At 42.1% G+C, this 144179-nt stretch overlaps 1 protein-coding gene across 1 annotated transcript; it reads left to right on the top strand.

Annotated features, from left to right (window-relative positions):
- The first annotated feature begins 45329 nt into the window (after positions 1-45329).
- On the top strand, positions 45330-143878 carry LOC116939154 (transmembrane protein 132C-like). The gene is made up of 9 exons (XM_032947215.2): positions 45330-46602; positions 59411-60284; positions 89487-89633; positions 99026-99224; positions 123881-124024; positions 130157-130362; positions 135650-135890; positions 137571-137762; positions 139043-143878. Exons 1-9 carry the CDS (start codon positions 46509-46511, stop codon positions 140096-140098), a joined length of 3153 nt encoding a protein of 1050 aa, XP_032803106.1. The 5' UTR covers positions 45330-46508; the 3' UTR covers positions 140099-143878.
- The last annotated feature ends 301 nt before the right edge of the window (positions 143879-144179 follow it).

Genomic DNA, 144179 nt, shown 5'->3' with positions numbered 1-144179 from the left:
TGAAATGAATAACCTCTTCAGAAATAATGAGTGATTGCTCGGACTTTGAACCCCAGAATGAGTATGCAATAAAATAAAACAAATCTATTCAGTAATAGTCTAGACACATATCACCAAAATGGATATTCATGGAGCTTCCAATAAACGTAAGTAAATTGTGTTCCTATCATGCTTATTCAAATTTCAAATCTATGCCTTGCTTGCTTTCTGAATTTTAACTTTACACCAAATTTACGGGTTGTGTTTTTCGTTACTTTCAAATAAAAACAATATACTTAATTTTAACCATTCAACAACATTACCCATAGAGTACATAGAAAATAGAGACAAGATATAGATACATTACTCTCATCTGTGATGAAGAAATGGCACCACAAATTAATGATAAGCAGAATGTTTCATGTGATTATGCACAATAATCAGATAATTATTTTCCGTGTTGTCTATAGGTATCATCATCATATTCCACCAAGTTGAAGCGGTAGATAAAACCACAACCATATACTGCAATAACGAATTCATATTACCTGCTAGAAAGCCATTTTCATTTTTTTTGTTTTAAAATAATATTGAGACGTGAAATGTGTATAAAAAAATATGGTAGTTTAATAATTTTGTGAGCACCTAACTACAGGTGAAAAATTCACCCGGTTTGATTTTTTTTAAACGTGTCCATGTTTTTTAGCATTTTTTTGTCTAGACACATTTCGTCAGCTTCATAACACAGAAGTGCGTTGCACCACGAATTTGTGGTTTGCCAGATGCATTGCCAAGCCAATGGTGTGTTAACTTATCCCACTTTAGTATTTTATACCGAAGGAATAAAAAATAAAATATTGAAAAGCAACCCAAGTGGCAACAAATTCTGGTCATAAAACACGGTTTTGCAGGAAAGCATAAACACAAACCTCACTATTTTTCTAGATAGTATAACTTTATCCTGTAATGCTGGTTCCTTGTAAAAGCCTTGATATTCTAAAAGGTGGAGCCTTTCAATTGCTTGCGCACACCACTGTTGGGCAGACGGGCCTCTACTACAGGAACCACTCTCAAGGGCATTTTGGCCGACTTTTTCATTGCGACCAGACATCTTGGGAAAGGTGAGAGTAGTCATAATGTACCCCACCGCACGCGATTCTGCCGCTCGACTAATTGCGGTGTCTCCACGTGTCACCGCTGAGTTGACAGAGACGAGGAGATTTAAGAAACTTTGCACCATTGTTTTATCTGCATCGCCAGGAGACACGAATCGAACCGGCAACCATCTGGATTGTAAGTCCGGTGTGCTAACCATTACACCACGGCAGCATTCCCCAAGGATCAGGAGATATATACGTATATATATACTGTATGATCCCCAACCGATATTACAAGTACTGTATCACCTTCCGGGAGAACGTAAAAAGCAACAGAAATGGTATTTTTTTCTTCAGGTTATGGATATTTGAACTTCATGTCTCATATTGTAAATAACATAGCATGTATATATTCTGTTTAGAAATATGTTTGTTTGGAATTATTTGCATTGTTTTACTTACAACGTACACCAATTAAAATCGCAGTCTAGTAGTGATCAAAAATAGCTCGTGACATACCGGATGAAAGTTTAGTAAACCATCCATAAAACATTGCAGGCGTTATATTTTTGTATATTTGCACGATCGCAGAAACAGCCTTTGAAACAAAATGTCAAATATGAATTCCCCATTGTGGAATACCTCAGCCAGTGCATTTCAGCCTGAGATCAACCCAAAGGCAATGGAATTTTGAATAATTTATTGTTACAGTGTGACATATAACTAGAGGTTAATGTAGTTGAATCCTCAGAATAAATAAAAAGCAATTCACTAACTTTTCCTCGTGGTTTAGAGGTCCTTACAATTTTTGTTTGGCATGTTATTATTATCCCTAAAAATTCTCAACCAAACAAAAATGAACCGACCCTAACTGAGAATAGCTAGGGGTTGAAGCAGAGTGCAAAATCAAGTATATTTCCTATTGGTTAAACTGAATTTTATGATATGGTGTATGTCATGTGTCGCAATTATAATTTATTCAGTTCCACTTGCAAAGATATTAATTATTCATTTTAATGCATAATCTACATATGAATACTCTATGAATGGATATTTCATTGGAGATGTGAATGTTTTTTTGTTTGTTATTTAAACACAAAGCAAATACAACTACAGTGTTTGAACAATGCCCTTGCATTTCAAAAACAAAACATTGAAACCCTTCTCCTGCTGCCTCCATCCAATATCGCTTTGTATCCTCCACAACAGTACTTGATGGATGACTAGGAATATCTAAAATCCATTGTTATACGTGTTTTTGTGTCCATGGACATGTCAGTATATATATAGCATTGTCCAATTGGAGAAAACATACTGGGAAAAAAACACAATTTTCAAAGGCCATAAAACCCATGGATATCTCTGCATATGCCATAAAATTCAAAATCCTAAAAGATCATGAACATGCCAGAAGCATTTGTTACAGACCAACATGGGCCCAGAAAGAACGCATGCCGATTTACGTTAGCAGCATGTACGAAGTGTGCCCTGTTACGAGAGCAGATTGCGATACGCATGGTATTCTGTGACTGCACTGCCAGGTAAAGGTGCAGCCCTGCAAGAGGGTATTTTGGCTGACCCCCTCCGTGCTGGCCACAAATCTCGGAAGAGGTGGGAGTATCGATAATGTACCCCACAACAAACTACCCGATAATGTACCCCACCACAAACTACCTGCTGATCGACTAGCTGTGGCCGTACCATTTACAGCATACTGCTGTGCGGACAGAAAACAGAAGGATTTAGGGAACTTGCACCAATGTTACAACTGGGGCGCCGGAGATCAAATTGAACCAGCGACCTCTAGACTGCAATTCCACTGTACTGGCCATCACACGATGGAAACATGTCCATACAACAAATAAGCCAAAAACAAAAACAACCCCCATCATATTGTCCCATGAACTGTGCGAATAGCACTCCATTCTTCATAACTTGCCACAACACACCTTTCCGAGTTTACCAATGTACATAAATTCAAGTACAAACTATTTAATAATTGAAGACAACAAAATATAACCAAGGCCCAACAGTCACCACTACATTTTTTGGGGGGATTCTGGGGTGTCATCTGATCTTCGTGAATATTTGTTGATATAACAACCAATGGCCTTCTCGTGATCGTGGCCTTCTGGCTGCCAGCTGTTACAAATGTTCATGTTGCCTCGAACACAACTAAAACCATCACCTCGGTGGAATGGACATCGTTAATTCGAATAGAACAACCGACAATTACACAATACCTAATGGGTGCAAGTGACCCATTGGTTATAATTCGATGCACTGTGAACCCAGCGACCTGATTAAAATTCTGGGTCACAGCTGACAACAAGGTTGCTCCCGTCACCATCCCGGACTGATCAGTTTGATGAACTATGAAGCATGATTACCCATGACCAACAAGACATGGCATGGGGAGGGAAAGGGTTGGACATCATGATGATGATGATACTACATAATAATAAGCTATTTTATACTCTTTGGCTCTTTCGGTAAAGTCACGTAGATAGACGGACGCTTGTGTTGCGACCGAAACGTCGTGTGTTTTTTAAATTATTATTTTTTCTACCTACGTGACTTTACCGAAAGAACCAGAGAGTATGGATTCCTGCAATCACGTAAACAAGCATCATCATCATCCGCTGCTGGGTGACGGCCTCCGTCACGCCGTCTCACCATCCCTCACGGTCCTCCGCTACCGTCCATCTCACTTCTGCAAAGTGAACTCTGACCTCATTGATGCACGCACCTCCGCTGTTACTGTAGCAATCCTCTTGGATGCGTTCGCTCCCTTGGCTGCTATTCTATCACCAGTCTACATGTGTGTCTGTCTGTGTTGTTGTCGTGTCTGTGTTTGTCTTGGTGTGTGTCTCTCTCTACATGTGTGTCTGACTGTGTTGTTGTAGTGTCTGTGTTTGTCTTTGTGTGTGTCTCTCTCTACATGTGTGTCTGTCTGTGTTGTTGTCGTGTCTGTGTTTGTCTTGGTGTGTGTCTCTCTCTACATGTGTGTCTGACTGTGTTGTTGTAGTGTCTGTGTTTTATCTTGGTGTGTGTCTCGCTCGGTGTGTCTTTGTGTCTCTCTCTGCATGTGTGCCTGTCTGTGTTGTTGTCGTGTCTGTGTTTGTCTTGGTGTGTGTCTCGCTCGGTGTGTCTTTGTGTGTGTCTCTCTCTACATGTGTGTCTGACTGTGTTGTTGTAGTGTCTGTGTTTTATCTTGGTGTGTGTCTCGCTCGGTGTGTCTTTGTGTCTCTCTCTGCATGTGTGCCTGTCTATGTTGTTGTCGTGTCTGTGTTTGTCTTGGTGTGTGTCTCGCTCAGTGTGTCTTTGTGTCTCTCTCTCTCTGCATGTGTGCCTGTCTATGTTGTTTCCGTGTCTGTGTTTTATCATTCATTCTTACCTGATGATGGTTGCTTGTGTTGCAACCGAAACGTTATATTTTAGTATTTGACTTTACCAAAATAACGAAAGAGTAATCCCTGCGGTCACGAAAGCTTTAAATCTAGTTTTAACATATTTTGTTAGATTTTCTGCCAGTTGCCCATGTTTCTGATACATGGCATGGCTGACGATTGAAAAATCACTTCTTTCAGACACCTTGGTTCGCTTCGTTTCATGATCATGTTCGACTTTCCAAAAGGCATCACACCTAAAAATTCAATGAATCTAAAGCAATTGATTCTCACGCGTACGCAATTCGATGAAGGCATTGTGAATGTAAGAATTTCTTTTCATTCATCAATCTCAGCATTGCAGTCATCCGATGTGGTTTCGAGGTCGACCGCTATGTGTTGCTCCACGTGCTGAGAGCTTCTTCACAAATGGAACATTGAACTGAATAATCAGTTCCTTAAGAAGCGCCCAGCACGGGGAGAGACATGTCGAACAACGTCATGGACAAAGCACGGGTACAATAAAGAAACAATGGATCGGAGGGCTATACAGACCATTCAGAGCATTGTAATACCCATAGTGTGTACCCACACCATAGCCCATAGATACCATCGTACAATTGGGCTCCATTAACTAAAAGAGCCTTTTTACAGCTTCTTGACCATTTGCGATGTGAAGTCGCTAGTCAGGAAAACGACTTGGATTTATCTTCATTCAATGCGAGTGCAGCACTCTCTTTTCTCGGGTCTTATCCAAGAGGGCAAGATATATCAATGCATGGTGCATAAACAGCTATTGCATTGTGTGCTGTACGATCCTACTGTAATCAGAGCGATGATTCCTATGAAGAGTAAATTGTATATTTTTGTTACATTGTATAAGCTTAATAATTGATATTCATTGATTAGGGAATGGATCGTTCCACTGCTACACATCACTTGCACGCAATTCGTACCTAATTAATACATTTATATTCCACGTAATTTCAGATACAAAATAATGGACAAATCCGGCGCCCATATTCTTGCATTGCGCAGCATTTCACAATAAAAAAATAATGTTTTTTTTTTCTAGTAATCCAGCAGCATTTGGTTTCACACAGCTGACTGCTGATGAGACCCAGAAGGTCGAAAGTGGGCCAGAGTTGGCTGCTTAAGCAAGTAGTGCTTGATAATATTTGGTCTGGAAAGCCAATCGGCTGATGGATGGGGTTTTGGGACTGCCACCACCCCCACCAATCCCCCCCCCCCCCCCCCCGCAATTTGTCCCCTATTCCCGGCTCTGCTTTAACTCCCTTCTACCAATTCAGGTGCCGGCTTACTGATTATCCTGATATTCTTCATTGGCATGGTGGGGCGTGAATCGGCAACATTTATTTGCTCACATCAAGCTTCGAGAGTGAGCCACTGGAAGCTTTCAGCAAGTGATTATCATGATGATGATGTCGCTTAACCACACGCTAATATGCCCTGTTATGATTTACAAATCACCACCTTTGTAAAAAGGTTAACTCACGATTAGCCCATGATCTGGAATTTCGACCAAAAAATACGTTCTGTTATAACATGCTGTGATCTAAGAATCCTAATAATGTTCAAACTCAACTTTAAAAACTCAACGTGGGGACCATTACTCTTCTTTGTGAAGTTTGTTATTTTTTTCTGAATCGCTAAAGTTACCGTGATTCTCCATCTCTTCACTCTGTCTTCCCAGATCGGAATTAAACTCAACACATAATTGTGTTGTTATAATTGAAACAAAGTGGAATCAACAAGAACGCCACATAGTAGAGAAGTTTGGAAATATCCAAGAGGTCATGATCACTCATTTGTCTATCGCTAAATACATCGGATCTGTTTCAAGAGCAATGGCAAATTATTTCCTAATTATTCCCGAAGGATCTACGATTCTGTAACGTTTAATGAATTAAATATCACCTCGGTGAAATGTAGTGCCTCCCCAAATGTTTATTTGAGTCGGAAAACACTTTGCCTTAACTCGAAATGCACTTAAGAACGCCGAGCGTTTCTGTGAGATAATAAATGCCAAGATGAATACATTTACTCACTTTGAACAAAAATCCCCACAATGTTCCCGTGAGGGGCCTACAATCCCGCATGATGATGAAGATGCTGGCTGAATACACATATTAACACACTGGATTACACTTTTCATGCACTTTATTCTGGGAGGTGTAAATATAGCAATTTCCACAAAAAAGTTGGTATCTTGTAATACCCATAGGAAAACATGTTTAAATGATCATGAAGCAAGAGAATTGTGTTTTGCCACTCGCCAGTTTTACACACCTACAGAAAATTTCACACAAATGCTTGAACACCGTGGCATGTAATTCACACAAGCATATGCGTACGCATGAACTCTGTATACTAAATTATGTATTTTTGAACGGGATGATTTGCTGTAGAAAAATGACAAACAGTACTTTTTTTTCTTCAGTGGCTATTGTTCTTCATAAATTGTCAATTATAGTCATGGACTGTATTCAAAATAAAACATATATATACACACAAACTATGATTGTGTACAGCTCATTTGTATACCATGGCTCTAATTGTATAATCTGTCCGTGATTCAATCCAATACCTTCAATTAGATCATCGCCGAGGTCTCGCCGACACTCTTGTTTAACAGTATCTACTGTGGTTTTACACATTCTTTGCTGAAATTAAATTAGCGTTAGGTGATCCAATGTTTGCATTTCCAGTGTCTGAAAAAAAATGTGATGTTTTTGGAGAATAACATGTCAAAGTGATTTTACTGTACAAACGAGCCATGAGGCAGGGCTCATTACCTCGCCAACATAAATAAGAATTGCTTTGTTTCAACAGTGGCGATACAACTTGATTGCTCAACAAACCACTGTGGAGCATCGCTCTGCACACCTCCGTTTGTAGAGCAATGCTTAATTCTGGAAGTTTTACAGAGGTTTAAACATTGTTATTTTCTTCAACCATTCAGGGGCTCATCATACCCTAAATGTCACCTGGCTCCTTCTCACGGGTGGAGTAGAAACGAACCGAGGCCACCACAAACTGCATTAATGTTCGCCACTTTCATGACACATCCGTTTATTTATTATAAAGCGTTTTTATCATATTGCACCGAAATATAAGCAGCCTGATAACTACAATTATTTACTCACTCAAATTTGATATTTCTACTCTTAATCCCGACTTCGTAGGGATCTCTGAAACCTGGTCCTCCTGAAAAATCCCTGACCGAAGTTTCAATTGAAGAAATTAACATTTTCAGAACTGATAAGCGCACTTCATCAGAAAGTATCCTCATGCACACTAAATCTCACTATAACTGCTCACTTGCGAATATCTCATCCAAAGTAATTCGAATTCATGATAATTAATCAAGGTCCGGCTATTGTGAGAGTATTTACATCGAGCAGAATTGCTATGATGCTTCGAGGGTTGCCTCATAAGTAGTAGCAGGGACATTTATGATAAACAGAACATTCTTGGCACCGTTAACATGTACAAGCATTGCATACCTTTGAAATATATCATCTTTCAGCAAGCCATGGCTCTCACCCTCCCACATCGAACTCTAATTATGCTGCCCATCTATTTTACTTCAGAAAATTAAGAATTAGATTTAAAAAAATTCTGACAAAGCCTACGATACTGGATGACGTTGCTCCGATATTTTTTTTAAACAGATACCAATGCACGAACATCCCCAAAACATCATCCGTATCATTTGTCAATGTATTTCAATTCCATATCCGTTAACTAGAATGCACAACCGTTAATGCCGTCACATTTATCCCTCTATTTAAGACCGAAATAAGTTGATTTATCCGTAAATCTGGCTGTCACCTGATGATGCTCGTAATAACCGAATTGGCACGTTTTGTTTGCGTGACAAACCTTACGAATTGGCTGTGGCAGGTGGTGGCAGGGTTTAACGACACATATTTACGCGATCTAATATAAAAATCTCTGTTATTTCAGTTTCATTCATTCGGTATAACCCTGTGAGCCATGCGGCTCTTGACTCGGGTGCAACCGCAACAAAACAAAAACACGAACGAGAAAACATCTTAAAGTGACTACACGCTAACAGAAAAATCCTGGAAAAACCAGCAAAGTCTTCCAGAAAAAAACACCGTATTTCAACGGTGTGTGCAAAAATCCCAGTGGGGATGCAAGTCAAACAACAACAACCATAAGACAATGTAGATTAAAGTCATCAGGTTAACTTTGTACTACAACAAACAAACATGGCTAAACCAAAACGTTTTAAAAATCTCAAAAAATAAAGCTATGGATAATATTGGATAATATTGGTCACAAAAGCCTACGTTTTAAACTAGAATGCACATATTCTTTGTCTTTCGGTTTAAGAAAATAAAAATAACAAAAAACTACGACGTTTCGATCGCAACACAAGCAATCGTCATCAGGAAGAAAAAAGGAAGGGGAAAAGCTGATGAGAATGCACAGTTTTAGATGACACCTTGGAAATATGAACATCTGCTCAGCAGTCTTTACCTACGATTAGCACGGTTGGCTGCGTACAGTGCGAAATTAATTCAACGTGCACACTTACATTGCCTCTCCTAAGGCATTGGATACCAAACCAGATTACACAAATTCCAGCCCCAGTGAAAAGGCAACAGAATGTTTGTTTTGTTATTTAGACAGTAGACCCTGGGAAATCTTTACTCTTACTTGAATGAACTCAGCAAATATATGATGATGGAACGATTTTTTTTTTATATCCTAGGATCTTCCTTAGATGATGTACAACTAAATTACAAACATGAATTTACAACTATTAAAAAAAAAGACTTAATATCTTTGAAACAAACAAAACGTTTTATTTTTTACTGTTTTGAGCTCCAACTCAATCACAGCTCAGAGCCGTTGCAATTTGTCCAGAACCACTTTTTCTGCAGCACAACAATTGAAAACATTTCCTCATACAAGGGTCTTGTCATGTGGCTCGATTCTCATCTCAACTTCAAAACTCGTATCGATAATTGTGAATACAATGCGAAGTATGAAGATAGAATCTTTGTACGGAAGGAAAAATCTGTTTCTCATCTTCCACTCGGAAACATTTCGTAGCGGTCGCCCTCGACGCCTCTCCTGAAACCCCTTTGAATTTTCTAAATCTTATCTTTCATTCTGCCTTATGCTTTATCTTCACAAAATGAACTACTCCACTCATCACTGTGATCTTCACTTCAAGACCGATTGTCACCCACTTTCAACTCGGAGGAAGATCCATCGGGCAAAGTTTATCTTGAATGCATACACATATAATTCATTCCCGTCCATTTCCAAAATGTTTATTCAGGCCCCAAATCCTCCGAATCTTACACATACCACAGCAATGAAGTGCATTGCACCAAAGGAGAGAAAACAAGAACTCACACGGTTCTCACTTTTTCACTATTTATGTTCCAAACACCTGAAATTACACCATATAAATAATGCCCATGGTCAATCTCCTAGATCACAGCATTTCTTCTGGGATCAGGCTGCTTATATTTAGGTGCAATATGATACAATTCTTTATAATAAATAAACGGATTAGTGCCATGAAAATGGCGAACATTAATGCAGTTTGTGGTGGCCTCGGTTCGTTTCCAGCTCACAGAATCTACCCGAGCCAATTTGCGCTGCGGGAAATTTAACATTTAGCTTTGATTTACAATGGCTTTTCTGTTTGCAAATACCTTTTATTCCTTTTAACACGTAGGCTTTCGAGACCAATATCATCCATAAAAGGTTTTTTTGGGTTGTCGGGTAGTAGTTCGGGTTTAATGACACATTTATATTTACGCGATATAACTCAAAAATACCTTCATTATTGATCTATGATTCCTCATGTGATCCATTTTAGTTTTTTTCTTATTTTTGTGCTAATTTCTGTACTTCGTTTTTTGGTTTTGTCATATTTGGTGACCCAGGTTACTCTTGCAAAGGAGACTCATCCTGCTGTCTAGCATTCTCACCTGGTTAAAGTAAAACAATGCTCCCATTTACAGCTCTGAGCCAGTGTTGGAAAATTGACCTTCATTATTGGGTGGTGTGCGAGTCGTATCCACAGGACAACCACTATATTCTTAGTTCTTTCGGTAAAGTCACGTTGAAGGGAAACAACAAAATAATAAAATATATATAAAACAATAAAAATTCTCACGACGTTTCGACCATAGCACAAACCAACACACCTGAAGATGACCGTTTGTGTTATGGTCGAAACGTCGTGAGAATGTTTATTGTTTTATATATATTTTATTATTTTGCTGTTTCCCTTCAACGTGACTTTACCGAAAGAACTAAGAATATGAATTACTGCAGTCACGAAAGCTTTAAATCAGGACAACCACTGTTGACTATTTGAGTACTCCCGTCAATAACTTTTTTTTTCCTCCAAGCAGAAAATAACATGAGGGTAACTGTGTAAAAAAAATGCAGTGTATCACAACCACAGTCGCTTTAAGGGGGGGGGGAGAGGAAGAGATGACTGTGTTGTTTTAGAAAGGAGAATGAGATATGGGAGTGGTTGGAAATGGATGCAGTGGGGTGTGTACGTGGTTGGTTGGTGGCGTCTGAAGTCTGTGCTGCTTCGCGGCCAGCGACTGCGACGTGAGTCAGTAGCCCTCGAGTCTATCTGCAGTATTGTCATGCAGGCAGGAGAGAGAGGATCACAACTGGTTTTTAATACACAACCGATATAAATGCATTCAACGCTGTAGCTAAATGGGTTATGCACGAAATGATATCTAAGTGATGCACATTATTATTTTCCTTGGAGGGGGTTTGTCATTGTGGTTGCCTTGTAATTTGTTAGCCTCACTGAATCCCGCCATCTGGCCTTACCCTAAGACTCGGGGATGTCTCATTGCACACAAGAGTGGATGCATGTACCGAGCTCCACACGTTCATTCGTGCCAAATGTATCCCAAGTTGCACGGGTGCACGGTGAAACAAAACCATCTGTTACCAAAACAAGAGTTCCCGCCTGTGCACGTTCCCTGGCTTGGTTGGGAAGTTGAGATTGTGCTTTAGAATGTTTCTTTGTACGTGATAACTTTTTTTGGGGGCTGTTTGTGCTTTTCTGTTTCGGGGCCATTTCTCAATGTGTTTATTCGTCTTGATTTTAAGCTTTCGTGACTGCAGGAATCCATACTCTTTGGTTCTTTCGGTAAAGTCACGTGGTAGGTATAAAATAAAATACATCACGACGTTTCAGCAATTCTCCTGCTGTGTTTGTCTCACCTGATGACGGTCGCTTGTGTTGCGATCGAAACATCGTAATCTATTAATTTTCTACCCACGTGACTTTACCGAAAGAACCAAAGAGTTTGCTTATTCGTTTTTTTTTATTTTGCTCGGAAGGAGGGTTCTCATTTGCTTGGTAGTGGCTGTGAATGGGATTTGGTCCTCGTGGATAATTCATGTGCAGCATTAGCATGAATGACACTATATAAAATGAAAGTATTATTATTATTATTAAAGTATTATATTCGGAAAATGCCCGTATAATTATCACATCAATTATTATACATTAACACGTGAAATTAATTGAGTTCAAAAATGATATTCAAGATATGCTGAGACCTGTTTAATTATATATATGTACACGAGCTGTCATTAATACATTGGACTTATAATCCAGAGGTCACCAATTATATTCTATCTTATAGCATGGCAATTGTAACAATGGAGAAATGTTTCTCAAATGTCCCCCGCCTCTGACACAATTCGCACGGTTGGCTCCGTACGATGCGAAAGAAGTTGAACATACATGGATACGTACATGGATTGCAGTGTGGGCGTATGCACACCTCTTCCAAAAACGGATGGTCGACACGGACTAAGGTCTCGTTTGCCAAAAAAAGTTACTGAATCATGTTACCGCAATTTGAAGAGGCGATAGAAATCAAATTCTCGTTTTGTTAACAAATAACAAAAAAAATCTTACCATGAAATTGCACTCAGGCACGTGATTGAAATGGGCAGTCTCGCAAGCGGGCCTTGTCAGTGCGAGTTTGGCGCACCGAGAAAGAGCAACGATGCAACAAGACATTTTGCATTGAATTTGGTGAAATCATTCTGACGAAACTCTTCTCTCGTTGCAAAGGGCCGAAGACTACGCGATGCGTAAAACTAGAGGAAGAAAAAAAAACTCCCTGAAAGAAATTTGTATTGAAAGACACTTGAGACGTCAAATAAAATGTGATAAGTAGGCCACTGATATTAAGTTCAGCTCAAGATTATTTTGACTGCCCCAGCAACAGTATGTTGGTGCGACAATGCACTACTCTGCAGTGGAACCTACATTATAAACTCATAGTTGAACTCTTACGGAAGCAATCAATTAATTCCTTGAACCTTTTGAGCGGGCTTTATAATGTTGATCATGATCACTGTCACCCATGGTACGCCTGTCATGAAGGAGCACATTATTACCAAGTTTCTTGACAATAATTACATCTCTGGAGCTGTGCAGGTGTTGCCATGATACTGATATCAAAGTCTTGATCCTCCAAAAAAAACCGGTTTGTTCCATCATCAAACCAACCATTAAAATGTGCCACATCGAGTTTGTTGCATCAAACTTGTTTCTCTCTTTCCTGCCTGAGTAAATCCCGCACCTCCGATTAGCACAGTAGGCTATGTACGGTGTGAAAGAAGTTCAACAAACATGCGTACAGACAAATCACAAACGCTCCTGCTTAGGTTTCTGAGGTTGTGCCGTAGAGCTCTCTGGTGCATATTTGGGTTGTACAGCATGATGTTTCGCATGATGTCTGATGCATTGTTACATGTGCCGGGAGCTTCTTCAGTTCATTAAAAAGCCGTAGGAACCTCATATGTACCAACTACATTGTTTTGCCTTCTCTTCTAGTTTTGAGAGGTTTGTTATTCAAATACAGCGCTGTAAACTACGGAACTTAATTTGTCAAGCCAGTGTTACAGGGCCTAGGTGAAACATCTATTGTTTATCGTGTGGTGTGGACACACAAAATATTCTCACTGCCGTTTGTCAATCAACAGCTAGACGAGGACCTCCCCATCATTTTCAGTGAAGGATGCGGTCTAGGGTTGCCGCATTTTCCACAGACCAAAAAACCCAGACATATTTCTAAGTCCGCTCAGGGTCTATTAAAACTATGCAGTCTACTCTGCTAAAGTTTAACACAATACTGCCACCGAATTATAGTACAAATCAATTCCTGCAACATGAACAAAGATGCCAGGTCAAACCCATGAAGGTGGCACCCTTGATGTGGCTGGGAGCTGATTGATGCATTGCAAGACCACCTTATGCCTATTATAATCACCCAGGAATGTCTGTCCTCAACGCTCGTGACGTCACTCCACATCGACCAGCCCCCCTCATTAATATTCATGAGCAGCTGACGTCCTCCAAATGGACAACCCCCCCCGTAATTATTAACTACTATAATGAGCCAAGAATGTCTGTGTTGAACGCTCGTGACGTCACTCCACGTCGACCAGCCCCCCTCATTAATAATCATGAACAGGTTACGTCCTCCACATGGACCCCCCCCCCTCATTTATAATCATGAGCAGGTGACGTAACTCCACATCGAACAGCCCCCCTCATTAATAATCATGATAAGGTGACGTCCTCCAAATGGACAACCCCCCCCCCCCATTCATAATAATTAGCGGCTGACGTCACCCCACATGGGGGGGAGGGGCGAGGCGCCTCCTCCCCCCTCCTCGGCGTCAACTGAGAACCCTCACTACAAAGGCAGAACCCTCACGTCACGTGATCTCCGTAATGCTGTTGAGACATCAAAGTAAAAAGGACGTCATGATGAACAAGGGATTATAACCTTTAAATGAAATAGGTCTGTGTCACCGCGCCCTTACAAATTGCACACGAATTAATGCTTTGCGCTTGCAAGTTTCAGATTTACTACAATACACCCGTCCTTGGACGAGCAAAAGGCTAGTCTTGTTTAGATTTGTCTATAAGAGGTGACAGAATATTCGGGAGGTCTTCATCCAGCAGTAGATTAATCATTGCTAATGATAACGAGTAATACTCCTCCCGAGTAGAAGACATTTACAATTCATATAGACAAGTATATTAACAAACATGGCAAGTTCGAACACAAAATAAAATTGAGCTTTATCCACAAATTGCCTTTTTTTAAATCTAGATTGCAAGAAATGTTCTGAAAAAATATAAAGAGGACTTCACAAGATTGAAAATAGATGTCAGCGCTGTTTTTGTTGCACACATCATTTTGTAGTAAAGAAATAGAACGCATTAGCTTGCTTTCTCCCAACATAATGACAATCCAGAACATAAGAACCTACGTACAATGAAAATTGCATTTCAAATATAATATAATGTAGACAGAATACATGAGAGAAGAGCATCGTTTTTATAATATTAATTTCATCACGACAGTGCATGTGTTCTTTAAGCAACCGTAAACACGGCGTATGTTGAGAATACAGAGGGGAATTTTAATCAGCTGAAATGTAGGATCGTTACTCATCTTGCGTCCTTTAGACCGGCTCAGATTGTTGACAACCGTATGCGTGCAAAGGCCCGAGCGTGCGGCTAGCAACGGTTCTTATATCACCAGCGAGTGCAAAGGCTCTTCACAGATGACGCTGGAGCCCGATGACCGAGGCATCGTCCGCAACTTCAACCCTGCAGACGCGGTTCGTGTTCTGGGCCTGCTCAAGATAGCTCCAGATCTGCTGCTTCTTGCATCGGGCCTGGTAGGTGGGGGTAGTATTTTCTCGCAGATGTTCGTCATAGTTTTCAGCCAGAGGGTTCCAATCTGTTCAATGGCGGTATCCGAGGTCTTCTGCACAGCCTCGCCCGTCTACCATCCTGAGATTGAAAGGGTGGAGGAAAGGGACATTTCTCGAGATTACCGCTGCATTCAGCTGGAGTGCCGATGGCTCGATTATAATAATTAGTGCGGTGTCAGGTTCAGGACGACTTTGCTGCACGATCCTGCTAAGTTATTGGTGACGCACATGAGATCCGAGATGTATCTTTGCTCCCATCGGTAACTGTTGATGGAATTGGGTTGCTTTTGGTGGTGCACCGGACCAAGGAGTTTCCTGACTACCCAGGCTTCTGCCAGCTCAAGTCGCCGATGATCACTCCACGGCTCGTTTTCTTGAATCATTTATGGGGAGGTCAGTAAACGTGAAACTTTCCACCGATAGTTTACACAACGACGCGACTGTGAATTCACCCCAGTCGACTGACAGGAGCTCGACATTGATGTTGTTGTCGTCGTCGGTAAGTGACGTTGTGTTGATGATAGTGCCAGGCTTTGACAAATTATGGTGCTTCTATATTGTTCGTGAGCCTTCCAATTGCTCACTCCGTGTGTGGCCGGTTGCTGTCAGGTCCTCGATTTGTTTCTTGCAGGCATAGAACTTGACAGTCGAATTTAGTGCACAGGTCAGCAACCAGGCCTCGCTGTGTCTTTGAAAATTATTTTACATTCACCGACACGATTGTCCATGCCGGCCCTAGATGGCCCGTGCTTGTACGTTGAACTTCTTTCGCAGCGTACATAGCCAACTGTGCTAATTGGAGGTGTGGGGGAAGGACAAAAAACTAAACACAAAGAGCAGTCCTAATGAAATGAAATGTGTTTTCCAATCGATATATTATTATAAAATAATAAATAATTGTCTGTCACCTAAATTATAAGAGAGCCTTTCAGAAGGCTTGAATCTAAATGTTATCGAAAGTGGAACCCGCGCCCCCAGATGTAGGGGTAAAAAGTTCATCCAACAGGCTTCCAAAAATTGCCAACCCACCCCCCCCAAAACATTTTTTCACTCCCCTCCCCCCCAAATTTGTATTTATTTTGTAGGTATATATGCCTACACATCCTACATACAATAGTCAGCAGTATCTGCACACATTAGCGGGGGGGGGGGGGGGGTGAGGACATCAGTGGGGGCGACGGGCAAGGCACGAAGCCGACGAGAATAAAGCGGCCGTGGGCTGCCTAAATTCGATTGACTCCAGTGGCTTATTAATACCGCAGGGGCATTCGAGATGGCCGCGGAAGCGCATCTTTAAAGCGCGTAACGCGGAAACTGTCTTTGGCCCGATGGCTCGCCAGAAGTCGCTGCGAGAATGAGCGGAGTTCGCGTGATGGTTCATTCTCCTTCACGAGAAGAGGAAGGTGTTCATTTGTTGCAAGAACTTTGTGTGTGCAATGCGTTTGTGACACGGACGACTGTGACCAGGCATTGGTGGTAATTTCAGGAAGTTGGTGGTGGTCTTGGTATTAATGGCGTTTACAGGAATTGCATATGCTGAGCAATCTGTCAGGACCCCACAACGGGCACAGTTCCTCCATGGGTCCCAAGATCATTATTCTCAATACTGTATAAAACATTCAAGCTGTCAAGGGGGTAATGATATTCATTTCACTGCTGTTATCTTCATGACCCATACCAGATTTCCACCACTGTTCTCATTGTACAGTTAATGCAGAGTAAGGGAAAGGTGCCGTGTAAAATGGTGATATATACGAGAAGGTACAATAATGGAAAAAGTTTTGAACTGAATTATGGAAAACTCTTATTAGGAAGGAAATTAATCTCTACAAGCTCCCCGACAGTGCCCTGTGATTCCACGAATCGTCATAATTCACAGTTGCGTCTTCATTTTTTGTACGCATTATTTTAAAAAAATCTTATTTAGAACGCTTTTCAACTCAGGTCTAATGCTTTCTAGCTAAGGCTGAAAGGGTTAATACACAGTGTAACCCTTTTTCAGGCTGTCTGTCTGTGTAGAAGAAGATCCTGATGGACCCGAGTAAATGATCCACAATCTGGAAAATTTCACATAAAGTCGCATTGTTATGAGGGACTTAGCCGATAGAAAGCAGGCCAATCTTGATCAAATAGTTGGCCCAAAACTTGCTGATAAAAAACAAAACAGCGCGAAATAGATAAGCCCTTTTAGGCCAAGGCGATGACGTCACACTTTAAGGGTGCCCTTCGGGATGATGTCATTACGCTTGTGACATTAACGCACCAGGCATCACTTCATGTGCCATGTGACATCTTATTGTGTTTGCTTCAGAAGGTATCATCAGGCCACGATTATTCATTATTGGATGAAGGCCACCCCTTCAATCGCTGCTGACTCTCATCACATTGCTACAATGCACCAATCCCCTTATCACCTGAATTCGAGCTGATTTAATCGCTTTATCTCCACGATGGACATTTCTAGCTTGAGTTTTTCTTCCTTAAGCTGCCACTCCTTCATTAATCTCGCATATCAGGCAGTGTTCTGCCCAAGACTACTTTTCTTAATAGTCTATGTGATGTCAAGATGACTTTAAAATTAGATTCCCTTCTCATCCACGTACTTTTTCTGCCTCTCAGTGTAATTCCAAGCATTACATTCACCATACTACTTTGCACACTATTTGTCATAGCAAGTAGTGCACATGCATTAAAACATTCAAATACTTTTAAGGACTAAAGCATGTTAGAAAGCATCAAAGAATCCATGCATGGGCATTGTTGTTCTGCCTTGTTGTCATCTGATACTGCTTGCTGTCTTTCTCATATGTAATGTTTGTTCTGGTGCATTAGGTTAAATGAAACATCAGCATATTTACGTTTAATCTATATCCATTGTAAATAATCTATTCTTACACGCAGGACCCGATGCTCGATGCATAAGATTTAATTTTAATCTATGACTGTATCCATCATTGCATGCTTAAGCCTTCTGACACCGCGATAAGTATTTTCTTGTTATGTGCTTATCTGGAGTGATATTCAGTGAAAATCTTCATTACACAATAGTCAATTGTGGCTCATCATTATTAGAATTAGCAAACACATTTTCCTAAAGGTTCCGAGATTGAATCCGACGTATGGTGACTAATGATTACAATTTTGCTTCTCATGTAAATGCGAAAAATAACTGTTATCTGGGTACTTTGTACAGCCACAATCATGCCGCTTTCGAGTCAATTAACCTCAGGCAGATTTACAGAGCCATGACTGGTGCCGCATAAACAAATTATTTCGGTGGAAAGTGCGCCTTGTTCCCCCAATGAGGAATTTTGAAGCGGCATAAATAATTTCTGAGACAATGTGGCAAACAGCCTGGTACAACGGTGTGAAATCCCATCGGATGTTGAAATGAGTTAACACAATGCACAATCGCAGGCAACATATGATTTGCTGGGATAATAAGCCTAGCAGTAGGGTACGTCAGATTAGCTTAAACTGCCACAAGAACACCGTGCTACCATCTAGCATCTGAAAGGCATTACCCGAGTGTGCGAACATGTACACATATATTCACTTTGAGCAAAATTAGTGACTACAAGCGCACACTGTTCAACGTGACATTTTATATAAACTATTGCATTTATTTATTATTAATTATGTTGTACTGATGTCCTGAAATAGGAAAGTTACGTGTAATAATTCAGGGTGGAGTATAGTTTCAAATACATGCTCATTATAAAAACAATAAAAAAATAATTCCAGACACTCAGTCCACCAATAAAGACCTCTCCATGCCATGTCAGTATTGGGAGTGTGGCAGCCATGTCCAATCCCTGGATCCTACGGCCTTAATTAGACTTCAATCTATTAAACAATTTTTATTTTACCAGGCAATGCCCACTGAGCTATATAGCTCTCTTTCAGAAACGACCTGGCTGTCACAAATGATAGCTCAACGAGGTGGCTTATCACGTGGAAGTTTCTAGCAGCCAAATACTCTAAACGCACGTTGATTCGAAATGTGAAGGGAAAAACCGGAGGCCATGAAGAAAACGTCCACGCGACCACGGGAAGAGAGACATGCAAACTTCAAATATACATGTGTCAGGGTCTGGATAGAACCCACGACCTCCTGTATATCAGGTGAGGGAGTTAACATCTTGCCACCGCCATCTCCATACCGTGGCGCATGCTGGTGCGAATACTTTTAGGGGTGTTGGGGCCACTCCTGGACCTAGGGATGGCCAATCCAAGATTTTGTTTGTAGTCGAGTCAAAAGACGGTTTCTGATCGAGGAAATTATGGAATGTATTCTGATTTTGACTCGAAATATACACACATTTTTTTGTTGTTAGAATGTACTTTAGCTGCATGAATACAGCAATAACTATTCAGTAATGAAGTGATAAAACTATGTACAGAAACAGATTCAACATTAACCGAATGTCCTGAACATGTTATGGTGAATTAATGTTAGTCCAACACTTTAGGATGCCTACATATAAACATTGGAGAAAGGCAATAAAAAAGTATTAACATAACCAATAAATTATCACAATTCACACGAAAATAACCACTTTATTAAAAGCTAGCCAATGAATAAAGACAATCCACGCCTAAACATGTTTTTGCTTTCAAAGCTAAGCAATAAATAATCACCCACATAGCAACTATTTCTCCATCAGCTACACAGGAAGAGAGTCACGTCATCCTAATGACTGTTGATTCAATAAATTAGATTGTTTTTTTATTTGAAAAAAAAACAACAATTGTGGAATTTTTAATCCAACATTTGGAATCGATCGTGGGGTTGGATCGATTCCAGATGATCGTCCCAAAAATAGATTCAGGAATCGTTTTCACTGGGATCCATGATCCATCCCTACATTGCATTCCAAGTACTGCTTAGCTTCGGAGATCTGACAAGATTGGGCGCATACCGGGCAATTTGGTCATAAGCCGTACCGGAAAGTTATGGCGTTCAACACCACGTGTTGATGCATTGCATGTCAGAAAGAATCAGAATCAGAAAGGGTTTTATTCGCCATGTAAGTTCACACCGACACGGAATTTACTTTGGCAGGATGGTGCATACATTCAACATATAGGAATCTAAACTCTTAAATAAGTTTTAAACAAGTCTTACTATAATAAGGGTTAAAAGTCTAACACCAAGGGGCTGAAGTATATAAAATTAAATAAAATTAAATGTAATTATCTTCCAGCCCGACCCGGATTGTAGAAAATTGCAGTTGACATATTTTCCTTAAAAATAGCACATGATGGTGTTAAATAGTCAAATTGCCCATTTGTATTTGACATTTGTCGGTTCAATGTTTAATAATGAACATTTTAAATGCAGAGCAGTACATACAATTCGTGATGTGATCCCATTTGTGAAGGATGTGATCCCTGACATGCAATACCCCAGCGTCTACAAACTAAGCTGTGTCTGCGGCAGTAGTTACATTGGGGAAACTAAGCGACATGTCTCGGACCGTGTTCGTGAACATAAGGCAGATCTGAAACACGGTAGGACCAATACCTCGGCCGTGGCTGATCATTGTTTTAATGCAGTGGGCTCACACGAAATGTATTTCTCTCAGACGAAGGTACTTTGCAAGCCCACTGGCTATCAACAAATATTCGTTCATGAAGCCATCCATATATATAGACAGACACAATTTAAACTGAGAAGATGGACACAGACTGAGCAATCATTGGAAGGACGTTATCAACCAGTTTAAGTCATCATTGGCTATGATGTTCCCATCCTACCACCTTCCGATGTTAGTTGTTCTTGACGCCCATTTCAAACCTTGTGCTTTCAGTCACTTCGCGCAACGGCCCTTTGGTTGTGGCTCTACGATCTTCCATGCTAATCTCTCTTTAACATGCTGATCTCTCTTTAATGTTAATTTTCACCTGGCAGCCCTTTCTTTGGCCTTGGAAGCTAACCTCCCTTCTCCTGAATACGACCACTTGCGTTGTGATTGAAACGTAGTTTTCTGTTATTTTTGATTATTTTCTTTGAACCTATCTACGTGACGTTACCGAAAGACCCAAGAACATAATTATTGATACGTTCCATCGCGTTAAATTGCATGCATCGAATAACTTCACTTTTAAATTACAATGTTTAACCGACGCGTCACTCTCTACATTACTTGATCCGTGCCTTCTTTGTGCAACATGTCGTCAGCACATTCTGACAGTGCTTCACAAACCGCAAGGTTTTTTTGTTGTGCCTTCACAAACCGTGTTACATTCTGGAACACAGATGCTTGACGTCTACAGTACTCAATGAAATGCCTGCGATTCCTGAACAAGCTATAAGGTATTACAGTAAGTTAAACTCAGGAATTCCTCAACCCAACCCACAAAGCTCTATTGACTTCGGCATAATGAAGTGAAGCACCATTTCGGGTAGCGGACGTCTCAATGGAATAATTTTCCTAAACCTTTTCACAATATTCTCTTTGCAAAAAAAAACACACACACCCATATATTTCTCCACAATGGATAGTGCTTTTCTTGTCACTCCCCTGATCCATTCCTTTACAGGAGATCATGGGCCCTTATGCAAATACAATAGAAAATAGCTTACACTATTGAATAGTTAATAACTTGCACGCTAAGCAACATCATCCAAAGGCACTTTTCCCCAGAAACCGCTGCTGCAAAAAAACGCGGACATATATTGGCGGCTTAGAAGCCGGCCGGCTTATAATGACCCATCTCTTTGTGCAATGGACAGCACTGCAGAGAAAGCAGTTGACACCAATCCCACATGTTCAAAAGGGAATTTATTCTCTGGGGAATGTTGCCACACCATGTTCAGTTTGAAGGACTAAAGAAATGCCGAGGTGTGGATTGATAAAAGAACACAAAATCAAATAATGGCATTTTACAATGGATTACGTTTGCCTATTTGTATTGTGAGCGTTAAGACGTAAACACAGAACGCTTTCTTTGTGTACAAAGCCAGATTTTTATTGAGATCCTCTGCATGTTAACCATGTAAACAGACAAACAAAATTCGAATCTCAAAAGCGTGGAACGATGCCCGGATCAACCCGAGTTCCTCATGTATCACACTCACTGCGAGGTACATCTCTTGACATCAGCCAGTGTGTGCATCATTGGGTAACACGCAACAATAACGGCATCTCATGCTCAGGACTTTTTTGTGACAAACAGCCAAGTATTTCAGGATGTCAGGCACTATACCCGTCTTCCATGCAACATTGAAGAGGCGTGTTTTTTTACATTACACACCTACACTGTCCAGCACTTTCAACAACTTTGGGTGAATCTCGTCCACCCCAGCAGCTTTGCTGCTACGATGGTCCTTGACCGCCGCAGCGACTTCAGCAACCGTGATGGATCAGACCCCCCAGCTGTTTCCAGGGCTGCCTCCGGAGAGGAGGGCATGTACACGGGGTTGAGAAGCTCCTCAAATTGTTCCTTCCGTCTCTCGACCCTCTCCCTAGTTGAGGTCAATTTTACGCAATCCTTACTGAGAACAGCCTGGGCCACGTCCAGTCAAGCCCTACTAAGGCGTCAGATAATTTGCCAGAACATCTTTGAGGCTGCCTGGAAGTCTCTCTCCATGGCCTCTCCAAACTCCTCCCACGCCCTGGCTTTAACTTGAGTGACAGCTGCAGCTGCCGCCCTCTTGGCATGCCAGTACCTCTCAATCAAGACCTATTCCAAGCATAGCTCAGAAAGCCTCATTCAACTGAACAGCTTCCCTCACCAATGGTGTCCACCAGCCGGTCCTAGGGTTGCCGCCATGACAGGCACCAACTGCCTTCAGACCACAGATTTTCGCCGCTGCATCCACAATCGAGGTCCTGAACATTGACCACTCAGACTCAATGTCCACGACCCCCCCTGGAGTGCAGGATAAGTTTTCCCAGAGGTGGAAGTTTAAATCTTTCTGCACTGGGTCTTCCGCCAGATGTTCCCAGAAAACGCGCAATATTTGTTTGGGCCTTCTACGTCTATCTGGTCAGTGCGCCACGCATTGGATCCAACTTACCACCAGGTGGTGATCAGTTGACGGCTCTGTCCTTCTCTTCACCCAAGTATCCAGAACATACGGCCTTAGGTCCCATGATACAACTATAAAGTGAAAAATTTACCTTCGGTCCAAGGTGCTCTGGTACCAAGTAAACTTATGAGCATCTTTGTGATCGAACGTGGTGTTTGTTATTGGCATTCTGTGACTAGCGCAGAATTCCAATAACATCTCACCATTTGGGTTCAGATCAGGGGGGGCATTCCTCACAATCACGCCACTCCACGTATCCCCATCATTTTCCACGTGAGCAATGAAGTCACCCAGTAAGACTATGAAGTCGGTAGGTGGCACTCTGTTTAGCACTGCACCGACCGTCTCCAAGAAGGGCGAATACTCTGAACTGCTGTTTGGTGCATAAGCACAGACAACAGTCAGAGTTTTCCTTTCTGAGACCCGAAGTCTCATTAAGGCGACCCTCTCATCCACTGGGACAGTACCCAGCCAGGGGCTTGTGAGTATCCCCACACCCGCCTGGGGCCTCTCACCAGGGGTTAGTCTGGAATAGGAGAGAGACCGCCCCCAATCGAGAAGTTTGGTTCCAGTGGCAATGCTGTGTGTGTAGGTGAGACCGACGATATCTAGTCGGTGCCTTTCCACCTCCATCATCCCAATAGCTAGTGTCCATCGCCAAGGTCCAGTTCGTCTGAGACCATCCCTCTCCCTGTCGTACTGGCATCGCGCATCCGCCCCTCACCCTTCGTCCTGAATATGATGGGCCCACAGGACGGCACTGCATAGCCATTTTGGGCCTGGGCCCAACCGGGTTACTGGGGGGTCACCCGGCCACCAGGCGCTCGCCAGCGAACACCACCCCTGTGCCTAGCTCCAGGGGTGTGGCCCGGTATCCCTTGTCTTGGCGAGGTTCTCTGCTTTTGGTGTTTTGTAACTATTCTTGAGGGGCTTTATTTTGGACCGTTATTTGTCTGGAACCTTCCCCCAGACCTGTTTGCCAAGGGAGACCCTATCAGGAGTAAAAGACTCCAGGCGACATAGCTCTGAGGGACTTGGAACACACAAACCCCACCACCACGATAAGGTTACAATCTTTTGGTGGAAATGTATCGCAGACAAATACTTAATCAGAATCTTCATTTATCCTGGAGCAATCCAATGATATATTAATCTCCTTTTCACAGATGCTCAGCAATACTCCAAACATGTTTCTAAATGTGGAGTGAAAAACCGGAGATCCCAGAGAAGAATCCACGCGACCACAGGGAGAACATGCATACTCCAGATATAAAACAGCTGTCAGGGATGGGATCGAATCCTCGACCTCCTGCATACAAGGCAAGGGAGTTAACATCTCACCACCGCAGTGCTGTGCCTATTTTAATTATATGTTTCCCACCAATCTAAAAACACGCGTTAAATATTTTAACACTCTCCTGATACAGTTTGCCCAACATAACCAGTCTCATTTTATAATAATAGGGTTTTCCCCCTTTTTTCTGGCAACAAAACTGAAACCTTTTTTTTACAAGGATTCATGTCTGCATTAACCACAATACCTGCAGTCATCTGGCCTTTTGGCGTCATCTGGTCGAGCACCAATTGGGTCGAGGCTCAAAAGAAAGCCGTCCCTTGGTGTGGACCAATCAGTTTCAAGGACAATGCATATATTATTGTAGTATGTTTTTTGTTTGCATTTTGACTGCAGGTATTGTGGTTAATGCAGACATGAATCCTTGTAAAAAGGTTTCAGTTTTGTTGCCAGAAAAAAGGGGAAAAACCCTATTATTACATTTTGGTACTGGCAAAGGAGGTCTAATGATGTAGATAACCAGTCTCGTTCGCAAAGGACAAACCAATTGAGAAGAAAGTAAGAGGGTCCTTTAAATAAGGACATCTATAAATGGATCACACTCTATATACTGCCAAATATACAAATATACATGTACTGTAATTCAAACATGCTAGTGGGAAATATATTGTTCGCAAAATATAGGCCATAAACAAAATACAATTACAATAATGTCATTGTACAACATTGACCACTTTAAGCTAGAATATAATATTCATAAATAACTAAATTATTATGATTGTGTTCGATTTAATATTATAAAAGTGGAGGATTGTTTCAATTGATATTTACTTTGGAACGTGACCACATTATTCAAAATGTACACTTTGCATCAATGTGCGAAGCAAATGTAACATGGGTTGCTTGCACGTTGTATTTTAAATCATAGAAAATTTCATATTGAACAAACCACATGTTACGAATTAAGCGAACACCACAGAGCAAGTCACAATTTCCTGCAAGTAAATTGTGTATGTTGGGGTAACTTGACAGTGAGCCATGCTTTGGTATCTCCATACACCAGTATCGAGATGCCAAAGCAGCAAACTGTCAGCCTGTGTCAGTGATAACAAGACTAAACTTGTGGCTATGGTCTGTGGACTGCACATTTTAGATGGGTCGTATGGCTCATCACCTGCCATGTGACTGCACTAATATAATCATACTAGCAGGAAGTACCCGGCGTTGCCTGGGTCTTAAAAATATTTCAAAACTACTCTTAAAAATCTAACAGCAGTGCATACTGACTGTGGTGGTACCTGCTATGATTACAGCAGTGCATACTGTGGTGGTACCTACTTTCACTGCAGCAGTGCATACTGTGGTGGTACCTGCTATGATTACAGCAGTGCATACTGACTGTGGTGGTTTCTGTTATCACTACAGTAGTACATGCTGACTCTATAGCAGTATTTATCGACTCTATAGCACAAAGTACTCACCTTACAGAGTGGCGTGGTGAGGCCTAGTCCCGTGCAAAGCCTCCGGCCTCGCCTAGATTGTCCAGCCGGCCGAGGTGGCACCTTGGCAGGCTGGGGCTGGGCTGCTACCCCTGACCCCCCGCCCAGCCACGATCTCCCCGGCCGCTGTGCAGTAATATCTACGGCCTATAGTGGTAGCATCTAGTGACTGTATATAGTATTAACTGCACGCATCGAGGTGGGGGGGACATCACACAGTGAAGATTGAAGCACAGCATTTAGTGTATTTTTATAGCATTTTTAACGCGATAGAAAATGTCCCCATCACTCCCACCGAAGGCATGCGACTTGGCATGCCCCCCCCCCCCCACCAAAGGCACGTGAGTTGGTATGGTCGGGCACGAGTCATAAGTAAATAAATAGCTCAAAAATCGCACTAAATAGCTAATTAATTTAATTTAAAGTTGACGGATGTGAAAAAGGAATAGCGCTTGCTCACGGCGGGGCTTACGGCGTGGTACCTAGCTGGTTTTTTTTTTACCTAAACCTCACCGTTGGAGAGCCAAATCCTTCGCAAGCAGGCGAACACACACAAAGCCACACACAAACCCACAAACAGACAATTTTAGACTTGTATATATAGAAGACGAAGAAGATAGATATAGATAGATGTTTACAGTATCAGCTGCCAATTTTACTCTTCCCATAAAAATGGATCTGCATCTGCAATGCTATATTTACGACATATTTAAGCTGTATACGCCATTATTCCAACGTGTGAATCTGTATTTGTATCGCAAAAAAAAGTAACAATATTAGTGTAATCATAATGCAATTTATTTCCCCAAAGAAAAACTCACGAAGTTTTAAGACCTCCTTTTCCAGAGGTTTATTCATTGAGATGTTTGGTCATGGCCATTAATCAGCATTTGAAATTCAAGGGGAACCCAGAGTATCTGCAGAAAACCCACGCATCAAAGGGATAACAGGCAGAGCTCCTAGAATGACATCACATATTCTATGTTCATCATTTTGATAATTTTTCCTGATCTTCCCTCGCAACTAATGTTTTTGATATGATGCACTGTCATTTAAATAGGTCATTTTAAAAACGGACATACTCAAAATAATACTAACTGACGTAATTAATCATTTTGCGTACTACATTTTCCCTAGACATTACTACTTACATACAGCAGTGTGCGGTACCATGAAATCAGTAGAAATACTTTCAGCCCAGAGGACTCCCAGTATCCTATAGGGAAATCTGAACAGAATAGTATGATTAATGTGGTACATGTGTAAAATAAAATAAGCTTACTTATCTTTTTGAAATACAGTATATGTGTTCCAGAAAACCTAGATATACGACCTTCCAGCTTCCAGATTTAAGTAGTCGTAAAATTATAACTCTGTTTAGCACACAGGAGTTGACAAATGGCACAGGCATTTTTGTGAAACAGATGTTTTCTTCTTCCAACAATGGCAAAGATCAAACAACAATGTAAATTACTCTACTATCACTAAAAGCTGGAGATCAGTCACATCTGAATTTCCTGGCAGTTGAAAAATGAACGGAAAAAATTCACTGAATGTATTTTGCATAGTGAAATGTACATTCGTGTTGTTTCCAAAAAGGATATATATGTATTTTTTAGATTAACATTGGACATTTTGGACAACACCAAATTAACTTACATACACTCTATCAATTCGGATGGAGAATTCATGTTTCGTATAGTGCATTTAAACACGCATTGACTAATGTACGTGATAGTTTTAATTGTCTGACACTGAATCAAATGGCCATAAATTAGGTCGCAATTTTGTTTGCGCTATGCAGGTTAACATTAATTGCAGCCTTCTTTAACGTTTCACAAGACGAGCCTGGGAGTGTGCTTCTTGATGAGCACGTAGCAACAGCTACCCTCTGACGCCAATCAAAGGGGTTTCTTTTGGAAATCCCCCAAGCGAGTTCTTACGTTCTTAGCTGTCAAATTTCTCTCTTGCCAGGAGACCCCATGACCAACATCCCCTTGACCTCTTCCACCCACCAGGCATCATCCTTGAGGATATGATATACAAGAGCTATTTTAGGGCAATCATTGCTGGAGATTGTCACAGGCAATAGTTGCCGGCTTCACTGTCTAGAGTATTGGGGAAAAAATCCCGAGTTTTTCTAAATCTGGCAAAAAAAAATCTGACCGCTGCTCCTCCTCGTGGGAAACTGGGTTGGTAACGTTCAATCAGATCACAACCAGAGGTCACATGACTACCCAAGGTTTTGTGTATGCTCTATAGACCAATCATTGTTAATCGAAGGTAATTTTGAACAGACTTTCTTGGGATTTACTGGACAGAACTGTGTCGCTTCATGCCATTGCCATGCTGGTAATCGGAGACAATCGCCCTAGAATCGTCCATGTTCATCTAAGTAGGGGGGGGGGGCAAAAAAAAATAAAGTGTGTTTTGAAAGGTTCTCGTGTGATTTCTGTTGGACTCTATGCACCAAAGACTTCGACACGAGTCTTTCTGAGGGGAAAGGTGCAGTCCAGAAATGATGTCACGCTCATCTTATTTTATCTTAACGGAATTTATATTGCTCCTGAACTCAAGGCGCTCTGCAAAGAATTAACAATGGCACAATGGGTGTATGGATGAGGTGAATGAAATAGATGAGAGGAAGCAATGAGCAAATCCGTGATGCGTGAATTCGATGAAAACGAAATTGATGATGACGAATGGATTGAATTAATGGGGAATGAGTGGTGATAATAAAGAATATGAAGAGGGATCAGTAGCGGTGGTGATTGTGAGGGAGGAGATTATGGGGTTGTAGGTTGAGCTAGGGAACAGGTGAGTTCTGAGTGAGGAGCGTAAACTAGTGAGCGAAGGTGGCTGTTTAATAATGTGGAGGGGAAGTTTGTTCCAGTGAAGGGGAGAAAGAAGAGAACAAGGACGGAAGCGTGGATTGAGCACGAGGAGAAGGAGGAACAGAGAGAGAGAGACCACTGCAAGAGGCCAGGGTCTCCATAGACGAGAGAAAGGCTCTAAAAAGCCCCTCGGCTGATCCGTCGATACAACCGGCCAATCAACTAACCGGTTTTTTTATAGTCTGGATTCCAGAGCAGCATCCCCTTTAACGAGGACAACTTCTGTTCCTGTGTTGTATATTACTGGTGTTGTTATTACTACGCTTGCTTCGCCCACGCCGCAGAACAGGGAGAACATAACAGCCTCTGCACATTCGCACGAGTCGGGAATCGAATTCAGGGTCCTCTGGCTTGCGATGCGCAATTGTTACCACTACACACCACCCTGTCGCTCATAGGGGCTTTTCGTTTGCTCATGAGATTTTTGGGGTCCCGTTGTTGATGACTGGCTCTGGTCAAAGACTACTTGGGGAACAAGTAGACGAGGCTTGCTACCAGCACGGTACACGAGGAACAGCAAGTGCAGTTATTTTGTGAATGCGGCTCGATTCTCAAATGGTTAAGCCTGCCCACCAGGTTTTCGCCAGTGATGTCACACATACCAGCAACGTTTCCACTCTTTTAAGTCTCTTGCCACCAGCAGATTCCCCCCTCGATTGATAGTGGGGCATACGAAGTCTAGTAGGTCCACAGCCAGTGCCGAAGCATCACTGTCACCAACGGTGAATTGGAATGGTCAGATGTCCATGATTCATCAAGGAAATCGGCACACCTTGGGCAGACAATCAAAATGGGCTATATATACAGTGAGGGAAAAAAGTATTTGATCCCCTGCTGATTTTGTACGTTTGCCCACTGACAAAGAAATTATCAGTCTATAATTTTAATGGTAGGTTTATTTGAACAGTGAGAGACAGAATAACAACAACAAAAATCCAGAAAAACGCATGACAAAAATGTTATAAATTGATTTGCATTTTAATGAGGGAAATAAGTATTTGACCCCCTCTCAATCAATCTTTCTGGCTCCCAGGTGTCTTTTATACAGGTAATGAGCTGAGATTAGGAGCACACTCTTAAAGGGAGTGCTCCTAATCTCAGCTTGTTACCTGTATAAAAGACACCTGTCCACAGAAGAAATCAATCAATCAGATTCCAAACTCTCCACCATGGCCAAGACCAAAGAGCTCTCCAAGGATGTCAGGGACAAGATTGTAGACCTACACAAGGCTGGAATGGGCTACAAGACCATTGCAAAGCAGCTTGGTGAGAAGGTGACAATAGTTGGTGCTATTATTCGCAAATGGAAGAAACACAAAAGAACTGTCAATCTCCCTCGGCCTGGGGCTCCATGCAAGATCTCACCTCGTGGAGTTGCAATGATCATGAGAACGGTGAGGAATCAGCCCAGAACTACACGGGAGGATCTTGTCAATGATCTCAAGGCAGCTGGGACCATAGTCACCAAGAAAACAATTGGTAACACTACGCCGTGAAGGACTGAAATCCTGCAGCGCCCGCAAGGTCCCCCTGCTCAAGAAAGCACATATACATGCCCGTCTGAAGTTTGACAATGAACATCTGAATGATTGAGAGGACAACTGGGTGAAAGTGTTGTGGTCAGATGAGACCAAAATGGAGCTCTTTGGCATCAACTCAACTCGCCGTGTTTGGAGGAGGAGAAATGCTGCCTATGACCCCAAGAACACCATCCCCACCGTCAAACATGGAGGTGGAAACATTATTCTTTGGGGGTGTTTTCCTGCTAAGGGGACAGGACAACTTCACCGCATCAAAGGGACGATGGACGGGGCCATGTACCGTCAAATCTTGGGTGAGAACCTCCTTCCTTCAGCCAGGGCATTGAAAATGGGTCGTGGATGGGTATTCCAGTATGACAATGACCCAAAACACACGGCTAAGGCAACAAAGGAGTGGCTCAAGAAGAAGCACATTAAGGTCCTGGAGTGGCCTAGCCAGTCTCCAGACCTTAATCCCATAGAAAATCTGTGGAGGGAGCTGAAGGTTCGAGTTACCAAACGTCAGCCTCGAAACCGTAATGACTTGGAGAAGATCTGCAAAGAGGAGTGGGACAAAATCCCTCCTGAGATGTGTGCAAACCTCGTGGCCAACTACAAGAAACGTCTGACCTCTGTGATTGCCATCAAGGGTTTTGCCACCAAGTACTAAGTCATGTTTTGCAGAGGGGTCAAATACTTATTTCCCTCATTAAAATGCAAATCAATTTATAACATTTTTGTCATGCGTTTTTCTGGATTTTTTGTTCTTGTTATTCTGTCTCTCACTGTTCAAATAAACCTACCATTCAAATTATAGACTGATCATTTCTTTGTCAGTGGGAAAACGTACAAAATCAGCAGGGGATCAAATACTTTTTTCCCTCACTGTATATACACACATACGTGGACAATCACATTGGGTATCATCGTGTGCGATTCATGTGCCATTGTCGTTGGCTTAGCTAAGTAGGATGACAATATGAGATCGCTTCTTTCTCTCTCTCTTTCTCTGAGGTGCATCAGCTCGGAAGTGGTGTTATGAGAGAAGTGCTGGCTCCTGGTAACACCAGGCCTTACTCTACATTGCTGCACTTGAAAACCAAAAATTCTGAAAAGCACGTGTGGATATCAATCACATCCTTGTAGGCACTGCTTGGAAACCACAGTTTTCCAAATGGCCAAATTCTGACCTCCGACGTTAAGCGGTCCTTGCGGCAACCATGAAGATTCAGCTGCAGTCCAAAAATAGATTCCTTTCAGATTAACTCTTGATAGGCCCTAAAAGATGAAGGAGTCTCCAGTGAGTTTTGTGTTGCAGTATAAAATCCGTTTGAGGAGCGTTGTGCTTTGAGGGCTCCTAAAAATACGGAAGGTCTTTTGGTGAATCACTCTGGAAACAAAAGCCTTGTGTTTCCAGAGACATGCAGGAGATGAGTGAGAGGTGTCACACTGGTCGATTCTGGCTTGGGGTGGACTAGCAAGGATGAACTGTGTAAGCATCTGGAGCCACCAACCATCGTGCCTTTTGAAGAGAGACAAACAGCAAGCAAATTATGGGCCGAAATAATTGCCTCATGAGCGGAGTACATATCGAAACATTACGCTCTTTTAAAACATCTTCAATAGTGTGGGCTCACACTCGCCACTGGTGTTTCAGCATCCTTTTGCTGCGTTAGCGCAGCATGCCAAGCGACACATTGTTAAAATATATTGATCCCACGGTGTTATTCTTTTAGTGTCAATTTTCCCCGAGAGAATTTAGCAATTTAGCCATGATAGCGAATTAATCTGCAGATGATTTAACAGCTGAACACCAAGATAATGTGACTGATGAAATTCTTCAAAGTCTGACAGAGATATCATTTCTTCTCTAGCTCGAGACTTAGCCAACACCGTTTCAAGACTGAGGAGGTGTTTGTGTTCGATTCGCTTAAGCAACTCCATTTTAGCAATAAATCACTGTTTATGGAATGGAATTGGATGACCGCTGGACCAAAAAATAACCTGAAGGGATTTAGAAAACACTTGATCACTTTCAGCATTTGAACATTAATGAAGCATGGGGATGGGGGTGGGGGGCCGAGGTGGTGGGGGGCTTCCTTGAACAAATGGACATTGAGCAAAGTAATTAAATGGTGAATAACACTGCGTAAACAAACAAAAAAATTCGTTCATGTTCAGTAAGTGTCATTTTCCAATTGCTTATGCCTCAAAAGTACAGAAAATAGCTATTATTCCCCACAAACTTTGATTGTGTGACCAGGACAGTGATATTTTGAAATGTACCTGTTTTCAATGAGAAAACGTGGTGTGCATTTGTGGTCATTCCTTCACGTAAAGTCCTGGTCACAAAAGCAAAGTTTGTGGGTAATAATAGCACCATTTTCTGTACTTCTGAGGCATAAGCAATTTGAAAATACTACCCAGGAACAAAAATCGTGTTAGTGTAATAATAGCTCACATGCCGTTTGTCAACTCACTGCTGGATGCAGGCCTCCTGGCACTTGGACAATATTGGTGGGTTATTTCAATGCTAGTTTGTTTTTTTATAATGCTTGACCCTTACAACCAGTGGCAATGTTATAAAATGTAATGGCTGTCTGGAATCTCACCTATGTATCGTGTTAATTAAGACTTAATTGCAATTTCAATACCTCGATTAGTAACACAAATATATTTAAAGCATATGCTATGAGAGAACAGTTTCAGCTATTTCCATTAATCCACTCTTTAAAATGCATGATTGCAATGTTCAGATATATCAAATACTTACAGATACATAAATTCGTCGTCGATATTTTGCACTGAGTTTTTAGGGGTTTTTTTTCAGTTTCATTTAGTGTGGCATAGTGGCTCTTGTGCCTGCATTGCTTTGAACTCAGTGACCTGAGTTTGATTTTCTGGGAACAACCCTCATCCCACCCTGCTTCGCTAAACCTGCACTGACCAGCATGGTCATGTATCGTTAAAAAAACACCATGACAGAGACGGCTTTGAGAGGCATTCGTCTAGCAGTGGATTAGCACAGTGAGTCAGATTTTTTCAATGGTATGTCCTTGACACAGTGATGTCCCCCACTCGAACCCCCATCCATTGCGGATATGGGTGGTACTTAAGTGTGTCACTTACTGCTTTTCATCAACATTAAAAGTAAGCATCATTTAAATGTTTAACTATCACTTGGAACTCATTAATTCAAAATAATGTGCAAGATTCAAAATAAACTCAATGTGTCAGCTTTTGACCAGGCTGTTAAACACTTCATTAGCTTCCTGAGCTATTGGAAACAGCATCTGCATTCACTGTTGTGTCCTCAAATCTTGTAACTCAAATTTTACCCACTTTCCAAATGTGGTATCGACTGCAAACTTGGTATACTTATGCCATACTGATGACAATACCATATTCTATCATAAAAAAAAAAAATATTTTTCAACATTATTTTTTTTATGTTATGTTTCGGCTTCGGTCTCATTGTAAACGCTAAACTGACGTTGGCTGTAAATCACCACGGTCCCTTACGTTATGGCAAGCTTCGGGGCCACTTCCTGGAGTCGTGGACTTCTGCCATTACTAATAGGGTACATTTAATTAAAGCGTGTTTATAAAAAAACTTTTTTTACAAATATGACTTATTTAATTCTGGTTCAGGATTAGTATCAACAATTATTGACATCGTGGTGAATGTAGCGCCTCTAGCGGCTGTTGGGTTATGTGAGCCAATGTCAATGCACATAGATGAATATGGTATCCATTGTTACACCTCTACTATTTATAATGTGAATGATAAAACACATTCCTGCGGAGGGAGCTGGTAGGAACGTTGGGTTGCTCGGTCAATGGCCAGGGTCAACGGCGGCACCACCACGTGGTGTGTTCCGCACAATATGCCCGACTGTGAGGGCGGGCACAAGCCGGCGTGAGTAGGTTAAACGTTGAGTTTTATAAGGGCACCACGGGGTGACCAGCCCCTCCCCACCCAGCCCCACCCTCCCCACCCAGCCCCTCCCCACCCTCCCCACCCAGCCCCTCCCCACCCTTCCCACCCAGCCCCTCCCCACCCTCCCCACCCAGCCCCTCCCCACCCAGCCCCTCCCCACCCAGCCCCTCCCCACCCTCCCCACCCAGCCCCTCCCCACCCTCCCCTCTCCACCCGGCCCACCCCTCCCATTTTTGGATGCATGACAGACGGACGGACACAATAACCCCCTGTGGGCTGGTGTAACCAGGAGGTTCCTACCAGTATAATTTGCACGTTATAGTACTCATTATAGACAATTTATTTTGATATGCGAATCAATATAAACATTTCAATTGTCTTCTTAATAACGCTAAACGAGAAATGAATGCAATCATTCAATTGTTGTAATGAATATAATGAAGATATGGTAATGCTATATTACAGTTTGAAAAATATGCTTTCACGTTATCGGTGCATTCACACACTGTGATTTTGCGGTAACTGTCCGCAAATATGAAAATGAAGCCGATGTTGTAATGTTAGGGCACTGAAAATGTGGCCAGCTTGACCAAACCAATCGTTTCTGGTGGACTTAAAGAATGTGCATTAAGTAGCATGAGTTAGTGCAGGTCAACATAACTTCATGGGACCTCTGCGCGTTATCTCCACAGCAATTGTGCGCAATTAAAATATAACGGCAAAACTTTATTTTGCTTGCTCAGAATATTTACTTTCTGGAGTTAGACCATTTTGGATGTGGTGGTGGAGCCAATTGCAGTGATGTATTTACCTCCCGTATTACCAGGTTGAATACAAACCGAAGGAACACTTTCAGACACTGTGTCTGTATACTGTACTTGCACGCCAGCAATGCAGTACTAATGCAACGTAATTTTTGCCAGAGCTCTAATGGAAATTAATATTCATGTCACCTCATGGCCCTGAGCATGAAATTAAAAAGAAAAATACTTTGGTGTGAGGTTATCGCATCTAAATCATGATTAAGATATTTGAACACATCAATTGCCGGTACCTTTGTTATGATTAATCACCAATCATCTCCAATTCATATGCATATTATTCTATTCATCATTATGCATTGTTTTCTCAACTTAAGACAAATGAGAAGGTGTGCCCTTTGTAATTATATTACGGGTATGGAATGTCAAATAAAAGAGGTATGGGATATGAGATTCTTTCTTCTCAGAGCGAACGTATAATTTTATTAAGTGCTGTATCTGGCCAGGGCACAGATGGAAAGAAACGCATCTTTGATTATAAGTTAAACAGCGATTATCCCCAATACGTGTTAGAATACCAATCCTTACAAGATAAGCGAATGATTCTACACGTTCTAATGTAGTGGCCATTAATGGTTAATGCTTAATAATTGATGGTGAATGATGGTTCACAAGTAATTGTATTTTGTGCACATTATTCACTGTCTATTCCATAGCATGGGCATATTATTCTTGCATTACTATATTCAATTTGTGTCGTTCTCAGATGTTAATTTGCATATAAAAAATAGGTGTTTTAAATATAGAGATGACCAAATAGGCATACACATATATAGAAAGGACATCCAAATAAGTGTTTATTCAACATCATCAGCCACGATCTATCCATTGTTGGATTAAAAAAAAAATCCTTCCCAATTCAATATCAGTCTTGAGATCAAAGTGAAGTTGGGGTGTTCTTGGAAAAATGAACTTGAGATGAACGGCCAGATAATATAATGTGCCAAATAGAGAAAGTTTTCAATCGGTTAATATTATCTGCTGTGACACATACATCAGAAACGTGGTCAATGGCAAGACAAAATTAACAAACGTTGGAAAATGTGGGGAAACACGTGTGAAGAGATGCATGCTTGAAATTACACCGTGAAAGAGGAACACATGGATCAGAGAGCCAATGCAAGTTAGAGGCATTATATTGGCTGTTAATAAAAGTAAGTGGCTTTGTGCAGGACACATTGCTCGAAGGGATGATGGCCGGTGATACACTAACATGGATTCCATTGGATAATAAATAACTAATAGTTTATTGCTATATAAACACAAAAGCAGATGTATATTATTATATTATAGTGATTTCAATAATGTAAAACTAGGTGACATTTTCAGTTTGTATGTATCCAGCGCAACATAACTGTACACTCATTTATAATATGTACAAAAATACACGTATATCTTTACAGAATTGAATCTAACAATACCTTTGCTTGTCTTTTCCCAAAGGCCGTCTTTTCCCGAAGACAAGTTTTAGCTTATGATATTTCATTCCTGTGTACATTTTGGTGGTCAAGTTCAGGGAGCAGTGGCTTTAGATCAAGAGACAGATTATTTGCACTCCTTTCACTGGATGGGCCTGTGGCCTTGGGGTGTTCTGCATGGCAGATGAGTTTGTCATAAATTCCCACCTGGCCATTACACGTTAGTACAGGAAACATGCTGGCTCCTACAATCAAACATTCATGACATAGATATGCTACTATCATGCAACGAAACTCAACATTTTCGCGACCACAAAAGACACTTTTGATGTGTGTCAGTTGGAAATTATCTCGACTATATAAAATGTTAACTTATATACATTTCAATTCTAACCGCATAGTTATTTTTTGCGGTTGAGCTGCCACAGCTCTTTGATGTCTTTGCGGTTTGTACTGGGTGTTTTTTACCATGGTGTGCGAAGTTTCGTTCCACGTGCTGCAGTGGCGAGATGTTAACTACCTCGCCTGGTATGCAGGAGGTTCATGGGTTTCATCCTGACCCTTATACCTGTTGTATATCTGTAGTTTGCATGTTCTCCCGTGGTCGGGTGGATTTTTATCCGGGACCTCCAGTTCTTCCTTTCAGATTTAGAAACATGCATTTAGAATATTTGCTGCTATACATTTCCACGTGATAAGGCACTTATTTGAGCTATCATTTGTGACCAGGTTGCTTCTGAAAATAGCTATATATCTGAGTGGACATTATCTGGAGCTTCTTCGGGAACTGAATTTCAATTTTAATAATTTCAGTACAACCCCTCTAAAAAAACAATGGAGGGCAATCACAATTTCATATTGGATGTATATCGTGTCTAAACGCAACCATATATCGCAATAAATATGTTTTCGAATATAAACTATGAATATAAGTGGCTACATCTGTGTTACACAGTGTGCTGCTTATTCGATTAGGATAACTATCAGCGGGAAGTGGGAATGTGGAGACCGCAGAGGACTTTTTTTTATTTGGACCTTAAAGTCAAGAGACGTAAGGTCCATAAAAGATGGTGCTTATGGCATGATGTTTGTGTTAACAAGCGATTCAAAGCACTTGCCTTTAATAGAGCATCAGAAACAAACCATTTTGGCCTTTTTTATATATGTGTATGAAGTGGATGATCGGAAATTCACGCATATATAGGGTAAACAACTTGGACATTTGGAATCGAACATGGCCTGAAAGTATTTTACCCGAAACGTAATTAGAAAACGGAGGCTGCAATATTTGTGACATGTGCAAAAGGAAGCAGGGCAGGTTACTGGGACTAGGACATTTTTTTTTGTCATCGCACAGAGGTCAGTGACAAGGGAAAAGATCTCAAAACAAATGGTGTAAGGGCAAAACTTGGAGGTCAGGTGGTAAACTATGCAACAAAACCACATGATCTAGCAGCAGGAAATGGTGACAAGGTGTGGTGGCATCAATGTCAAAGACAGTAATGCCATCTTGACCTTGACATCATCCTAAGTCGTCATTAAAAATAGTGAACCGGTCTGAAAAGCAACATTTTTTTTTCTTTGAGCCCAGAAGTGAGCATCATGAAAAAAATAGGTGGCACATTTATGACTAATATATATGTTTTCCATATCAAAATGTCATCCGCTATCTGTTCCATTACACATCCGTATCACCCCACCCTTGCTTATATAATACTATACACCTATACAATGTAGGAGAAGAGAATACAGGTAGTGGGGAAATCCTTTTTTTTTAAATATACGAGCGTATTGCAAAGGCACACAGTACGTATCTGCTTCAGTATTGATTGTGAGCCTGTGTAATGAACTCGCATCCCAGAGTACTATCGAGCGGTCAGACACTGGCTGATGTGGCTGTCCGTGGTTCTGAAAATGATCCGTCTGTTTGCTTCTAGCTGGAAGCGAATTAGGAGAAAACAACATGCTTATTTTGCAAGGCTCAGCAAGCGTTTTACTAATCTCACATTACAAATTCAAATTGGGGCGTTGTGATAAATCAATGTATTATTAGGGTTTTTTTACGGTAAATACTTAACGATAATAGTGACATGGTCATGGTCGTCTATAGGTATGGATTCGCTTGAGGTATATCAGGGATAATCTGTGCATTTATAAATTGCTTGGTTTTAAAACAATCCGCAAATTATCATCCTGATGGTTTTACATGTCTTTTCATCACGTATATTGCATGTCTGTTTTACTCTCAGTTGCAGATTTAGATGAAGCTGATAATAGCTTGTCTAAGGCATGCGGTTAATAAGGTAACAAAAATCAATGCTTGGGGAAGGCAATAAAGGTAGCTGCGATGTTTTACATGGCAGACAACATAAAACAGTTATTATAAGCATGCAGCCTCGGTATTTACATTCACTGTAAAATAGCACGCCCATACAGTAGCTTTCAATTAAGTTTAAAAATTGCGAGACTGGCTATTAAGTGGAACATCACTCTAAATAATTGCATCTCTTAATTATGTTTCTAAACTGCGAAAGTTTTTTTTTGTGATATCGTACCTAAAATAGTGTTTCTGCAAATTACGTCTTTGTCAAGAATAATATTGCGTCCATGTGTTTCCATGAATTATTGGCAAGCGCACAACCGTGGATATCCTCCGTCATCTGCGACGCCTAATGTGGCTTCTGGCCAATTCGCGCATTCTGGCAGATCCTGCCGTTCTACAATTTCTCCACCGGCGGCTTCATATGAGCAGCACTTTTACAGATAAGAGGACAGAGGCGTGCGAGAGGCACCTCCGGGTTGTATCAACGCTGCAGCGAATGAAGCGGACAATGAAGCTCGCAATGCGTCATATTATGCACGATTATTTGCGAATGACAAAGCAGCTGCTGTTGATAATGGATGACGAAAAAGTAACGTTGCATTTCTAAGCGGAAAATATACATGTGTAACAGAACTCTGGTTCCACAAACACAAAATATGTGCAACGTGTGTTTATAACACATCAGTCTACAGGGTGTCTTGCTGTTCCCCCCAAAAAAATCATCAGTCGCTTAACTATGTTACACGCCATACAAAAAGTTGCAACAGAAGTCGAAATTACCAATCTCAGTCCTTAAGGTGTTTCAGCCTGATGTGTTTCAGCTGCATTCTGCGGCGCTAAGCAGCAATGCAGTTCCATCATCACGGGCCGTTTCTTTTGGAATCATACAGAATATCAATATAACTCCTATAATGGCTTTTGGTAGCCAATGACATTTGATCCCGCGTAAACAGCTCAGCCCCGGGTATAAGCTAGACACACTGTGCAAGGTCAACTCAACGAAACACTGTCGCCGACTTCGTCAGCGTGGTTGAGTGCTGTCATTACGTAATTGATGACGACGATGACGACGATCTGGAGCGGCACCTAGCGAAGTTTTGCGCCCGTTTCTCGTCGATGAGAAATGCGCTATAATGCATTCCTATTAACCCCGTGATAATTGTTGGTAATATTTGTTTGTATTCGTACCCGGAGGGTTTAGTGCGGAATCGTATTTCACGCTTTGTTTTATTCTGCGAATAAGCCACGCATTGTGAATAACTTGGTCACGAATACATATCAATTTCTACATTCAATTCAAAAGGTGTATGTCCATTAAATAAGCTGTTCGCGGTTAACGGAAAAAAAAAACCACGCGCACATTTAATGGTGTAAAATTTTAGGCTCTAAAGAAGCAAATTGTTCTTTGTCTTCTACGTAATGGTAAACTCGACTTTAAAACACTCACGTATGTCTATTGTGCATGCAATTCAACTACAGAAGGCTGGGTAAATATAGGGTCTTCTGACTCAAAGGGTGTGATTCACGCGTTAGCGGAGGGCCATTTAATCCCCGCAGATTACTCCGTCTTGTTGGAGCGAATGGAAAACCACACAGACAAGAGCGCTCTGAAATGTGTACAAAGCTCAACATACTCACACTTCTTTAACTAATTTTAGGATGTGATTCTATGAAGGTAATAATTAATGACGCAATATAGCAGTGACACTATCAGAGAGGAGAAAAAAATGCATTGCTTTACAGGCGGCAATGATGTGCTGGTGAGGGGTTAATAATATGAACGTCACAAATTATGATGTTCTTACGTTTAGTATATTCGTCCTATTCTAGGCCAAGACCAACTGGCAAGAACATTTAAGTTTAATGTGATCTAATACGCGCACACAAATGGAACTCCACACATTATATTGAAATGTCTGACGTTCATAAAATACACTTTCAAATTATTATACGCACACATGTATTATTAATTCTACACAATAATTGTTTCAGTAATTCTCGTGCGGAGAACATTACGCGCAATGCACAGTTTGCAATTTTGTCGCAAGCAAGTTTAACTTAGGAGTGCACTGGCCTGGGGCACATAATATTACATCTCGTGTTGTCCTATGCACAATATACGCAACCCGCATGCATATTTTTCAACTTCTTCACAGTGACTGTATTTGTTTAGTGCTGCTGATGCGTACTGGCTCTGATAGGCTGTGAGAAGCTCACGTCACTTTCCTTCAGATCTTTAAGCCCACTGAAGCATCACCTCTAAATGTACTTGTAATGTGTGCCCTGTCGGTCGTATCTTTTGTCTATATTCCGAGGAAGAAGTCGGCTCTCTTACTTAAAGAAATCGGTTACTATCAATCCTTTTTGCAAATGTTGCTGCCATTTAAGATGGCACCAAATTCATAATTTAACTGTAATATTGCCGCTTTATATAGCTTGTTTTTGGTTAATTGTTTTCAACATGTTTCTTTTAACAAATGCTGAGCCCAGCTTTATCCATTGTATTCTGCACCTATTCATAATTTCATCACTTCGTATCTCCACTGCTGGACGAGAGACTGCCATTCCTCGTCGTATGCGCAGATCCATCAATCCACCTAGCTCCTAACACACGAGCTGATCTCATTGCTGTTCGTTCTCCACTGTGGATATCTCCCCGGCACCGTTCCCTCCTTTGGCCTACCACTTCCTCATTAGCCTCAACCACCAGTCCATCATCTCCGTGTAATTATAAGCACGCATCCATCCATCCCTCCATTCTCTATGCACTTTTAAACTTTTGTTGAAACCTTTTTTTTTCGTTTTCAAACAATATCATAAGCTGGTAATATGCACTCATTACATGACGAGGTTGATCATTATTATTCTATTATTGGTTCTTTCGGTAAAGTCACGTAGAAGGGAAACAATAAAATAATAAAAATATGAAACAATCAAATTCTCACGACGTTTCGACTGCAACACACGCAATCATCATCAGGTGTGAAAACCACAGCAATATTTTTTTTATTTTCTTGCTGTGGTTTTCACACCTGATGATGATTGCTTGTGTTGCAGTCGAAACGTCGTGATTATTTGATTGTTTTATATTTTTATTATTTGATTGTTTCCCTTCTACGTGACTTTACCGAAAGAACCAAGAATATGAATGCCTGCAGTCACGAAAGCTTTAAATTATTATTATGTTTAGCTTTTCAAATACACTCCAACATGCTTCTTGTCCTTGAATTGCCATTTTGATTCCACGCCAGATTGTCTCGCTGTCTGAGGTATTCAGACTCTGATGGGGTCCCCCACCCCCCGGTTATGTTTCCCCCAACAGATATCTTAATTATTCTGGTAATCTACCCCGTTAACATTTGTGGTGCTCCATTAACATTCACAAAGACGTTTAACGTGGGAAACCAATGCGTTCCTATTTACCTTTTAAAAAAATTGAAACGTTCACCTCCAAGATGTACACAGTACCGGACAGGGAAACACCTGTTATCCATCATCCTTTTAATCATGATTACTTTAATCCGTGGAAGTCTGGGGAGCCACTATTCTTCCGCTTATCTGTGCAACCCCAAGGATTTGCAGATAAATTAGATGACAGATAATAAATACCGCTCTCCGCTCCTGTCTGCGATTGCAGATGCTGCGCGCAGCTATATATGTTTAAAAAATAAAGGGGGATCTATGCCGGCATTATGATGGCTCTTTTGCAAAGGAAACCTGTCATGTGATGATTGGTATATGAGCTCAAGATCCCCCGGGTCCTGTTAAACAAATACTTGCACTGAACTGGCATTCTACTGCATGACTTAAACTGTAGGACGATGTCGGTGAATTAAATTCCATTTTTCATCATGCCATTTGAATATTTTTCGCTTTTATATGGATTCAGTCGTGCTAGATCCACTCCAACTCGACTTAAAAGAAAAGCCCTCAGCTTTGTTTAGACGAGCCAGTGCATTAGTCCAACTCTGGGCGAATTTCAAAAAAATCAAATCTATTGACTTTCTGACATTTTTTGGCATCATGTTTTAAGATCCCTGTCAACACAATCAAATGTCCTCAAGGCATCAGATGCACTGCTTATGAGAGTGATCGATTCCGCAATACCTTGTCAAATCAAATGGGTCATCAACTTTGCAAGTCGCACCCAATAGCTACGTTAACTGCTGCAGTGCTTTATTGACCATTAGCGCAAGCTGGTGTTTTCAATTTTCACTCTCACTTCACGTGGCGATGAGTGTAATCAACATTTATTTTTTTCTCTCGCATTGTAAACCCTTCAACGTTTTCGCCAAGTTATGAGGGGCAACAAAAGTTTGTACACTTACGCATCGAGTAAAATGCGTGCATAAATTAAGTAGCCTAATACGGAAGCACCGGTCCGTTTTAATTTACTGCAGGCCATTACTGCATTATAGCCAAACGACTTTTGTTACGGGTGTTATTGAGCCATGAGGTACGGGATTTGTCATTGTAATGCGACAAAATGAAGGCTAAGGATTACCAGCTGTGCGCGGTGTTAATGTAGAAAATAACCCTTTTCAGATGTAATGTTGTACTTGAACAGGTGTCTCCAGCATGCTCGATTGCCCTGCACCTTGCAGCTGCCCGCGTTAGCGCGACAATTTTGCGGCACACTCAACGTGACATGCGCTTGCACGCTGATGAGGTATCATGATGAGTTAACATCATCGTTCTCAACTTCAGCCATGACATATCCACTGCTGGATGAATGTCCCCCCCCCCCAGTTGGTGCGGTCTTGGGACACGCCACGTAGCTCCTGCACGACAAAAGTTGCTTTCATCGCTCCGTCTCCGCGATCAACGCTCTCTCTCCGACACGTTCCCTTTTTTTTTTCTATGTCCTATACATTATATGATAACTCCTTATCTACAAAAAACAATCTATAGGGGCCTGAGGATCCGAGATTATTTCCATTATCTGTGTATACCCAAGGTGAAGCGGTAATTGCTCGCCCTCACTACAACATGAGGAAGAGCGATTTGCTGCAATCCTGTGTTATTCTTATCACAGACGACTCCTCCCATAGCCAGGGAAATGGTTTTGGGCACGAGAGGGCCCCCGTCGCCTTATTGATTTCACACGTGTCCACGAGAGTGGCGAGGTGAAATTAAAAATCTAAAATATCATTCAGCCGTGGCCGGGTGCGGGCAAATAGGAGTCCACGCTTTCCGGCCCCGTGATGCCACACCGCGCCTGATGAACCTTTTGGCTCGGATGGCAAAGTCAGATTGTCTCTTTTTAGCGTTGTCAACCCTCTGTTGTCTTAACAACACCCCCCCCCCCCCCCCACATTACTTGACCAGTGTGTTTCTATTTTAAGTGCAATGCTTTCAGAATACCATACAGCATTCGACTCCTTAAAGAAAGACGTATCTGGCAAAAGCCTTTTATTTACATTCCGATAAGGGGAGGGGGGGGGGGGTGACAGCCCATCAACCTTCTGTAGTAAATGAAATGTGCACAATAGGACATTGTGGGAAATGACGTCGTTCCCTACCATAGGAATATGGAATTGCCACAACTGGCTCAGCGCTAACACCGCCAACAGTCTTTATTCTTTGTCGTTTTACTGATTATTATTTATTGTGTCCGAAAAACACACAATAGTCGACATTCCTTTCAGCTGTTTGTCAAGCCAGTCACGGGGGTTGTTTGACCATACTTCACCATTCTGGTGAGTGAGGGTTTGTGAAGGGTGGGGGGGCGCTCCCAGGATTGGTTCAGATATCACTCCCCACTGATGTTAGCCGTGGCCAGTAATCATACTCATAGTCAATGAGTTGTTCATGCACAAAACCGCTCACGGACACCAACCACTGAAGATAAAAGAACAAAGATCCTCCGTATAGCCTTCACAGACTGTTGAGGCAAGTGCTGTTCGCGAGCACCTATTAAGGCCGGCACGGCACACGAGGGGGTTGGATGGCCAGCAACCACGACAGGGGCGATGTTGACACACCGCACCAGGTACTCATTTGAGGCCGAGTTGACCTAGGAGCTGGTGCTGGCCGTGAGCGGGGAATCGAACCCGGGGTTCACCGACCGCCGACGCATTCATCCTTGTAGCCAAGGCTGCCAATTAACGGCAGAGAAATAAATAGTTTTAATAAACATTCGCAACGGCTGGCCGCTTGGTTACTGTGGCTGGACATTGTGTGCGGGGCGGTGGTAGAATGCATGAGCCACAACAACCACCGCAGGGCAATGCTCGAGAAGAGAGGAGAGAAAAAAAAACATTCAAAAGGAGGGGGGTGAATTGGCGGTGGTTGGTGCTTGGTGGTGGTGGTGGCGGGGGTCGTGGAATGTGATGATTAAAATACGGAGGGAAAAAAAACCACGTGAAGCAGTGTCACAGGGATTGTAGCAGCCCCCTCTGCCGAAAGCTAATAACCAGACGAACTGCGCACTGAATACTGCGCGACGTGGCGTTATAAGCTGCGTGTACAAGTCGAATCCCTGGTATTTGAATGCAAGATACCTCCTCCTCCTGCTGCTGTTGCTGTTGCTCGCTCGTCCCCTACCCATCCCACTTGACTCCTCCTTTCCTCCCGTCAGCCTTCCCTCTCCGCTTTTCATTCCAACGCCACACTGCACCCCCATCATCCCCGCCACCACAACCACCCCGCACGCCCCAAGCCGCCGCCGCCGCCGCCACCGCTCCTCCATCCACACACCGAGCAAAACCCAACCTCGCCCCCACCTCCCCCCTACATCCCACCCACCCCACCACAGTCTTCTCTCGCGCTCCGAGGTCCCAAACCCGGCCAAGCCAAAGCAAGCCCTCGGCCACAACAGCGTCGCTGTAACAGAGGAAGATAAGGCTCTCTGCCGTTCACGAGATCGCTGCTGGGATCTCCGTCGAGGGGTCTCGGGGTTCGGGCGAGGGGGAGGAAGTGGATTTTAGCGAATTGAAAGTCCAGAAGCGCGAACGACGCAGCCGTCAGCCGCAACGACAGAAGGCGACGGCGAACAGCTCGGTGAGAAGAGAAGTGAATAAGATAAGTGCTGTTCAGATTAAATGTACTGTAATGACGGATCGAGGTCGCGCGCTCCTTAAATACCAATAACAATTGATGCAGCCCATGGCTCACACAGACTCGCAGGGGCGGGCTTTTACAATGGATAAAAAAGACGCAGAGAGATAGAGATACGGGGCGTCGGGTTCTTCGGCATTACAGCTCTTGACCACACTGATTTCTCATCGGCGTGCCACAACTCTGTCGCTACTGCGCGTGCGAGAAGAGCGCGCGTTTCCCAGTTTTTTTTTTCAAGTTCGAGCCGCTTCGGATGTACGCTGCGCGTGGACTCCAAGAAGCAGCGGCAAGGAGTGGTGGTGCTGGTGGTGCTGGTGGTTGGTGGTGGAGGCGAGGAGAGAGTCGAGGGCTGGTGGCGGTTGCTGGCGAGAAGAGATTTTCCTGCGGGCCACTTCTTCTTCGCCTGAGAGGCAGGCACACTTAGGAGCGCCGTGATGAGCGTTCCCGGAGTCGTTCCGGGCGCCGCGCAGTGTGGTGCCGCGTTGCTGCGAATCCATCTGCCCGTACTGCTGCTGCTGCTCTTAAACGGTAAGCATCGGTCCAGATTCACCTCGGACTCGCGGCTGGTGAGAGGAGTGGTGATGAGCCGGGGGCGGACAAGCGGTGGATGTCATGGTTGTATCGCACTGCGCTACGAACCCGGATTGACCCTAGCTCCAGGAGCCTCGCTCGCGGCTGTAACGTCAGCGACGTGATAGCTCTGAGCGAGACTCAGGGAATCGTGTCACCAGAGCATCCACTGCTACTTAGGTCGACTCGGCCTTAAACGAGTACCTGGGGCGCGGTGCGTAAAACCGGGGAGGCAAAAAAAGTGGCCGGACCTGGGTTCTGGTCACACCACCAAACCTCGCGTGCCACGCCGGCATTCATAGGTGCTCGCTAACAGCACTTGCCCCAACAGTCTGACAAGGCTACACGGGGGGGGGGGGGGGTATTTGTCATTGGATGCCAAACTTTCGACATTTGAACCGATATTGTTTTCGATAACATCACCTCCCCTCGCCGCGTTGCGCTGTTGTGCAGTTCGATGCTGCACCGCATTTGTCGCCTTTCGCTCCGCTGGAAATTTTTTTAAAAGAAAATTAAAATTTCACCAACGTCGATCCACTGCTGGATGAAGGCTTCACCACATTGTGTCTGTCGGTCGTGTTGATTATTTTACGACTTGCTATACTTTAGCCCGCTGATCAGTGGCCAGCGCAGGTTGATTTGGGGAGGGTGGTCCTACGAATCGAATTAAATACAACGTGGACGAACCCATTGTGTCACCACGGCACTCCAGTGAAATATAGCGACTATTTGTACGGCTTTTATATATTTACGTGGGCATTGTAATTCCGCAGTTACAAAGAGTAAATTCATGAAAGTATCTGAAACTGTTATCTCTTGGGGATGGGTGGGGAGATCAATCCCTTTCAGATATCACCACCCACTTCATATCATGCACGCCGTGGCCAAGAATCAAACTTTGATCACCGCTCCATAATCCCCACTGAAATAAAAGTATTTAAAAAAAAATCAACCGACGAACAATGAATCCGGGTTTTTTTTTATAAATCACGTGCAGCCGCCACTGCTGTGCTCGCAAGCCAGCATGATATGAATGCTCTGTAGATTTGTCAATTATACCGACGATGTAGCGGACTTGGCAAGTAAAATTAGATATGTTTACAGGGGACTTGTGTAGCAGTCGCATTACATAATCGTATTCATGGATGCTTATTTGAGTATCTTTTTTTTAATGAGTCTCCACATCCAGCGACGCACGAAAGTCACAATTTATGCGTTTATATTGACACCCGCAGAACGCAAACTGCGTTATCATGCAACGAATAAACAATTCATCCACTGAGCTGCGGGTGCCGGCACTGTATTCCATATGCATTTTTTAAATCAACGCTCAGCTGAGCAATCCACTCGAAACAAATCTTTAAATTGTGTGTTTTTTTTGCTTGAATACAACCCATAGAGGCTGTGCGACAGCGTGCCTAGGAGAACAATAATGATAATAGCTCCACGAAGAGGCGTGCGGTTAAACGGATAACAGGTCCTGTTCCCAGCGGTAACTGCAGGCAGGTTTTTTTTTTAGGATTTACATTGGGGCGTCAGCGATTGACGCTGGTGTTCTGCAACTATTGGTCGGGTTCTTTCACGCATTGGGACGCACGCGGTTGCGTTAGACTCCCTTATGCAAGATGATTTAATCTGGTTGCTCTCTCGCGCTCTCTCTCTCTCACCCCCCGCTTAGCTGTTATGTCGGGAGTCATTGCACACGTCCCGGCAATGGTCATCTCGGCAAGTGTGGTTGTATGCGTTGCTGGTGTCTCTTCGCAGAAAACCGTACACATGCAATGGCTATTTGTTCCCGTTGGTAGGGGTAATGCCGCATTTAATTTGTTTTAGCACAACAACAAAAATATAATCGTTTAGGTTTTCTAAATAATATATGAATAAATAGGTTACTGCCTGCAGCCGAAGCAGGACCCAAAAAAAAGAGTTATTACAAATGTTTTTTTACATGTTTCAGATTGTGTATATCTTCAATGGAAGCACACTATAATTGCGAACATAACACTGTCGTGTTTTAACATGTAGATTACAGTATCTTCTGTCCAACTTGATAAACATTAAATTTAGATTTAAAGCTTTCGTGACTGCAGGGATTCATATTCTTGGTTCTTTCGGTAAAGTCACTTAGAAGAGAAACAATAAAATAATAAAAAAATAAAACAATAAAATTATCACGACGTTTCGACTGCAACACAAGCAATCATCATCAGGTGTGGTTTTCATAGCTGAAGATGATTGCTTGTGTTGAAGTGGTTTTCACACCTGATGATGATTGCTTGTGTTGCAGTCGAAACGTCGTGAGAATGTTATTGTTTTATATTTTTATTATGTTATTGTTTCCCTTCTACGTGACTTTACCGAAATAACCAATAATTTGATAAACATTAGTTCTGGTTCATCCACCTTTTAAAATTACTGGTCAGCCACATCAAAGGTATTCCTTGTTTTATGTTTTAATAATTGCCTATCTGGATGCGTTTTAATACCGGCGATTATTTTGAATGCAGTCCACATTGCGGAGTGATATTGAGGACATATTTCATTAAAACTGGAAACAGAATAATTAACGAGAGCGTTCATTGTAATGCGTGCATCTTTGAAATAAAAACACGTTTATACCGAGTGAGCCACCACTGCTATTCACTGTCAGAATGTTTTCTCTAGATTAAAATTGTCTCTTAAGTCCAGGCAATACAATAACAAGTGAAAGACTAGCCATGGCCAATGCAGTATATTCCATTTTGTTATTTTAGTGTATGGTTAAAGTAAAATGAAACCCACAAAAAATACCGTAGATTTTATATTTTTGATAAAGGCAAATACTGTATAGGCAGAACTCTGCTTCTGCGCTGTCAACACATACACGTTTGTAGGCTATTAGCTTTTCAGTCCAATATTTGTGATCAATACACACCTACTACCTAGGTTTAGGTAGTTGGCCAACGACACGCGTTTCATTTATTTATTACATTTTTTTTTACTTTAAACTCACAGCCTCTGTCGCTAGCACACTCTAGTGACGCCACTGCTGCACTGACGCGTTAAACATGTGGGCGTGACGTCAGTGACATCCATAGAATGCCACTGACGGGAATTAACCATCACTTCAAAGTCTTTTATTTCCTGAATAACGAGGCTTCAAACACACATTTGCACAGACTACGTCATATACTGTTGCGCTCATGCCAAGTCCATGTATTCACATAGTATACGTCATTTCAGATTGCATGTTTTTTTGTGATGAATGCACAGCAACCCGGGTAGACGTGCTAACTTTGGGCCCAACGTTCCGTTGGCATGTGGCTGGAACCATGAGGCAAATGTTTGCCCAACGTTCCATTGTTTACCGAGTTATTGCCATGGCATTCACAGACAAAATAATGGGTTGAATGTTTAATGTGTTGCAACAATTGACGTAAATGCAGACATTTATTTTGGAGAGCAGTATTTAAACGCCCAGATACTGCATTTGAGATGTGTTTTTTTGTTGCAGTGAAATCCCTCGTTGTAGTTTAGAGGTAAATGATCTGGTAAAAGTGAAGACTAGTCCAGACGATTTTTCATCGTGCTGTGTTTGGTGTACGACATTGCACTTTGTATGTAAATGAGCACAAACTGCAATTGTAAAAATAGAGTACCATATTCGACAGCATTACTGTAATTATTTGCATCAGCCAACCTGCATTTTTCCCATTTCCTGTTTCATTTGATAATTTATTAAAAAAAAATACAGTACTCTCAACTGTGCAGTCATTCTCTGTGAATATGCCAGCTTCGGGAACTATCGGCCACACATTTATTCGCTTATTGAATGGCTCAATCAATTGGCCCGATGGTAGCGTTTATGTCAAGAAAGCACGGTGTAACAATGGCCCAACGTGACCTCTGGATTAAAGACCGATTGCGTGTTCTTAATACGAGGCGATCTGGCCATTGGATAGACATTGATTACACATTAGTAGTCTCAATGGAACTCTGATTATGTGTGAGGGATACAGTTCTTACCCTTGCCCGAATGAAGAATCCGATTTCTGACAGATTCGGCTCAGCGCATAGCTTTCATTTGCATTATTCGGAAGCATGTTTTTTTTCAATTGCAACAAATCGTACGTACTCGTAAACAATTTTGTATGCAACATTGCCCTCCAATGTTCTGCAATAAAACACAAAATAGATAGCAATAACAATTGAAAAAAAAATGCCCTTGCTCGTATGCCAGTGCTTCTCAATCGTCTTACCAATGCAGTGTTGTTAAGGTGTGTTTCACTTTGTGCATTCGTGTGTTACGTCGCTACAACGTGGTGCTTAACGTCCCCTATGCATTCAAGATGCTTTTTTTTCCTGCACGGTATCAATGCTGCCTGTGCCGTCACGGATTGAGACCGCTGCCTTTAACTGTTTTACTGCTACTGCTTTAATATAGAATGATCAATATCGCCGTTAACATGCTCACACATGCAACTGGCCAAAGAATCCAGAGTGTATGGACAAGTACTATATATAATGGGTATAGTCCGTCTACGGATATTACACTCATGGGAATTATACTACTATACAATACATTATAAAATACGAGTGGAATTAATTTGCATGCACTTCATGGGTTCCACATTACCCTTCCAGCTACTGGAGGTGCCATCATTCACTGCAATGTCAATAAAATACACGAGTTGGCCTGTGGCTTCATCTGCAGCACTAAAATAATGCTGCCTGCCACGCGTGTTTCACTCTACGCTTACTACCCGGATTTCAAACAGGGAGGTTCGCATGTTTCTAGGCCCCCTGCCCCTTCCTCTTAAGGCTGCACTCACACTGACTCCTTAGACCTTATTCCTTCTGGATTAGCACCCCGACGTCCTCCCCATTGTCTCTTTCCCCTTTTGGCTCCGCACCTTTCCTTTTTAGGCCCCGCCCCCTTCTTATATAGGCCCCGCCTCTATGTTTCGCCCCCCCCTCCCCCCACCTCACCCTTTCCACAGGACTTGTTTAGCTAGTGGCCGGGGGTTGCGGGAGAGGGTGAGGTGGGGGGCGGGGGTGGGAGTAGATGGGGGACAGTGGGGGGTAAGCGTGGGGGGCAGCTTCACGACATTATTTAAATACATCTCAGAGCAATGGAATCATAGATTCTTGAATCGAACTGTCGCCTCGGAATCACGACGATTCATCAACTCACCAGGGAGTGGGGGTGCATCGTTTCATCCCGAGTTGTAAAAAAAATTTTTTACTTCAATAATAAATATGGCTTATAATCATTCAAGACCAAAGTACTTTTCAAGTATAAATAGCCTCCGTTAACTATAAAAAAGAACTGCAATTATGCAGATCATGCAATATAATCCAGTGAACTGGGAGGTGGGGTTGGTAGATGATGCAAGCAGTGTCGCGTGAGTCGGAAAACCTTCCTGGCAGTCAGGACAGAGGAAAGTAGCCATTCATCGGCGGTGCACTAAGTGGGCAGGTGATGTTCTTCGTGCAGATATGTAATGTCGTATTTAGCCCCCCCCTCCACTCCTCAACAAATGCTCAATAAAGCCTCTCCTGAGTCTTCACATTCAGAGTCGTTTCCTGGGTAAGGGGCCCCTGTCACTGCATCGATTTCTGCCGATAATTTAAAAGAGGTACAGGTGCAACCCTGTAATGGATTTCTCACACGTCTGCTGGCGAACGGGCCTTTACTAGAGGAAGCTGTAGTCCAGAGGGGTGCTTTGGCCTACTCTCCCACGTCGAAGAGACATTCCTGGGAAGAGGTGGGAGTAGGCACGCTTTGTCTCACCGCGTATCGGCCGACTCCGGTGTGTGCATTCATGCTGCTGGGTGAGCAGCTGGCAGAGTTATGAAGAAATGTGCACCATCATTTCAACTTCCGCACCACAAGATCGAACCGGCGACCTCGGCGTGACGCCACGGCAGTAGCCCTGCCTGGGATCCAGTTGCTGACATCTCAAAGCGCAGTGTCCGAAAATTGATCGCGGCCAAATTTGTGAGACGCCGCCACATCGCTATGCCACAACTGACGGCTCCCCACCCCCCCCAGGTTCGGGAGATGTTTAAAAGTTGACGTCCACCCTCACGAGGGTTGCTCTCACAGTAACCCACCATCTGATTCCCGTCTCGCTAACCTAACCACTGTGTGCCAGACATTTGCCCTGACATCTCAATCTCCTCTCCCTGATTACATCTACAACACTTTCAACTTCATGTTTGAACTTCCAAGTAACTTGCCCCGTTCCTCCGTACATTTCCTTGACGCGCACCTGCATTTAAAGGCCAGAAGCTCTCTTGTGTCCCGTTCTTTTGTTCAAGTGCAGCTCTCCAACCCATACAGTAACACAGGCATTATTTCACATTTAACACCCGCCTTCTAACACTGCAGTTGAACTCTACTCCTCCGTCGTGGTTTATATAGTCCATCAAAAACTAACTGCAAAAATAATTATTCTGAGAACATTGTTTCACGCGAATACACAACATGTATATTATTCCCTGCAAATTGCACATCGCCCTTCTGACGCCTGTGTTAAATGTGCAAAATCCCAAATCGATTTTTGGACAGCTCATTTTTTAATGTACCAGCACCAGTGCCTAAAGACTGGCAATGGCCGCAATCCCCTAAGCCGACATCCAAACTGTCACGGCAGTGAAATCCAGTGCCATCCTCTGCCATAGCAAAGGGCCAATGGGGCTATCCCAAAGAGGCAATAACCATATGCAGGCTTCAAAGGAACATTGGCATTTACATGGATTTTGGTGGTTGTGTCACGGAAATAAAGAAAAAAAAAACATGATTTAAAGCTTTCGTGACTGCAGGGATTCATATTCTTGGTTCTTTCGTTAAAGTCACGTAGAAGGGAAACAATAAAATAATACAAATATAAAACAATAAAATTCTCACGACGTTTCGACTGAAACACAAGCAATCATCATCAGGTGTGAAAACCACAGCAAGGAAATTTGAAAGAAGTGGCGTTTTTTTATTGATTGTTCACGCTTACGGTGGCTTTCAGACCGCATCCATTATTTTCGTCTCCCTCCTCCTCTTTTCCGAACATAGATGGACTCGTCCAGCTGAATAACTGCCAAATCGCTCTCCGTGGTGCTAACGTTAAAAAAAAACTGCCACTTTTTTCAAAATTTCTTGCTGTGGTTTTCACACCTGATGATGATTGCTTGTGTTGCAGTCGAAACGTCGTGATAATTTTATTGTTTTATATTTTTATTATTTTATTGTTTCCCTTCTACGTGACTTTACCGAAAGCACCAATAATATAAAAGAAAAACATATTGATGTAAAAGATGCCTAACAATTCTTGCTTTAATTCTATGCATCCATTCCTAAACATTTGGTGGGACCTCCCTTCTTTTTTAACCAACATATGATTCACGGCCTTTGTGTTTACAGATGCCGAAGCAGATGTCTAATTATCATGAGAGTTTGGACAGGATTGAGCATCCAGCTGTTCGGGTGCTGTAACACCCTCTGCTTACCCTTAACCACTGTTTTTACTTTTTTCATACTTTACTGGGCCACCTCATTATCAGTTAGCATCTGAATACAAATGTATTAAAAAAACACATCAAAATCATCAGCTGCAGCCATGGTCAATCCACTGCTGGATGCAAACCTCCTCAAGGCTACTCCCCACCTCTCGTGAACCTGCAACGTTATGATCCATAAGCCGATTTCATCGCTCCATATACGTTGTGGACCTTGTCTCGGGCACGTTCCTTGCCTTGGCTGCCAACTTCACAATTATTTATTCCTGACCAGCGATCATCGTCTCTTCTAACCTTTATTTTCCCGCACGAGTCCTTTTACCTTTCCAAAACTGTTTTTTTTTCTCATTTATTTCATATCATACGTAGGATAAAATTGTAATATCCACAAATTTAGATACATTTCAAGGCAATAGAAAAGTGTTGTGTCTCCTGTTGGTTATTTACCAAATAATTCACTGCAATAGCCACAATATATTGTGGGAATTCTTTACGAATCGGCACAGCTCTGTATTTCAGCCCCATGCTTAGTGGTTTTTCATTCACTCTTGAGATACCACAGTAATAAAAGCCATGCAATGTTGCCTTGCTTAAGCAGTAATTTCTGAAAAATATTCATCTGGATGGCTTAGAGATGAACGCATTACATTTTCTTCCTTTTAGAAACATACGAACTGCAATACTGTACTGTATAGACAATCTCATTCTGGAAGTTAAGATTATATTTGCACATTTAAGCATAATGCACTTTTTGAATGTCAATGATTACCATGGCCTCACATAAACACATTTTAAAGATATGGCCGATTAATAATTATACCATACATTAGGCAACACTTCACATGTTTTGAATGGAAGCCATTACATTTACAAAGGTTAAATTGTTTTACACTATTGGAAAACTATATCTTTCTGCGTACACAAATATTTATTTTATGTAAGTAATGTCTAGAATGTATTGTAGAAATTAAAGCTGGGACCCAAAGATATTACCAAATAACATGGCATACGTGGAAAACTGCTGTGGTTTAGAATTATATCTTTGGATAAAATTCAGTTGCACGACTTCGTTTAAAATAACTCGGAAAACAAAGCGATTGAGGGGAGGATGAATGGCCTACATCCTCAGTGCAGGTTTTATGGTTTAACCGTTGCTTTAAACAAAAAAAATACATACTGTAAACTGAAACCATGCCGTGTTAAAGTAATTTCAAAATTGATATCGCTTATATCCGTCAATGAGACGAATTGATGCTTATCAATGCGAAATATTATTGATAAAAACATTAAAAATAGAGGTGTTTTGGATTAGATCGCGTAAATATATCAATGTTGTGCCGTTAAAACCCGCCACCACCCGACACAGCCAACTAGTAAGGGTTGTCACGTAAACAGAACGTGGCCAATTCGTCGGTGTGTTGGAGAGCCAAGCCACAACATTTCCAATCTGAGTACGACATTTCGCCAGTAATTACAACTAGCTTCATCAGACGACAGCCAGATTAGTGAGGAAGTCTTACCGTTTCGTTCCTTATATAGAGGCGTAGATGTGGTGGCCACGCTTCTGCGATCTTGAACAATGTGAGGGGGGGGGGGATTACTGAGGCAACGTACATTATGCATTATGCTAGCCTTTTGAATTTGTCCTTCCTGCCTATTGTGTGTATTAAAATAGCCCTACCAATGGTAATCCCTATTAAAGTACACTGCCCTTTGTAGGAATGCATTTAAATCATGTATTATTTGATTATTCGCTTCCACGCAGCACTAAGGCGGTAGCTATCTGAACGATTAAAGTGATTTTGATTTACTTCACTTTCAAAAGATTATCTAATTAGTCTTGGCCAGTAGTAGTTAGTTTTGTACAGAACTTCAACATTATCAACATCAATTGAGTGTCCTTGTTCACACGGGTGTTCTGCTACTGCTGACAGTTGTATTTGGGAGAATTTAATATTTCTCTGATGTTCTTTTAGTCTCGTGCTGATCATTCGTCCTGTTTGCCCAACATAACATTCACCACACGTGCGGTTAATCTTGTACACACCTTCTGTTGATAGCTTTAGTAATACATCTTTTGTACCCGATATTAATTTATGTATTTTATGTACCATGGCAAATCTGACTCGGATGTTTTGTTTTTCCAAACATCTGGCTATAAACTAGCCAGATGTTTGGAAAGGGCATGAGAGCTCACACTGGAGAAGCCTAATATACTGTGGTTATTAATATTCCATAAATGCTCGCATAATATATAAATAGGTTTTACTCTTTTAACTGGCAAAAAAACTGACACCTTTATTCAAGACATCATGTTTGCAATGACCACAACACAAGCAGTCAAAATGCAAACAAAAAAGACAACTCTGATAATAATATGCACTGTTCTTGAATTTGATTGGTCCACACCCGAGACGGCTTTTCTTAGAGCCTAGTCTCCATTGGTGTTGGACCAGAAGACGCCAAAAGGCGTACAACTCAAAAACAGCACACTATCAGAGTATTGAGGGCTCGGGGTGAGCATTTACACTATGGAGGTCTCATTAAGGAGGTCTCATAATGTAAATGCTCGCATAATGTATTAATGTTTTGGGATATTTTGGCAAACAATTCTCACTACAGTAATATAGCTATGATAACAATGTCATTTAATTTTCAAGTGAAGCCTGAACAAGTCTCAAAAGATACATAAAAAAGAAAATTCAGGAGGTTCCTGCATTGAGATATTTTAAGATTTCTTAATAAGGAGCATTCTCAAATGACAGAGACATCCATACTTTTGAAAAAAATATATATAATTGCAGTTGCTAATTTACAATTGACGATATAGGGAAACAAAATTCACGAATGTTAGATATCTGTCATGCTCGTATATTGCAAATTATAACCACATCGTGGTTGCTAATATGGTATGTTAAGACCATATTAGCAATAATCAGTGTGAAACAAATTGGCTTCGTTTGGCATATTAAGAGATGACAAGACTTGCATCTTGTATATCGAGTACTGTATTTGACCCTCTCTATTCAGCATTCCCCAACGCTTGTAAAATATTGACGATTGTCCAAGTGCAGTGAGAGATTTTAAAACAGCGCCTGCTATTAATAAGCGTGTGCATTTACAAAGAGGTTTGAATGAAATATTTCTCCTGACATATAGGATTTATTTATGATTGAAACACCTAGCGGTGGAGTGGTGGTGCGGTGTTATCCCACTACGCTTTGAATCCGATGACATGAGTTTGGTTCAAGGTAATAGCTAACGTCAGTGGTTTGTCACATATTGAGACTATATATATTCTTGGTTCTTTCGGTAAAGTCACGTCGAAGGGAAACAATAACATAATAAAAATATAAAACAATACAATTCTCACGACGTTCCGACTGCAACACAAGCAGTCATCATCAGGTGTGAAAACCAACGGCAAGAACATTTGAAAGAAGTGGCGGTCCGCAGTTTATTTATTTATTTACTTACTTTAAACGTTAGCACCACGGATAGCGATCTGACAGTTTGTTTAGATGGACGAGTCCATCTATGCTGTCTGAAAGCCACCGTAAGCGTGAACAATCAATTAAGACCCGAAATGGTTTATCAAATCCTTCCAATGATTGCTAAGCCAGAATCCATCTTCTCGGTTGAAATTGTCTCTGTGTTTGTATATGTGGATGGCCTCATGAACGAATCTCTCATGGTATCCAGATGGCTTGCAAAGAACCTCTGTCTTGGAGAAGTCAATGTTATGTGAGTCTACTGAATTATAACAGTGATCTGCCATGGCCGAGGTGTTGGTCCTACCATGTTTAAGGTCTGCTTTGTGTTCACAAATGCGGTCTGAGACATGTCGTTTGGTTTCTCCAATGTTTGGCTAAACCCCACCCTGACATGGCTAACGTCCGAAGTAAACATCAGCTCGTGCGGAAAACACACTTTCCACATGGTTTAAAAAAAATAGTTTCTAAACTTTTGAAGTGCTTCTGTGGCAGCTTCCTGTTGGTTTTACCCCCCCTCCCCCCCCATACAAGTGAGTGGGAAGTCTGGTGTCACCGACATGTAATTAAATCCCAAGCGCGTTTCATGTGCATCCATGCTGGCATCATTATCTATTGAACCACACATCTTAATCCCCACACAGCAGTGGCATCAAATATATATTCTCCCTCCAGGTCCAACAAGAAAGTGGTTACAGACCACCTTCACATTGCCAACAAACTGTACCATGCGGAAATATCGTAGTGGAAAGTAATAACATGTTTTTTTTTCAAAGAAAAAAATACGAAGCAAAAAACGTGACGTTTGCTTCATCATGAGCAAGCCTTACAGGCAAGATCGTCACTACACAAGCAGCCAATTTGACAGCACACGCCATTATTGATATGTGGATGAGGCCCTGCACACGGTCTCATCGAAAATGTTGTTGGAGGGTTCACAGAGAAAGATTTGGCGAGACCATTACCACTGCCCCAACCGGAAGGTCGACCATCTACGGCTGTATCATAATAAGTACGGCGATTGAATGCGACTTCAAATTCCAATGTCGTGATGCTCGCAAATGAGGCAGGTACGTGTGAATGGCATCAACATGTTTACTGGCTATTGCTTGGATGATTGCCTCGGGAGTATTTGTGGGGTTGGCGCAAAAATACACGCGCGCTTATTTTGTGCGGTTGGAAGCAGAAAACAGTTTTCTAAATAGACGCTTACTTCTTCAGAACTGTTATGAGATGTTAACTACCTCACTTGGTATGCAGGAGATTGTAGGTTTGATCCCGACCCTCGTGCCTGTATATTTGAAGTTTGCATGTTCTCTCCGTGGTCGCGTGGATTTTTCTCCGGGTCCTTCGGTTTTTCCCTCCACATTTAGAAACAATGTATATTTACAGTATTTGGGTGCTATAAATTTCCACGTGATAAGCCACTTCAATGAGCTATCATTTGTGACCAGGTCACTTCTGAAAAAGAGCTATATGGCTCATTGGGCCTTACCTGGTAATATAAAAAAATAAGTTAGTTTAGTACGAGTAAATGTTTTCTAATGGTGAGTTGCAGAGATAAGCCACTGATTTATATTTTTGAACAGCAGCAAAACTGATTTTACTTGGAATAGTAACAAATGTTATTAATTGATGTCTGTATATGTAAAACTGCACATGTGTACATATTAAATAATGATGATACGTGCTATGCATTGTTACACGTTACCTGAAAAAGTATTTCTATTTTTTTTACTGACATGCTTTTGTTCTTTGTGCACTTTTAATCTTATTCACAGGCTTATTAGAAGCTGCCAAAGTCTCTTCGGATTCCAGTCGAATGTCCACCAATTCCGTGTTTAACTATGAACTCTTAAATGCGGAGACCTCCTTCTTTCTTAAGCAAATGAACGAAGACATTGAGATCGACCCCACGACATTGCAAGTGCATGCCCAGCCCTTCTTTGTCTTCAGTACCAGCATGCAACCTATCTTCAACGTCACCTATGGACCTTTCTCTACGTGGAAGCCAGTACCTATGTCTATTCATGGACTCAGAAACCCATCACAGCAGCAGAGTTTATCTGATCTGAATACCAACTGGAAGCTCAAGTCCTTTCTTACGGAGAACATTATTTTCTCAAACAGGCCAATAATTCAGGTTTTATTTTGTCTTCTGGGGCGAGACTGGGATAAAAACAGCGCTTCTGAAAAAATGCCGTGTGTTGACCTGCACGTTTTCTTTGGAGCCCAGGAGCTGAGGACATCCTGCCAGTTGAAAGGAAAGTTGGGAATGTGTTTAGGAGAGATCAATTTACCATCCGGCTGGTTTTTGCCAGGTGATCTGACATCCAATGGAGATTCTCCCGAGTCGCTGCCAGTGGATTTGTACTACGCCCTGAGGAGCCCCGATGAGTCTGGAAATTGTGCACCCGCGGGTAGCCAAGGGCTCACATATGTCCACGTTCTCGGCAAGGAAGAAACCCGGACAGATCTACAATGGGTTGGAAGTGTACAGCTGCTGCAAACTCCAAAGTCACCACCTTGCCATGAGGTCAGGTTGGATGACAATGTGGTGATCTACCTGCCAGCCAGATCTATCAGACATGGGGAGATTATACGCATTCCTGTGGGGCTCCTGAAAAATTCCAGCGTGGAACACTTTGCCCTAAGGTGAGCCACCTGTCTGTTTTCTACTCACCTGATGGCTTCGGACCGTGAAAGCATTTGACAGCTTGTTCTGTCCCACGAGTGCGTCAATGCAGGCTGTAAAGCGTTCAGTGTGTTGATGTTCGGCTTGCAAGCAAATATGGAAATGAACGTCTTCCCCTTGCTACTATTCAATTCGTGTGCAAATCTACATCACTCGTTCAAAGCTTCTCACAGAGTAATAATGATAATAAAGTAAATATAGACGTGACACTTTTTTTGCAAATGTTTTTAAAGTGGAGTTCAGAGCTTGGGAAAATTTGATTTCATTAATACCTTCCTCTGCAGTAGATATTGGTCAAATTACTTTAATGTCATGTAACGTTTCACGAGTATGTGGAAATTGTGTAGTTTTGAATATTTTTGTTTCATAAAATAAAATGTTTGTTACCATTGCATTATTAGAGTTAAACGGTTTTGTACGCTACTGTTTAAAAAATACATTGCTTCGTCGAGTGAATGTGAAAATACACTCGCACAATTAAATGGTCCAACAACATTTATAATAACATTTACAATGTTTAATTAATTTAAAAAATGCTCACTTTCAGAATAAAATGCAGTATTAATTGCTTCATGGATAAAAATCTATAGAAGTTGAAAACACAATACTTATTTACAGGAAAAAAAAACATGAATCAATTTAGCCGTTGAAACAAATATAACTTATGATTAAAAATAAATGAAATGGAATGAGCTCATACAAACTGGATATTGACAGACAGTGTATAGGTGTAATGAAATTGCATTGTGCTTCAGCAAATCGATACAATTCTAATTGTTAAGGCATTGCCTTAAACAAATGGAAATGCAAGATCTTCAGAAAATGCTCAACTTTTTTCACTCTTATCACTTAAGCAGCAAACTTTATCTGGTATGACAATCAAAACCACGACGTTATTATCTCTAATTATGCATACGACTCGACGTGGTGGCAAAAAAACGACTGATTCTGTAAGAAAGACATCAGGTGCATTTCACTATTTTAATGTTCATCTCAAACCACGTCTTTGAAACATTGTCGTGTCCGTTTTTGATTAATCTTCACTGTTAGGCGCATGTAAAACCAAACATTTAAGGCATGCAAAATTACCTTGACTTACGAATATGAATTTGCCCGGCGGCTTTTATCAGGAAATGTGAATGTGGCCCTTTGATCAGTACACACTTGAAAGGCAAAGGAAATGCGCAAAAATGCCGCTGGTAGTTTTTTTTTCCAGCCGTGGCTGTAAATAAGCTTACATTGCACACTCACAGATGTTTACCCCTGCCATTCAAACAAATTACCCACCACCTACATTTTAATTATCATGGACATATTCACAATGTCTGCAGAAATGACATGTGCTGAGATACCCCCTGCCATCGGCAAATTACATTTTTAGCAGAAATATGGGAGAATCTAATTAAACCGGTATAGATGCCAAAAATTATGGCCTCTCTATTATGTTGATTTGTATTCATGAAAGCTCGTATCCCTGTAATCTATAATACAAGGGTGAAGCACAATATGTATGTTGCACACAAGGTATGATTCATAGCACTCGCAGCTATACGAGCTGAAATGTTACGGACGTAATTATTTAACAAAGGACATCGGGTTTTATTGTTGACGTGATGTAAATACAAAACAGATCAAATACAGTAGAGCAATCCGTGCAAAACAGGTGGTATTAGCCCACCACATTGGGGTGCTGCCCTAATTTCTTAAAGCTAATTCTGTTAAATTGAATGCTATATTAGAGAAAAAAAAGTTTTGCTGTCTGGCCTGTCAGCTGGTGCGCGGGTGATGTCACTACGCACATCTGCGTGATGATGTCACCCACATTCCACATTGTTGAGCAGGGTTGTTGCGTACTGACGTCACGCCCCCCCCCCTCCCACCCAACCTCCACCCGAGCCGTGTATCCCGCTAATACTATGCGGGCAGTGCTTGTAAATACCGCATTATAACTTCAACCGAAATTACATTTTTTTTATTTAAAGCTTTCGTGACTGCAGGGATTCATATTCTTGGTTCTTTCGGTAAAGTCGCGTATAAGGGAAACAATCAAATATTAAAAATATAAAACAATAAAACAACAACGAAATTACATTGTTCTGCATATTATACATAGGTGGCAATATCCTACTTCAAATAACGTATCTGATTGTATGCATGCATTGTATTTAAAATATATTTGGAAGGAAAACTTTTTAAAAATTTCACTGCAATAAATCTGAAAAATTAACAGAGTGAGAAAGTTGTGAAACCAATACATAAAGAATGAATGTCATCAGTATTTCATGCATATTATGACCAGTCATATAAGTAAGCCAAAACAATATTTAACGTATATTGTTGATGGAAATAAATAAAAACGTGATTTTTTATGACTTTCCCTTCAAATTATACTGCACTGTTTCCACTGCTGCATGACAGCAGATTTATTTTCGCGAAGAGTTATAAACAGGAACATTTTTGGCCACTTATCAGTTCATAATACTCATCTATCCTCGGACAATGATCTATCTCCTGCTGCGTGAAGGCCTCCATCAGTCGACTAATGCAGATATTGAGCGTTCAGAACAGTTCAGGCGCTAGATAGATTGTTGTGCTGCACTTACTACAGGTATCCCTCGATTTACGAACGTTCGGTTTCACGAAATTTCGCGCTAACGACAATCGACAAATTATGGATACTATTCGATTAACGAAATCGAATTTCAGCGTGAACGAAATTTCAATACGACACGCACCGTCAGATCAAACAACAACCACCTGGAGACTGAGTCATCCATCCGCAACGGTGTCACGATAACCCTACAGTGTAACAGTAATGCCTCCACATCACCTTGCCAGGCATTCCAATACGGATCTCTTTTTTGGTGAGCTCCCTGAAAAGGTTAATTATTTTTGTTTTAAATTCATTGTTATTTAATCGTTTTAATACTTTTTGTTCATTATTATTATTGTGTGATATGGGTATATATTTTTAGGCTTTTGTATGTTGCGGTTGCACCCGATTCAAGAGCCGAATGGCTCACAGGGCTATACCAAATAAATGAAAATAAATTAAAATGAAATAAATAGGTTAGGAGTAGAGTTGGAATGACTGTCCTAAACACATCCATTTTTTTGTATTACATTAATAAAAAAGCCTTTACAATTTACGAAATGTAGTGGGGTTTTTTTACGTATCCCTTTCATAAATCGAGGGATACCTAAATATATATAAATATATTTTGCATATTATAACTTATATACTGAAATTATAAAGATACTGCGTCGGAACAAACAATTCATATAATATCTATATTATCATAAACACGGTTTTACTTAAATTTTGATTTAAAGCTTTCGTGACTGCAGTAATTCATATTCTTAGTTTTTTCGGTAAAGTCACGTTGAAGAGAAACAACAAAATAACAAAATATATATAAAACAATAAAAATTCTCACGACGTTTCGACCATAACTCAAACGGTCATCATCAGGTGTGTCGGTTTGCATAAATTTATTTTTAAAACGGCACATTTATTTATTAAAAACGTTGGCGTCACGCGCAGCCATTGGCAGTTTGCCCAGGACTAGTCCATCTATTTTTTTTTGAAAAGAGGAGGGGGGAGACGAAATTTTTATAATGTATGCTGTCTGAAAGCCACTGTAAGCGTGAACAATCAATCAAGAACTGAAATGATTTATCAAATCTTTCCAATGATTGCTAAGATAGAATCCATCTTCTCGGTTGAAATTGTCTCTGTGCTTGTATATGTGGATAGCCTCATGAACGAATCTCTCATGGAAGCCAGATGGCTTACAAAGAACCTCCGTCTTGGAAAAGTCAATGGCATGTGAGCCTACTGAATTAGAACAATGATCTGCTACGGCCGAGGTGTTGGTCCTACCGTGTTTAAGGTCTGCTTTATGTTCACGAATGCGGTCCGAGACATGGCGTTTGGTTTCTCCAATGTAACTACTACCACAGAGGCAACTTAGTTTGTAGACACCAGGGTATTGTATGTCCGGAATCACATCTTTTACAGACGGAACCAGATCACGGATTTTATGTAATGTGTTGAAACGGACCTGGATCTTGTGTTTATTCAAGATTTTGGAGATCTTTTTTGTGATCCCAGCAATGTAGGGTAAAGTGATGGTTTTGAAAGGCTCCTCAAGAGGGTTCTTCTTCATGGTTTGAGTGATAGCTGCCAGGCCACCAAGATTATACGGCTTACCAAAAATACATAAAGCTGATACACCTCTTCGTCCCATAGTCTCTACTATCAGCTCCCCCACCTACAAACTAGCTCGTTTTTTGTCTGAAATCCTGCGTCCTTTCACTGGAAAGACCACCTCTGCGGTACAAAATTCTACTCACCTGGTATCAACAATCAAGGGTATTTCCCTGTCCCCAGACGACCTGCTTGTCAGTTTTGATGTAGTTTCCTTATTCACCAAGGTTCCTGTACCTGACACCATTGCAATCATTGAAGACTTGGTTCATCAAGGACTAAACACTGAGGTACCCCCCCTGGTGAGACACTGTTTAACCAATACATACTTCACTTGGAATGGAACTTTCTACAAACAAACTGAGGGCACCCCAATGGGCTCCCCCCTTTCTCCAGTTATAGCTAACATTTTCATGGAGAAATTTGAGACTGACGCCATCCAGACTGCCACTCTGCGCCCAACCTTATGGAAGAGGTACGTGGATGACACTTTTGTCATCTGGCCACATGGCCGGCCTGCTCTAGACCAATTCTTCGACCACATCAATTCCATACACCCAGCCATCAGATTTACCATGGAAGTCGAAATAGATGGCAAGATACCTTTTTTGGATGTCCTAATTAAAAAGAGACCTGATGGTTCAATGAGCCACTCTGTCTACAGGAAAGCTACCCATACGGATGCTTATCTGAAACCGGATTCCCACCACCATCCATCACAGAAGAATTCTCTCATCAAGACTCTGTATCATAGAGCCCAATGCATATCCGACCAGGAACACATAAGTAGTGAACTCAAGCACGTACACCAAGCTCTTAGGGCTAATGGTTACTCCGACTATACAATTCGCAAAGCTATCACTCAAACCATGAAGAAGAACCCTCTTGAGGAGCCTTTCAAAACCATCACTTTACCCTACATTGCTGGGATCACAAAAAAGATCTCCAAAATCTTGAATAAACACAAGATCCAGGTCCGTTTCAACACATTACATAAAATCCGTGATCTGGTTCCGTCTGTAAAAGATGTGATTCCGGACATACAATACCCTGGTGTCTACAAACTAAGTTGCCTCTGTGGTAGTAGTTACATTGGAGAAACCAAACGCCATGTCTCGGACCGCATTCGTGAACATAAAGCAGACCTTAAACACGGTAGGACCAACACCTCGGCCGTAGCAGATCATTGTTCTAATTCAGTAGGCTCACATGCCATTGACTTTTCCAAGACGGAGGTTCTTTGTAAGCCATCTGGCTTCCATGAGAGATTCGTTCATGAGGCTATCCACATATACAAGCACAGAGACAATTTCAACCGAGAAGATGGATTCTATCTTAGCAATCATTGGAAAGATTTGATAAATCATTTCAGTTCTTGATTGATTGTTCACGCTTACAGTGGCTTTCAGACAGCATACATTATAAAAATTTCGTCTCCCCCCTCCTCTTTTCAAAAAAAAATAGATGGACTAGTCCTGGGCAAACTGCCAATGGCTGCGCGTGACGCCAACGTTTTTTATAAATAAATGTGCCGTTTTAAAAATAAATTTATGCAAACCGACACACCTGATGATGACCGTTTGAGTTATGGTCGAAACGTCGTGAGAATTTTTTTATTGTTTTATATATATTTTGTTATTTTGTTGTTTCTCTTCAACGTGACTTTACCGAAAAAACTAAGAATACGGTTTTACTTTTTTTGCTTCATATATTCCAAATGTTGCAAAAGCCACCGTCAAAACGTTTAGTCGATATTTGGTGCAGCCCTTAATTAGAGGCAAATTATTTGGCGATGCTGCTGCGTTGGCAGTGGTGCACGAACAAAATGAACACAAAAACACAACAAACACGAGCACAATTAACCAATATATATCTCTCCATTTAAGGCAGTGTTATTGAGAAATGTGTTTTTTTTAAGCGATTTATTTTCTGGGGGGGGGGGGAAAAACTGATCATGTAAATAACAGCAAGTATCAATGTCATTACTCGCAGGCTTTTAACAGAGTAGCAGGCCAAAAATAATCTCTTTAGGTGACCACAATGTTTTGACACGTTACTGCGAAACCAATACAGGATGCTGCCATGGTTTAATGATTCGATATCCTGGCGTGGCAAGCTGAAACAATGCTGCTCGTTTCTAAGATCCACCGCACCTCTGTCCACCCAGCAGAATGAATGGGCACACCGCAGTTGATCGGCAGGTCGCGTGTTAGCCGGTTAAGTGTGGGTCCTGTCACCTCTTCCAAAATGTGTGGCTAGCGTGAAAGAGGAGAACAAATGTCCTTTAGAGGGGCTCTCTCGAGCTTCCCAGAGTGGAGGCCTTTCTGCCAGCAGTGGCACAAGCAAACAATTACAGGGCTGCACCTTTATCTTTGCTCCTTAACGCATGCCGATTACACTCACAAAATAGTTATTGACGTTTCATCAACAGGCTTCAGTTAATAATTCACAGTGTCTTGTTAGTCAGAACAATAAATAAAATGCATTTTTATCATGACCATATTGGGGGTTTTTAGAAATTATCGACATAAACAAGGCATAAAGATCGTACATAGTAATGCTTTCTGTAAAACACGTTTCGAACTTTTCGAACGTGCGTTTGTCTTCAGAAATCATTGCTTAGAAATTACAAGCGTGACGTTGTATTTCAAGCCAGGCAATGAGATGACGTCACGCAGCGCGTGACGTGCGACGTCGTCAGACAGCATCACAAGGGGAAGGGTCATCGGTGCGGGGGATAGGTGTCCTCTCCTTTTTAACGCTGGCTTTTGTGTTATCCCTTTAGCGCTGGCATTTGCCATCAGGCGTCGGGGAGCCACTTGATCGATATGGTCACTTTTCTGTGGGGAAAGTTCCTATTAGCGACAACTGTTCACCAGAATTGTTGGGCCGTCGCCCGTTACAGAGAGACAGACTGACAGAACTAACGCACGTAGAGTTTTCAACCTTTGTTGGAATTGCTGCACGTGTGCATTTTCCGGAAATTAATACTGCATTGTGACATAATGCATTTATTAGAAGAGGGTGCCTGTTGCTAATTATGATATTTAATGCGTAATTTCAGCAAGATCAATGACCGGTAAATTTACAAAATATGTAATTTGACTTCACATTTAAACTCAGTGGCCCACTACGGTGTTACACCATTGACCATGCATTGCCAGGTCCATATTTCTTAGTGAGCGTAGCACATTGTCCACATTCATCATAGAGTACATTGTTTCAGCATTTGAAATGAGTTATCGTGACACTGTTTATACGCAGAGCGAGAATTCTGTATAAAAAAATCATGTTTTTTATCTCTTTGTTTTGAGTAATGGCATGACAAGCAGTTGTGAAATGCACTTTATACACCAATTAAAAATCACATTGTGACATTTTTCGCTTTCATGTGTCTGGCCACTCATGGCGCTGGGTGTCACTTGTGGTGAACTCTCCCTCGACGTTGGTTACGCCTGGCTTGTGATGTTCATTTTCAAATCACGGTTGGTGTCACGTGACACGCGGCTCTCTTGCCACGCTAAGAGCAGACAGGCACAGACATTCCTCATCACCTCCTCTGACTACTCAGAATATATCTTCCCAGTTTATTGGCGTTAAGTCTTGAGTAACTCTTAACAAATGGTTCCCCAAATGGTTTTATTCTTATTAATTACTTATTCCATGAGCATTTGTGAGGGGGGAAAAAAATATAGCCCACAGTCCTCCCCACGCCGTGTCAGTCCCAAGATTTATTTCACCATTCTTCCCCCATGCCGGTCAATACAAGATGGTGTAGGGAGGGGGTGGGCAGGGCCAGGTCAGATATCACTCGCCAGGGATGGCAGGCCGTGGTTGGGAATTGAACTCAGGTGACCTGGTTCACAGTGCAATGCTCTATCTACTGCACTACTATGATATATCAATAGTTGCTGTCCTGGAATTAAACTGGCCCCTGCCATACGAAGGTGGGACTTTCGACATTGGCAATAATCAATGAAAAAATGGCATTATGTTTCCCGTAAATACTCTCCTATATCGACCACTGTGAAACTTCAGACGCAATATGTAGAAGATTGGTCTTTGCTAATTTAATAATAATCATAATCACGGCCTTTATTTACCTGGGAAAGCCTCACCAAGTCTCAAGACTTCTTGAGGAGAATCCAACACTGGCATTTTGTGCCAACACCATTAGTGAGTGGTTGGCATATGGGGTAATACTCAACGCTCTGCTCAGATAAGATTCCAGAATCCATCTCTGAGCTGCCGTCTCCAGGCCACCTTGCAATCCTGGCCAACAGAAGTATTCCCTGGTAGTCTCCCACCCAATCACTAATGGGCACTCGTGTGCTATTTGGCTGGGTCGCAGCGTGGTGGAACATTTGATGCACAAGCAGAAGGTTGTGAGCTGCAATTCTAGTTGGGCGCTAAATCGGTCTATCATCCATATAGGGGTTGATAACAACATGTGCATCACTGTAGGATGCCAATGCTTGTTGTCCTGGGATGAGACTGGCCGGCCCCCACCACATAGAATGTGGAGGTTTCGCCATTGGCTTAGGGGTCACTTTTGGAATTGAGAACCACACTATGCTCCACAAATTTAGAAAGTTAATTGTATATAAAGTTAATTCCATGTATGTATTTAATTGACATTTTCAAGCCCTCTGCCAATCCATTGTTGGATGAATGCCTCCCTGTGCCGTGTTTGTCATCGGGATTGTTTGAGCATACTTCACTTGGCCGGTCAGTGCGGGGTTGGTAAAGTAGGAATTTAGAACCAGTTCTTATATTACTCACTGCTGATGTTTGCTGTGGCCAAAGAAATAACGAAGTTCACCAGATTCGAAGCACGGAGCGCTAACCAAGCAATTTTCTGATCTTACTATAAACAGTATTTGCATTGAAAATGTAGCATTGTATGATATAAACAATGGAAATCCTTTCTCAGCATCTTCATGGCCATCTGCTTGATGAGAGCCACAATTGTTGCATTGTCATACAGAAACCTAGCATTGTGCTTGGCTACTCTGTGCAGAGGCCCCAGAGGATTTATACCCCGTCACATACAGCATGCCTTGTCTCATGGGAAATTTCCAAGCACGATTGCATAATCCGAGCAAACTTTGTATGACAGCTTACCGGGTTTCACTCCAAATGTGTGCGCAGTTGTGTAAAAATGGCGTCGTTAATGCCCCCCCCCAAAAAAAAATTGCAAGTATTTTAAGATGGGTGAGGATGCAAAGCAAACCTTCTGTGGTTATGACAGACTTTTTTATATATAATAGAGCAGTAACAAACATGGCGGAGTGTTGTTTGTGAATGCTTGGACAGCCTGCGGTTTAATACTGAGGGATAGATGCTCTCCTTTTGTAGACCTCTTACAGTGAGGGAAAAAAAGTATTTGATCCCCTGCTGATTTTGTACGTTTGCCCACTGACAAAGAAATTATCAGTCTATAATTTTAATGGTAGGTTCATTTGAACAGTGAGAGACGGAATAACAACAAAAAAATCCAGAAACACGCATGTCAAAATTTTTATGAATTGATTTGCATTTTAATGAGGGAAATAAGTATTTGACCCCTCTGCAAAACATGACTTAGTACTTGGTGGCCAACTACAAGAAACGTCTGACCTCTGTGATTGCCAACAAGGGTTTTGCCACCAAGTACTAAGTCATGTTTTGCAGAGGGGTCAAATACTTATTTCCCTCATTAAAATGCAAATCAATTCATAAAAATGTTGACATGCGTGTTTCTGGATTTTTTTGTTGTTATTCCGTCTCTCACTGTTCAAATAAACCTACCATTAAAATTATAGACTGATCATTTCTTTGTCAGTGGGCAAACGTAGAAAATCAGCAGGGGATCAAATACTTTTTTCCCTCACTGTGGCTCTGGGTTAGGGTTTATATGGCAATACCACTGCGTTGCTAATTGTCTACCCGTGGCAAACCTTTTAAAAGAGACTCTTGTATCAGCGGGTTCTCACATGTGGTAATAACATTGTTAAATGTAAAAACAGTATTGGGTTTGACTTACGTCTTGGAATATTTTCTGGAAGATCTGCCCCGAACTGCTCCGGCTGAAATGAACCTCTGGTAAAAGTCAAATGTACACTGGTAGACATAATTATAATAGATGAAAATGAGGATAAAGTTACAGAACATACTCCACTTTCCTGTTTGACCATATCAGTCCTGATCATTATCATTTGACCCCTTCTGTCAGATGATTAGCGATGATGAGCCGAATTAATTTCCGCCTTGGCTTTCTTTCTTTAGCCAGTGTTACTGCTTCATTCAACCTCGATTATTCCTCTTCTAGATGTATGACCGCTGCATCTGTCCACCTGGTTCTTCTCTCTTCCCCTGCTTCTGTTTCCTTTCCACGTACGTTTGTGACACCAGGTATGGTTATCCCGTCTGTGTTCATTCTCGCAACGTGCCCAAAACCACTGCAGTCTCCTTGTCTGGGACTTTGTCATTTATCAGTCTCAGCAGTCTTGACATTCTTAGAATCCTCAGCCAGCTCATCTCGCCCTCGCCAATATATTTTTTTCATAGAGTTTCCTTGTCGACCAGCACTCAGTCGTGGAATGATCATCCACTCAAACACCATGATCTTGGTCATATTCCATAGAAAGATCTTGGGATCTCTTCAGATCTTGTTCGGTCTGCCAAAGATCATAGTTGTCAGACAAATCCTGCTTTTTTATTGTCATTATCACAGTCCTAATATTTGATTAGATTGAATAAATTGAACAATTATAGGACAATTATTTCTGTGTGTTCTTCCCACAAGAATATGATTGCTATATTTAGATGCAGGTATAAATATATTTATTAATTTCTTCCTTGATATGTACAGGCGCAATGGTAGCAACAGGATAACTACCTTGCCTGGTATGCAGGAAGTCGTGGGTTCGATCCCATCTCTGATGCCTGCTGTATATTTTGAGTTTCTATATTCTCCCTGTGGTCGTGTGGAATTTTCTTCGGGTCCTCCGGTTTTTCCCTCCACATGTAGAGATTTGCGTTCAGATTATTTAGCTGCGATAAATTTCCACGTGATATGCCACTTCGTTGAGCTTTGATTTGTGGCCAGGTCGCTGCTGAAAAAAAAAACTACGTAGCTCAGTAGGACCTACCTGGTTAAAAAAAAATCGAAAGTTTTAAAAAGTAAAAAAAAGCCGGGTGCTTTTACTCAGAGCTGTGAAATGTACAAATGTACCACTTTAAAAGCATCTGTCAAAAGCATCTATCAATTTACCTATTACCTATTCGTATATATAAGCACGGTAAAAGTGGAGTGTCAGGTTACAACATATAATACCGCTTGCTCCCATTCCCCCATCATTGTGGGCAAAGGGAAGAGGTGGGAGTTATAGAGCGAGTTGGGAGGGCACAAACAAGCTCATTAATATTCATGAGCACGTGTGGCCACTCATGCGTGAAGCCCAGATTTTACCATGAATAATCATGAAGAACCCATGTAGCGGTGTTTGATTGTGTTTTTTTGTGTGTGATGGTATCAAGAATTGAGAAAAGACACAAACTGAATGTGTACATGAAACGACACAAAGCAGCTTACGTCTGCTTTGTCGTTTAGTTTTATGTTATATTTTTGTTGCCTGCTGAGAATGTTGAATTTTATTTAAAAAAATCACATTGATTATTCAAATTCCAACAATTTCCTTTTTAATAACAACTTCATTTAATTACTCAAAAGTAAAGTGTATAATGTTAACCTTACTTCATTACCAAAATAAGATAAAATATCTGAACTTTCACTCCACACCTTCACAACAGTTATTGATGTGGCGTGTTAAGTTTGCCAAGCAAATATATTAATCTGAAATTGCAGATCGCTTTTTGGTTACATTGATTTTACTGTAGTAATATCAGGTAACATTCCACGTATATTTATAGGAGCGCATATACACATAGGTGCTAGAATATGTTTCTGCACTTTCATTTCCTTGAGGGAAAAAAGTTGAAAAGGCATGTTTTTCAAATGGGGGAAAAAAAACAGACGAGGAAGCTCTTAAACATTTTCCAAATTTGTTCACATTTAATTGTCCCGCACCTCTGATTCGCACGGTTGCCTAGAGACAGAAAAAGGAGCATATATTCCAGACAATGAGAGACATTGTATTAACTGTCACGAAAAGTAAGAGGACTTGGGTGGGATACATCGCTGGACGGAATAATGATCGAGTTTGTTGACGGAATAGCCAACTGTACATAGCTAACCGCGCTAATTGGAGACACGGGGGAAGGACAACAAACTAAACACAAAAAGCAATTCTAAAGAAATTAGTTTTCAATCTAGATTTAAAAGCGCATCGCTCCAGTGGCTTCCTAATATTGGAAGCGCATTCCAGACAGCCATGCGGTGAGCGTCTTTATTCGATGGCGAGCAGCCAGAAGCCGTTGAGAGGATGACCGGAGTTCGCTTGATGGTGTATGCTCCTTGACGACGAATGTCAGCCAAAGGAAGGAACCACCCCACATACCAGAGGGTGACCATCGCACAGATGGAGCAATGCGATTTGCGTACGTGCAGGAGGGAGATGTACAGTGAGGGGAAAAAAGTATTTGATCCCCTGCTGATTTTGTACGTTTGCCCACTGACAAAGAAATGATCAGTCTATAATTTAATGGTAGGTTTATTTGAACAGTCAGAGACAGAATAACAACAAAAAATCCAGAAAAACGCATGTCAAAATGTTATAAATTGATTTGCATTTTAATGAGGGAAATAAGTATTTGACCCCCTCTCAATCGAACAGATTTCTGGCTCCCAGGTGTCTTTTATACAGGTAATGAGCTGAGATTAGGAGCATACTCTTAAAGGGAGTGCTCCTAATCTCAGCTTGTTACTTGTATAAAAGACACCTGTCCACAGAAGCAATCAATCAATCAGATTCCAAACTCTCCACCATGGCCAAGACCAAAGAGCTCTCCAAGGATGTCAGGGACAAGAGTGTAGACCTACACAAGGCTGGAATGGGCTACAAGACCATTGCCAAGCAGCTTGGAGAGAAGGTGACAACAGTTGGTGCGATTATTCGCAAATGGAAGAAACGCAAAATGACTGTCAATCTCCCTCGGCCTGGGGCTCCATGTAAGATCTCACCTCGTGGAGTTGCAATGATCATGAGAACGGTGAGGAATCAGCCCAGAACTACACGGGAGGATCTTGTCAATGATCTCAAGGCAGCTGGGACCATAGTCACCCAGAAAACAATTGGTAACACACTACGCCGTGAAGGACTGAAATCCTGCAGCGCCTGCAAGGTCCCCCTGCTCAAGAAAGCACATATACATGCCCGTCTGAAGTTTGCCAATGAACATCTGAATAATTCAGAGGACAACAAGGGTGAAAGTGTTGTGGTCAGATGAGACCAAAATGGAGCTCTTTGGCATCAACTCAACTCGCCGTGTTTGGAGGAGGCGGATTGCTGCCTATGACCCCAAGAACACCATCCCCACCGTCAAACATGGAGGTGGAAACATTATGCTTTGGGGGTGTTTTTCTGCTAAGGGGACAGGACACCTTCACTGCATCAAAGGGACGATGGACGGGGCCATGTACCGTCAAATCTTGGGTGAGAACCTCCTTCCCTCATCCAGAGCATTGAAAATGGGTCGTGGATGGGTATTCCAGCATGACAATGACCCAAAACACACGGCCAAGGCAAGTGGCTCAAGAAGAAGCACATTAAGGTCCTGGAGTGGCCTAGCCAGTCTCCAGACCTTAATCCCATAGAAAATCTGTGGAGGGAGCTGAAAGTTCGAGTTGCCAAACGTCAGCCTCGAAACCTTAATGACTTGGAGAATATCTGCAAAGAGGAGTGGGACAAAATACCTCCTGAGATGTGTGCAAACCTGGTGGCCAACTACAAGAAACGTCTGATCTCTGTGATTGCCAACAAGGGTTTTGCCACCAAGTACTAAGTCATGTTTTACAGAGGGGTCAAATACTTATTTCCCTCATAAAAATGCAAATCAATTTATACAATTTTTGACATGCGTTTTTCTGGATTTTTTGTTGTTGTTATTCTGTCTCTTACTGTTCAAATAAACCTACCATTGAAATTATAGACTGATCATTTCTTTGTCAGTGGGCAAACGTACAAAATCAGCAGGGGATCAAATACTTTTTTTTCCCTCACTGTATCATCGCCAGCATAAGAAAGTGGAGGTATCATGGCTTTTAAAGGATTAATAATTTTATTCCCACAACCGTGTGAAGTAATCTCACAATACAATAGCCACTTCCACAGCCTCAGGCAGACCATCTCTAGCCCCGCCCTCTTACCCTGAGGCTGCACCCATCTCAGGACTATATAAGACCTTGTTTCAGTAGCTTTCCCGCTCTCACCTGAAGACGGTCGTTTGTGTTGCGATCGAAACGTCGCGATCTATTAATTTTTCCACCTATGTGACTTTACCCAAAGAACCAAAGAGTATGGATTCCCTCAGTCACGAAAGCTTCAAATCAAGATTAATCTATGTTCGTCATTACGTCGGCTCTGCCAATGACGTGAGGTGGACCTTGATGGGGATGTGGGCCTATGGAATGAGGACTGTAGTACTGCAGTATGAGTGCAGGAAACATCTCTCACCACGGTGGCGATATGTGAACTACCTCGCCCGGTATGCAGCCGATCGTGAGTTCGATCCCGTAGGTTCGATGACGACCCTGACCCCTGTATATTTCGAGTTTGCATGTTCTCGCCGTGGTCGCATGGATGTCACCTTCGCATTTAAAATCAACATCACCCGTTTTAGAGTATTTGGCTGCTTAAAATTTCCACAAATGAGCAATCATTTATGGACAGGTCACTTCTAAAAAAAGAGCTATATAGTTAATTGGGCATTACCTTGTAAAATAAAAATAAAAATCTCTCAATCTCTACTGAATACATTTTCCTCCTTCATACATGATATGTCTGTGTCCCATGGCTCTCAACACGACCGTTCATCTGGTCCTCCTGCAAAACATTAGGACACCCCTGATCTAGATGCACATTGGAAAGTATTGAAAAAAGCATTTACATATTCTATCAAAACAAAGCCCTGCGCTCTATTGGCAAACTCTTCGCTCAATATGAAATAATTCAGTCTCCATGAGTCTTTTAGTATGGCAATTACTGTAATGGATTGCATTGTTGTGCAAATGTCAATACATTGAGTGGATACTAAAAATGTGATATTACATTACGCATGTTCATGCCATCATGTATTAGAGGCTCGCAGTAGTTACTGTAATTGCGAACTACAGTTTCACAACTATTTTGCCAAGTTAAAAACAATTCCGGCCACGTTTCCAGCAATTGGAGTCAAATGGTGTTCAGTTTGCAACGTAGCACTTTAACTATGATTTGTGAATATGGTTACACACCTAACTAAAACAGGGGGCTATACAATGCATCGTTAATTAACATGAAATATATATGAATATAAAAAGTACCTAAATATATTTAGCAATGTGCACATGCACACATTGAAAGTAACCAGAAGCAGACATTGCCTACTGAATAATGACTTTTGCATCATACTCCACAGGAGCAATTACTTTGATGGTGATGATGGGGGATTATATATGTTAAGTGTTTAAGGACAAAATTTTAAGCAATTTAGAACTGTAGACTAACTCGAGGCCATGAGGTTAATGGATTTTGGGGTTCTAGTTATAAGCATGGACCCAGCTATATTCATGCATTAAATTCCACTTTATATCCCTTTTCAAACATCGTTAGATATTTACATAAATCACTGAAGTCAGTCAAAATAATCAATATGTATTCAATAATGCATTTGTGAATTGGTGCCATTCACAAGACGCGTTATTACAGTGAAAAATACTTGGCATCTTTTCAAGTAATTAATTTGCTGTACCCTAGAAAAGGCCACAGCTTTTGTTTAATTTAAAGCAATACGCAGGCCCGTCACATCACGTTGTGATGCGTGCTCGAACCGTCGACATGAGCTCGAACCGGTTATGGAAAACAGGGAGGCGGGCAGGGAGAGAAAGGTGGGGTTGGAGCAGGCCTCGCTGGGGGACATCCATTTAGTACGAACGCATGGAAGGGGGGCGGGGGGGGGTTATCCCAAATGCGTACGCTTGCGTATGGGGGGGTCTACTGACAATATTACGTACGTATAGGAAACGGGGGGGGGGGGTGAAGCCTCGATAATAATTTGTCTGCATTGGCCTTCAAATGAGCCACAGTTCAGTGTCTTCAGCTGTGAGACAACAAGGACTACCGACCGGGAGAAGTGGGGCTGTGGGAGAGGTGTCACTTGTGTGCCACTGACTGCGAGCTATTATCACGCAGCTCAGCAAACTTAATTATTTAATGCAGCCGGCGGTGGACTATCTGTTTTTCTTAAACACGTTAATATTATTCATCCTTGATCGTTTCTGCATGGATTAAATATCGGCCGTTCTATAGGATTCGGAGGGGGGGGGGGAGGGTGCGTACAGGGAGGGTGGGGGGGGGGTGTCAAGCTTTGACAGATTTTTGCGTACCTACTCAATGGATGGCTCCCTACCGCAGACATGGGAAATATTTTAAGGCAGGTTTAAAGGTCAAGTTCAGCTGGACCTGCCCCCGAGGTTGCCGAGTTCCATCAAATAGTCCACCCCCTGCACCAGCTGTTGGCGACGGCGAGGTGGAGTTTGAGTGGGCTGGGATGGTTGGGATTAGCGGGCCTCATTGAATAGTCCACGTGAACTGCAAGGGTGGGAAAAACCCGATTTTTGTTTTTGCCCGACAAATCGGGTTATTGGTTTTAATGGAATTAAACCCGATTTTGCCGATTAAAACCTGGTTTTATTATCGGCGTCTCGTGCACACTTCAATCCTGCTGCTCCTCGCCGTCGCTCTCGCCGCTGGACTCGGCGGTGTTGTCGCCTTCGTCGGGTGTCGGGTAGTCGTAGAACGCGTTGAGGTTCCACTTAATGAAGACGAGCGACTGAAATCCCGACTTAACTTTAATAAAAGCGAATAAAACCGGATTTGGGCAGGATCCAGGTGCTCCGGTTTTATATAAACACCGATTAAAACCCGAATGAATAAAACCGGGCCGTGCCAGCCTTGACGTGAAGCTACGCCCCCCAGTCCACACATCAAATTTAAACGTCCGGCTGCGTATTCACATCTCTTCCGTGTCATCTCAGCCGACTGTCAAATTTTGATTGCTACAAGCCGCTCCCACTCTAAACACACATTGGCATTCCCTTAAGTGCACTTCCACCTTGTTCTTTACCCTCTTCAAACAAAACTCTGGTAAACAACTTTCCCTATATTGCTCAGTAAACTTAACTCTCCCGAGCTACTGAACTACTTTCTGCTCCTCCATACGTAATGTTATGATAATAGCCTGTTTCCAGTGCTGTGTAAATAGTTCCCTTACTCCTTGGAGCTTTTACTATCGCGCACAGCTCCTCCAGCACCTATCGGACTGCCTTCCTTATTGGCAAATAGTTACCAAACACGCTGCAGAGTGCTTTACAAGGTTTCATCGTTTTCAACACATTCTTACTTCATTAGACCTCCTTTGCCAGTACCAAAATGTAATAATAGGGTTTTTCCCCCTTTTTTTTGGTGTGGACCAATCAGTTTCAAGGACAATGCATATATTATCATAGTATGTTTTTTGTTTGCATTTTGACTGCAGGTATTGTGGTTAATGCAGACATGAATCCTCGTAAAAAGGTTTCAGTTCTGTTGCCAGAAAAACCCTATTATTATATTCTTACTTCTTGCAGTCTTTAACTCCGCAGCACTATCCCACCACTTCCAAATTACCTTTAATCCCACTGTGTTTGCTTTCTCTTCGACCTGGTTGCTGAACAACTCAGCCAAGCACAGCAGCACTTAGTCTCTGAAGAATGTTCTGCAGGAGGTCCATGAGTTCGTTCCCGACGCTGATGCCTGTGTATGTGGAGTTTGGATGTTCTCTCCGTGGTCGCCTGGATTTTTCACCGGGTCCTCCGGGTTTTCCCTCGAGATTTAGAAACATGCATTTAGAGTATTTGGCTGCTTTTAAATTCCCAAGTGATAAGCCACATCGTTGAGCAATCATTCGTGGTCAGATCGCTTCTAAGAAAATTGCTATATTTGGCAAAATAAAAAATAAATGGTTTAAAAAAAATTATCAGTCCTATCTGGAGCCATTATTTCTCTAATTGATTGCCTATCCACAACTTTGCCTGCACCCCTTTGCTGAGTTTCTTTAAATATCCATCTCAAGCATCTGTATGTATTTTATTTTCTGCCCTTACAGTGAGGAAAAATAGTATTTGATCCCCTGCTGATTTTGTACGTTTGCCCACTGACAAAGAAATTATCAGTCTATCATTTTAATGGTAGGTTAATTTGAACAGTGAGAGACAGAATAACAACAACAAAAATCCAGAAAAACGCATGTCAAAAATGTTATAAATTGATTTGCATTTTGATGAGGCAAATAAGTATTTGACCCCCCTGCAAAACATGACTTAGTACTTGGTGGCAAAACCCTTGTTGGCAATCACAGAGGTCAGACGTTTCTTGTAGTTGGCCACCAGGTTTGCAAACATCTCAGGAGGGATTTTGTCCCACTCCTCTTTGCAGATCTTCTCCAAGTCATTAAAGTTTCGAGGCTGACGTTTGGCAACTCGAACCTTCAGCTCCCTCCAGATTTTCTATGGGATTAAGGTCTGGAGACTGGCTAGGCCACTCCAGGACCTTAATGTGCTTCTACTTGAGCCACTCCTTTGTTGCCTTGGCCGTGTGTTTTGGGTCATTGTCATGCTGGAATACCCATCCACGACCCATTTTCAATGCCCTGGCTGAGGGAAGGAGGTTCTCACCCAAGATTTGACGGTACAGGGCCCCGTCCATCGTCCATTTGATGCGGTGAAGTTGTCCTGTTCCCTTAGCAGGAAAACACCCCCAAAGCATAATGTTTCCACCTCCATGTTTGACGGTGGGCATGGTGTTCTTGGGGTCATAGGCAGCATTCCTCCTCCTCCAAACACGGCGAGTTGAGTTGATGCCAAAGAGCTCCAATTTGGTCTCATCTGACCACAACACTTTCACCCAGTTGTCCTCTGAATCATTCAGATGTTCATTAGCAAACTTCAGACGGGAATGTATATGTGCTTTCTTGAGCAGAGGGACCTTGCGGGTGCTGCAGGATTTCAGTCCTTCACAGCATAGTGTGTTACCAATTGTTTTCTTGGTAACTATGGTCCCAGCTGCCTTGAGATCATTGACAAGATCCTCCCGTGTAGTTCTGGGCTGATTCCTCACCGTTCTCATGATCATTGCAACTCCACGAGGTGAGATCTTGCATGGAGCCCCAGGCCGAGGGAGATTGACAGTTCTTTTGTGTTTCTTCCATTTGCGAATAATCGCACCAACTGTTGTCACCTTCTCACCAAGCTGCTTGGCAATGGTCTTGTAGCCCATTCCAGCTTTTGTGTAGGTCTACAATCTTGTCCCTGACATCCTTGGAGAGCTCTTTGGTCTTGGCCATGGTGGAGAGTTTGGAATCTGATTGATTGATTGCTTCTGTGGACAGGTGCCTTTTATACAAATAACAAGCTGAGATTAGGAGCACTCCCTTTAAGAGTGTGCTCGTAATCTCAGCTCGTTACCTGTATAAAGGACACCTGGGAGCCAGAAATCTTTCTGATTGAGAGGGGTCAAATACTTATTTCCCTCATATAAATGCAAATCAATTAATAACATTTTTGACATGCGTTTTTCTGAATTTCACTGTTCAAATAAACCTACCATTAAAATTATAGACAGATCATTTCTTTGTCAGTGGGCAAACGTACAAAATCAGCAGGGGATCAAATACTTTTTTTCCCTCACTGTATCTATTGACTGTTTGGTTTGAACACGCGGCTATGTTTATTTCTTTATCACTTCCAGGGTCTATCACTTACGCCACCGCCTCAACCACAGCCATTTTTCATCCTTCCCGTACGGTTTCTCTGGTTCTGATTCACATTCCTCTGTACGCCTACAAGAGCTACACACCCGCCTCCAATGCGTATCTTAAATTGTTGTTGGAATTTAGACTTCTTTAACTTCGATGCATCACAAAGTGTCCACCCGCAGTTCTTGCTCATTCGTACTAATGTATTGCCCAGGTTGTGATTCCTGTCCTGCATTCAACTGACCTGTACAAAAGTTATTTAGAACGGGACTTACTGTGCTCTTGTCAAGTTGTCCTCTATCATTGCTTCAATCATACCGTCAGCGAGTATCCACATCCAGCCACTACAATAGCTCAGGCACCCTGCTGCAATTAGTGTTCTCATGTCATATTCCCCAAACCTTCTCAGCACATGTTCACACTGAACTCTCATAAAAGCAGGAGAGCATTGCACTTGGATATTGTGTCCAGAACACACTGTTGATTATTATTAGTAAATACAGTAAATAATAATTTCACAAAGATATTTCGTGATTAGGTTCACCGACCGCATAACATCGCAGTGCCAAAACCTCATCTTATCTGCACAACATGTACATATATAGATGAGGCATATCGTGCGTTGTTTGGGGGGGGGGGGGCATCATTAAATAAGATCAACGGTGCAGAGAGATAAAAGCATAGTTACTCAATCTTGATTTGAAGCTTTCGTGACTGCAGGAATCCATACTCTTTGGTTCTTTCGGTAAAGTCACGTAGGTAGAAAAACAAAAAAATAATATATCACGACGTTTCGATCGCAACACAAGCGGTCGTCCTCAGGTGGGACAAAATAATCCAGCAGTGGAACTGCTGAACCAGCGAGAGAGCTGTTACAACAAGAGGTTATTTGGTATGTTAAGCGTCGTGATATGTAATTTTTTTGTTTTATTTTATTTTTCTACCTACGTGACTTTACCGGAAGAACCAAAGGGCATAGTGACACATTTAATAAGAATTCACAGCCCTTTTGAGAATCCACTTCTGAATGAAGGCCTCCACGTGTATTTTTAGCCATTGGGATTGTTTGAGCATACTTCATTGCCTTGATTCGTATGGATTGGTGAAAGTAGAGAAGGAGAGGGGGGGGTAGTCACTAGACTGATTCAGATAGCACTCGCCACTGATGTTAGTCGTGGCTGGCAACCAAACCGAGGTCACCGGGTTCATAGGCAGTGTTTTAAGCGTTGTACCGCCGCTTGAACATGTTCCTTAAAATCCAAAAATCTTAAATCCAAAAATCTTAAATCCATGTGTTAATCTGAAACTCACCCCGAGTTCATATTGTGGCACGATGGCTTGACAAGTTGTAATGATCATTATGCAGCCAGGCGGTGTTCGCGCACGTGGCCTGTAATCGAGCACGTGGCATGTAATGGAGCACGTGGCATGTAATGGAGCACGTGGCCTGTAATCGAGCACGTGGCATGTAATCGAGCACGTGGCATGTAATCGAGCACGTGGCCTGTAATCGAGCACGTGGCTTGTAATCGAGCACGTGGCATGTAATCGAGCACGTGGCCTGTAATCGAACACGTGGCATGTAATCGAGCACGTGGCTTGTAATCGAGCACGTGGCATGTAATCGAACACGTGGCATGTAATCGAACACGTGGCATGTAATCGAGCACGTGGCCTGTAATCGAGCACGTGACCTGTAATCGAGCACGTGACCTGTAATCGAGCACGTGACCTGTAATCGAGCACCGCGGAGGCAGAGAGAAGTTGGTGGATCCATCGCACACACACATTGTGAAAATCCCTTCCCGTGTGCGTCGAGGCACTACACCTTGTGGCTTTCCAGCAGAAGGTAGTACAGCGAGTAAATTAAAGTCCATCTGTTTTCATCTGTACAGGGATAATTGTTACCCCCTGGTGCAGGACCCTCCTGAAAAATAGTCCTTGGACTCACTATGGCTTTCCTGAATAAATAAGTCATTATCATTATTATTGCTACTGGACTTGTTTTTGCTGAAGACACTGAACATGTTAATAATAGTGTCTTTCTCCAGTTGAAAAATATCCATATATAAGCGCTGCTAAGTAATGGACGTTGCAGCGTATATAATGTTTTCTCCATAATAAACATGTAAATAACGACCATTGACGGTTTATGTAAACACCGTCGTCACATTCGTGGATTTATTTTAGCAAGCAGCCGACAAAATGTCTAACATTTTATTGGCCAGGTTTCATATGGTAAATGTTACATATTATATGGTTAATTGGATTATTTATGTGCCACACCATATTTGCTGCTAGATTATACTGTGATGAGAAAAATATACAAAATCTGAGAATGTTTAGCAAAGCAAAGATATGAATCTGCTTTGCAAAGCCAAAGGTGCAGCCCTGCGATGTTTTGCTCATGCCATTTCTTGGGGAAGGGCCTCCACTCGAGGGAGCTCGAGAGAGGATGTCTGGAGGCTATTTTTGGGGCCTACTCTATCGCGCAGGCCCGGGCATCTTGGAATAACTGAGAATGACCCACACTTTACCCCACCACACGCAGCCTGCTCATCGATGAACCGTGGCATATCGATTTCTACTGCTGGGTGGACAGAGGTGGTGGAGGAATTTTAAGACGTTGAATCTGCAATGTGTTTCACCAAAATATACCAATCCAGTACTGTGGTCAGCAATGCAGTTGTGTTCATTTAGAGTATCTAGAAAAGTGTTTACGCAGTTTCATCTAAAAGGTCATAGTTACACAATTGAATTGGCGAAGCTCCCTCGGTTATTGGTTTATTTATATATGTGCTTATTTATTTATTTACGCATTTATTTAATTACATTGTATTATATTGTTTTGATAGACAGCTACAGGCTATTGGATTTCCAATGTAAGGCTGCGACTTAATGTATTTCAACTTTGATAAGCCCATGTTCAGCTTGATGCTGAGGGCAACATGGGTTGAAACCAGAATATAAATTTCCTTGGCCTCAGAATATTCCATCTAGTTTTAGCCAGGTTCCTATATTGAGTACAATACAACATGGGCTCGCTCTGATTGATTTCCCCGTTTCCAACATAACGCAAATGACACTGAAGCTCAAACGATGCGATTGTTCTGGAATATAGGGGCTTTCGCAGAATCCAAAGAGATTTCTTTAAAAGGATTTTCTTTCATTGCTTCGTCATTTCTATACATCAAAGGACCTTTGTAAGAACATGTTGAATCTAAGTGCACATGGCATATACATCAGCAATGTAATTGCCATTGCTTATGGAAATATTGAATTTTCTAAATGCAGTAACAAATTCAAGAAATAAATCGCCTAACTGTACACACTGGGCATAACTGTTCTTTCTGTGTAAGATTGGGCTGCACAGCTAATAAGAATACAAATTGACATTTATGCTAGAATTCCAACAGGCAAGGAAATGCTGGACCTTGAAAATGTCAGCATGAGAGACTCACTGTGTTATGTTGCCGAAATAAAAATATGCAGCGGCAACAGCCTCCCTTTGCAAAAAAATAGAGGATTGCATGCTTAATTGCCACGCTAGTCTCGAGCATATGGTTATAATAGGATAACTGTACCATACCACTTTAACAGCTGCCGTTTCACGACGATTTTAGCTAACTAACCTTATACGGTGCAATGGTTAAAAGCCATTGAACAATTTCAGAAATGCAATTGATATAAGCTGCATTCCCCCCTCCCCCCACCCACCTTAATTTTTATTTTTTTACGTGGCAAGATGTTAACAGATGAACGCCGCCTCAACGCATATTTAATAAAGGACATCACTTTGATACTTTTTATTCTCGAGCAAGTTGAGTCCAGGGATGCAAAAAAAATTTGTCTGCGTGCACACAGAGTTTTTTTAATGGTATATTTGAGAGCACGTGTGTGATTCCAGTTGAATGTTCACGGAATCATTTAATTGATTTAACAATTGGACAGTTAAATTATACCAAACGTGATTATTTACAACGTCAAGCTAGGAATGGAGTATAGCAGCATATGGAGACTTAAATATTCAATTAAAATCTTTCTGCCTGGAGTCTACAGAAAGGATTTAATTCTGCGCGAAGTGTTTGAAGTTGTTAACAAGCATGTTTTCCATAACTAATATATTAACCCCAAAAGACGTGACATCAATTAACTTCCACTTTGAGTTAATCCATGACTATAGTACACTTAAATCTTCAAGCTTTCATGACTGCAGGAATTCAAATTCTTTGGGTCTTTCGGTAAAAGTCACATAGATAGGTTCAAAGAAAATAACAAAAAACTACGACGTTTCGATCGCAACACAAGCGATTGTCATCAGGAGGAACGTGGAGGAGAGCTGCTGAATTCAGACTATTTGACAGGGTGTGAATCTCACTACCGTGCTTCATACATTTTATTGTGAGATGTCCTTAAAAATGCAACTAATAAACATTCACTTCGCAATTACTTTGCTTTCATGTTTGTTTCTACTCATCCCCGTCTTTTCCAGGACTCACTTTTATCCAGCTTTGTCCAGATAGGCGACCTAGAAATTATGTCTGCCCACTGCATACAACCGCCAGAGAATTTTATTATTTTATTTCATTATTTGATTTCCATTCTACGTGACTTTACCGAAAGAACCAATAAGATGAACCGCCAGGATATTTCTTGCTGTGGCTGTGGCTGCTAGTCACGTGCCTACTCCAGTCTACTGGCAGCCCAAATTACATTCGATGAGAAATTAAAGCATGTTTAGTCCTGGCCTTTAATCACAAAGGCAACGAATGTGGTGCCACGTATTACCTAAAACTAAAGTTTTCTTTATTGTTCTTGTTTTCTCTCACGACAGCAGAGAATGGCAGGGGCAGTCATTTACATAATACTGGAAGCACAATTGTTCGATTTGACCCATTCTTAAGTGCATATGGCATTGTTAAGCTCAATTATATGAATGCAAATATACACGCTGTCGTATTGATATGAACAGCATGGGTTTTTGTTGTCTGCAACGGTACAATTTGGACAAGTCAGCCAATATGCAGTCAGTACACCATATTTATCATGTTGTTACATATGCTGACCATGACGTGTGGCTTTGTGTTCGCAGGAAATATTCCAATGCTTGGGTATCTATCAATGTGTCAGTGCAGTCAGGTTTGACAGCTTAAAGTTGATCAAGTGAAAGCCTCAACTCATTCAACAGCATGTGACTGACACGAGTTTTCTTTGTTAACTAATATGTTTGGGCACATTTCAAGCTTCCCTTTTACGACAAATTGTGATGTATGCGTGCCTGAAAATTAAATGTTTGAATGCATGAATGTCAATTTTATGATAATGTAACCTGCCAGATATTTTTTAAAAAATACATATTAATTATGCATCGCATTGTTTCCAAAATGCCCATTGCTCATTGTTTGAGCACGCTGGACATGTAATAGTCTATTCAGTATGAATGGCATTTGTCATATATACTGTACATATTATAGACGAAACAATGATAAACTTAAATATTTTTAAAATGAAAAATGACCTTCGGTAATATAAAAGAAACCCCAGTTTATATTCAGAGAAACAATGTTCCCTTATAAAGTGTGTGCATATAATTTTGATTATCGTTCATGTAAATTATTGCGCTCTTAATTGCATTGTGAATGGGGAAGCACAGGTGACGGACTTTTATTTTCAACGAAATTGAAGGAACTGATTTAATGTTATCCAAAGCACGTGGTTTGCAAAATAATAGGGAAAAATGTACCGAAACACCATTTGCTCACGTTCTGTTTATATTTTAGTGTATTCTAGCTCACGTTCACAACCCACTAAGTATAGTCGGTACACAGTCATGTTATAGATGAACAAACATTTTAACTGGCATCTTTTAGATAGGCATGCATGTATATACTTAGCTCTTTCGGTAAAGTCACGTTGAAGTAGTTTGTTAGGGCATTGAATAAATGAACAAATAACAATGCAAACACCAAAGCTTACAATTTTATACACATATCAGTGCGAATTGCAAACGTATACGTATTTTGGCAAGCAAAAAAATTAAGGTTGGGCTAAAGTCAGAGTGACCATACCACGGGGAGGATGCAAAAGAAGCAGCTTCCATGGCAGCCGAAGGCGGTGTGTATCTACTTCAAAGCTAAATAGCCCGCGGCCGCCTCATTATGTCCGTCACTCAGCCTGCCTGCAGGGAAATAAGGTGTCTACATACACGTGTGCTGAGCCACGTGTTAATACCATGCTCCCCTTTGCACCCATACTCATCTGTTTGGTACATTTTATATATTTCATACGCAGCGCATAATGACCTGCAATATCCTTCGCCAAGAAACGGTCTCTCGGTGTGTTAAACACATTTAAGTGTTTTCTGTAGCCTATGAGAACAGCCACTAAAGCTAGAAAAGTTGGTGGCAAGCTGCAAAGAAATTATAATGTTGTGTAAAAAAAGTGTTTTAAGATTGCAATGCCAGCAAGAATTCTCAGCATGCTTTGAAATATGTTGTTCATTATCTTTGTTTTAATTCCACTTTTTATATTTGCACATTCTGTAGTATTTATAGATTTCCAGTGTTTATGAATCACAATGTTTTTGAAAAATTTCAGTTGTCTGCAAAAAAATCCCGAGACTGCCAACAGCCAAAATGTTCAACACAAAGTATACGTTTCAAGAATTCACTCTATGTATGCCTTCATAGTAAACATGATGCTGCCTCCATGTTTTATTGCACAAACAATGCAAAACATCTGCCTAACACGCAAACCTTTGAGACAAGAATGTACGTTCATTTACCACGTAGGTTCCGCTGCTGTTTGTGCAGTGCTGCTTTACCGGTTTGGGCGACACAGTGCCGAGATGTCAATTACCTCGCCAGGTGTACAGGAAGTCGTGGGTTCGATACCGATCTTGACGCCTGCATATTTGGAGTTTGCATTTTCACTCACCCCGTAGTCGCGCTGATTTGTCTCCGGGTCCTCCGGTTTATCCCTCCACATTTAGAATCAACATGCGTTTGGATTATATGGCTGCTGTAAATGTCCACATGATAAGCCATTTTGTTGGGCTATCATTTGTATATATGGCTCAGCGGGCCTTACCTGATTGATGAAATACAAATATATATGAATAGTTTTATAGTTTATAGGTTGGGCCTGCTTGTTGAGGCTTCCTCCTCTTAAGCGCTCGCTATGGACGACTGCAGATACCTTCAGGAGTTGCATTCAACCGCCGTGTGGTGAAACCTTGACAGGAAATGCTCAACACACGCAGCCTGACTGGGAATAGCACACTTGGAATGCGTGTTGGTTTTATATGCTGCTGCTGCTTTGCGATAATGAAAGCTGTTTGGCTACTTTGGACTTGACTCCGTTGTCCTTGCCTTGAATTTGTATTCCGTCATCTCGATAGCAAATCGGTGAAATCAGAAAGAAGCACCGGCATTTTATTTCCTCTGTTGACGTTGGTAAAGACAAATTGTTGCCGAATTTTATACACGAAGTGAGTAGTTATCGCACTAAGCTATAAAGCCGAATACCTGAGTTTTATTCCTAACTGCAAGTGCCTAACAATCGTGGCAAAGGGATTTTGAAACGGTCCTCCCCCAAATAAATCAAATTGCTTTTGTTCGTCTCTTTATTTTTTCAATTGATCCTGGTGTACTTTCGACGACTGTTCTTGGTATACATATTGCGATGTCTGCTTCAGTTGTGTCCCATCAACAAATAGAATTTGTTTCACAAATCTATTGTTTCGATCATGTTATCTGGAGCCACTTTGCAGCATAATGATAATGTTTAGTTTAATAAATGTGTCGTCGGTCACACAAATTGCATCGCACAATTGGCAATTAACCATAGACAAGATGGAAGGCAGCCAGTGGTGAGCCGGCATCAATGATTGCCCAAGCTCTGCAGTCCTCTATATATTAAGACATTTTAGTCAATTAACGAGCGTTTATACCATCATTTCCATTGTTACAATCATACTACTAATAATAAAACAGGCTCATCTGAAAGTTCGTATGTGTACACATTTTCAGGATTATGACAAATACAAAATGTTACCAGTATTTTGGGCAGAAGTCATTTTGCACAGTGCTATGCAAACTGGCACTTTTATCAGTTCCCGGTGCACAAAAATGTACAAAATACATAAATAACAACAACAATAAACCCGTTAGTTGTGATTATAACTCATTTATTCATATGTTAAAATATATTCTAATGCTGTTGATACATACATGGAATCATGAGGGAAAAAAAGGTTATTAACTATATATGTGAATGATATGCAAAACGTATGAGAATGTTACATATAGGCTCACGGAGCAAACAGTGATGCACAGAGATAAAATAACACATTATAAATTATACAAACTAAATGGTAAATATATATTTAAAAATTTATTCCTGAATTCATAATCACTATCCCAAAGAGAGAACAATTGTAATTGCTCACAGGTAAGGGATGAAATAAAACAAGTCAAAGTAAACTAAGCTATTTTATTTTACCACTGAGCTATATAGTTATTTTTAAGAAGCAATTTGGCCACGAATGATAGCTCGACTTAATTGCATATCATGTGGAAATGTATTGCAGGCAAATCCTCGAAATGCATGTTTCTAATTGTGGGGGGGGGGGGGGGGGGAAACATGCAAACTCCAAATATACAGCAGCAGGTGTCTGGGTCGGAATGGAACCCATGACCGCCTGTATAACAGGCGAGGTAGTTAATATCTCTCCACCATAACGCCGCTTGATGAGCATTGATCAGTGCTCATCTACCGTTCACATCTCTAAGTCACCGGTGGAAAATACACATTCCTATTGGACAGCCACTGTTGACTACCCCACAATACGGTACCATATTTGATTGCCCCCATGAGGGATGATGGGCTGAGTCAATGGCCAATCAGAATTTGACATTGCCTCAAAGTCACGGACGAGCACCTCGCACACCATCGCCCCTTTGTTGCACGGGTGAAACATGACCCGGTCCTCATCTAAGCCCATGTCTGTGTGTTGCAGGGTCAAAGGCAAGAAAGGCGTGAACCTCCTGGAAATTCACCCCAGCAATCCAGAAGTGTGGGCAGTCAACAAGGAGATCAACAGTGGAGCAAAGCACACAACGATCCTGGTGGAAGTCAGCAAGATGCCCTCTCCACCTGCGGCTAGGTTGGTCTCATCAAGCATCATTGCACTGTCATGAGGTTCATACAACACTGTGCACTTATTAATATCGTTGGACGCAGTCGTCGTCGGAAATGTATGACGGTAACGTAATTGACATTTGAGAACAGCTTCGCAGTGCCTTTACGACGCTGTCTTGAATGTATTCTTCCCTTTCAGAATTAACTATTCTTTTTTTTTGCCTTTTTGGTCTCAACTGTCACAGTCCTCGAGCCGGTGTACAAATTGGTACCGCGCGAGGTGATAAACCGTAGGGAGGTTTTCTTTGCTTTGTATGGCCAATTAAAGTGGATGGCGCAGGAGTTGGAAAGCTGTGATTGGTGCTACGCCACTCAAAATGTCTTTCCCGGCCACAGCTATAATTGGTGGCAACTAAATATCAAAACCGGTTCATGTACCCCCCCCCTCCCCCCAGCCTGATTACCACTAATTGTTTCAGACTTGATTTGAAGCTTTCGTGACTGCAGGAATTACTCTTTGGTTTTTTTCGGTAAAGTTCTTATTTATACGTGACTTTACCGAAAAAAACAAAGACTAATTGTTTCGTTGACAAAGAAGTGATACACCTGAGGTGGGCCCCCTGGTTTATTTCACCGCTCGAGAAAAATTTCAAGAAAGTTGCCAGGTTCGTGAGCTGTTGTGAATTTCGCAACATGCGAGTGATAAAAGTACAGCCCATCTTAGTGCAGATAAAATAGGTCGATTAAAGGTTTCTCCGAAGTAGTTATGTGTCATCACTAGCAAGATGTAATGCATTGCTCGTTGAAAGTTCAGATATCATTATTTTTATTTGGAATAAAATTGTGGGGAGGACAAAAAACAACCATTTTTTTGTTTTTATGTAGAGATGGCAGTGGCTTCAGGAGGCATTTCTTTAACAGTGGATTGACCATGGCTAATCATGCCGTCGACGAATGTTCAATCCAGGAATCGGACCCGTATCTCTTGCGTATATAGCAAGCCATCCTATACCCTTCCCCCCTCAGCAATGCAGCCGTAATGGGGTCAAATAATGTACTTAAATAATCTATAATGTGCAAATTTGTGTAAGTTGTACGAGGTGTCCTTATTTGTGGCATCCATTATTAAATATATATAATTAAACATCAGTTTGAGCTCGCTCAAACAAACTACACACACACACATTTGGTCGTCTCTTCGTGTGAATATCTTTTTTGTCATTAATCTGGCGACACACATCATATCTAGATTTGAGAGTCCCAGGTGTTTGTTAGCATCTCTTGGCTGTGATTGTTTCACATACGCTGCTGCTACGGCACTGTTGAAGAGCACTAAAGCTTTTTCAGTAAAACTTGAGTAAGTAACAAAACAACTCTACACATTCGTCAATAGCACTCAGGGGCGGAGCCAGGATTTCAGGCCGGGGTGACATTCAACAAATTTTAATTTCAAGAATGATTAGAGAGTCAGGCTGTTGAACTAGACGCCATCGGTTGGCGACACACTCTGACAATGCAGTTGCACGGAGTCCGCCAGACCGAGTGTCGTACACTTATACGCAGAATGTCACCCCTGTCACCCCCCTCCGGCTCCGCCCCTGATAGCACTGCCTTCAAAAGGTTAAATATATGGCAATGGTCCCTTCTCCTTATCACATTAACACGATTTTTGTTCCTGGGTAGTAAGTGTTATTTCCTAATTGCTTATGCCTCAAAAGTATAGAAAATGGCTATTATTACCCACAAACTTTGATTTTGTGACCAGGACTTTAGGTAAACGAATGACCACAAATGCACGCCACGTTTTCTCATTAAAAAAAAAGGTAAATTTCTAAATATCACTGTCCTGGTCACAAAAGCAAAGTTTGTGGGGAATAATAGCCCATTTTCTGTACTTTTGAGGCATAATCAATTAGGAAAATAACACTTACTACCCAGGGAACAAAAAAAAAATGTTTAGTAACACAGTGATTTATAAGTGTGCTATGTTGTGGACGAACTTGTTGAGTTTTTGTTTTGCTTCGTGTTCAAGTGTTACTGGTAATCTTGAGTAATCTTCAACAGCACGTAGCAGAAACGTCTGAAACGATCACGGCTGAGTAAGGTGTGCTTGCGCGCCACCGCCAATGTAGCAAACAATGTGTTGAGTATGTATAAGAAATGCTTTATCGTTTCAGCCATGCCAGTCAAACTGCTGTCGTATTATGAGTATTTAACAATGCACAAAAGCCTCACGAAAACCCGTAAATTCTCTATTTCCAGGAAAAAAGTATGTGCCAAGATACGGCGAGGGAAAAAAAAGTATTTGATCCCCTGCTGATTTTGTACGTTTGCCCACTGACGAAGAAATGATCAGTCCATAATTTTAATGGTAGGTTTATTTGAACAGTGAGAGACAGAATAACAACAACAAAAATCCAGAAAAGCGCATGTCAAAAATGTTATGAATTGATTTGCATTTTAATGAGGGAAATAAGTATTTGACCCCTCTGCAAAACATGACTTAGTACTCGGTGGCAAAACCCTTGTTGGCAATCACAGAGGTCAGACGTTTCTTGTAGTTGGCCACCAGGTTTGCACACATCTCAGGAGGGATTTTGTCCCACTCCTCTTTGCAGATCTTCTCCAAGTCATTAAGGTTTCGAGGCTGACGTTTGGCAACTCGAACCTTCAGCTCCCTCCACAGATTTTCTATGGGATTAAGGTCTTGAGACTGGCTAGGCTACTCCAGGACCTTAATGTGCTTCTTCTTGAGCCACTCCTTTGTTGCCTTGGCCGTGTGTTTTTGGTCATTGTCATGCTGGAATACCCATCCATGACCCATTTTCAATGCCCTGGCTGAGGGAAGGAGGTTCTCACCCAAGATTTGATGGTACATGGCCCCGTCCATCGTCCCTTTGATGCGGTGAAGTTGTCATGTCCCCTTAGCAGAAAAACACCCCCAAAGCATAATGTTTCCACCTCCATGTTTGACGGTGGGGATGGTGTTCTTGGGGTCATAGGCAGCATTCCTCCTCCTCCAAACACGGCGAGTTGATGCCAAAGAGCTCCATTTTGGTCTCATCTGACCACAACACTTTGACCCAGTTATCCTCTGAATCATTCAGATGTTCATTGGCAAACTTCAAACGGAGCGCCGTCTTTCCGACAGTTCTGTTTCTTCACCTGAGGACGGCTGCTTGTGTTGTGGCCGAAACGTCGTGAGAATTTTATTTTATTATGTTTTATTTTTATTATTTTATTATTTCCCTTCTACGTGACTTTACCGAAGGAACCAAGAAGATGAATCCCTGCACTCACGAAAGCTTTAAATCGAAATTTAACTGCTGCATTACTTCGTGGGAACAGCTCCAATGTCTCAAAATGTCCGCAACATGTCGGAACCAATCGTGCACCAATTTTGGGGGGGAAAAAATAAAATTTTCATCGTCTTTATTTGCACGTCACGAAATTATTCGTGAACAATCCGATTCACATATCAGTGCACTTCTGGATTCAGTCATCAAAATATTGCTCGATTTAGTCGGGATTGTCTCATACTGAACCCGTACTCTCAGTGGACGATTACTTTAAACTTCTCGAGGAAGATCTTAAAAGTGAGATGGTAAAAGTAACTGATGGACAAATAATTAAAGCATCTAGCCTAAAGAGATATTTTATTTTCACTTTTGGTTGCTATTTTTCCAATTACCATATATCCATTTTACTTTTACCAAACAGAGACATGCACATTACTGAAACCGACAGGTTTTTAATCCATCCTGTCAGTCTAGAAATAAATTGCTTCTGTGTCCTTTATATGTTGCTAAAGACAATTACAGTACCTTCGTGTTTCCAGTCGGAGATACAATTTAATCTACTGGCTAAGGAAGATAAATGTGATGCAGATGCAATTTCATTCCATCAAACAGAGGCAATGTACTTAAACAATTTCTAACATTTTTTTATTTAACCTTTTGCACGAGACACGTAAGACCTGAGCCACATAATATATTTAAGCTGTTTTGCATTGGAATTATACAACATCAGTTGTAAATGCTAAAACATTGATACAAGGATTTACATATAAATCAATCTTGAGCCATGCATGTGCCAATTTTTATGAGAATTCCGAACAGTAACAAAAATGACAGCGATATACTGAGGGATAAAAGTTCATGTACTTGGAATACGGACATGTGTGACCAGGTAAGAGCTCATTGAGAATACAAGTCCTCCTTTAAAAGGAAATATTGGTTGAAAACAGTTCAATGATCTCTCACATTAACATAGCCACCTTGGCACGCCCGCCGTGGAGGATGCTCAGCGATCTTAGATTGACAAGCAAATTTTTACCTGGCAGCCCTGTGATTGGTGGAAAACCCACCACAGCCGCAGCCGCTGCCCACCACTTACATTAACATTGGCTGCTGACATTTGGGCAACGCCCATTTCAAACCTTTATAAACAGTTCGCCTTTAGAAGCTAGCCTCCCTTTTTCCTGATGACGACCACTTGTGTTGCGATCGAAACGTCGTAGTTTTTTGTTATTTTGTTATTTTCTTTGAACCTATCTACGTGACTTTACCAAAATACCCAAAGAATATGAATTCCTGCAGTCACGAAAGCTTTAAGTCTGTCCATAACTGTTTCGTGTTAATAGAAAAACAAAGGACTTTGTGTTGGCATATCCTTTTCACTTAAAAAAATTACATTTAACAAAAAATACGAGATGAGTATTGGTCGCAGTAAAATTTTAATTCATATAAACGCTTTGATTCAATCGTTAATTTGGGGCAGAGTATATCTTAGATTATTATAGTGTCCTATAAACAAGTTTAATGGTACCCATTAAATGGTTGTGGGGATTTTTCAGAATCTAATAGATGATATTCAGGCACAGATGGTTTAACCTATGCCTCTGTAGTTTCGAGACAGCTGAGAATTAAAATGTGTTTCATCTTCATTTCCTCAAACAATCTGAACATGTTTTTTTTTCATGTACCGTCAAAACTTTTGTGGTTATGTGCAATAATTATAATCAAATCCTTTGCCATTATACAACACATTATAGCCAAATAAAGTAAAGCACCCACAATATAGGTTTTTTAGGTAAGATCGCGTACATATAAATGTGTTGTTAAACGCGCCACCACCCGACACAGCCAATTAGTAAGGTTTGTCACATAAACAGAACATGCGAATTCGTTACTTGTACAGCACACCGGTGTGAATATGACGTTTCGCCAGTAATTACAACTAGCTTCATCAGGTGACAGCCAAAAGCATATGCAAATAATATAAAGCACGTGCAAATTATAACCAAAAATATACAGATTAAATATATGTAAAAAATTACAAACCATTTGAAGTGTGTTTCCATTAGATTCAAGCTGTTTTCTAATTTCCATGATTGTCCATTAACGTTGCCTTTCATTTTCTTTTTTCCACAAAGAAATTTACCAAAATCACCGCATAATTAAAGGGGGAAATCTATGTATATATTTAGTTTTTAAAGCGGACTCTTGGGAAATGCTTCTTCTTCAGAACAGACACAGAGGGCAGAGGTTCACAGGCTTATAGCCGGTGGTCACACGTGACACTTGTGCCCTGCAGACACTGATACATTTTTTTTAAAAGTCGACATAACCTCTACGGTTTGCAAAATAAATAAATAAAAAGGCACCACACAAGGTTCAGAGGAAGGGAAGAGACGAGAAATAACACACCTCGTTTTTTCCACAATCCTCCAGGTCCATGAAGGGGAGGCCATGTTGAGAATGTTCACGGGCAATGTGTTCAGAGAGAGTCCAACGTTGCAGGACTGGTTACCCCCATTTATCACTGTCAATTTAAGTTGTTGCTGCGCCTATACATATTATTATCAAATCATCCAAAATGTGGACACTATGATTGATCACAGATGCAGACAACAACATATTGTCACACCTATTACCAAAGATTTAGCAATTATTGCTAATATAGGTAAGAATCATTTAAATCATTCTCTTGGTTACAAAGAAATGGTGAACAGTTTAGTGCATTTATATATTGTTGACCTGCTGAAGCAGAAGGAGTGGTGGCTATGGTGTAATGGATAGAACAATGACCTTGAAATCCAGGTATCTGGTTTGATTCATTCTCCCTGTGCAGCAGTTGATGCAATGGACACGTTTCCTAAATATGCCCCCACCCATTCAGCTAGCCCCAGCAGTCGCACATGTGTACACCACACATGTGTACACCACGCACCACAGTGTGGAGGAGTAGGCCAAATACCATATAGAGGGGCTCAGACCCTTATGCCAGCAGTGGTGTGAGCAAGCAGTTGCAGGGCTGCACATTTATTTTAAAGAACATAAATGCACCACCAACTATGTGCTCGGATGATGATCTGAGTTGACAGCTCCAAAGACCTCATCACAGTGGAGTCTTTGTGCGTTTATCTGCACTGCAACGTGACTTGGGAATGGACGTCAACAAGATCACGAGCATTGGCATATTTCAATATTAATGTGATTACTGATAGGCAGGCGTTAGATATACATAACCGAGGACATATCAAGGGAAGAAACATATTTCACAATATCTAAAGAATTGGAGAGCTGCATGTGAATGCATCGTCTTTAGTGGTGCCTTTATTAGGCAACTGACACAAACTTAAGCATTTAGTGTCCTTGGATGGCTTTGCATATTCCTGGGAAAATCAGCACAAATGGCAACCCGAGGTAAATGCTTTCTGACATAGTACTAATGACCATACGTTATGTCCATTATTTGTGCAGGGAAGTCTCACGAAGCACGAAGACTCGTTTTTCAGCAGGGATCTGGCTTTTTCAGGATTATTGAAATGTCATTGTAGGGGGGGATTTTGCTTTGCGTCTTTGTTGTATGTGTTTATGTTCACGTCATTAAAATGTTGCTGCCATTCAGTGGTGCATCCTGATGTTTGATTCATATGTAGACCACAACGTAAGAATAACATTCTCATTATTATTCACTCAAATTGAATTGCTTTATTGTTCCATCATGTGGGAATGCAGCATTACTCTTCCATTTTTTGCGGTAATCCCTCTTTAATTTAACATCATCATCTTTATTATGTATACCACACCTACATTACAGCGCATCTGAAGGTGCCAGGACAAGGGGACATTCGAGATATAATAACAAGATAATTACCTAGTAAAGAAGTGAGTGCAGACCAAATTGCATCCTGGACAAAAAAAAACAATATAGCATCCAGACAAGGTACACGGACAAACGAGAGTACAAAAATAATACACGTAATGAAACGAGCACTGAAGCTATTCTCTTTTACGGTTCACTTAATTTGAGGAAGTGGAAATAATGCCTTGAATTTAGTTTTTTATTGAATTGTTGTTGCCACATTTGTAATGTTTACGGTTAAGCTGCTGCTCAACTTTGGTGTCAAAACACTAAACACCCGGTCAATGATGATTAATTTTGTCTATGGTTCTTTTATATAAAAACTCTGTATCGCTAAAGTGTAATTAATTGCGTTAAATAAAAAAATAAGAGTGTATAACAGTTTTTGTGTGTGTAAGATATCGTTCAATAACGTTCAGTAGGTTTAACAAAAAAACTCAATAATTAATTATGTAAAAAAGTGGTCAGTAATAACATATGCATGAGCAAAAAAACATTCGAATTATACTGCTCTAATTCAAGACTTATCGTAATCCACAGTGGGAAATTTACCATTAGCTAATTCCTGAGAGTGTCGGTGTCCTCAACAAAGTAGTGTCTAAAGGAAGGTACATGGTGTGTTTAATAATTACCGCGCATTCCCCTATGGTTTCTTTTAAAATACCATTATAGTTTGCTAATTAGTTTGACAACACAGGGCTATAAACTGCTGTGCTCTGACATTGAACTGCTTTTAGAAATATTAAGTTTGTTAAGCCTGTTGAGAATGTCAATTATTTCTTATACTAATATAATTAAGTATTGCTTTTAAAAATATCTCTAAGAGTTTAAAGCTAAGGGAAATGGATGGGATTGATACATTTCTTTATGTTAAAATGTTGCACAGTGAGGTGTTATACAATATAATATTGGATTGTACCTTTTTAAGTATGGTGTTTTTTTATCACTTGCTTAATGTGCATGTTTAAAATAATACTGTTATTGGTATACAGAGCTGAAAGATATCCCGTTTGTCAATGGTATAGCTTTCAACAGATAAGAAGGCACATTGACTAAGCAGCAGGCTAATCTTATATACCTGTGTGTATTTTAGCATGTGAATGGTCAACACATTTGCCAAACGCTACATGATCGTTGACAGTTCCAGTAGTGTGTTACAGACATTTTTTTACATATATAAATGAAAGTCTGTCTGTCTCTCTGTTCTGAATACAAATCCACACCGCTAAAGCTATCGCCACCAAACTTGGCAGGGTTCTTTTTTAAAACCCCGCAGAATATCTTAGCTGCATGGCGAGCAGACATTTTACATGGGGGGGGGCGGAGCCCCCCAAATGGCATCCCACACGCGCCCAGTGACGTCACCAGCCCTACCCCAGCAAGCCCAAGCATCCTTTCGTTCCCCATGGTGGACACGTGACGTTACATTTATTGCAGGCCCCACGGTACAGCGAGATCTCAACAGTTGCTGTAACGCCACTGACCCCCTCCTTCTGAACAACAGCGATTGAGCCACTCTACGTTCGCAAAAAAAGATAGCTGCAAGTACCCGCTAGTGAGTGATACATATTGCGACCATCCAATGTAAGTGCCCGGAGGTGGCAGTGCAACCGCTGTGTTGAATTGATCTGTGTAGAAAACTGTTACGTCCACACACATTTCTCGGGTTCTCCTGGCTTTGGATTTTCCTCCCACGAGTCAAACACCTGTGCATGGAATTTTAGCCACACATATCAATGCAGGAGCCTCCTTAAAGACAGTTCAATGATTCAGTGAGGGTTTCCTGGATAAACAAAGTTGGAAATGAGGCAAATGTGCAGCCCTGCAATGTATTGCTTGCACAACTGCCGGTGGAAGGGCCCCCACTAGAAGGAGCCCCAGTGAGCCCCTCTAACTTGTATTTTGGCCTACTCTTCCATGTTGGCGTGACACCTTGGAAAATGGGGGAATACCCACACCATACCCCACCACATGCGAACGTCCGATTTCTTGTAGTGTACCGTTCTGTGGGGGGGGGGGGGGGGGGGGGCAGAAGGTGGACTGAGAAACCTGCCCATTGTTTTAACTTCGGCACCAGGAGATCGAACCGACGGACCTCAGGATTTCAAGTCCAGTGTGCTAACCTGAATAAAGTCTAGCATTATTCATATTGTTCCTGACTATTGTTCAATGCAACGTTAATATTTGAACGGCACAGCGCTGCTGTCAACCTCCCGTCATCAGACATGCCAGTGTCACTGCACGCCATTCTGTCCTGCCGATGCCCAGTGCCAGTGGAGAGACGGGCAGCGCGGAGATCCTACAGCTGGAGTTCGAGCTGGAGAACATCACCAGCCAGACGGTGACGCGGCGCATCCTGTGGCACGTGGCCTACGATGGGCAGAGCGCGCCTTCCGAGCATGATCGCATCACCAGTGAGCTGACTGTCAGCCAGCACGACATTGTGGGCTTGGTGGCGATAGCTCCGGTAAGAGGCATCTTCATTTTTTGTTGTTGTATAAACCATATCAGGAATAAAATGTCGCAGTCAATTATTTGTTCGCCTTTCTAAACTGGAATTAGTTAGCGCCGCTGACGCTGGCTATAAGCACAACCCTCTTCGGGCGCGAGGCCAATTGTGCTTGCATCAGAAGGAGTATGCTTGTATGCGAAGTAGCCCTTTGAAATTACCCCCCCACGAGTGTGCTGTCAAGGATCTGTTGTTTATACCAGAACTGTGCTTATATCAGGAGTTTTTATATTTATCTTCTGTAAAAATAGAGCATGGGAGACCTGAAGCCTCGTTATGCTCTGCCGCTCTCCACCCGTTCACCTCTTACATTTTCGGCACGATACTTGACGTGAGTTGGCCTAGCGTCTCCGAAAAGTCTTTGCCAGTTGCACACAATGATTTGTTTTCTCTCCAAACCTAGGTCAAATGTAATAGGTCTTACATCGCTCATCTTAAATACCATAGGTCTCCTGTTCCTTCAGGTCAATATGAGCCTGAACTGAACTCTGCGTGACAAAATACACTCCGGTCCTGTCACTAACCAGCTGACAGAATGACAGACAGTTGCAGTTCTTATATAAGGACTAATACGTTGAATGTCATTTTAATTGCCACTCGGCTGATTAAGTATTGCCAGATTAAGCAATTAAAAAATAAAAAATGAACTGAAGGAGTAGCACGGTTATCCGCATCCCTCTTCTGAACATGTATTTATTTTACCTCCGCCATGCTGTTATGTAATTTCATAGTAATTCAATGGGATAAAATAAATAAAGATAAAGATTCTGTACGTTGGAGGGGGGGGGGGCACTCTTCTTAGCCGTGGCCAGGAATTAAACTAAAATGCTATTTATTGTTATTTTACAAGGTAAGGCCCACTAAGCTTATAGCTCTTTTTCAGAAGCGACCTGGCCACAAACGATAACTCAACGAAGTGGCTTATCATCACGTGGAAATTTATAGCAGCCAAATGTTAAGGGGAAAACCGGAGGACCCGGTGAACAAACCACGTGACACGGGGAGAACATGCAAACTCCAAATATACAGCAGACATCAGGGTTGGGATCGAACCCACGGCCTCCTGTATACCAGGCAAGGCAGATAACATCTCACCACCAAGAGCTCAGGTCGCCAGGTTCGTAGTGCAGTGCACGAAGCACTGTACGTACTACCATTACAGGAGCTCCTGGCCTCGTCAATATAAAGCAAATACGTTGAAGGGAAAAAAATCAACTGAGCACTTTTTATTTAAAATATGTTGATAAGTCTCCCTTGTGCCGTCCGGAGAAAATGCTCGCGGGACAGAATGGCCAGTATTGATTGGCTTAACGCTGGCCAGTTTGATTGAATGCCGTGTGAGCATCCGCAATTTAATTTACAGCAAAAACACACAATAAACATGTCACGTATCCCAATTCACTGGCAAGCGAATGGTACATTTGCTGGAGATGTGATGCAGTTTAAAAACGCACGTGTAATTTTCCTACCAGAGCTTCCCACTTATGCAATATTAGTGTTTCCACAAGAGTAAATAAAGGACTTGTAAATTTGAAAGTATACGACGTCGCGTGTGCATGTATATTCACATATCTGCGACCTTCGTGTGAAATTGTTTCATAATAAATGGGATGCAATGATTTCAGACGTAGGTTTTTAATACGTATAATCGTCTCTGAATGATATCAAAGCTGGTATGTTTTTAGTCTGCTGACTGTGACTTTATCCAAAGACAATAAAGTACAAATTGCCCAGGACAGCGGAATCTAATTGCTCATAATCTAATTGACGATTACCATTTCAATGAACCATTAATACTTGTGTAGTGGGCTCAAACTAAATCGCAGACGTACTCTTTGAAGGCAACAATGTTTTAACACTATATAACCTATGGTGGTGACCACCAGGCTAACTACACTAGTCACACCGTAGCTAGCTACAACGGACCGGACCACAGCTTGGGTCCAGGTCCACGTGTTGGAGGCTCTTCTGGACGTAGAACGTAGGTTTCTTCAGGATAACAACAACTGCCGGTCCCACTGGGGGACCCGGCATATATCCTCCGTGGCGGGGCTCGCTCCGCCCCTAGCCACGCCCACCTTCTTGAATCCTCGAGGAGGATCTCGACCTGGTCACGTGATCACCCCTAGCCCCTCTTTTGGGGGTTCCCGTGGAGCCACAACCGGTCACGTGTCCTCCGGGGTCAACCAGAGTGCCAACCCCATTCCGTGCCTGGGACTCTCGCCCTCTGTCCTGTAGGGACTGACACTGCACGCAGAGCGTGGTGCCATCGGTCACTGTAAGTCAGTGCTTTTTTCCGGTACTGCATCCACATTCAAGTGGTGTCAGCGATGCCGATACATCGCGCGCCGTGCCTCTCCCAGGCCGGCTTCACACAGTGGCATCCAACGATGTCACTACGTCTGCAAGAAAAAATAATTTCCACTAAATGACATTTCATAAAATAATGGAGAGTGTACAGCTCCTTAACAAATCCACCATTGTATGAAGGCCTCCCGATGCCATGTCAGTCATGGGAGTTGTTTGCGAGTTGGTGAAGGGGGTGTGGAGAGGAGGGGGGTGATGGGGGGGGCAGAATTGATTCACACACTACAGCCGTGGCTGAGAATCGAACCCGGGTCACCGGGTCGAGAGTGGGGTGCACTAACCACTCCTCGCCAAAATGAATTGCCAATTGAAAATAATATTTCAGAAAAAATAAATGCGGTGCAAGAGCGAGGAACTAATCAGGTTCAGTTTAAATTCATTAAAGAAAAAAATTGCCTTGCATTTGATTGGAATGTAATGTGTCAATGTAATGTGTGCAGGAAAGAATTCGGTGTGAAAATTAAATTGCATGGTGCATATTACCAAACTATATCCTATTGGCGTACTGTATTTCACTATTAAAATGCTAATAATGCAGGTAAATTTGGTGTTGATGAAAATAGGATGGCAAGAGCTGTGAGCGCTCACATGTCACATTAAAGCACAATAGCAGGTAAACAGTTAATGTGGGATATCAATGGGTAATCAATATATAAACACATTTATATATTTACACTGATCTAACCCAAAAAAACCCTCTATTTTATGGATGATATTGGTCGCGAAAGCCTACGTGTTGAACTAATAGAAAAAATGTTCTCCGATATCAATCCAATAATATTTGCAATCCCCTCCCAAAAAAGCAACCCCAAAGCAGGCAAAAAAAAATTGGGTGAATGTTGCAACTCCATTCCGAAGGGATTAGCATATGGACTAATCTTTTATCTGATTGAAGATTGTATGAGACAAATTGATTATGATAAATGAATTTAATAAATTAGCATACACTACAGTTTTAATGATTCACTGTTCCTCCCGCAACCGTTCGATGAAGTGCCGCGATTCATGAACACAATTCAGTTAAATATATTTTTTAATAATTATGATTCTGAATGGACTGGCCTCCAGAGGACGCGGGGGACATTTGAACCCATTACATACAACTTATATGCACTGACTAATTATAGATTCTTACACACATACACAATGTGTACATGAGCTTAAATAATCTATCTTAATGGTTGAATACATGGTTACACCCTAAGCATAGGTAAAGGTGCAGCCCTGCAATTGCTTGCTCACACAAGAGCCTCCACTTGAAGGAGATCTAGAGAGCCCCTCTAGATGGGTATTTCGCCTACTCTTCCACGCTGGTCAGATATCTTCGAAGGCGGTTGAAGTACCCACACTATACTCCACTACTAATTACGTGGTGAGTAATTTTGTATATATATAAAACAGTACGTCGTGGGGAGGGGGTAAAAACTAAAAAGTGTGTGTGCAGTGAATGTTAAGTCAACACAAATAATCCCCATACCCCGCCACAGCCTGGATGAACTGAAGATGGAAATGACCCATGAAGTAAGGGACAGACAGCCAGAGGGATTGAGTTGTGTGTCTCTGAACATTTGCTGATGTGTAAGGTTGTGTGTGGATGTCAGAGGTGCCCAATTGCGGCAATTACTCTGACTGCGACATAACATTTCAGGCTGCTGCACAGATATGCGTTTATCCGTTTCAACAGAAACAGGTGGTGGCAAGGGAGTTGTAGATTATCGAATTTTTGGAATGTCTATGTATATAAAAGGGACATTTGTGAATATGTGTGTCTGTTAGAAATGTTTAGCATACTTCCCGACATGCAACCAACTTGAAATTTGGCATGTGGGTAGTTTCCAGACTGTACACAATGCGAAACATCTAAAAATAGACTTTTGTATTTTTTTTTTGGGGGGGGGGGGGGCGCAATAATGGATATATTTTGCACGGCATTTGAGCGGTGACGTCACATATGTGATGTCACCCGCATGCAGCAGCGTTACGCAGTGTGACTGCTGACGTCACACATCCCCCCCACCCTCCGCGTAGGCCGTGTATCTCGCACAAATGCGCGGCGGGGGAGGAATAATGGATATAATAGACTCCGACTAAACTATTAATTTCCGTGCGAAGAACGGGTACACCTGCTAGTGTAAATACATGGTTAAAATGTCCACACCGCTACGATTACCATGCACACGATTTCAAGAGTCTCACTAATTATATTCACAATAGTAGTCATTGTGATTATACCTATATTGATACGTCAATCATTTGTATGCATTCTTCCTTTAAAAAAAAGCATTTATGTGCGTGTGTATGTATGTTTGTTTTCTCACTTGACTTTTGTCCACATTGTAACAATTTGCCCACAAGGGACAACACGGATTCCAATTCAGCGGAGGATCTAAAGCAGGTCAACCAAAATGAGAACGCTATTGCGCGCCACCTTCACGTGAATTGGTGTGCGTTTTAACCGCGCCATTGTTCGGTTATAGACCACGCCGCCGTGCCATCCCTGACTGCTCCCTTTTCCGTGGCCGAGAGGAGCCTCTGCGTGCTTTCTTGACCCTGAGAACTCCAGGTGGGGTCACTGAAGCCGGACAGGTCCATGGGCAGATGCTAGACAAATATCAGCGGCCCCTGGGATAACCAGACTCGTTAGCTTGTTTCAACAACTTGTTGTGGAGAAGGTTATTGCGAAAAGAAACCCTGCGGCCAGTGCAAGCCCTTCCGGTCATCTCGTCCCTGCCCTGCCACTGGAAGCTGTTTGTTTGACCAAGAGGGTGTGCGACCGCTCGTTCACTTTAAGCAAATTATTGCGCGGCCTTCGACAATCTCGCAATCCCCGCGGCGACAGAGAACCGGCGAGAGTGACAGGTGATGGATACCGCTGGGAGCCATGGCCGTGGACCTGCGCATTGGGAAGATCGAGACTTTGGTCAGCCCTGCGTTGACCTGGGATGGCACCGCAGTTCGGTGGCACCTGCACTCGGCTGCCCTATTTAGCGACAGCACATCCGAACTCAGTGTGAGGAGGGGGCTGAATAACCTGATCCAATCGACATCTCGTGAAGAGAAACGGATTCTTCTGAAGGGATTTCAGTGCCCGCGTCAGCTGTTAAGATGTTACGTGGCACGGCGTGTTTGGCGAGCCCGGCAATGGCACGGTGAACAGCGATTGTTTCCAGCAGGCAACTGACCACAGCAAATGGCACGGTGCCGTCAAAGTGGGTGTGCGAGATTCAGGAAGAAATCGCGTTGTGCGTTCAAGAGATGCATTACCAATGAACGAAAATGGCATTTGTCCGATATCAGTCCGACCAGGCGAATGGCTGTGTGTATCTAACACGACCGGCACCGTCTCTCCAGTATTGATCTGCGTGGCCAAATGAAGACCCAGCAGAGCAACTGATAGGTGTCGACGTCATCCTCAAACCGGAGGGACAGGAGATGAAGCAGAAAGCATAACAGCACTTTTTTTATTTCATTTGAAGTAGCGGTGGAACGATACATCAATCCATCTGTTAATATCCATTATTAAACTCATGGTAAATGCATACCAACACGTGTGTCCGAATGGATGTGTAAATAATACATGTCAAGTTCAAGGTACGATCATGGCCAAAGCTGCTGCTGACCCAACCACAACTCACTAACTTAGCTATGCTATTCTAAGCTATTTTTTTTATCTTACCAATTAAGGCCAGTGAGCTATATAGCTCTTATTCAGAAGCAACCTGGCCACAAATGAAAGCTTAACGAAGTGACTTATCAAGTGGAAGTTCATAATAGCCAAATACTCTAGACATACGTTTCTTATACTGGTAGGAACCTTCTGGTTACACCAGCCCACAGGGGATTATTGTGTCTGTCCGTCGTGCAACCAAAAATGGGAGGGGTGGGCCTGGGTGGAGAGGGGAGGGTGGGGAGGGGCTGGGTGGGGAGGGTGGGGAGGGGCTGGGTGGGGAGGGTGGGGAGGGGCTGGGTGGGAGGGGTGGGGCTGGGTGGGGAGGGGCTGGTCACCCCGTGGTGCCCTTATAAAACTCAACGTTTAACCTACTATCGCCGGCTTGTGCCCGCCCTCACAGTCGGGCATATTTGCGGAATACACCACGTGGTGCCGCCGTTGACCCTGGCCATTGACCGAACAACCCAACGTTCCTACCAGCTCCCGCCGCAGGAATGTGTTTGCGGAGGGTAAACCCGGAGGACCTGGGAAAAAAAATCCACGCGATCACGGGGAGAGAAACACGCAAACTCCAAGTATACAGCAGGCGTCAGGGTCGGGATCGAATCCATGACCTCCTGCATAACAGGCGAGGGAGTTAACACCTCGCCACCGTGGCGCCCCTACCCTCTATCAGAGTCCACAGCTGCTGCACAGTAAACATGGGGCCTCCAAGATCTACTGTCCCCTTGGATGCTGGGCTCATGGAGACTATTCCAGTATCTGACTCGGAAATCGGCTGTCTCTCATTCTGCGCATGTCCCACCCACCCGCCCAGTGCAGCCATGTTTTTGCCTCATCGTCAGTGCCGGATGAAGCTAGTGCAGGGCCTGTAGCATGTGTTATAAAGGGGCCATACATATAAACAAAAACACGTAAATATTAAAACACAAATGTTTAACTTGCATAGTAAAGTAATTGTATGTTTTTCATTTGCTATACAGCCAGATAATACGACAAATCGCTAACCTTAAACACCCAGTCGTTCATAAAAGTTGAAGGCAGTATAGTACTATAGTAATAGAGCAAGTGCAGAAGCACTGAACCGGAATTGATAGCTTGAAAGCATTTAGCGCGGGACCCTTGGAAATGCGGGGCCCGTAGCTACTACATATGTAGTAGCTACTACATATGTAGTAGCTACTACTGTAGCTACTACTGTAGTAGCTACTACTACACATGTAGCTACTACTACACATGTAGCTACTACTACACATGTAGCTACTACATACGTAGCTACTACTACATATGTAGCTACTACTACATATGTAGTAGCTACTACTACACATGTAGCTACTACTACATATGTAGCTACTACTACATATGTAGCTACTACTACACGTGTAGTAGTACACGTGTAGCTACTACTACACGTGTAGTAGTAGCTACTACTACATATGTAGTAGCTACTACTACATATGTAGCTACTACTACATATGTAGTAGCTACTACTACACATGTAGCTACTACTACACATGTAGCTACTCCATATGTAGTAGCTACTACTACACGTGTAGCTACTACTACATATGTAGTAGCTACTACTACGTATGTAGTAGCTACTACTACATATGTATGTAGCTACTACTACATATGTAGTAGTAGCTACTACTACATATGTAGTAGCTACTACTACACATGTAGCTACTACTACATATGTAGCTACTACTACACGTGTAGCTACTACTACACATGTAGCTACTACATATGTAGTAGTAGCTACTACTACATATGTAGCTACTACTACATATGTAGTAGTAGCTACTACTACACGTGTAGCTACTACTACATATGTAGTAGCTACTACTACACATGTAGCTACTACTACACATGTAGCTACTACATATGTAGTAGTAGCTACTACTACATATGTAGTAGCTACTACTACATATGTAGCTACTACTACATATGTAGTAGCTACTACTACACATGTAGCTACTACTACACATGTAGCTACTCCATATGTAGTAGCTACTACTACACGTGTAGCTACTACTACATATGTAGTAGCTACTACTACGTATGTAGTAGCTACTACTACATATGTATGTAGCTACTACTACATATGTAGTAGTAGCTACTACTACATATGTAGTAGCTACTACTACACATGTAGCTACTACTACATATGTAGCTACTACTACACGTGTAGCTACTACTACACACGTAGCTACTACATATGTAGTAGTAGCTACTACTACATATGTAGCTACTACTACATATGTAGTAGTAGCTACTACTACACGTGTAGCTACTACTACATATGTAGTAGCTACTACTACACATGTAGCTACTACTACACATGTAGCTACTACATATGTAGTAGTAGCTACTACTACATATGTAGCTACTACTACATATGTAGTAGCTACTACTACACGTGTAGCTACTTGTGCTACTAGGAGAATTCGGCACTGCTCATCCTGTCTCCACCACTTACCTGCCGTGTTCTCTTCTGGACTTCTGCAATACCTTTTCCGCCTTGCCATCGTCTGTAGAGACACTTGTGTTCAAACATCAACAACGTGCTTTCGAGCTCATTAGTTCAGGTCTAATCATCTGATCCATACGGCAGTAAAAACAGTGCTCCTGCCTCAAATACTGTTTTCATTTCACTCAGACTGAGACATAAGTCTGACTGAATAATATGTGTACCTGGTATGTAATACAAAACAAGACAATTTCTAAAATGCGTATACACAGTGGGAATATTTATTTTGTAGGGAGAGTCAGCCATAGGCAGAGGAACAAAGAAAGCCTTGATCCTGGGCAGGGAGTCGACAGCATAGACCTCTGGCAGATTCCAGACTATGGGCACAGCAAACGGGAATGAGCACCCTCCCCCCACCCCCACGAATAGAAGTTCGGCTGGGAGCTTCGACAAAAAAGTATTGCTTACTGGGGCAGAGAGCGCATGGAGGAGGGTAGAGTGAGATTAGAAGGGATATGGATTAATGTTGAAGACACATTGAGTCTGATCTTGAAATCGATGCACCATTGCATTGGGAGCTGATGCGGGGATGTGGGTCTTGTTTACGGGTGCGCGTGAGGAGTCTGGCAATGGAACGTTGGATCATCGAGAGCGTGGAGATGAGGGATTTGGGGAGGCCGTCGGCGTAGAGAGGAGAGTTGCAGTGGTCGTTTCACTCAAGGTGCGACCATTTCACCGCAATGTTATACAGGCAAGGTTCGCATTCAAATTGTGGCAATGAAACATGAGAACCATAATATACAGGATGCATCGCATTGTATATTGTAGTTCAAAACTACTCAAGTAATGTTAGTAAACAGGAAAACAATGAGCCCTTCTGTTTCCTTTTACACAATACCTGTCACGTGTTTGTGTGTGAGCACGTTTGCATGTGCGGAGCGGAGGTGCAGCGACTGGTACTCTGTGCTACGAACCCAGCGATCCGAGTTTGATTCCCACTCATGGTCAACGCCAGTGACAATTATCTCAGCTAATCCTGGACCTCCCCTAGGTCGACTCAGCCTCAAACGAGTATCAGGTGCAGTGTGTGAATATCGCCACTTGGGAGACAAAGGCGGCAGAGGCATAGTGCTGGCCATCCACCCTCTCGTGTGCCGTGCCGACCTTCATAGGTGCTCGTTAACAGCACTTGCCCCAACAGTCTGTTGAGGATATACGGGGGATATTTGTCTTTGCACATGTACACATGCAGTTAACAGCCTTGTTATTTTCGAAATGCCAAAGGAGATTGATTAGTGGCCGACATGTCGCTTATCTCGCATGGCTTCTTCTCCTGACACAAACAGACTTTGATTCACTTCCAGACTGCCAGCACAACACACTTAAGGGTGCTTTAGAATTAAGGACATGCTTTGTCAAACCATGTACTGCCCAGTGCTTAAAGTAACATGTGTCTATAAATATTCAGGGATATTGGTATGCATCAGAGTCGGTAGATATATTTAAATCTGCTTTGAAAACCCATCTCTTTAAGGTGGCCTTCCCCCCTTAGTTTGGTCGCTTGCCCCTGGTTCTGTTTTTGTTTCCTGCTTTCCATGCATCGCGCGTTGAGATCCTAGGATGGATTGCGCTTTATAAATTTGAATGATTATTATTACATAATATCAAAGCAGTGGCACAGTGAGGCAGCAGCGCACTCCACTATGAACCCAGCGACCTAAGTTTGACTCCAGGTCCCGGTTAACATCGGTGACGAGAGACGTCGGAAATAGAGCCGGGACACCCCCCGTTCACCAACCTGCCACTGACTGAGATGGTAAAGTATCGTCAAACAACCCCAATCAACTGACACGGCATGGAGAGGTCTTCATCTAGCAGTGGATTGACAGTTGTGTGTATATTATTAATATCAAGGCCTACAAGACCAGTCATGGGATATTAAGCAAGTTAATTACATGTGAAATTCCACAAGCCACTTGGCGAGTTATATATATTTTAAGGGTCGACCTTGCCCAAGGCCTTTTCACAACTTAACATGTTACGTAATTTTCTTATATACAATTATACGTTGACTAGGGCAAACATGTAAGAAGAAAAGTATACGGTTTATTTCATGTTAGATTTTCATATGAGCAGTCAATGGATACGAGAGGTAATTTTTCACTTCATTGAGCCCACAGAAAAATCATGAAGTCTCACAGAAAAAAACACACTTTATCGTTGCTCACACGTTGGCTGTGAAGTGACTAAGTTGTGTCCCAATAAGTCCAATAATGAATGATCAAGTGCCTCTTTCATTTAATATACAGCCGTGTCATGTCGCTCATTCATGCAAAAGTGCGTGGGCTTACTGCTTCAAGATAAAATTCACGAACTTGGATTGAATTTGAAAGCATTAGCCAGGCATTACAATGCACAGTGACTGTTCACGCAAAGCAACGTATATTATATCATCATTAGACCTCCTTTGCCAGTACCAAAATGTAATAATAGGGTTTTTCCCCTTTTTTCTGGCAACAAATCTGAAACCTTTTTACAAGGATTCATGTCTGCATTAACCACAATACCTGCAGTCAAAATGCAAACAAAAACATCCTATGATAATATATGCGTTGTTCTTGAAACTGATTGGTCCACACCAAGTTTCAAGGACAATGCATGTAGTATCATAGTATGTTTTTTGTTTGCATTTTGACTGCAGGTATTGTGGTTAATGCAGACATGAATCCTCGTAAAAGGTTTCAGTTTTGTTGCCAGAAAAAAGGGGAAACCCCTATTATTAACGTATATTATGCCACGTCCTCTAAAATATGAATATTAGCAAATTTCTGCTTCAGTGAACTAATTGGTGTGTACTATGTGCTATATTGCCTGCTATTGATGTGCTGCGGTGGCGATATGGTAACTACCTTGCCTGGTATACAGGAAGTCGTGGGTTCGATCACGAGCCCAAACCTGACGCCTGTATATTTGGAGTTTACATTTTCTCCCCGCGGTCGCATGGATTTTTCTCTGGGTCCTTCGATTTTTCCCTCCACATTTAGAGACATGCGTTTAGAGTTTTTTGGCTGCTATGCATTGCCACCTGATAAGCCACTACGTTGAGCTATTATTTGCGGCCAGGTGACTTCTGAAAAAGCGCCGTGTAGCTCAGTGGGCCTTGCCTGGTATAATGATAAATAGTTTACAGTTTTTAGTTTCAAGACAGAAGGTTCAGAAACATGGTCATTCATGAACAAAGTATTGAACCAGAACTGAAAAGTGCACAAAGAATGGAGAGTGAAAAATGCATTCTTGGGATTAGACCGAGAAACGGAACGAGAATGCATGCCGAAGAGACACGCGCAGGTTAATGAAATCGTTAAAACCGTGAATACAACCACGTGGGCCTGGGCAGGGCACGTCACAGCTAGAAGGATTGCTGGCCGATGTTCAAGAATAATAATCGAGGGCCAACCAAGGAACAGAATGCGTCCGAGGAAAATGTCCACCGAGGGAGATAGAGTGATGAAATCAGTTTGCTGGGTAAAAAAAAAACAAATATATTGTTTTCCTCTCAAGGGGTGGTATTAATATAATTACAGTATCATCTTGCTTTACTTAACTTGTTTTTGCATCACATGCGCGTGTAGATTTTCCAGCAACGAATGTGGAGCTCGTTTGCCGCACAAACGTGCAAAGCTGGCAGAGGCTAACATTGGCAGATAACTGCATTTTTTTGTGCATTTGCAGTACAATACTGTATTTTAATATGAATGTCGTTATCACGTGATAACACCACATACAGAAAAAATATATATCCCTTATTTATGTAAATACATTTTTTTTAACATTGCATCTCAATACCAAGATAAAAAATATGTCAAGATACTGATGGGAAATTATATAGACATGAACGTCAGATAGATACAAAAGTAATAAAAAGTAAAATAAAAACATCAACTGGGCAGATTGAGCAATGGTGATATTCGTGATGCACACCAGCCATCTCAATCAAGCAGCCTAACGACACGAATTTGTGAACCTCCGTTTTCTATCCGCATAGCATACATTTATCAAAGCTGTGCCCTTTCTATTGATGTGCTGAGTCACGGCTAGAATTGTAATGGACTGGCAGCCAAGTAATATGACTCATCCAAGAACGTGTCCACTGAGGAGATGGAGCGATCAAATCGGCCCTCGTGCAGGTATTGGGTGGATTGTCTTACTATGCAGAACTGTACCACGAGAATGATGGCAATAATGTGGGAAGGCCTTCATCCAGCAGTGGATTGATCACAGCTAATGATGATTCACAGGAGCATGTTCAGAGTGGATTGCCACTGTGGTTCCCCATCAAATTAGCGTTCTACCACTCCCCCAGTGCCACTGATCTAAACCGTTCAGTGAGAACTAGTATTCCTTAGTAGAGCTAGTTTTGGGTTAGATCGCGTAAATATAAATGTGTTGTTAAATCCGCCACCACCCGACACAGCCACTTAGTAAGGTTCGTCACCTAAACAAAATATGCTCATTGGCTGCGTCAAGTGGTGGTGGGTTTAACGACACATTTATAATTTCGTGATCTACCTTAAACACCTCTATTATCGATAGCATTGGTCGCGAGAGCCCACGTGTTAAACGGGTGCTCCTACTTGCGGAATAAAGATGCGTTTAATAATAGGGTTTTTCCCCCTTTTTTGGCAACATAGTATGTTTTTTGTTTGCATTTGACTGCAGGTATTGTGGTTAATGCAGTTTTGTTGCCAGAAAAAAGGGGAAAAACCCTATTATTATATTTTGGTACTGGCAAAAGAGGCCTAATGATGATAAAGATGCGTTTGTTAGACTGATACACTTAAACCTGCATTCGAACTTAAGTCCTTAAAGCTCCCGGCTAAGTGCTCTGACCTCTGAGCCACCTGGTCACCGCCTCCATTGGTGTTGAATGTGCAACTGCACTCGTTTCTTGGGTCATTGCAAATTCTGAGTGCTTCCAATCATTACCTCGTACCTCATGGTTGTTTAAGAGTTTTCTCATACATGTATTAATGGTTAAACTCCTGAGTCTTGGTTACATTTTGCTTTTGCTTATTTACATCATTGCTCATGTTTATGCATAACGCTTTCTGTTTTGACACATTATTCTACGTATAATATTACTTTGATATTTTATTCCAACAGTTGTTGTATTGTAATGTTTTTCACTTGCTGTATCTAATTTTCATGTTTCGTTTATCACTTGAAAAATCTCAATGGGCCCGATAGACTCTCGACTTGGGTTATGATTATTTTGTGCATGCGCTTAACAGCAGACAACATTTGCATTTGTCGCAAGCCAGCATAATAAATGGCATTCCTCTTATCAAGTTGATATTTATTTAATTATAATATGCAAGCATTGCACACCTGGATGCCATTTCGCCTACAATTGCCATCAATATAATTTGGTGCACCTGCAATTCACTATTCATAATTGCAGTTTACGTTTGTTTACTGCTCTAGCTGAGAAATGTTCATTTAAAAGAGTGTAAGTACGTATGTTGAACTTCTTTCACACCGTACCTAGCCAACAGTGCTTATCGGAGGTGTCAAGAGTGACAAAACAATTGTTTGTATGCTCGACTAGCAATCATTATTTTGTATCATCCTTATATGAGTACAGTATTTTTGTGGATTTAAACATGATCCACTATTCCATTATTCTTGTTTTCATAGAAAAATCTCACGGTAGCATCTGTGTAGACAAATCCACCCTGGACTAGGCCTCAACATTAACATTCTCATCACCGAGGTGTGGCGTATGAAACAATAGCACAGGACAAGGAGTTGTGGGGGCCGACGTCCACCCCACCGCCCTCGATAGGCAGGTGGAGCTCGACGTCCGCCCCTTACGCTCCCTCCTCCATTGTGTCGATGGGCTCCCGCCGGGCTCCCGCCGACCGGGTGACTGGGGGGCCCCACCCCCCGTGCTAGCGCCCTCTCCGAGGGACATAGCCGTACTGCTGGCTCACCGCCGCACGGAGTTAACCTCCCGCATCCGCGCACGCCGCAGCCAACGCTAAGGCAGCACGCTAGCGCCCACACCTTCGAGCGAATTACCTCGACGAGCGCCCGTGCACACCGCAGCTATCGTTAGCGCAGGGGCGCCGCGACCACGCTCGCACCTGCGGGCAATTATCTCCTAATGTGCGCGAACACCGCAGCTAACGCTGACACAGCACACAGCGGCACATTTGCGCCCAAGCCGGCGAGCGATTTCCTCAACGTGCGCTCGTGCCGCGGCTCCGCGTTCACCCTCGCAGCGCGTTCCCCGCCCCCACCCACCCCGCAGCCGCTCCACACATAAATCATAGACACCACACCGATGCTCTCTGCTAACTTTTATTCGCGGTGCAAACGCCGCGCTGCCCGGAGGGAATATTCTGCAAACAGAGCCTAGCCTACTGCTACCCAAGTCCCCAAATACTCACACGCCCATCACGTACCTCGCGGCTGTGCTCACGGCGTCGCACGGATGCTGCGAGAGTCGGAGGGACGAAGGTGAAGGAGAACTTTACCTATCGCTGCCTCGCAGCGGCACTCGCTGGTGTCGCGCGGATGCTGCGAGCGGCTCCAGAAGGCAGGACGGCAGGGAGTCGGTCTCGACGGCCAAGAGGTTGAAGACAACATCTCCTTTGAACGGTTCCAGGCTCACCTTTTTATGCCCCCTGACTTCAAAAATCTAGGGTTACGTTATCCCGCGCTGCCAATTGTGCACATACCTATGATTCTCGCTCGTTTTCCTTCCCTTACATGGCGCATTGCGACGATTACTTCTGCGACCTATTGTCTATCCACCCGTACTCATTAATTTCTGACTCATCCTGTTTAATCTGGGAGGACGTCCGGCTAGCGAATACACACCCTGCTAGTGTGTGTTCGGTCTGGGGCCGGGGGAGGTCATGGCGCTGCAATCCCCTGACCTCATGGTCTGCTCTGTTCACTTCACATTTCACCCCAGCCCCCCTCCCTGATTGTACGGGCGCATTTGTGCGGCCATACAATTTTAAGTCAATCGCAATGTCGCTTGTCCTGCGAGGGTCGGCCAATCTCCTGGCACCGGGAAACCGCGGGATTTTCCTTCTAGGGACCCTTCGGATGAAAACCCGTTGTGCCAGGCAATCCCCCGCCAGGACACTAAGTGTGTGCGTTGCCGGTGTGTGCTCAGTGTGGGGGCCAGGGGGGCGTCGCGGCGCTTGCAGAGTTGCTCCTAGGCAGTGGCACCACAGAGTCATTAATGAAATAAGGAATATGCAAAAATAACCACTAGACTTTTAAGCAATTCCAGTTATCGGAAAGTCATTGAACCCCATGTGACAAAAAAAATAGTGTGGTAGCTAAGAAACCACCTTCTCATCAGTACAGAATGTATTATGGTATTCATGAAAATAGCCTCAGGGATTAAAAATGTTAAACAGTTCCACGTAGGATCCGATTTCATTACTACAATGCTCATGCTTTTCACATTGACCTTTGAAAAAGTGAAGGTGCAGCCCTGAATTTGCTTCATCCAATCACTGCTGGCGGAAGGGCTTCTACAAGTGGGAGCGGTAGAGAGCCCGCGAATGGGTATATTTGAGGTAATTTTTATTTTACCAGGTAAGGCTCAATGAGCTACAGAGATTTTTCAGAAGCGACCTGGCCACAAACGATTGCGGCTCATCACGTGGAAATGTATCGCAGCCAAGTACTCTAAAAACAGGTTTCCATATGCGGAGGAAAAAAACCCGGATAACCCGGAGAAAAATCCACATGACCACGGGGAGAATATGCAAACTCCAAATATACAGGCGTCAGGGTCGTGTTCGAACCCACGATCTCTTGCATACCGGGCGAGGGGGTTAACATCTCACCACCGCAGCGCCCCATATTCTATCCACACTCGTCAGATTTCTTGGAAGAGGTGGGAATACACAGTGCACGCGGTACCTGCCGTTCAACCAGCTGTGGTATATCCATTGATACCGTTGGGTGGACATAGGCAGGACTTATTTTTTAATGAAACTTGCCCCGTTGTTTCCACTGAGGCGCTAGGAGATTACATTGATGTGGTGACCTCCGGATTACGGTCCAGTGCACAAACCATTATACCAGAGCAGAATCTTTTTTTCAAGTATCTATGACTCCTTTTCTACTGATGCACACATAGCACAGCATATGTTGTACATGCGATAATGCTCGATGATTTTTTTGTCAAATGGTTGACAGCTACCACGACATTCAGCGATCATCGTGATACAGTCATTTTAACTTTTTAGCTGCTTATATTATTTTCGAAGCATTTTTTACACTGTTTTTAAACTATTTTTACCGGAGGTCGAACAGAAAAATCCACGCTACCACGGGGATAAAATGCAAACTCCAAATATACAGGTGTCACGGTCGGGATCCAACCCACGACCCTCTGCATACCAAGCGAGGTAGTTAACATCTTTTCACCGCGGTGTTTGGAACCTGAGCAACAGGGAGGAGAACGTGAAGGGTGATCACTACTTTTAATCGTAAAAATATATAGTTTTATTTTCGTATCATAATTACACACTGGTGTGCAATTGTACATATTGTGTTTGCCTAGATCGTTAATGGCAAAGGGCGAAATTATAATTGTAGGTCAAAACATTAATTTGTTTTCATTTAGTGCGGTAACATTTTCAAGCGCACAAAGCTATAATTTGCATGAATTAAAATGAATCCATCCGTGGATCCTTGTGTATTTTCATAATTGCTCAAATTGCAGACCGGTTTTCATTTCAAGGTGCCAATGCTGCATCGCATTGTTTTTTTACAACGGCCTTTGAAGTTCATTGACATTTTCGTACGTGTGAAAATGCATGCATTTGCTATTTTGTTCTGTACCAACCGTGTTGCATCGCTTAGAATCGCTCTGAGGTGATTGAATGCTACATGCAGCTTATTCCCACTGTGTGGCGATCCATTTTCTTGCAAACAATTTTCTCAGTTGAACAATCACAGCGGAGTCCATCAGTCATTCCAAGGAAATTGAGATAGGATTGGCATAATATCACAATATCAGAAATTACTCTTGCAATGGACAATTACACATTGGAAACCAATAATCTATTCGGTTTAGCATGTGACCATCCACATTCACCGCAACAAGGATTTTGTTACGTACCAGCCTACTGAAGTATGGTTAAGTAACCGCACGGCCGGAGAAAGCCATCGTGCAGTGACTATATTGACAGAAAGGGCTGCACATATTCACGAATTGTCCAGGTTAATGAAGAGCTCTTGGACGTGTGAAACAATGATGAGAAAAAAATATTTCTACACGGATTACAAAAAACATGCTTTTCATCGTTCCTTCAACTCGCAAAGGGCCTAAACTTACACAATTACATCTTAAATATCTGCCCCGGGGATTATTTGTTGTTGTTGTTTGTCTCTGATGTGTGATTCGGTGAGACATTTGGCACATTTTTTTTTCTATTTTGTTCTCATGTGAAGAAGTCTCCCGTACTCTCCAGAAATAGTTTGTATTGATCCGTCCTTGCCGCTTCACCGAACAAGCTGTGCCGAATCCCTGCGCTTATAATCCACTTCGCTGCAGGTGGATAGCGTGCTGTTCTTCAACAATGACTACATTTATTTACCAGAAAATTTGCTGATGGAGCTTTATCACTGGAACTCTAAGGCAAGTCTGTCAAGAGACGTAATTGTTTTCCATCGATGCCTTAAACCTTCAACTTAAAAACAGGAGAAAATGAAAAAAACACCCACAGTTGTGCCTGACAAATGCAAGCTGCCTCTAAATCCTTTATTTTTGGTGCTCAATTGCCATGCTTTGGATGCGCTCTCTTATGCTGATTTTTTTAAAAGTAAAGTTACAGCTCTGCAATTACCCTTTAAAGCACTCACGAACGGGCGTTCACGATGGGGGGCTCACGGTAGCCTCGGTAGAGGAATTTTTAATAGGGGGGGGGGAATGCACGCGTAATTTTTTTTTTACTTTTCTGAATGTTTACTGAAATAAATGAAGACGTGTTCTCGTATAATTTTAATTAAATTATCTCGGGGAATAATTGTCAATTTGAGTTGTGTCACATACTGTGATTTAAACCACGCATTTTTCGCAGTTACTTTTGTGCAAAAGCAAAAAAAAGAATCACATTGTTGTAAGACTAAACATGTATTATTAAGGTTTTTGTCGTGTTAAAATCTGCGAACTTTAGTTTTATTGCACGTAAATGTATTTGTTAATTACGGATCCGTATGACATTACCGATGTTACTTGTATCACTAAAAAGGTGTTTTAGGCTCGTGAAATATCCAAGCATGGAATTCAATTTATTATTAGGAAATCATGTATTTACTGGGTAGTGAAAGGCCTTTTCATATTTCTTGATTAGGGGAGCATATGGTATTGTCTGACCATGACATAGGGTGACGCAATAGACGAGATTTTCAATCTCACTTTGCTCTTCAGTGCACCTGCATATTGCACTTTCACAAAAAACCATGTTTTATCTCAACATCGGAGTGGCATATATGGGACATGGATATATTGGCCCTATGACAAATCGTAAGATGTTAATTTGTGAGATTAATTTTACTGTCTCTGTTATGCCCATCAACAAAAGTTGAAACAATTAATGGGCATGCATTCTTCCCATTAAACATTAAGCAGTCTATCAGACAATCGTGATTGCAATCAATGGGTTTCACCTTTTAAATGTGACCCTATCAAGGACTCTGCGAATCTGCCACGATCTGGAAACAAACGAGTGCTTCTCCCAGGGCAGGCTTTAAATGGAGCTTATACTGAAATGAGGATGAACATTGCTTTAGCTCAAATGAATATCGACCATGCAATCCATTTGCTGTCCGTTGATACCCCTAGCATGGGAAGCGTGCAGCTATCATTACTCTTGCCTTGACAAGGTTTGCCCAGAGCTAAGGCAGTTACATTAAAACACCCCCAGAGAATGAATGCACTGATGTAAAAAAAATAGAGTGCTTTATACACAACAGCCCAAAAGTGAAAGCAACCAAAAGGTTCGGGGTCATTTATGTTGGTAAAAAACAGAGACGGTGCTTTCTCACATTTCAATAGGACTGATCAAATCATGCAGAGTTATTTTTAAATGAGCAATTACTTCATATTCCACCCGACTCCCGTTGTTTCCTGTTTACGATTAGCACGGTTGGCTACGTACGGTGCGAAATAAGTTTTTTGTTACTCTTTTGTTCTTTCGCTAAAGTCCACCTGAGGACGATTGCTTGTGTAGCAATCTAAACGTCGTGATCTATTTTTTTCTACCTACGTGACTTTACCGAAAGAACCAAAGAGTATGGATTCCTGCAGTCACGAAAGCTTCAAATCAAGATTGAAGTTTTTTTTGTTGATCCATTCATTAAACGTTTAGATATTGGATATCGCATAATTAATCACACATGCCTGAAGAGTTTACGCTAAAATTGGGAATTAAATGCGTTGGTGATTGCCGCTTCGCTGTTTGTCGGCACAGTGATCAAGTCCACTCCACCATGAACCTGCTCGAACTTGAGTTCAATTCCCAGGCATGGGTAAAATTAGTCGTGAGTGATATCTGAACCGGTCCTGCCACCCCCACACCCACCACCCTCCCCCCTTCCACCCAACTCTACTCCTGCCGCAACCCGCTGAATGCACTTTGAACTTCTATCGCACCGTACGTAGCCAACCGTGCTAATCCGAGGTGCGCGGGGAAGGGCAACAAACTAAACACAAACAAAAATAAGTTCTACAGAAATTAGTTTTCAATCTAGATTTAAAAGTGCAAAGCTCCAGTGGCTTCCTAATATCGGAAGGAAGAGCGTTCCAGACGGCCACAGAAGCGCATCTGAAAGCGCGCAATGTGGTGACCGTCTTTGTTCGATGGCTGAGCCAAAATGTTCACGCGATAAATGGCAATGTCGAGGTCTGCTAGCCACGAGAGGGCTTCCTGTTACCTGTTTTCATGTTACCTTAAACACAACTCATACCGTCATCTCAGCGAATTGGATGTCGTTAATTCGAATGCAGATCTGATCAGCGGAGCAGCTTGCACTGATTAGCATGTACGGACGTGCGATCAAACAATCCCATTGACCAACAACAGCTGTGAATTATAATATACAGTTTTTTTAATATAGATCGCATTCAGGATTAAAATAAACAATTCTATTGTCACCTACTTATATTTTTTTCATGACATTGATAATACCTTTATTTAGACATTCGTAAAGTTTCGCTTGATGGACAGCCCAACTCCTAATATTGCATTAACGTGGGTTTAATTGTAAATTCGAAATTTACGCTTGCGTAAATATTTAATGATGCATCCATAACTCCCGCCTGCTGCCATGCACCTGAGCATCACCTGATTATTAAAATCGGCTGCACTTAAATTACACCTCGTATTTGTTATGCTCTCAAATCGCACAATACGTTATTAGCCTGCTCATCGCCTCATTGAGTTTACAAGCTCAACGACTGATTCACGCATGCTGCTTTATTGGTGTGGTTTTTTACAATCACCTGGAGGATTATTAAATTCCGAGTTTTTATTCTTCTTCTTCTTCTCAACAGAAAACAATGCCACAGTCAAGGCTTTCGCGTTAATCATAAAATAATCATCCACCGAATTCGTTCTCACCGATTTATGCTGATATAAGGGGTGTGCCGGGGGCGTGGAGCGATGGCACAGAGTTAGCGCGATGCACTATGAACCCGGCGACCTGAATTTGATCCTTGGCCACGGATAACGTCAGTGGTGACTGATATCTGAACTTGTTCTGGGTCGACCCCCCCCCAAGCCCCCCCCCCCTCCTCTTCATCAATCCGCGTGGTGAAGTATGGTCAAAATAACCCCCACGACTGATGCAGCGTGGGGAGGCCTTCATCTAGCAGTGGATTGACGAAGATGCGAGCTTTACATTGTTTTTCATTATAATTGTTAATTAAGGGTGTCAAAGCTAGGGTTTGGCAAAGAGCTTCACAGCATATGTATGTGTGTATGCAATCTATAGCTGTACACATATTCCTTTGTTCCCCAGGGGTTTAGTAAAAATTGCCCTCTGGCCTCAATGCAGACAAAACATCCAAGTGGTCCACATGTTGCCCATGGGTAATGCATTGTAACACCACTGCTCTGAGAAGCAATAAATACTCCCAAAATACCAATGATTACGAATTTTAAAATACTTAATATAGACTAATCTTACATTCGGATGCCATGCATTATATCAGAACATCAAGATTCTGCACAAGAACCAAGGATAAATTAAATTAAATAAAAAAAAACATGTTTCTAGGGAGTCAAGGGCAACGACTTTTGGAGACAGACAAACTGGCGAGTCACAACAATTGACAGCAAATTCAAGAACGGCAGTTGAATTGGCTTATTATTTACAGTTGAATGTACGAGACAATTGGGAGAGAAAAACAAGATGTTGTGCGCATATGCTGTGATTTGGAGCCATCAGTGAAAATGTTTTACGAGCAACTTACAAAAAAAAGGAATGCTGCTTATGGTTCAATAGTGAGTACATTAAGACTTGCGATTCGAAGGTCGTTGATTTGATTAGATCTCCGGGTGCGGCAGTTGAAACATGGGTAAGTTTATTAAATCTCCCGGCGTCCCCCGGGCCTCTGTCCAGCCAGCAGTAAGAATGGCATGAAGTGAGGTAATTCAGACCTCCTCCAAGACATCTGGGCAACGTGAAAGATTCGGCTCTGTTGTGTTCCGTCTCGTGCAGGCCCTTCTTCCAGGAGTGGACTGAACAAGCAATTAGAGGGTTATAAACTCTACTTTTTTTTACCTCTTACTAAAAAAAAGACTGAATACACGGAGAATGCGAGCGGTATCGGCTGGCAGAAGAAAGGTGTTGTGGACAGAAGCTGCAGCTGAGTGGGCAGCCTCCCACTGAGCTGCATATGTTGTAGATGGTTTCTGAAATGGTGCACTCACAATGGGAATACGTTGAGATGGATTCCTGAAGGAATACTCGTGCAGTGCATTTATCTGTTGATGATGTCATGGATGGCTGCCCGTGTGGCTTCACCTATTCCTGCTCAAACGAGCCCACCGTGGTTTAACCATAGCCTTATCCCAGTATTCCCAACCTTTTTCCTAATGTACGCTAATCGAATTTTGTAATTAAATTTGATTTGATCATGGAATGTAGCATACCAGCGTAACTAAAGAAAAACACCAAGTTCAAACGAAAATAAGTAATGTTTTCAATCAGTGCACAAGATCGACATCGGAAACATGGACGCCGACAAAGAAACGTTTACAAAAGCGAAGAGTATGCGGAGAACCATTGAGAAATTAATGGTGGGATTTACACTGAGAGACAATAAAGAGGGGCACATGGATGCGTGAGCAAATGCAAGTAGAGGCATGAAAAGTAAGTGGACTTTGGCAAGACAAATTACTGTAAGGGCTGACGGATGAGATCAGTAATGGAACGGCAGCCAAAGGCGTGAACACGGCCAAGAGGATGACCACTGTTGAGATGGATTTTGATTGAAACGAGATGGATTGTGGCATCGCGAGAACATGACTGATTGCTATAATGTGGAGAAATCTTAATCCATCAGTGTATAGACAATAGCTCATGATGATGATGTTAAAAGTGGCTGGTCATTAGAATGATGAAAGTGTCTTGTCTACCAAATAATTTTTTCCCCATACTCCACATGTTATTAATCATCTCAAATTAATAGGAATATATTACACTTGGAATGTAATCTTCCTGAATGAATGCTAAATATGAACTAAAATTAATCAAGTACCCCAGCCAGAGTAAAACATTTTGACCACATACGAGGCCCGTGTAGCAACCGCACATATTTAATTGTCCTTGCCAAAAGTTCGAAGACGATAACGTTCTGCACGGAGAATGTACAGTATTCGGGTGGCCCCATATAGACTGCTCTGAGGAAATTCCATTAGAGAGATGCATGTTGGGATTAATTCTATTTGTGCTTCATTAAGCTCACACTCGGAATCCAAATCTTGTTTGTTAATGACAGGTACCCTGTTATATGGCCCTGAGGAGATGCTTGTGCTGGCTTTAATGTGTGCGTATCTGATTACTTAGTGCCCCTTTTATTGACAGTTATAACGTTTTTTTATTTCATTGTCTAATTTGTTGGGTAACAGCCCATCTTAAATAACCGTGGTTTCGTTGTTGATTTTGTATTTTAATTACCCTGTTATTTATTGCACACGCTGACAATTGACATTCAAAGGGTAAATATTTACATAAAGCATGTGAAATTCAACCAAACAATTGTGATGCATATGCCTACAGATTGTGACAAAGTATGCACGCATTTATTTAGTTATGATACCATACATTTAGAGATCGTTAAAATAAATGTTTGGACAGGGACGGTTAGTCATTAGGGTTGGTCAGAGTGAAATCGTTGTCATCTAAGAAGGACCTCCACTAGAGGGAGCTCCACAGGGCTCCTTTGGAGCCTATCTTGTCCCCACTCGCTCATGCTGGCTCGACACCTTTGGAAGAGGTCGGACTACCCACACTTTACCTGCCGATCGGCTAATCATGGTTGGATCCATTTATAGTGCCGGGTGGACAGGGGCGTTGAGATGTCATTGTTTCAACCGCCGCACCGGGAGAACGAATGGAACTGGCGGCTTCTGTATTGCGAGCCCGGTGCGGTCATTTAAACATTTCGGTTCGATATTCTGGTGGAAGCTTCACAGGTGCAGGAGCTGCTCACATTTCTAGCGTTTTGTCCATATTGAATCATCGTCGCGAGGCTTATCGTGACCCCCAACTTGCGGACGGACGAACACACCGGTCGGCAGAGCTAAATGCATTAAAGCTCAGCTAAAAACGGCTCGTCGCAACAGCGGTGCCAGTGTCCTGCGCACAAGCTTGGCTCGTATTGGACTGCCGTTACGAGGGTTAGCGCCACTGGCCAAATTACCGGCGGACAGGCAGATAGACAGACATACAGACCAGTCGGAGCCCGTGCATGGACAGCCTTCGTTGTAGAGCGTCGGTGGTGACGGCGGCGGTGCGGTGCGGTGTGCGGTGTGCCGCGTGAACGACCCCGGCTCCCCGCAGGCGGAGGAGCTGCTCAACACGGCGGTGCTCACGGGCCGCACCGTGGCGCTGCCGCTGCGAGTGCTCGTCGTGGAGGAGAGCGGCCTCGTGACCGACGTCTCCGAGGAGGCGCAGTGCTACTCGCTCGACGAGGACGTGCTCAAGGTGCGGGCGGTGTTCGTGGCGGGGTAGCCGCTCGTTGCGATGGTCCGCTGTTCGAAGCCAGCGGGCGCCCCCGGTTGTGAACCACAACGTGCACGCTGCTGCCTGCCTCGCGGCAGGTGCTAAAAGATCCCGTGACGTGGATCAAAAATGAGTAGGCCATGTGTGTGTGTGTGTGCGCGTGTGTGTCTAAAAACGTGTTGTTGCAATGTTTTCCCTGGTTTGATCCCAAATGTGCTGTCAATGTTCGCAACGCGAGACGATGTACCCATGCGGATCTCTCACAGCGCATGGCCCACGGAAGCGGATAGCACAGAGCTACCTCTGAGATCCCTTCTTCAAGTGACCTCTGGTGCGCACAGTTGAGGGCAGGACTTGCCCACCCACTCTGGGTATGAGAGTGACTTTGGTCCCATGACAGTGAAACTGATATTTCATTCTCACAGTTCGAATTGAGCCCAATTAAGTGCGGAACCAAATTTTTATGGGATGTGTCCTTCATTGGAATGTTAATGTTAGGTCACTGACAGCCCCAGCGGCGCCTTTGTTTGCCATATCTCCTCTGCCTCCAACTTGTGGACAGAAAGGCAACCCGTATACACAGGCACCCATCCCATGTGCACAGACACTCCTCCAATGTACCCAGAGACTCCTTCTGTGCACATAGGCACTCATTGTCCATGCTGGTGCGTTTGGTTTTTAAGATAAAAGTGTAATTACTGAAAAACGAGCTAGCAAAATATGAATGCATAAAAACAAACTGCGTGTGATTCATGATAGCACACATCTTTCAAAAGTCAACAACAGTATAATGATGAATTAGACAAACAATGCATTTCAGCTAGCTGCTGATAGCATCATAAGCAAACAAACCCACCACTGAACAATTTTTCCTGCTCTCCATGTCAGATTTAGTAAAAAAAATATTGGTGTGCATTGCCTATCTGTGTACTCCTGTTTACAGGAGCCCATGGTTTTTTTTTTGCAGCAATAATGACAAAACATTTTTCAATAAATCAACAGCGGCACGACTGTTGTTGCACGATGCGTGCATCTTACATGTCTTGGCTAACGTGTGTAAAATCGGTGCCGCTCTGTGTACACACACGGTGATGCTGTCAATTTTACAAGTCGAGTATTGGGAGAACAAAGAGACCAGCCAATTTAATTGCTTGTGAACGGTGGCGCTATTTTAATTCATTGCCGTGAATGTAATTCCATTGCTCTCCAATGTTTTTCTGGAGGTGGAAACCCCAAAAAACACGTTGGAGAGCTGTGCAGAATGGGGTGCGAACGGCTACGGAGTAGCATAATCCATAATAAAGGTTGTTGGGTTAGATCGCTTTATTTATAAATGTGTCGTAACCCTCCACCACCCGACACGGTCAAACAGTAAAAAAATGTGTCACGTTTACAAAAGACAAATAGTTTACTACTTTAGCCCACCGGAGTGTTGAAGAGTGAATCAACATCATTTACAATTTTGAGTACGACGTTTCGCTCGTAATTACATCCAGCATCATCGGGCAATTTGCTATAATGGTGATGCTGGATGTAATTTCCAGCGAAACGTCGTACTCAAAATTGTAAATGATGCTGATTCACTCTTCAACACACCGGTGGGCTAAAGTAGTGAACTCTTTGTCTTTTGTAAACGTGACACATTTTTTACGATTTAGCCAACGTCGGGTGGTGGAGGGTTATGACACATTTATAAATAAAGCGATCTAACCCAAAAAACATTATTGTGAATAATATTGGTCGCGAAAGCCTACGCGTTAAACTAGCATAATCCATATTCTTGGTTCTTTCGGTAAAGTCACGAAAGAACCAAGAATATGAATCCCTGCAGTCACGAAAGCTTTAAATCTAAATTTAGCATAATCCAATTCATGTTCGCACCAGCCACGCCACACGTCCATATCTGCCACCTCCTGATCTCTAGTACTCCAAACTGGCCCTTTATATCCCCTTTGTTTTCCCAATTCCACTCACCTTGCATCACCCGTATGGGTTATATTTTCATGTCAGGGGGTTTAAGTCCATGAATAGTCCCCCTCGCCTGGCAGATGTTGATTGCTGCCAATGCCATTGCATTTAAATAATACTGCAGTGGCACTAAACATTTATAGCCCTTGACTGCAGCTGTTTTGAATTAACTCAGCCTTCAATCTCTCTGGAATTTGGAAATTAAATGCCACTTTGGGGAACTTCAAGCAGTGGTTATCCCGCAGATGGACTAGACCCTACCATAAGAACGTGGAATTGCCACCACTTGCTCACATTTAAGTAGCAAGACATTTTGACGTGCCACCTTTTTAATTACACCATGTTAGCGTCGCTCCTGGACAGACATGGATGGCCAGATTAGGTGTTGATCACAACAATCCATCATGTGCCTTGCTGCCCTTATTAGGCACTCAATAGTACTTATTCCATTAGTCTGCAAGGATAAATGGCAAATATTCGCGCGTATTTGTCGTTGTAAGGGAAATGGTGGTGAGTGTAACGGTGAGTGCTCTCCGCTGCTCTGCTGCTGGTGACCTGAATATACATCTTTGGCTATGCACAATGGCAGTGACGATTAGCATCTGGGGAAATCCTAAACGAGAATGTCTAAGACTAAAATGAATTCCTGGTGGAGCATTTGAAGACATCGTTCCTTTGTCTGCCACTTGCCATTATATCCCTTAAAACTAACCAAGGGAGATCTTTGTTGACAATTGGATGATGTATTAATCATAAGAAAATAAGCCGACTTAAAATAATGTTGCCAACTATTTACACGGGAAAGCCTCACTGGGTCTCAGGATATATTTGTGTTCAGTAGGGTTCTGTCATTGGATTGTTGGGTTAATACCATTAATGCTAAAACAAATACTCCAAGAAGGCCCGTGTGGCCTATGGGTCGTGTAAAAAAAGATAAATGTTTTATCTGGAGACACAAATATGGGTCAGAGGCATCTTGTCTGTTTATTAATTTCTTCCATCAACGAGTGTTTGGCTTTGGGAATAAACCAAAGGAGCCGGAGAAATGTAATGCATACAAAGGGGTGCCTCTCCCTTCTGCTGTCATATGGTGGGGAGTTGATCAGCAACACTTACATCGTCCTGTGAAGGTTGGCGAGTGAGTGAGTGAGCCATTGGACGGCTTCAGGAGTAGGCTGGTGGATATCTTAAACGCTGCCAGCAAATGAACGAAGTGGACAGTGGCGTCACTATGTTGTCCATGGTTTCAGATTGGGTGACCTTAGCTGAACCGTGGGCAGTTGCTATTTGTCCCTTGATGTAGGAAATAGCCGTTACTGCGGTATAGATTTTTTTTGTAATCATGGTTGCACCCTTTCTCTCTCTTTCTCCATGTATATGTATGCATACGCTGCATAAAATGTGTTTAAAAAATATATATCTGCATCGCATTAAATTAACACTTCACTGGATGTGCATTAGCTTCATTAGGCTGCTGCTGCAGAGTAAGTTTTTAGAAGTTAATAAAATATCACAGCATGACTGTTTGTATGTATCATTTTAATCTAAAACAACAATTCTCGATTTGCATTTGTAAGTAAATATGGAAGAAATAATTGTACGCCTTTAAAGAAAATGCCGAAAAATAGTTACTCCCTCTTGAGAATGTTTCTTAAATTGCTACAGTTGTAAGAACTACGTTATACAACTTGAGCTCATCACCAAAAATTATTGAGAGGTAACAGTCATCATTAGCCACTGTTAAGAGTTTTGGTTATAATTCTGAAACGCTGTAATGACAGCCGTGGCTTACAAACATGGGGACAATCACTATTTATATTCTCTTTGATCCTGTGGCTATGCAATTTGTATTAATCGGGGGGGGGGGGTGTCAGAGAGTAAAACAAAACATTTATGCTTTGCTCATTATACTTCTCCAGTAATTTTTATTCGAAGCAAAAATTAATGGCATCCTTTGGGTCAAGTTTCATAATACCCAGGTCACATTAATATGCGCATCAACACAATGACATCCTGTTAGCCAAGGTCTTTAGTTTTGTTTGTATCCAAAGAAATAATTAAATTACAGAAATCATTACGTGCATCACGCGTCATTTTAGCTCTGCCATCGGTATCTCATTATGAACCTCTGCAGGTCGATGAGGAAAAGTGTCCTCTGTCTGCTAGCTAATTTGGATCTAATGGGCAGGGTTTGCTTGGGTCTTGGTCTGGCCATTGACTCATCATTGGCTCATCAGTGGGGAAGCCTTGAAGTTCTGCTTATCAGCGGGAAAGCCTCATCAATGGGGAGAAGTCTCGAGGCTGTGCTGTGTTGACCCTTGGAGAGCTCTGAATACAACCACATATTACCCAGCCTAAAGGATAATGGCGGATTCTTATTTTTAATATACATACATACATCCACACACAAAGAGTGAAGAGGTAGGGAGGTCAACGGGGGTGTGCAGGATAAGTTCAGATTTCACTCACCACTGATGTTAGTCGTGACTGTAAATATAACTCAGGTCGCTGGGTTCACAGCACAGCACACGAACCACTGCTCAGCTGCCCACGCACTCATTAGCGTGGCGAAGTTCGGTCAAGCAACCCGCACGATTAACATGGCATGGGGAAAGTCTTCGTCCAGCAGTTGGTTTACAAAGAGTTGTTCACATGTATTATCATTGAAGTAAAAAAATCCGAGGCGATATCCTGCTCAAATAAGTATTGAGGCGGTGCTTTATCGATTCTTTATATCCCCGAGCCAGTGGTAGAATTTTAAATTCGTATGGTAGGAGTGTGTCTATCAATAGGACAGCCCACTGTTGACATCCCCAAAAAATTGGCATTCATTTTGTTGACTCCGGAGGGATGATGGACTGAGTCAACTCCTGACCAGGATTTGAACTTGAATTACCATTATTATTATTTACAGTATACAGTACAGCATATGTACTGTAATACAATTCAGTACATCACAGTATGTGATGCCTTTTTGTAACAGCCTGACATTTTGCTCTTAGTATTTTCACGATATACGAATACTATATTTAAAAAGAAAATTGATGCTATCCAAGCAGGTGACTGTATATATAATTGAAAAGAGCAAAACAATGTGTATCTCATCAGCTACCAAAACGTGTTCTACGTTTAAGTCAAATCTGCAAATAACAAAAAATATTCATTGTATTTTTGTTGAAAAATTGCAAAAAAAAGGAAACATGCCTCTTGGAATGAACAACTTAATTTCTGTGACAGATGACATTAAAATCTACCTGGGCAACAGGCCTCTTCCCTCAAGGCAAATGCTCTGTAGACAGATCAATGTCTAGAGGTGCATTGCACGATTCCCAGAGTATGGTTTGAATTTATTTTGAAATTGGTATATGACTTGCGTGGCGACGTGCACTAGGTACTTTAATTTTGAACGAGACTGTTGAGACTGCGGTAAATAATGGGATCTGCTGTGTTAAGCTTCTTATTGGGTCTTTCGATGAATGGCTAAATTGCCAACGCACTCTGTGACACGAATTTATGAAAGTGTATGCAAATTTTTCTACATTAGGCCACATTACAGGCTCAGTAAAGTGTTTTTTGGAAAGATACTATCAGCTCTGTCAATGACCCGAGGCTTATTAATTGCTTTGCCAACCCAGAAGCATTTTAGATAGTGAAAAAACTAGATTTGTTGGGGAAGGCCTTACACTAAAATAGCACAAACCAATTAAATGTCAGATACAAATACAAAGTGTATGAATCTTACAAAAAAGCATTTTTTTTTTACTAACTTGAGTGATGCATGCTCAATTTGCAATTCACACCTCATATGACTACATTTTTACATTGTGCAGTTCAGTGAATCATAATGCAATGTTACCATTCATGATACTGAAAAATATTATTTGGTTTTATAATATAATTTTTTTCCCCACAAAATATTAGTAACTCACACCACAGAATGGTTACGACCTTCCATAATTCATTCAATACAATCAATTTCGGCAGATTTATTGGTATTCCAGAAAATATAACAACTGCCTCGCAGTGCTAAGAAGATTAGAGCACTAATATTGCTGTCAAATACGTTGATTCAGTCTTTTTTTTCCCCCTCTGTGCGGAGGATCACAAATATTGATTGTTTTGTAATTTCCCCACGATGGCGGGAAGGTGTCAGCAGGCTGCGAGTACGCGTACGTCAATGGCAAGGAGAGACAGGGCTCCACGCGGGCTCGCGTTCACGTCAGCTACGAGCACATGCGCGCCTCCCTGGATCTGACCGTCTGGATGCCAAAGCTGCCCCTGCAAATACAGATCTCTGACACCGTACTCAACCCCATCAATGGATGGCAGACACTTGGACCCTCCACAGGAAGGTAAAGCGCCTCCGATTCCCCCGGCACCTCCGATTAGCACGGTTGGCTATGGACGGTACCTCCTGTGACTGTCACGGAATGGGGAAGCCTTTATTCAGCAGTGGGAAGAAAAGGGTCCTAAATATGTTTTGTTCAGAAATTGAGAGAGTGGTAGCAGGGTGGATGCTTAACTCTGGTGACCCGAGTTGAATTCCCAGCGACAGATAACATCAGTGGTGAGTGACATCTGAACCAGTTCCGCTTCCAATGGATCCTTATATTTAGTGACGTAAACAAAGCAAATCTTTTAAAGAGGTACACTTCAACTTTTCCTCTCCCTCTCTCCATTATATGATCCTGATGGTGGGACCCTGGGGTCCCGAATAAACGGGAGTCAAAATCTTATTCATTTATTTATTCTTGGCGACTCCGTCCCAACGCGCACATAAACGCCGTGACCCACCTGGTGCGGATCATTCTGTTGTCATGTCGTCCAAGCGCAGCGAGGACGAAGCCGCGGAAGAAACAAAACTTTTAAACTTTGCTTAGTGCATTGTGTAGAGCTCGTCGAGAGGAACAGATTGCCGTATCGTTCGCCTTCAACAGACATAAAATGACATCGCAACGCAGTTTACGCGAGAGCCGGAGGCTTATGGGACCCCGGGGTCCCACTATAAGGTTCATGTGGAGAACTGGAGGAGGCTCTGGGCTTTGGTGGCCACATGAATGAGGAAAGACATGTTCAAGAGATGTCCGGTCTGTTCTGTTATTTTCCCACAATGCTACTAATGTCTATTTTCTATTCCTGTTAATCATTACCGGCTCATATCTACCCCGACTGATTATAACTGCATTATAGGTAGATATCCAGTGAAAAGGGGGGGTGGGGGGGGTGGAAATCAACGACTATAGGTATATTCAGCATTCTCACTTTTAAGCGATGGGTGGCAATGGCATTTTTTCTGGAGAACTATATCATGTCTCACTCTCCAAAATGTTTTCTTTATTCAACTATAAGTATAGCACTGTACTTCAATGTTTGGCAGCACAAGATTGTCCATCACATTATATTTGTTCACGTTTTGGGAAATTGCTGTCATCCAGAGTAAAGGTAATGATATATATTTATCAGTCTTCAGCCGAATTTGTACTCCGAGTATTTCACCGTTGATCCAGATTGTTAAGCAAAATAATTAATTGGTTGCAGCCGTGTTTGTGATGTGATTTTAACTAAATAAAAAATGGCTGCCAGAGCCTCTGCCGATCTTCTAGATAATGTAGGTAATGGAAAAAGTGAAGTGTACCTTGTCAAGCTACTTGCTATATTTGTATCATAAACTATTAGGGGTGCACTGTTTGGGTTAACTGGGAGCGGAACTGCTACAGATATGTGCTCCCAGATGTCTCTGTGGCTGAGAGGGTGTGTAAAACCTAGTTTTATATATTTTTTTCACGTGGAGGGACAGATACGCGAAGGAGGCATATTTCCTCCTTATTTATGTATTGTTTCTATGTCTACAGAATTGCACAGCACTCTCGTGAACAAAGTCCGTGAGAAAGATCCACTTTCCCATTGTTCTCTATCCGTTGTTCTGCCCTCTCCCCACTTTCATTAACCTGCAGATGACACAACGTGGGGGGAGGATGGTCAAATTAGTCCTCATTTCCTCTAGGCACTCCTCCAGCAGTGGTTTGACAAAACGGGCTGTCCATGTACAACGCGCATATTGTACAACGTGTACAGCTCTTGATATACAAAATTCCATGATTGAATTACAGTTTGTGTGTGTGTGTGGTATGTTTTCCTCCCACTTAGTTATTTTAATTTGACCATGAACACAATTGCACGAGAGTATTGTTCATCGTTGATGCAATCCTATCGGCACTCTCCGTGCGTGTTCCGTGTGAGTTATGTACTCGCACACGGGGGGTAAAGCGTGATGTGAAATGCTCCACTGAACTGCCAAATGGGTCCTTGCTCTTTATGGGTACCTCCACTGTCACGACTAAAAAGCCCTGCACCGTGTAACGCGTGCAAGTGTTTCCCATTATTATTGGTCGTCTGATTAACAAATGGAATGCACCGTGTTTAATATAACTTTGGGGATGTCCACTGCCCATCTGTCGTCGCAACACCCCGGAGTGGATTATTTCGTATATGGGCATTGGATGTTAGCACACGTTCCATAATTAGCAATGGACTGCTTTGCCTTTGGTCATGAGACAATCAGAGTTATTTGAGCTATTTACGTCTGTCTTGAAAACTCACCTTTTTAAACTGGCTTAGCCCCGACTAGTTCTGGCTGTTTGTACCCTGCAGGTTCTGGTTGTCTCCCTGCTTTCCATGCACAGCACATCGGTATCCAAGGGCTGAAACATTCCCAAAAAACAATCATACTGTACATCTTGGCATATACAAATTAACCCTGCCCATCAAAGTTTCCAAAGCCGTACAATTACAATGTGCATATTCGACATTAATGTACATAAAAGGCTAAACAATATATATAAATTTCCTGGAAATAATATACTCATTCATCCGAATAGTATACTGAGTTATCGTGTCCATTATTCACTACCTGAGGAATGATTTACGAATAAAATAAATTTCTATTGGCTATACTTTATACTGTTAGGTTTCCTAAAAAGTGTGCGCTCAGAAGCAGTTAACCACATTGTAAACACCACTGCCAACTTCAATGGCCTAATTGAACCAGTTGCTTACTCTATATCTATGACTTTTCTAAAACGTACACTGTACATTGCACACATTTAGGGTAACAGTTTACAGGCAATGCGGTTGCCTGTAATACAGGAAATAGGGTTGCCTGTATTACAGGCAATGCGGTTGCCTGTAATACAGGAAATAGGGTTGGCCTATATATACATTTCCCTATTATCTGCTACTCCTATTACAATTGACGACATCACATCTACGCCTCTACAGTGAGGGAAAAAAGTATTTGATTCCCTGTTGATTTTGTACGTTTGCCCACTCACAAAGAAATGATCAGTCTATAATTTTAATGGTAGGTTTATTTGAACAGTGAGGGACATAATAACAAAAACAAAATCCAGAAAAACGCATGTCAAAAATGTTATAAATTGATTTGCATTTTAATGAGGGAAATAAGTATTTGACCCCTCTGCAAAACATGACTTAGTACTTGGTGGCAAAACCCTTGTTGGCAATCACAGAGGTCAGACGTTTCTTGTAGTTGGCCACCAGGTTTGCACACATCTCAGGAAGTATTTTGTCCCACTCCTCTTTGCAGATCTTCTCCAAGTCATTAAGGTTTCGAGGCTGACGTTTGGCAACTCAAATCTTCAGCTCCCTCCACAGATTTTCTATGGGATTAAGGTCTTGAGACTGGCTAGGCTACTCCAGGACCTTAATGTGCTTCTTCTTGAGCCACTCCTTTGTTGCCTTGCCCGTGTTTTGGGTCATTGTCATGCTGGAATACCCATCCACGACCCATTTTCAATGCCCTGGCTGAGGGAAGGAGGTTCTCACCCAAGATTTGACGGTACATGGCCCCGTCCATCGTCCATTTGATGCGGTGAAGTTGTCCTGTCCCCTTAGCAGAAAAACACCCCCAAAGCATAATGTTTCCACCTCCATGTTTGACGGTGGGTATGGTGTTCTTGGGGTCATAGGCAGCATTCCTCCTCCTCCAAACACGGCGAGTTGAGTTGATGCCAAAGAGCTCCATTTTGGTCTCATCTGACCACAACACTTTCACCCAGTTTTCCTCTGAATCATTCAGATGTTCATTGGCAAACTTCAGACGGGCATGTATATGTGCTTTCTTGAGCAGGGGGACCTTTCGGGCGCTGCAGGATTTCAGTCCTTCACGGCGTGGTGTGTTACCAATTGTTTTCTTGGTGACTATGGTCCCAGCTGCCTTGAGAACATTGACAAGATGTTCCCGTGTAGTTCTGGGCTGATTCCTCACCGTTCTCATGATCATTGCAACTCCACGAGGTGAGATCTTGCATGGAGCCCCAGGCTGAGGGAGACTGACAGTTATTTTGTGTTTCTTCCATTTGCGAATAATCGCACCAACTGTTGTCACCTTCTCACCAAGCTGCTTGGCAATGGTCTTGTAGCCCATTCCAGCCTTGTGTAGGTCTACAATCTTGTCCCTGACATCCTTGGAGAGCTCTTTGGTCTTGGCCATGGTGGAGAGTTTGGAATCTGATTGATTGATTGCTTCTGTGGACAGGTGTCTTTTATGCAGGTAGCAAGCTGAGATTAGGAGCACTCCCTTTAAGAGTGTGCTCCTAATCTCAGCTAGTAACCTGTATAAAAGACACCTGGGAGCCAGAAATCTTTCTGATTGAGATGGGGTCAAATACTTATTTCCCTCATTAAAATGCAAATCAATTTATAACATTTTTGACATGCGTTTTTCTGGATTTTTTTGTTGTTATTCTGTCTCTCACTGTTCAAATAAACCTACCATTGAAATTATAGACTGATCATTTCTTTGTCAGTGGGCAAACATACAAAATCAGCAGGGGATAAAATATTTTTTCCCTCACTGTATTTAAGTAACGAAAACAGGAGGATTTCTCCACACATCTGGCTGCCGCCTGATGATGCCGGTTGTGATTATTGGCGAAACGGCGTACTCAGATTGTAAATGTTGTGGCTTGGCTCTTCAACACACCGGTGTTGCTGTACTAGTGACGAATTGGCATGTTCTGTTTACGTGACAACCCTTACTAGTTGGCTGTGTCGGGTGGTGGCGGGTTTAACGACACATTTATATATTTACACGATCTAATCCCAAAAAAACCTGTATTATGGATAATATTGGTCGTGAAAGCCTACGTGTTAACCGCTTATCCTTAGACCAATTAAGGGTACATTCTGACTCCACCAAAACAGTTAATATTAATGAGTAAATGATTGCTACATGTAACTGTGATGCCATTACAAGTACAAACGTAAAACGTGTACATTTTAAAGATTTATAACACAGAGGTGAGGTTGAATTTTTTGTTCCAACTCATTTATGAAATGCTACACTCTAATAGAGTGCTACAAATGTAGCTGTTGCTCTACATTCTCTCGTGCAAAGTTGACATTTTAATTCAATAAATAACCAAATGCAATACATTAACGAGCTCCTAACCTTACTCTTCTAGTCACCTTTAAAAATAAAAATAACTCTTACCAAACACATTGAAAATCTTATTTTTTTTTTTTAAACGTATTTAATAACATAAAATAGTAATTAAATCAACGCGATTGCCTCAATGCATACTTCCCGTGATCGCAAATTGATTAACATCCACGCAGGAAACCTCCGGACAAGAATTGCCTCCCGCAGTACCAACACGCGGCGCTGCGCGTGTACACGCGGTTCTTCTCCGACGCCCTCGAAGAGGGCGATCGAGTCGCCTACCTCGCGGGTCCCGGCTGGACGCTCGACGTGACCGCGCTGGTCCGGGAGAACGTCATCGTGAAGGACCAGAAAGTGGCCAGCATCGGCGACGGCGACGTTCTCATCGGAACGGCGCCCGGTTCTACCATGCTGCAGGTGAGACGCCAACGTTCCTCACGCTCCCGACAGCATTCCCTTCCGGTGGTTCTATGGCGGTGGCGGACCCCACGGTCTAGGTTGGGTTTCGTGTTGGCACGGGCAAAAGCCATTGGGCAATAAACGCTCAGTTTCGATGGGGGCCCGGTCACACCATAGGAACCCGTTTGCAGCGGCAGCAGCAACGACAGCACGGCCAGGTTCCCGCGTTGACTCTCGGTAGGGAAAAGTGAGCGATCCACTCGACACCGCGTCCGCAGAGTGTCAGCGGCACCGACCAGTGCGCGTGCGAGCGAGAAGCCCAGGTTAAAACCGGTGATCGAATGTCACACGGCGCTCCTGCACGCTTTAAAGCCGCGTTAATGTTTGTGCCGTAGAATGGGCGGCACATTTCCCCCCCCCTCCCCCCCTCCCCCTCCCCGTTACTTTGCCCAAACGCCTCACGCACGTAGATGGTTGTGCTGCAGCTCGTTGGGGGTCACTATGCGGTTGTGGCGTGCACAGCTCTCCAACGTGCTTTCCCGTCGCGCCGAGCGCGTTGTGTGCCATGATCCGCGGTGTATCACGCCGCGTGCCGACAACTTCCCCATCCAGTTCCCGAAGTAGATCCCAGCGCGTGGCTCGAAACGTCGGGCATCGGTGCCGAGCAACACGCGGTACAACCCAAGAGCACATCGGAGAGCTGCGCGGCACAACTGCGATAACCTAGCATCACTTTATGAGTAGCTCATCTGATTCTGTACTGCAGTTGATATTGTGAAGGGTTTTCAATGGACAAATATGGGGTAAGGGAGCGCACTTGCTCATGAATTTCAAAGTACTGCACTGTGTGTATTTCACTCGTGATATTGCTCGGCCAGCGTAGCTCTACGGAGTGTGCCCTTGTGTGACAGGAATCCTAAGCTCGTGGCTTATCTGTATTGAGATAATAAAGATTGCATGAGATTTCCCGAAAGGGAGACCTTCATAGGCGTTTGTAATGGCAAAATTACCCCCAATCAAAACAGTATTCCCAGAGGCAAACTGGGGCAGTCTTGTAAACATGCTTTATGAAAACTTAATGAAGGCCCGCATATAAATATGCATGGATGCTATAAGCATTTTCTTATGTAAATCAACACTGGTACTTACTATATCGTACTGGAAGTGTATGATTAGGCGATTGTTTTCATATACCGAATTGTTAAGACAATTCTCACAGTTGGTGTCAACATCGCTGATTCTCCATAACCTCCAGCTTCCCCACTGCTAACCAGTTGGAACTATGTTTTTTTATTATTATTAAAAGTTACAGTTCGCGATAATGTAAGGTATACACGCATTCCTATGCTTTGTGAACGCAATCCAAAACTCACATATGCAAAACTATAGGGTATACTGTATGATAGCAAAGCAAATCGGTTATCTAAAACGATGTCATTTCTGTATGCCATTCCACCGATTAGCAGTGATTTAAGCTTCCACTTAATTTAACTCAGTTTAACACATTTATTCCAGTCATTCGAAACAACCTTTGTCTTGCCAAGCACACAAATGAGCGTTGTGCTCATTTCAGTTTAGCCCTCACGGGCTCCTAATGGCCACACGGACCAATTACAAACCATCCGATGCGAGGGGAATTGTGCAACATCCCTTTCTTAATTATCGATCCCCATTGATTCCAAAACCCCATCCCGGCAGGTGCTGTCCCCGCTGTCAGACTCGATCCTGGGGGAGCGCGCGGTGACGGTGAGCGAGGAGAAGGTCTCCGTGAGCGGGCTGCACGTGACTCTGCTCTCGGGCCTCTCCCTGTCGCTGCGAGCCAGCAGCAGCGAGCCGAGCGTCGTCGTCGCCAGCACCACGGGGCTCGGCATCTTCACGGCCAGCAAGCAGGCACGACCCACAGTGGGGCTGTGGTGCTGCAGCTTGACCCACCTAATGGGGGGGGGGGGGGGGTGGGGGGTGATGTCAGGGTTTCCCTCCGGTGGAGGCTCTTCCTCCAGCAGTGGCAGGAGAAAAACATTATTTTTTGCAGATCTGTACGTACAGTATGTATGTTGAACTTCTTCCGCGCCGTACGAAGCCAACCGTGCTCGTTGTCGGTGCGGGGGAAAGAACAACGAGAGGGCAACAGCTCTGCCGCACCTTTACCCCTTCATGCAGCGAAAATTAAGTTGTTTGAGAGGAAATTTGCACCGAGTGTTTGCTGCTGCTATCATCATCATCGTCAGCAGCAGCCACAGTCAATCCACTGCTGCATGAAGGCCTGCCACTACTGATCCTACGATGTAAATGTATCCATTAGAGAATTGGAGTCGAGCGGCGGCCATGACGGTTATTGCACCGCTTTAGGAACGCGGTTTCCTGCGTTAGATTCCCATCCACGGTCAAGATCGGGGGCGAGCGATGCCTGTGCCTGTTTCGGGCATTCCCACCCCTCCCTTCACTAACCCGCACTGACCAGCGTGGTGAAGTGTGTTACACATCCCCCATGATCGACGTGGCATGGAGAGGCCTTCATCTAGCATAGCATTGACAAAGATCCTTATATCACTGTATATAGAATACGTTTTTTCTTTATAGAAGTGAGTGTTGATTCAGAAGGTGTGTTATCGAGCGATAATTATATTATCAAGCAATTGATGTGCATGAGATCTGCAAAGACACAATTGGCAATTTAAATGATCTAACACTCGGTAAGAAAACATCCTAACTCTTAACATAATCTGTTTTGAAGAGTTTTGCTGTGTTGTAAATTGTTATTTTAGTTCATACCTAATGACTAAAGAGTCTTACTTTTTAAGTGTTGTCAAAGTACCTGGTGACATGATACAATATTAAGATGTGTAAATCGAAAACACCAGCTTTTGGCTCAATGGACTGGACCTAAATATTAAATTAACATTTTGAGCATTTTACATTTAACCATACCGAGAAGAATCTAAAATATAATTGTGCTATTAAAACAACAATTATGGTTTCGTATGCATCCTAAAGGGGCTTTGAGTGATTAAAAGCCAACATTAACACCTCCTAAATGTTACTGCAAAATGTAATTTTTAATTTAATAAGAGCTATCAAAAATATATGTTTTTAAACTACCGTCACAATTTAACTGTGTTAATTTATTTCACGCTATCCTTTGACTGCCGCTTCTTTCAAACCCTTTGCAGAAAGGAACGCTGCGTGCTTGGATACAATTCAGTGATGGCACCACTCCGCCTCTCCACCTTTACCAGCCCAAGGATTACAACATCGTCGTTAGCACATTGCAGAAACATATCCTGTCCATTGACGTGAATCCCCACTCACCCATGCCAATGATAATAGCGGAAGGCGAGGGTAATGGGAGGATAAAAGTGGAACTAAAAAATGCGCACGTGTGCCAGAATTCCGTGGAGCCAAGTACATTGATAACATCTGCAATATTCGTACCAGTTAACTTTATCGATCTGGGAGGCCAGCCGTTGGAAAATGACGCACAACCTAGCACCTCATCCAACACTGACATTGGAAGGACACACCCTGGCCAGTGGAATAATGGTAACGATGGATCTCAGGACAGAAGAGGCTCTGTAGACAATGAGAAACCTGCGGACAACCGTAACATCCCTGACACGAGTCCTTCGGGAAACAAAGACCTCGAGGAACAGCTGTCACAAAAGCCCCGTCGCCTATCTGACCTGCAAATAGGAATGTACACTTTGTTGAGTGTATTCTGCCTGGCCATACTGATGTTCCTGGTGAACTGCTTGTTCTACGCAGTACAGTACAGGAAAAGGCACACGCGGAGGGGTCAACAGGAAGAGATGGCCCATTCTCACGAATGGGTCTCCCTCAAAAATTCAAGCAGCACAATTAGTGCAAGGGCCTTAGACGCCAAGGAGCCGTACCCTGCCACCGTCAATCACATCGTCGATGACGGAGGCTTCGGAAGTGGCAGCAGCCCAAAGATTTACATCCAAACGCATCGACACAGGCATGCACTCGAAGCGCCTCCGCAGTCGGAAGAGTCGCACCGCAAGTTCGACCTGTCCACGTCGCCCACGTCGCAGAGGAAAAAAGTGACATTTGCCACCTTCACGGCGTCGAGCCCTTGCGAAATCCCCCGGCATCACAGCTGCAGTGGACTGGTCAGCGAAAATGAGGCGATCACGTCATTTATATCCAACGCAGAAATAATGGGCGAAGTAAAAACAGTGACAGATTTTGCACAGAGAAGAGAATGAACAATACGGCAGTGCTACTGATCGAAGAAACAACCTATATATATGATTTCCGTAGGACACTGTTCTACTACTGTACCTGTTAGCTGGCAATCTAATGGTGTCTGTAAATGTTTGTACACTTTGGAGAAAACAGTCTTTTATAAATGCAAATACACAATTATCATTAGAATTGTTGTGGAGAATGTAAGTAATGAAATAGATAAGTGGACAATATGTTTCCCTACATGTCTATCTCTCTATAGAAAGATTTCACGTTTTTTTTTTTGCACAGTCCGTCGGCCCCACGAACTTCCTGGGAGTGCATAATTTTATCAGCACTGAATCAATGATACTGAATCAATGCTGCAAAAATTATGTACTCCCAGAAGGCCGTGAGGCTGTTGGTTGTGTAAAAAAAAACCTTTTTTTTACACAAAAAAAACCTTTTTTTTTACGTGGAGAAAGAGATATATAAAGGAGGCATATTGTCTAATTAAAAGTGCAAGGCTTTGGTAAATAATTAGAGCTAGTGTATGCAATTTACAAGGCCATGCTTGTGTGCATATCCATGGTTTAATGGTCATTTGTTACTACTATTATTAGCTAAAAAAAATGTTTTAATCGTCAAATAAAAACTCGATATTTATTGGTTTCTAAACATTTGTCAAGCAACGTCAAACGGGACGTACACATTTTGACAGCTGCCTTTTTTAAAGCACTCTGTTTTTGATTAATGGTATATTTCTCCTATTTAAACACTGATAACACAGTCACTCAAATAGTGTGCTTTACAATTTGCTTAAAAACAATGTTTTTTTTTACAACCATTTCAAATAACACAATGGATAGGCACATCATTGTAAGATAATTAATTATAAGTTCATATATATAACTGAATTAGCTGAAATGTGCAAATCTATGGGAAAAAATGTGGATAAAACAAATTTACAAAAACAAACACACAATTTGGTGTTGGGTTCGGTGGGGCGCTACACGTAGCTTTAATACGGAAATATGTCGGTTGTGTTTCTGGATTACAAAAGTGTATGGTACGGTTCAGAGATAGCAGCAACAGCCATTGCATTCATGAATGACCCACCTCTTGTGAAATGAGACGGGATCATAGGAGACAGTGCAGAGAGTAGATTTTGGAGCTGTTTCTGTGAAGTTTAACTGCTCTCGTTAGATGCACGAATTTATTTTTTCTGCCCACTTCAATTTCCTTTCACTTGCAAAACGACTCAAAGGTCCAATGGCCTAAGCAGTTCTTTCTTTAAAACAGACTTGAAGATTAGCCAGGATTTCCTCAGTAAAGATAAAAAAACTCTATATATGTAAATCTGAACTATGTAGCACATACAGCATTCTTTTTTACATCTTAGACATTACTGTATATATGCTGGTAAAGAGCAAACACACAAGACCATTTTTTGTAATGGAATAAGTTTCGAGATATGTTTAAGTGGCTATTTAAAAATGGTGTGTTGCAACATTTTCAGTCGTCATACAATGCATGTATGATACTCTCCCGATTATAAGACGCATAGTTTTCCCCTGTATTTTTTAACCAAAAGTTGCAAGTGAATCATATAATCCAGTAGGTGTATGCGTGCGTGTGTGTATGTGTGTACAGGGACAGATTTGTTTTAAAAACTTTATTAACACCGAGCACAAAGTCTGGGTGCATTTCACTTTCAAGTGAGCGTGTGTTATAATCCGGAGAATATGTTAGTTCCACTACAAAATTACAATTATGAGATTTTAGCAATATTGGTAATTATATAATATGGCTGTTTCATTATATCATTTTCTTCAGTAAAATAATTTGAACCGCTACATCTGCATTCAAATACATTACCAGATATCCTTTGAGACCGCTATATGTTAAAATGAAAGAAACACCGACATTTTTGGCACAATTTTTATTTTCTGTGACGTTAACAGTATTTTTGTTCTTGTTATTTTAGAGTGTTGTGCTATGATGTTATACGATTTTTTTATCTATGTAAGTATGTGAATGCCTTACAAACACTGTCCCACAATGATCAATAATGGTGCCTTCTCATAGGCATGAAAACATGTAGACCGTAAATAACTAAACTTACACCGGATTAGAAATTAACTGTGATATGTTAACATATGAAGCTTTTGCAGTATGTGAGATAGTATTTTGAAATGTTAAATTGGTACTGACACAAGAAAAAGCTCTACTTAACCATTATGAGTGGGGCTTTGTTTTAGTTTGCATTATACTGAAGATATAGGATCTTATTCATGGTGTGGCGATAAGTAATTTTCCACCAAAATTCGGTGGTAAATTCGCCAACTGTGTGAAAAATTGCAGAGATATGACCACCGACATTTTTGGATATTTTCTGACGAATTTTCAGTCGAAAATACCTTTTCGGTAAATGAATAAGTAAACTTAATTTTATGCAAACTCGTGTACGTGATATCCACACAAATAAATCAATATTTGTTTGTATGATGTAAAACTGACCAGAGTGTTATGTTTTGAACCATCACAAGTTTAATCAGAGACCCAAGTTAAAAACATTTTGGAAATCTAGGGAAAATATCTTTTTTTTCCTTTTGTTATTAACCAGTAAAGGCTTATCTAAACCAAAAAACACAGCCTGCTATATTTTTCATAGAGTAGTGTAAATTGTGTTAGCATTTATATATGAATATAACTTTTCATTTAAAATAACATGACAATCTTTGAGAGAGAATGTTGGTTTATTTTTATATGGTTATAACACTACTTAATAAATGGGCATGGAGAGTTTTTAATAGATTCGTGAATCGTGACTGAAAATGCCACCCTGGCTATTTCAGTTCAACACTTAAATTGTAAACCTTTGAATTGGCTGTTCACTTCAGTTTTGAGCGAAAAGTCAGGCAAGCATCATAGCTGAAATAAACAATCTTCCTTGAACATAGGTGACGGCTGAATTATACTGCATTCGTGAAAGTTGAGAAGTGCACTTTTACTTTTTTCTGTCGTTAAATTAAGTTCACGTCTGCTTTATTTAGTTTTCTCTCTCTCGATCTCGCTCTCTCTCACGAGGCCAACAATTTAGAGGCACTTACAGATTGCCAGCCAGCACTTTTCCAACTTTTAAATACGTTTTCTCTTTACGTCTTGGAAAGTATCATTGTAGCTGTGATGGTGGCAGTGGGAATTTAACACATCGACTTCACAAAACGAGACCAAAGGCCTCAAAAAATATCAGTCAGAAACATGATACGGTGTACACACACAACATTATAAATACTATGGGTTGCCTTTTGTGCAGTCTTGTATAATAATGGCATTGTTTAAAACAATGATAAAAATGGGATTCTTGTTGACATGCCTATTGTACAAATGAAAGCCACTTTTGGCATACTCGATCTTACACACAAATGCGTGTAATTTTTTTGGTCATGTGTATGCTAGATTCTCATAGTATCCAGTTCAACAACACAGGTCTGTGCTGTTATCGATTATAGTTACAGAGGTGTACGTTGCTGTACAGGTATACCATTGTTACATGTATTGTATTATAAAACTTCACATGTCATAGAAAGTTGTTGAACTGGCAAATACGCTGCTTTAAAAATGCATGTTCAATTTTTAATATTTTTGTTTCTGTTTCCATAAGTATTGTAAGTAATCATCAAAGGTACCATTAAAGTGGACATATAGATGCAAACTTGCTGTTAATATGAAGACCATTTACTGCAAACAATGCTGTAAAATTTTGTCAAAATAAAGTTTGTTTTTTAAATAAACAAAATGTTCACGATCAAAATCAATTCATGGCAGATCACCATTTTGTCGATTAGCAAAGGTGCAGAGCTGTTACTGTTTGCTCACACCACTACTGGTGGAAGGGGCTCCATGATTAGTGAGCTCGAGAAATCCCCTCAAACTGAGGGTATTTTGTTCTATTCTTCCACCCTAATGAGTAATGATCAGGGATTAATTCATGTGTTGGTGGAAAGGCAGTTTCTGCTGACATTTGGTGGGAAAATGGTCACATCACCACTATTTGAATCATTTGGCGAGACCCCGGGGTCCCGCAAAAATCAGATCAATAATTATTATTATTTTTCA

This window comes from Petromyzon marinus, chromosome 5 (assembly GCF_048934315.1).
Source record: "Petromyzon marinus isolate PM22_M1 ecotype Great Lakes invasive population chromosome 5, UKy_Petmar_22M1.pri1.0, whole genome shotgun sequence".
Classification (NCBI taxonomy): Eukaryota; Metazoa; Chordata; class Hyperoartia; order Petromyzontiformes; family Petromyzontidae; genus Petromyzon; species Petromyzon marinus.
This window is presented reverse-complemented; position numbering and strand designations above follow the sequence as displayed.

What these genes read in the sequence shown, in the direction of transcription:
- LOC116939154 (XM_032947215.2), top strand. Translation starts at nt 46,509, where the DNA reads ATGAGCGTTCCCGGAGTCGTTCCGGGCGCCGCGCAGTGTGGTGCCGCG. An exon ending in GTGGAACACTTTGCCCTAAG is followed by an intron (nt 60,285 to 89,486) that starts GTGAGCCACCTG and finishes TGTGTGTTGCAG; the next exon opens with GGTCAAAGGCAAGAAAGGCG. An exon ending in TCGACGAGGACGTGCTCAAG is followed by an intron (nt 124,025 to 130,156) that starts GTGCGGGCGGTG and finishes GATGGCGGGAAG; the next exon opens with GTGTCAGCAGGCTGCGAGTA.